Source organism: Rhinolophus sinicus, chromosome 13 (assembly GCF_057876585.1).
Source record: "Rhinolophus sinicus isolate RSI-liver-muscle chromosome 13, RSI-T2T, whole genome shotgun sequence".
NCBI classification, from domain to species: domain Eukaryota; kingdom Metazoa; phylum Chordata; class Mammalia; order Chiroptera; family Rhinolophidae; genus Rhinolophus; species Rhinolophus sinicus.
This window is the reverse complement of record NC_142513.1, coordinates 38,576,470-38,717,277: the sequence shown is the minus strand read 5'-3', so window position 1 is coordinate 38,717,277 and position 140,808 is coordinate 38,576,470. Positions and strand designations below refer to the sequence as shown.

The window sequence follows — 140,808 nt, the reverse complement described above, 5'->3', positions numbered from 1 at the left end:
GGCTTAATGTAGACATAGTAAGTGTGAGTTGTGCACTAGACATCAAAATGGCGATGCTGAGCAAGCATTTAGATACACAAGTCTGAAATTTGAGATTGAGGTCTGTTTGAATATATAAATTAGCGAGTTTTTATATACATGGTATTTGAAGTCATGCGATTGGATGACATCACCAATGAAATAAGTATAAATAGAAGAGACCAAAGACAGAGTCCTGGAATACTCCAGCAGGAAGTGGTGAAGATGAAGAACCAGCAAAGGCACCCGAGAAAGAATGACCAGTGAGGTAGAAAGAAAACCAAGAGATCCAATTCCCAAGATTTGGTGAAGGAGAAGGGAGTGATCAACTGTGTCAAATGCTAATAGAATAGTTCAAGGAAGAGGATAACTAAGATTTTTTTCCTAAAAATCCAGGAGGACTGGATTTCTCCATGTGGAGATTATTGGTGATCATGAAAAGAACTGCTTCAGGACTTTTTTTCCTGTGGGCATGAAAGCCAGATTGGAGTGGATTTCAGAGAGAATGTAGAAAGAAAGTGAAGATAGGAACACAGATAACCTTCATAGGATTTTGTCTGCAAAGTAAAGACAGGGTGGTAGATTATGGTTATAGTGAAATTCAGAGAATTTTTTTGTTTTATTTTGTTTTTTTTTACTGTGTGAGCAACAACAGCATTCTCGTGTCCAGGTGAGAATAACCCAGTAGAGAAGGAAACACTGAAGTGATTTCTTTGAATCAGAGAAAGAGGATAGGATCTAATGTACAAGGAGAAGCCTTGACTTTATTTAGATAAGAGGATGAATAGTAATTGCAGTATCTATGGTAACAGAGTATGTGAGTGCAAATGGTAAAGGCACATTAGATGTGACAGTGGGAGTGTTTAGAAGCTATAAGCTAAGATGCTAAGATGTTTGAAGTAAGAAGTAAGTGAGAGTGAAGACAGAGAAGGAGGTATGTCAGCTGTGTGAGAAGAAAAGAGAAGTTGTGAATAGCTGTCTTGGAAAATAGGGAGTGAATGGACAAGGGAAGTAGAATGTGAATCCTGGGCAGCAACAGGGATGGATCCAACTGAAGCTCTTGACAGGTATTTAAAGTTTTTCTCCAGCTTGTTCAGTTCCATGGGCACAAATCCAGAACAGGTGGAGAGGTGAATTTAATCAATCAGTTTTGAGGTTTGGCCCAGTGAGTATGATGAAGTGAAAGAGAAATAGGGAGGAGGAGGGTGTGATGATAATTACGGTCATGGAAAGTAAGTTGGATGAGGATGAGACAAAGGGCAAGAAAGAGCGCAAAAGTGACAAAATTAATGGATTGGAGGTCCTGGTGGGTCAAACGATTGTTGGAGGTGCAATAAGGGATGGTCGTCAGAAGTGGATCTGGTGAAAGCAGAGATTATGTCACAGAAGCAGATACTGATAGTGACTGTCTATGCAGGGCCTCTCAAGCCAGCTGTAGTAATCGACCAAGTCTTTTTCTTTCTTCCCCTCACCCAATCTGTCACAAACATTCCCTCACCCCATACAGACACTACTAAAACAAATGGGAAAAAAAATTAAAAGACATGTAAAACACACTGATCAAAAATGCACCGATCAAATGGTTGTATGTCACAGCAATGTCAAATTGCTATAAAAGTTTTTAAATATTTACTGTAGAATTTCTGTGCTTATCTCATGTGGATCACTAACAAGAATTTGCCCACTAACTCTAGCCCATGGTCCACATCAAATAGTGCTGGTCTTGGGTGTGAACATAGAAGTGAGTGGCTGAGGTGGGATAAAGACCAAAATCATTGGAAAATTTCAAGAAAATGAAAGGCTAGAGGTTGAAAAGATCACCTACATGTCTATTGAAATCACTCAATATTATGATAGGAATAGTGTTAAACAGTGTGATTTTTGAGCAAAGAGCTAAAATTGTCAAGAATAAGGGAGGGAGTGCCCTGGGGGAGCAGATGACAGCAATAGTGGAGTAGTAGGTGATACAAACTCATAGGTGATATTTAAAACCGAGGTTTGGAGAGGAGAGAGGGAGAATGATCTGAAAGTAGCAATGCAGAGTAAGGAGGATGCCTACTACCTTACCTCCAGCCCAGTGTGGGAGAAAAAAAAAACAGCCACCCTTGGAGGGTTGCAGGGGATATGATGTTCTCAGAAGAAAGTCAGATTTCCACTGGAGCAGGAAGGGAGGGATTGTGCAGAGAAGTTGGGGGTACAGGGGACTTTGCTGTTGCACAGTAGAAGAAAAGTTTTATGAGTTGGCATTGGGAGGACAGAACAAGGAATGTGAAGGGCCTTTCTGGGATTGGAGTGCAGGAGATGAGGGCTGAACTGGGCCTCCAGGGCTTCTTAAACACGAGTAAAGTGCATAATGATAAAAGTCTTGGATTCAAGGCAGGTAGTGAAAGCAGAGCTGAGAGTTGGGTATAGACAGATGGGGGCCTCAGGATCTCTCCTGCCCTCATCCATGGAGGTAAAGAGGTCTGAGTGAAGCAGGATAGGTAGGCCAGGAAATTGACAATCCCTGCCAGGGTACAGCATGAGGTACCTCACTGGTTACATAAGTAACATGTGACTATACCCAGGACCTGCAGCTGGAGAAAAACAAGAACCAGTTTTATCCAGCAAGGCCCTTAGGACCTGGGACCTGACCTGTAGCTAATTTTAATGTGATTGTAATGTCATTTGCATTGTGGTTACTACAACTCCCATCATGCATCTGATGCCATGACAGAACCAATTAAGGAAGAAAAAGTGGGAAATGGAGGGTCTGGCCTACAGGGAGGCGATGAATGAAGCACGTCAATGGCAGGTCACCAATTCCCACACTGGGAGGGATAAAAACACCTGCATGATTTCCTTTTTGTGACTAGTTCTCTGAGTTCACTCGCATTTTCCTCTCTAGTGTGTACTTTCGTTTTCAAGAAATCCCTTTTGCTTTCCTGCATCTGTCTCGCTCTTGAATTCTTTCTTGTGCAGAGACAAGAACCCAGTCACCGCTGCTCTGGTTGAGTCCTCTCTTGGACATCCCTGTGAACCTCCAGCAACATGAGGAAGCTAGGTCCCATCTTGATCCCAATGATGGGAATAAAAGACCTGAGAAAGAGTGTATCTCAAGACTTCTAGTGAAAGGGTCCGGGAAAGATACCTCTAGCAGTCTATATAACCCTTTCCTGCTTTTGCCAAGAGGAAGCTATTGGTTTTAGTATCTCAGGATGCAACACTTATCTTGGGCAAGTGTTCTATGCTGGTTATTTTCTGATCTCTGCAATTGAAAGTATCCTCTATCCATACTTTTTCTGTAGTTGGGATTGACGTCTGGCTGTTCTAACCCCAGGTTCTGGTTTAAGGTTTCAGGGCAGTCTTAGCTTTCCTAATGATGAATTTGCATTTCTGTTTCTTGATCTTGTTGATTTTGGATATTTCATATCAGAAAGAAGAAATGTTGACTCTGCTTCATTACTTTAGAATTTCCCTTTTTCATCTATGAGCAACGCTTTTTCAAAAACTTTTTTTTAATTATTAGTTTCAGGTGGACAAAACAATGTAATAGTTAGACATTTATCATTTATATCCCTCACACAGTGACAACTCCCCTTCCCCCATCCACTACCCCTCTGACATCGCACACAGCCATTACATTTCCACTGTCTCTATTCCTAATGCTGTACTCCACTTCTTGTAACTACATATATATATATATAAAATTGTAGTTGACATTCATTATTGTTTAGCTTCAGCTTCAGGTGTACAGTACAGTGATCAGGCATCTACATCATCCCTGAGGTGGTCTCCCTAATGGGATAAGTGTCCATTGGATACCCTACAAAATCTTTACAACATTATTGATTACATTCCCCAAATTGACTTTCGTATCCCCATGGCAGTCTTGTGGTTACCGACTGTGCTTTCTAATCCCCTCACCTTCCCCCTTATCTCCCTGACGTCTAGCAACCCTCAGTTTTTCCTCTATATCTCTGAGACAGTTTCTGATTAGTTCATTTATTCTTTTCTTTAGATTCCACATATAAGTGAGATTATATGGTATTTGTCTTACTCTGTCTGACTTATTTGTGAACAACCCCTTTTTAAATAATACCTCATTCTTGGGGAACCCTGAATATTTATACCTACAGGTCTTTTCTCATGTGTTGATAATTTCTCTAGAAAAGAATCCTCTAATGTCCTGCCTTTGAGATAATAGTTCTGGCTGTCAATATCCTAGGAGCCCAGCAGCCAAAGGACACCAGGAATCCCCCTCCTCCCCAATTAGTAGGCCAACTTTTGTTCTAGTAAGGTCTCATCTATTCCTGGTGTTCCTGAGCAGAAAGATTCTCTGGTTCAGATTCTTCATTCCTGGGACTGGGCAGAAGTTGATGGACAGCAAGGCACAGGGGAGAGGCCTTGGGGTTTTAACTGCTCCTTCCGTGTTTAGATATCCCTGTAATATGCCCCATCTCTTACCCCTGTGGCAAATATATTTTCCCAAATGGCCACATCAATATATATCCTACCCCATAAACACTTTTTATAAACTGGTGTTGACACACCTCAACTGTGAGGTGGAGGTATATGTTCCCTCTTCTTGAATCTGGGTGGAACTTTATAACGGCTGCCATGGCCAACAGAATGCAGCAAAAGTGTGCTCTGTGGGTTCCGAGTTAGGTCATAGAAGTTGATATGACTTCATCCTACTCCTTTCTTCTCTTTTGGGATACTCACCACTGAACCCAGTTGTGAGGAAACCCAGGCCACATGGAGAAGCCACATGTGGGAGTTCTGTCCAACAGCCCCAGCTAAGGTCCCAGCCAAGAGTCAGCTTGTAAGTGAACTGCCAGACATGTAAGTGAACCCTCAGGTGACTCCAGCACTCACTTTTGAGTCTTCCGGGTGAACCCCAGACACAGGGGGGCAGAGACTAGGTGTCCTCATGGTGCCCTTTGTGAATTCCTGACCCACAGAAACAATGACAAATAATAAAGAATTATGTTTGTATTAAGCCATTAAACTTTTGGAGTAATTTTTTTACTCAACAGTAGATAACTAATACACCTCTGTCTTCAGCAGTCTCTTATACCTCTAATTTGTGAGTTTTGCCAGTGTTCTGATGCAAAAATCAGCTTCCTTCATTTTTATCCCCTTGCCTTCCCTCAAACCCTGCCCCCCACTGCAGCAATTCATTATACCTTTCTCTGAGTCCATTCTCACTGTCCGTCTACTTTTTATCTTTCAAAACTGTGTCGCTATCTCTTGTCTGCATGTTGTCATTTCTCTTGTTCTCTGTGTCCTAATAAAATTTGCTTTTTAAAGAAAAATCCTTATATGGGTATTTTAGTGGACGCAAGGATGAGTGGGGATAAATATATGTGTTTAATCCACATGTCTCTCCTCTCCGATTAGGTTGAACCCGAGTTGATTCAATCCCTTTATGAATCCTCACAACATCCTATGATTTAATTTTGTGGCGAAAAATAGAAATGAACTCCAGCTAGTTTAAACACCTTATATACGAAGCATTATGAGGTTTTCAAATAATTGAAGAGAGAGTTCAGTGGCCAAGACATGAGGAGGGAAGAAGGGACGTGTGAAGTTTGGTAGAGATTTGATAATGTTGGACTCAGCTTCCATATAAAGATGAGGCATCTGCCAAAAGACAGCAGACAGGTTTCAACAGTCTTTTCATGTCCCAAAAGAAATGTGGTATGGCCAGCTTCCTAGAGGATGTTTCTGTCCTGCTTTGGAAAATTCTAGGCATACAGGCCACTGGATATGAGGTGTGAGGAGATGGCCTCTGAAGACTAGTCTTTCCCCCGCTGTAGAAGAGCTCTGAGTCTCATGGATTGGGAAGAATTTGTGGTGCTAATTGACTATGATTGAAATTGTAATTTCAAAAGTGAGTCACAGAGTTATTTGGCATCAATACAATGGGTTATATGTATAAGGATGGTTTTTGATGTCTTTTTTGTAGTGGCCAAAAATTGGTAACTGCCAGGATATCCATCAAGAGGGGGATAGTTGAAGAAATTGTGATACTTATACACCTATGGAATATTATGCAGCTGTTTAAAAGTAAATTAAACCTATGTCTTTTGACCTGGTGGGAGCTCTACGATGTATTAAGAGAGAAAATCAAGCTGCACAATTAATATACAGAGAATGATCCTATTTTTACAAAACAACAAAATCCCACCTAAGTGTATAAATATTAGTACGTGTCTGTGTGGATAAGGAAAATGTATGGAATGATACACACCTGGAGAAGTGGAGCAGTAGCAGACTATTACCTTTTCCTTTTTATTTTATTTTTTATTCTGAAGTAATTTCAAACTTACACAAAAGTTGAAAAATAAAAATAGAACACCTATACCCTTTACTCAGATTCACATAACTGCTAACATTTTACCCCTTTAGGTTTTTGATTTGTGCATGCTTCACCCCCTCACTTATCCTTTCCCTTTCTTTCTCTCACTTGCTCCTAATCTCTACACACACACACACACACACACACACACACACACACACACACACTCACAGAGTTTGTTTTCCTGATCCATTTGAGGATAACTTACATACATTATGGGAGTTTACCCCCTAAATACTTCTTCAGCCTGCATTTCCTAAGAATGGAGTTGTTCTGTTACACAACCAGAGCACAGTCACTGGCTTCAGAAATATATAACACTGATATGAAGTAAGTTCTCTGATCACAAGAGAATTAAACTAGAAATCAGTAACAGAAAGATATACAAGTTCTGACAATTAAGTTTGCAAACTTTGTTGCAACAATGTTGTTAACCTTTTTTGATATCAGAAGGATTGTTTATTATGAATTTGTACCAACTGGACAGTTAACCAAGTTTACTATTTGGAAGTGCTGAAAAGGCTGCATGAAAAAGTTAGATGGCTTGAACTTTTCGCCAACAATTCATGGCTCTTGCATCACGACAATGCACCAGCTCACAGGGTGCTGTCTGTGAGGGAGTTTTTAGCCAGTAAACAAAAAACTGTATTGGAACATCCTCCCTACTCACCTGATCTGGCCCCCAATGACTTCTTTCTTTACCTGAAGATAAAGGAAATATTAAAAGGAAGACATTTTGATGATGTTCAGGACATCAAGTTTAGTATAACAATAGCTCTGATGGCCATTCCAGAAAAAGAGTTCCCAAATTGCTTTGAAGGGTGGACTAGGTGCTGCCTTTGGTGCACAGCTCCCCAAGGGGAGTACTTCGAAGGTGACCGTAGTGATATTCAGCAATGAGGTATGTAGCACTTTTTCTAGGATGAGTTCACAAACTTAATTGTCTGACCTCGTATAAGATGGAACTCAGTGAAAATTCTTCTTCCCATTTGGCCAGTTCTCCTCACTGCCCCAGGATAGCTCCTGTCTTAGTTTTTCATGAACCTTTCTGGAGTTTAAGTATATATAAGCAAATACAAATATTTTCCCTCTCCCTCTTTTTTAAAGAGGGAGTGGCTTTTAATCATCTCATGTCTACTGTTGTCACTTCTCCTATTCTTCATGTCCTTGCAGGAATTTTTTTAAATTCTTATATAATCATGTATAGTTTACTTAATTCTTGTATTTTTATTATTATTATCATTTAATTTGCCACACCCATAGATCTCGTCACTCCTGTCATATTTTAAATTCCTGGAGGTGAAAGCAATGTCTTATTTATCTTTGACAGTGCTTCATCTATTAAGTGCTTTCCACATGGTCAGTAAAAGTGAACTAAATTGAAAGAGATGATGAAAGATCTTTGTGAAACAAGTGAGTTAATATAGGAAAATGTATTTAACACCTATCCTTTTCTAATAGTAACTGATTTCATAAACACTATGTTTTTAAAATAATTTTGAATATATAATGTTTCTTTCTGTTTGAAATGATTTTTTTTTTTTTTTTTTTTTTTTTTTTTTGCATTTTAAGAATAGGCTGATAGTATTTGTGATCTTGGAAAAAGATAAGTGTAAAAATCATATCAGAATGTCATTCAAAACTAACATATGTAAACAATCTCAAATAAATGAGTCAAGGTTTAATATTTTTCTTACAAGGAATCAACTTACATTTTTATTTGGAAACTTTCTGTGAGAAACATGAAGGTGTAGGACAAAGCAAGCATAAATCAAACTAACATGGGGACAAGAAGAAAGAAAAATATTTTCCCAGGAAGCTTTATTAGAAGCTAAATGGCACAAAGAAACCCTGGTCCTCTGATCATTCTTATATGAATTCTGATCCGTGCTTTTTTACAGTCCATGGCAAGTTTTTCCTTTAGAAGTGGTCTGTAATAAATAAGGGCTAATCCTCTCCCAATCTCACAGTGGTATTACAGGTCTTTTTAAAAACCTTTTTCCTCTTGTGGAAAATGGTCATTTGTTCTCATGCAGCTGCATTTTCACCGCGCAGGACAAAACGTAATTCGGAATTTGGTGCATTCCAAATATCATCATCCCCTTTAGCAAATATTTATCGAGGGCAGGGGCTGCGTCTTTTCTCCCATATGTTCATAGAGCCTAGCACAGTGCCCTGTCTGTGTTTGTCAAGTGGAGATAAGAAACCTGCAGTCAAGGAACCAACAGTTGACAATGAAGTTTAACCCTTTGTACAACTCCACCTAGACAAACATAAAGCAGATTAAAATAATTTCTAAAAAATTTTAAGCATTTTAAAACCCTGGAGTAACAATACTTACACAAGTTGATGTGCAAATCTGAAGTATACAGCTTAATGAACTTTTACAAATGCATATGTTCATGAAACCACACCCAGATCAAGATAGAGCACATTTCTAGCCCACGCAATGCGCCCATATGTACTTTTCCAGTCACGATCCTGCTTGTATTGTCTCAGATTTACCTTGCCAGTTTTTGAACATTATGAAAATAGAATCATATAATGTGGTCTCTTTTGTATCTGGCCTCTTCACTTAATATTCTGTGAGATTCATCCATGCTATTCTTTTTTAGCACTGAGCAGTGTTTCTGAGTATGAATATATCACAGTCTGCATACCCATTCCCCTGAATGGGCATTTGGGAAGCTTCCAGTTTAGGCTGTCATAAATAAAGTGCTATGAACATTTGTATACATATCTTTTTAAAAATTATTTTTGTTTATTTATTGACTTTTTTGGTGTACTATTTTATGAATCTTGATGTGTGTGTCATGTAGATTTATACACCCACCAATCAAGATACAGTCCCATCATCCCAAAGAACTCCTGCTATTCCTCACCTCTAATCCCTGACAGCACCAATCTGGTCTCTATCACTACAGCTTTGTCTTTTTAAGAATGTCATGGAATTGTATAGTATGTAACCATTGGAGGCTGGCTTCTTCCATTCAGACAATTCCTTTGATATCCATCATTAGTACATTCCTTTTTCTTGTTGACACTATTATATGAACTTTGATAGACACAAGCACTCACTTCTATTGGGTATATTTTCAGGAGGGGAATTGCTTGGTCATAGCTTCATCATATGTTTAACTTTAGTAGATACGAACAAATATTTTTCCAAAGCGGTTGAGCCAGCAATGTAAGAGAATTCTAATTGCTCTGTTTTCACCAGCATTTGGGAAACATACTGTGGGATTATACATTTTAGTCGTTCTTATAGGTGTGTACGTAAATTAGATTTTAAGGTTTGTCATTAATCGTGGAAAGAATTAGTCATCTTCTGTAGCAGATGCTGTTGGTGCCCTGCCCAGATCCCCTGGGATCCTTTTTACTGTCCCACAGCTGCTGCAGGTGGTGTTGCTAATGGCTCACACCTGCAACTTTATCCAGAGAGGGCTCTTGGGCCATTAGAGCTGCCACACAGTTTTCATACCCCACCCCCAAACGCACTGGGGTGGTCGCAGGCAATGGCTGACTGTTGTGGGGTACAAAAGCCTCAAGGCAGACAGACTCATAATGTTGCAATTTATACTTCCCAGCTCCCCATGGGATCAGGCAGACAGTGACTTTACCTGAAACCCCATTTGTGTTTGGTTTTTCCTCTTGCCTGGCTCTGCTCCCCTCACTCCCTTAGAAGGTTTTCCTGTGAGCACCTTCCCAATAAAGAAATTGGACAAGCACCCTCATTTTCAGCTCTGCTTCTAAGGAAACTGACCCCAGACAACTTTGCAGCATCCATTTCTCTATCCTCTGCTCCCCAAATCCCGCTTTCTATGTATGTATACAGTTAGAAAAATTGCAGAAAGACTGCAACTCACAAAAAACCTGATAAGCAGCGGCGTAAACAAACAAGTGTTTGTGTGTTTCCTCCAAGCAACTTTTGCCTCAATATGACAAGTGCCAGGTAAGTGGCAGGTTTCCAGGCAGAACTATGAGATAAATGAAATTACCTCTGACCATCCCAGTAGCCCTTCAAGACCTTTCTGCCTGTGTTGGTTGCTCCTCCTACTTCCTTCCCCCCCCCCCCATGTATCCCAGTGACCTTGGTATGCTCACTCCAAACATTTTCAATAAAAAGCTGAAAATTTTCAGCACACATAAAGTAATATTTTATGCCAAACAATAGAAATTTTTAATTCCTGAGATTTTTATCATTAGGCAAATTAATAACTAGGCAGTTAATTTCATTCAACTTTTAAAGACATCCCTCTAGTTATTTATCTCCATAGGAAGTGATCATATAAACTCATCTGTGCTCAGGTGTTAATGACAGTCATTAATTCTTTGGTTTAATTAGTGATGCTAGAAGGCCTGACCCAGGCTCTAAATTAGGTGTAGGGATTACAAATATGAATAATAATATATTGACCTTTCTTTTAAAGACCCTGCATGTACACATTTGATTGTACTTTTCACTCTATTGTAATTGTCAGTTTGCTAATTTATCTTGTCCATTTAGATTGTAAACTTCTTGAGGTCAGAACTGTGTTTTAGCTCTGTGCTCCTATAATTAGCATAGTAATTGGAACATCCCATACATGTTTATGGAAAGCAGAGTGGCAGAGAGGGATGAAGGAAGATAAAGAGAGAGAGGAGGGGAGGAAGGTGAGGTAGATTAAAGAGGCCACCAGTTCTTTGCGTTTTCCCCACTGAGAGGCAGAGTCTATTTCCACTCCCCTTGAATTGAGGCTTATCTTGTGACCTGCTTTGACTAGCAGAATGCAGCAGACATAACGTAGTTCCAGGCCTAAGCTTTAAGAAGGTCTGGCAGCTTCTGCTTTTGCTCTCTAGGGGAAGCCAGCCGCTTGTAAGAAGTTTAACTATCCTGAGACTGCTGTGGTATGAGGAAGTCCAAGAGAACCTTGTGGAGAGGCCATGCAGAGGAGAACTGAGGAACCCAGCCAATAGCAAGGACTGAAGCCAGGAGGTATGACCCCAGTTGTTCCAATCAGACCTTCGTTATATGAGCCATTTCAACTGAGGCCCCAGAACCACAGAACAGAGATGAGCTATTACCTGTGCTCTGCTCAAGTTACTGACCCACAAAATCAGGTTCAAATTAAAATGTTTTCTAAGCCACTAAGTTTGGGGATGGTTTGTTACATAGCAAAAGATATCTGAAGTAGGAGGTATTTGTCATCAAAAGGACAGTTTACTATCTCATCATTCCAATTCCATTTAAGATATGCCTGTGGGAAGATAGCAATTCTTGCTACAAAGTAGAAGTTGTAATAGTGCAGATATTTAGGGGCAGAGAAAACATTTCTGACATTCCTCATATCCAAACAAGGGTAGGCATGCCTTGATTGGTCATGTTGGATGCCTTGATCAGGGCTAGGAGAGAAGCTCGGAGCCCACTGCATGTGTTGAAATTCAATTATCTACTATGGTCAGGGAGCTGAGATCAATGAATAAAGTGGATTGATTAATCATGGCAGGCTTAGGAAATGGTGGGAATGGTGAATTGGGAGTCACCAATACTCACTCAATTCCAGCCAATTATAGTTATGAGGGAACATGGGCCCTGTGTTGCTGGATCATCAGTTTTCTTCCAGAAGCAAAGTAGCCAGATTTTTACATAATAGCTGTAGGTTTTTTGTTTGTTTGTTTGTTTGTTTTTTGTTTTGTTTGTTTGTTTTGTTTTTATCTAGGCTATATAATTTGTTGGGCTGCCAATTTGATCATCCTGGTCCAGTGAATGAGAGCTCTGGATGAGGTGTCAGACTGAACATACATTGCACGTGCGTATCTCTAGACACCCTGTGACTTTTGGAAATGAAAGTTGGCCTATCTATGTGTTTTCCACCAAAGTCCAACCGGAATAGACTTAGAATATTCTAAGTGTTGGTGGAGATGTGGAGCAATCAAAGCTCTCACACACTGCTAGTTGGTATGTGAACCGGTACAACCATATTGGAGAATTGTTTGGCACTAAGACTGGGAATACACCTTACCTATCTTTCTGACTCCAAGGTACGTACCCAAGAGAAATGCAATATATTAGAATGTGACATATATTAGAATGTGCACAGAAGCACTATTAGTAATAGTCAAACACTGGAAAAAAATAGTGTTCATCAACAGTAGAATGGATAAACAACACATTCATCAGGGGAGTATTACACAACAATAAAAACTGATCTATTGTTTGGACATAATAGTGGTTAGTCTTGACAGAAGAATGGTAACCCGATGGGGTATAGGGAACTTCTGGTGCACTGGTCATGCTCTGTTTCTTATCTTTGAGCTGGTTACATGGGTGTAATCACTTTGTGAAAAAATTCACTAAGTTGTACACTTTGATTTATGTACTTTTCTATATGCATGTTGTATTTTATTTTATTTATTTATTTATTTTTAAATATTTTATTGGGGAAGGGGAACAGGACTTTATTGGGGAACAGTGTGTACTTCCAGGACTTTTTTCCAAGTCAAGTTGTTGTCCTTTCAGTCTTAGTTGTGGAAGGTGCTGTTCAGCTTCAAGTTGTTGTCCTTTCAGTCTTAGTTGTGGAGGGCGCAGCTCAGCTCCAGGTCCAGTTGCCATTGCTAATTGCAGGGGTTGCAGCCCACCATCCCCTGCGGGAGTCAAGGAATTGAACTGGCAACCTGTGGTTGAGAGCCCACTGGCCCATGTGGGAATCAAACCGGCAGCCTTCGGAGTTAGGAGCACGGAGCTCCAACTGCCTGAGCCACCAGGCTGGCCCTGCATGTTGTATTTTAATATAAGTTTTTAAAAAGCAAAATTTGAAATATGCAGTACTTCTCCTTCAACCCGGGTCCAAAGGTGAGGACAATATCGACCTGGAGCAAGCTGCTAGCTAGCTACCTGGCATGGGCATGCAGCATGAGAGAGAATGAAGCCTTTGTTTTCTTAAGTCATCAGAACATAGAGCAGTGCTCTGGCGCAGCCTGCTAACTGTCCTCTCAAATCTCATCTCCATCTTCCTGGATATAGATAGGGCTGCCTAACAAGAGGCTGCATTTCCCAGCCTCTCACATTGGGCCACTGGGAAGTAGGCAGAAGTAAAGGATATGAGCAACTTCCTGGTTATCTCCACATAGGATGAACACTTGCCACAGACTTTTGCTTTTACCCTTTTTAATGTGCCTGAATATGGAAATGACAAGGACCCATCTCTGACCATGCAGACCAGAATAACAGCTTAGGGGATGGCAGAGCCACAAAATGGAAAGAAAGCAGGTCTCTGAATGACCATGTAACTGAGAATCACCCTATCATCCTCGATGAGCTAGAATATTGACATGAGAGAAACAAACCTTTTTCTTCTTTAAGTTGCTATATTTGGGGGTTTATTTGTTGCTATAGCTAAGCCTCTGCCCTTTCCCAAATGTTTCATAGTATGGCTGTCATCATACAGCCACAAGCAGTAGGGACTTGGGGCTCATGGACTGCAGCTGTGGAATTACCTAAATGGCTAAAGTCGGTCAGAATTATCATGTAGTCTGGGGCCTTCAGAGCTGTAGCTGTCAAATAGAGCATTGAAAGAAATGGCTCTATGTTAGGTATTAACCTAGTGAGGTTAGAACAGCGGTTCTTGAAGTGTGGCCTCCCAAACATCAGCATCAGCATTACTGGGAGTTTGTTAGAAGTGCAAATTTATTCTCAGATGGAATAAATCAGAGACTCTGTGGATGGGGCTCAACAATGTGTGTTCACCAGGCCTCCAGGGATTCTAACGCACACTCACACTTGACCCCCTAAGCCTAACCACTGGCTTAGGGGTCAGCAAACTTTTTCTGTAAAGGGCCAAATAGCATATTACATTTAGTCTTCATGTCTCCTTAAGCTCCTCTTGACTGTTACAGTTTTTCAGACTTTCCTTATTTATGATGACACTGTCATTTATGAGCAGTATAGGCAGGTGTTTCGTAGATTATCCCTCATTTGGAATTTATCTGAGGTTTTTCCTATGACTAGTTTGCTGTTATGTGTTTTGGGGAGGAAGACCACAGAGGTAAAGTGCCATTCTCATCACATCTTATCAAAAGTGTAGGGGCCGGCCCCGTGGCTCAGGCGGTTAGAGCTCCATGCTCCTAACTCCAAAGGCTGCCGGTTTGATTCCCACATGGGCCAGTGGGCTCTCAACCACAAGGTTGCCAGTTCAATTCCTCGAGTCCTGCAAGGAATGGTGCATTCTGCCCCCTGCAACTAAGGTTGAACATGGCACCTTGAGCTGAGCTGCCTCCTGGATGGCTCAGTTGGTTGGAGCGCATCCTCTCAACCAAAAGGTTGCCGGTGCGACTCCCACAAGGGATGGTGGGCTGTGCCCCCCTGCAACTAGCAACGGCAACTGGACCTGGAGCTGAGCTGTGCCCTCCACACTAAGACTGAAAGAACAACAACTTGAAGCTGAACGGCACCCTCCACAACTGAGATTGAAAGAACAACAACTTGACTTGGAAAAAAAAAAAAAAAAAGGCCTGGAAGTACACAGTGTTCCCCAATAAAGTCCTGTTCCCCTTCCCCAATAAAATCTTTAAAAAAAAAAACACACACACAAAAAAAAACAGTGTATATTATCCATGACTTGTCACTGTTGATGTTAATCTTGATCACCTGGCTGAGGTAGTATTTGTCAGGTTTCTCCACTGAAGTCACTCTTATGTTTCCCCTTTGTGGGGACAGAGCCCCAGAAAGCAGTTTCCAGGCTCTTGGCCTCACATAGAAAGGTGCTGGCTCAGGTAGTAAATGACCATCAACTGTGATTGGATGGCCATCAGCTGTAGCTAGTTGGCCGTCAGCTGTAACCAGTGAGCCATTGGCCACTAATATAACTGCCGTGGCTACGCTAGCAAAAAAATGGGGGCTAGCAAGAAGACGGTGGCTGAGCTAGCAAGAGCGGATTGCAGAGAGGCGGATGCCGCCAGAGAGAATATAGTGGTATGACTCCCCCATCTATGGCTCCGTGGGTGTTCCTTTTTAGCCTCACCGTGTCCTGCGTTCTTATGTGGGGAGTGGGAGCAGAGACCCCGCCTGGCACCCTGCACGACACATGGCGTAGTCGGCAGGATATGGTGCCGGCCAAGGCTCTCCGAAGAGTGGTGGAGCAGTTTGTGCGTATGAACACTCAGTCTCTGGAAGAGCAGGAAGAGCAGCTGCCGGAGAGCTGGACCCCCGTGGAGGGGTGGGAGGACACGGATGGTTCTCCCACCAGCACAGGAAAAGCCATGCAGCTGCTGGAGAACCGGACCCCCGTGGAGGGGTGGGAAGATGTGGACAGTTCCCCAACCAGCATAGGCCGGAGAAAGCGAAGGTCGTTGCGGCCCTGTGGGCTGGGAAGTGCTTGCTGAGGCAGCCCGGATGAGGGACTTGTCCCAGGAGGAAAGGCTTGCTGAGTCCTCCATGGGAGATGAGGGTGAGGTCAAGGTTGTCCCTCACCCCCAGGACAGCCCTGGCGAATGACTATGGACTATGGGGAATTGCCTTCTATCCTTAATTTAATGGACAGCTTGACTGTTTGTTTGGGAACATACCACCATGTGGTGGAACTGGTGGAGGTTTGCTTTTGTGTCTTGACCAGCGCCATTGAGACTATGTAAGCACCTTGACTGGGAGCCGCTGTTGTTCCAGCACGGTACCCTGAGAGGCCCAGAGAGAGTGGCAGTGCCCTGAGAGCCCTGGCTGAGTCCAGGAAGTCTGGCTGTGTCCAGAGAGAGTGGCAGTGCCCAGAGAGATTGGTGGTACCCTAAGAAGTCCAGGAAGTCTGGCTGTGCCCAGAAGTACTGGTGGTGCCCTGAGAAACCCTGGCTGTGCCCGGGGAAACTGGTGGTACCCTAAGAAGTCCAGGAAGTCTGGCTGTGCCCAGAAGTACTGGTGGTGCCCTGAGAAACCCTGGCTGTGCCCGGGGAAACTGGTGGTACCCTAAGAAGTCCAGGAAGTCTGGCTGTGCCCAGAAATACTGGTGGTGCCCTGAGAAACCCTGGCTGTGTCCGGGAAGACTGGTGGTACCCTAAGAAGCCCAGTAAGTCTGGCTGTGCCCAGAAGTGTACTGTTGGTGCCCTGAGAAACCCTGGCTGTGCCCAGAGAGCCTGGCTGTGTACAGGATATTGCATTCACCTCCAGGCTCCTCGCACAGGGCCCCTCTCAGAAGACGCTTGTCACGTAGATTGTGAGGCGAGAGCCTGTAGGGGTGGAGTGTGGGGACAGAGCCCCAGAAAGCAGTTTCCCGGCTCTCGGCCTCACATAGAAAGGTGCTGGCTCAGGTAGTAAATGGCCATCAACTGTGATTGCATGGCCATCAGCTGTGGCTAGTTGGCCGTCAGCTGTAACCAGTGAGCCATTGGCCACTAATATAACTGCCGTGGCTATGCTAGCAAAAAATGGGGGCTAGCAAGAAGATGGTGGCTGAGCCTGCAAGCGGCGGAGTGCGGATTGCAGAGAGGTGGATGCCGCCAGAGAGAATATAGTGATATGACTCCCCTACTTATGGCTCCGTGGGTGTTCCTTTTGGGCCTCACCATATCCTGCGTTCTCTTGTGGGGAGCAGGAGCAGAGACCCCGCAGGACTCCCTGCACGACAAATGGCGCAGCGAGCAGGGTCTCCCGCACGACACCCTTTCCATATTGTCCTATTTGGAAGGAAGTCACTGTGGAACCCACATGCAAGGAGTGGGGAGTTATGTTTCATCTTCTAGAGGATGGTGCAGTAGGCAAAATAATACCCTCCCTAATGAAGTCCATGTCCTAATCCTCAGAACTTGTCAATATGTTACCCAGCAAAGAGGAATTAGGAACGTGAATGGGGTGATGAGAGAAAGGAAGAATCGAAGATGACTTTCAGGTTTCTTGTTGGGGCTGCTGAATAAGTGCCATTTATTGAGACGGGGGAGCCTGGAACAAGGACATGGGGAAGGAGAGATTTAGAGGGGAACATCAAGACTTTTTCAGACTTACTGGTATGTTTAGAAGACATTCAGATGGAGATACCATATAAACACCTGGATCCAGGGGAATCTGGATGTGGGGACAGAGCCCCAGAAAGTAGTTTACAGGCTCTCGGCCTCATGTGGAAGGGTGCTGGCTCGGGTGGTGAATGGCCGTCGACTGTGGCTGATTGGCCGTCGGCTGTGGCCGGTTAGCCAATTGGCCGCTGGTATAACTGCTGCGGCTACGAAGGATTGCCGAAGAGAGCGGAAGAGGAGGGCCGAGGAGAGCAGAAGAGGAGAGCCGAGAGAGAGGAACAGAGGAGAGAGTGGAGAAGAGTCATCGGTCAGTCGGTTGGCGGAAAAGCGGACGGCAGGTCGGCGTCCGGTGGGCCCAGCCTCCAGTGAGACCGTGGTGGTATGGCTCCCCTACCTATGGCTCCGTGGGTGTTGCTTTTCGGCCTCACCATATCCTGCGTTCTTGTGTGGGGAGCGGGAGCAGAGACCCCGCAGGCCGCCCCGCCTGAAAGATGGCACGGAGAGAAGGCCTCCGCGCATGACAAATGGCGCAGGGAGCAGGGTCTCCCGCATGACACTGGAACTCTAAGGAAGGTATAAGTTGCGCATATGACTTTGAAGGTCATGGAATTTAACACTAGGAATGAGTGAGACCTCTGTGGGAAAGAATGCAGATAGAGAAGGGTGAAAGGAGCCAGGACCAAGGGCTGAGGAAGAGTTGAGATCAAAAGCCAGACTGCAGGGAGTTCCATGGGAGGGATAGTGAACAGAAAGTAAAAGTGTAAGTACGGATCACAGAGCACATATTGTCGTTCTCAAACCCAAATGATTATCAGAATCACCTGGAGGGCTTGTAAAACCTAGATTTCTGGGCCCAGGATTTCTGACACTGTAGCTAGGTCTAAGATGGTTCCTGGGAATTTGCATTTCTAACAACTTCCTGGGTGATGCTGATGGCTGTCGCCTGAGGACCTCACTTTGAGAAGCACTGCCATAATGAACACTTTTGATATGCTTGGCTATGAATGGGCATCACATAAGTGGAGGGGAGTGAGGATGAAGGATTTCTAAACTTGAAAGGTAACAGTCTATTTGCTTGTTGATGGGAGTGATCCGATAGAGGGGGAGATGGATGATGCAAGAGAAAGGGGGATAAATGAAGAGACAAAGTCCTTGATAATTCAAAATGGGGCTGGATTTGGAGCATCTTGGGGGCTTTGGCCTCTGATAGGAGAATGGACATTTATCCCATGGTAGCAAGTGTGCATAGGTTTAGAGGATTAGAGGTAGGATATTGCACAGGCTTGTATCAGAGAGCTTCATATTCTCAAAAAAGAATGGAGAGTTTATCTGGAAGCTTCTGTATTCTGTATTCTCAAGGAAGAATAGAGACAATGATGGAGGAGGTTTGAGGTGGGGGGAGAAGGTATGAACTAGTTGTTTTGGATAACAGGAAGTCAAGTTTACTAGACCAGCTTAACAGCACTTTCTTTAATTGGGAAAATGTTCTATAGTCTGTGCTGTCCAATCTGGTAGCAACTAGCCACATGAGACAATTTATATTTCTGTTAATTAAAATTAAATAGAAATAGAATTTACTTCCTTAGACCCACTAGTCACATCTCAAGTATCAATGGTATATTCTTAGAGAAACAGAGTTGGGCTGTGGAGCTGTGTTGAGGGTGTGCGAGACGTTAGTGAAACCAACCAGCATGGCTTGTAATTTTTCTCCAGCAATGCTCACCAGCTCAGCAACAGGGCCAGAGAAAGTGAATGATGCAGGACCTGCAGGGTGGGATTTTTTCCAGATGAGTGGTACAGAGAGCAGGCCAAAGCACCAAAGATATTGCGGATGTAGTGATTAGAATGTCCAGTGCAGAACGCAGGACAAGAAAAGTAATGAAGCAAAGAGGACTCACAAATGTGTCCCCACTGTTAAAGTGACCCTTCCAGAATAAAGCATTTATCTTACTTTTTCTATATAGTGCATCTCAAGAATAAATTGTTGACAAGGGGAAGTTTCTCTTCATAAATATTCCACCTAATAAAGGAGTGATAGAATTAGAGCATCAATAATCTGTGAGTCCCTAATGAAATAATGGATATAGCCAATGCCCATAAATGGCTACTAAAACTACAGAAATAGAGGGAGAAAATGTTTTGTGCCTCTTGATGGAAGAACTCAGCACTACCTGGTGTGTCTTTGCCAAAAAATCACCCCTAAGTCTCATCAAGTTTCTAGATCCAACAACCAATTTACAGAACATGTTAGTGCCTAGGAGATAGAATCAGTAAAATCTACACTTTGAAAAATTCTACCAGATAAACATCTTGGTTTCTTCAACAAATTAATTGGAAGGGAAAAAAGAGATAGAGCGGGAACCTGAAAGAAATTTATGAGACACTTCAATAATAATGATATTGTGGTTATATGTTTTAGGTGTCCTTATATTTTAGGAATACATATTGAAATATTAACAGGTGAAATTATATGTCTGGGATGTATTTCAAAATACTCTCAGTGGTGGGGGCATAAATGAAAGAAGAAAAGGCCGTTTGATGATTACTGTAGCTGGTGATACATCTCTGGGTCTTGATTATACTATTCTTTCTTCTTTATGTATATTTGAAATTTTCCACAATAAAAAGGTTAAATAAAAATAATCCTTCCTACTCTGGATGCTTTTCACAGATACAAACCTGCCTCTCTTCTTCCTTTCATAGCAAGTATCTTGAAGGAATTATCTCTTGTTTCCCATCCTTACTTTCCATTCATGCCTTTAAACATACAGTCCTCCATCTACCCAGGTTCCTTCCCCAGCGCGTCTCAGGCTAAGTTCCCTAGGACCTCCATAGTCAGGGAATACCCTTCTGCCCTCGGCTCCCTTGACACTGTTGGCGCATCCACCTTCTCACAGTCTCTTCAAAGCAGGACAACTAGAGTCAGGCAACAGGGACGCACATCCAGGCTGGCCACAATTTGGCTTCATCTCACTGGAAAACAGCTCTCATGCTCCATCTCTCCATCTCTAAAATGACGATAATGATAGTGTCTAACTTGTCCTGGGTACTTATTGCTGTGTAACAACTCACGCCAAAATTGAGGAGCTTGAAGCTTGAAACACTATTATTTTCTATGATTCTGAGGGGTTGATGGTCTCAGCTAGGCAGTTTTCCTTGAGGTCCCTTGAGTGGTTGCCATCAGATGGTGTCCAAGGCTTAGGTTGCCTTCAATACATGATGGGCCCTAGAGTGGGGTTCTGGAGCGGCTGGAGCTGGTTAGGCATCTCTCTCTCTCTCTCTCTCTCTCTCTCTCTCTCTCTCTCTCTCTCTCTCTCTCTACATGTGGCCTCTCCCCATCTTCCCCTCAGGATACCTGGACTTTTTACATAACAGCTGGCTTCCCCCAGAGTGAGTATTCAATGAGATAGGAAGTGGAAATTTCTGATCTCTATAGCCTGGAACCTGGCACATCACTTCTACCATAGTCTATTGGTCAACACTGTCACAGAGCCTGTCAGGATTCTAAAGGAGGGAACTTAGTGAAGTACCAGGGAGTTAAGTCTCAAAGTCATTCAGTTGTGAATAAACCCTATTCTTTATTATAAAAATGATCTCTCTCTCTCCCTTTCTCTCCCTTCCTCTCTCCTTCCCCCCAACACCAACATCTTCTAAGTCAGAATTCCTCAAAATATTAATGTGTTAGGTGCCTATTTGTCTGCAAGAAACAACAGTGGCTTGAACAATAGAAGGTATTTTTCTCTCGTTATAAAGAATATGAAATTGGACCCCTGCAGACATTGGTTCAACTGCTCAAGGATGCCTTCAAAGTCCCATGCTCTTGCTTTCTGCTCTGCCAACATTGGCATCTGGGCTTTCATCATGATGCTGGCATCCTCACGGTCACAGATGGCTGCCAAACCTCCAGACCTCAGCAGAGCAGAGTTCTGTTTAGGACTCATTGGATGAAACTATGTCACATGGCTATAACTAGCTGAAAGGGAGGCTGGGAAGAGAGAATGGAACTTATTACATTACAATGCCATATAAAATTGGAGGTCTGTTATCAAGGAAAGAGTGGGAAATGGATATGTAGTAGGCAAAAATCTGTTTGCCACATTATGTCAGCACATTTATGTGTGCAGTACTTGGTAGGTAGTAGATATGCAACAGTGTTTGATGGATGGTGGTCATCATGAATTGGGAAGTCAGGACTCCAGGCCACCTCCTCTAAGGGAGATTCCTTACCACGCACCGTCTGATAGAATTAACAACTACTATATTCTCTGCCCAACAATACTGAGGACAGGCCTTTATTAAAGCATTTGAAAGATAGTAGGACTCTTAACTTGGCATTTCTGTCTCCTTCTTCTTAGTTATGTCCCTTTGAGGTCAGTAACCAAGTTGTGTCACCTTTGGGTCCCCATCACCTAACACTTTAGGGAAATGAATGTGACATAAGTTTGGGGAAAGTTTTGATTGTAGAAGGTCAACTTAGGAAAAATGAGGGGAGTTAGAAAAAGAAGACAAAATGACAGAAACATTCAGGAACAGTCACATAATTTTCTTGAAAAATAGAAATATAAGGGACGTTAATTAGCAAGTAAAGTTATTTTTGCTGATTTGTAAACAGGAGAGTAAGAAAAAAATACAGAAGGTAGTGAAAGACATTTGAAACAAAGAGGTTGGAGCATAAAAGGAAGGGAAAAAAGAAAGGAGAGAGAGAAAAGAAGGAAGGTAAGGTGGATATGTTAGTTTCCTGTGGCTGCTGCAAGAAATTGCCACAAACATACTGGCTTACACAACAGAAATTTATTCTCTCACAGTTCTGAAGGCCAGAGCCAGAAATCAATGTCCCTGGGCTGAAATCAAGGTGTCAGCAGGGCCGTGCTCCCTCTGGGCACTCCAGAGGAGAATCTTTTCCTGCCTGTTGTAAATTCTGGTGGCTTCTGGCATTCCTTGCCATGTGGCCACATCACTCTAGTCTCTACCTGCATGGCCACATGCCTCCTCTTCTGTCCATGTGATCTCTCTCTGTCCCACATTTGTCATGGCATTTAGCCCTCCTCCCCAGATAATCTAGGATAATCTCCTCAATTTAATCACGTCTGCAAAGACCCTTTGTCCAAATAATATCTCATTCCCAGTTCCCAGGGGGAGGGCATAAATATCTTCAGCGAAGGGGGCATTTTTAAGCCTACCCCACTGGGGAAGAGGAAGGAGAAGAAGAGAGGACATCAATGTGTCAGCCTCTCCCACTTGAAAGGCCACCTTCCTTTAGAACAGTATTGCCTCCAAATCATTCTTTCCGCTATCATCTGAAGGATTTTAGCTCTACGTATGCTCCACCTATTCCATCATATAGTGGCCATGAGAAAGTGACTCACATCTCTTGGCTACAGGGAGTGTGACTGACCCTGGGCCTCAGCCACTACACTCTGAAGTCCACCACTGAGTTGGGGAGGAGGCCACGCTTCCCATGGGCTGCTCCAGCCAGTGACTGAGCACAGCAGGGATACTGAGTCAGGCCCACCCCAGGAAAAATTGGACTCCTCTGACAGGTGACTTTGGCTGAGGACTCCCAGAAAGCCTTGCTGAATATTCCTTAGAACTGCCAAGCAGTCTAAGATGTTAACAGCAAACCTACTACTTCCCTTCCCAATCTCCTTCAATTGGATCAGACATCTATCCAGGTCTGACAGCTTTCCAAACTCCTCCCAGATCCCTCTCCATTTTCTCTCAGGCATATCCCCTAATAAATGTTCTGCGTGTTTAATCCCTTCCTGGTATCTGCTTCTCAGACAATCTAAAGTAGCACATATTACCTACTTAATACTCATCTTTAAATAAGTCATCATTAAATAAATGTATTTTAAAAGGAAATTTTGCATCACTACTAAAAATAGAAAGCTAGCATCACTTGATACCAACAGAAGGCAAGTTGAAAATATATAGAGACATAGACCAGCAAAATGACGTTCTTACATTTCAGCCAGGTACCCATTGCTTGCCTGCCAGAGGATGAAAGTCTGGGGTTGGCTTGCTCATTAAAGGGAGCTTAGCGAGTGTTGGAAAGGTGTTAAAGACCTGTTAGCACCAAGCTAGGACTTCCTCCTAGACCTAATCAGAAGGACCAAAAGAGAATTAAAAAGAGAATAACTTTCTCACTTGGGGCTTTCATGTTAATATTTACCATAGACCAATAAATATGCCTCAGTCACAGAGCCTTGCACATGATTAGCAGGCAACAATGATGGGTTCATTGTTAGGAAGTCTTGTAGGGAAATTATTGAGATATTAATTTGTGTTTTGTTCTAGCAATAATTTTTCCTCTACCAGTACCAATCAGGTAGATTTTCCTCCAGGCTTTCTTGTCTTTGGGGAGGTCTGTGTTGAAAACTCAGTCTTTTGAAGGCACCTCTCTTGCACTCATTAAAGAAAACCTAAATTCATGAGTGAGGAAGAGAGAGATGTGGATGCAGCAGCATTGAGAATGAGCAGGGAGGTTACTTAAGCTGGGGAGTGGGACAGAGGCCCAACGATCCAGAAAGCAGGGAAGACCCTCATGCCGCTCGCTGGGGGAAGGATCTAGAGGGGAAGGGAGTGAAGAAGTTGGTTGCATGACAAATCCACCACATTGGGATGGGACCTTAGTGTCAGGTTAACAAAAATAAAATTATATTATGTCTACACACCTGAGTTTGTGGATCTGTATTCACATGTACCTACAATGCAAGCATCTCAAGAAGATTGGATCAGTAATTCAGAATGGTAATCAACTTACTCCCAATTTACATTGATTTTTTTACATTGATATTTATCTATTTACATCTATATTTACACAGATATTTTTATGGTATCCCAGATTATGGAGATTTATTGTTCACATGTGTGTCCTTAATTCACGGAGCCATACCGTCTATCTCTTAGGAGTAAACTAACAAGTAATTGTGTCCTGGTGGCCCTTGGAGAACCAGTCTGTAGTTCACTGGGAAAGGACACAATGTCTTTTCCATGAGTCACAGGAGAGCAGAGAAGTGAGCAAGTGCCATTTTAATAGCTATTTAGTTAAAACTATTGGTAGCAAGTGAGACAGCACAACTTTGAGAGAGAGAGAGAGAGAGAGAGAGAGAGAGAGAGAGAGAGAGAGAGAGAGAGAGAGATTTGACCACTTCAGGGATAAACTTGCTTTGGGTAGTGCTAGATCCAGTACTGTCATGAGAACTCCGTTTTGTTCTTTTCATCTCCTGGTTTTCCTTCTTGTACGTTGGCACTATTCTCAGGCAGCTGCCTGCCCCAGGCTTGTATCCCATCCTCTTTCAACCTAAGGGAAAAGGGAAGTTTTAGCAACAGCTCCTCTCCAGTGCTGGTTCAGTTTGGATCTCATATCCAAGTTGAAAACTCTAATCAGCTGGGTTAAATGCCCACCTCCCCCAGGAGGGGTGGAGTCAGCCTGTCCAGAACTGCGTGTTCAGTTACTGGAAGATGGGGGAATGGATGCTAGAGGGCAGGTGAAAACACCAGGTGTCTTCTACAGGTAGACTCTTCACTTTCCCAGACACAGGTGCACCCGGAAGCAGGGAGAGCTCATTAATGTGGGGGAGACACTAATATCTTGTTCTTGGAAAATTCGGAGTGTGTTTACAGACTGAGTTAACCCTCAGGAGAGCAGGTTCCCCCACATGGCACATCCCAGGCAGACTGGGGCCCTCATGGACACACTGCTGGTTTCTGCTTAGCTCATGATGCACATTCTTGGCAACCTGATGCAGCCCTAATGGGGACTTAACCTTTCCACTGTGTTAATTGATTTCAAGTTTGTTCTCCAAGACATGTCAAAAATCCACAGAAAATTATTACAGTATTTATGTATTTAAGTAAATACAGTTAAAGTGTTACATTTTATTTAAATAAATGATTAAAATATAAAAATTTCCTATTGTTATTCATTCTTGAAAAACAGAAAAATATAGAAAAATGCACATCTGCTTTCCTAAACTTCCTTTCTGGAACACTGAGCTCGTGGGGTAAAGTCGAACACCGCAGTCAGCGGCATAGAAATATCATTTGAATACAGACGAAAGTCACAGCAAAAATGTTAAGATGGGTTCTTAACCTTTCTAAGCCTTTATTTACTCATTTGTGATACAGATATAAAAAAAAGTATTTCTCTTCCCCAAAGGATTGCTTAGTAAAACAATCTGTTTACATCATAGAAGGCATTCGATTAACATTGGTCATTGTTATTTGAACAATAGGAAAATGTTTTCTATAATCAAAGGATCCCATTTGATTCTCATAGTAACCCTGAGGGGTAGGTAAGAGACGTATTATTGTCTCATGTTAGGGATGAAGACACTTAGGCTCAGAGAATTTTAGTGATTTGGCCATGTCCCTAGATCTTGTCAGTGGCAGAGCCAGGTTTCAAAGCCAAGTCATTGGCCCCTCAATGCCACTTCCCTGTTCCCCAAATCACAATGCTGACAAGGAAATGCGGGGATACCTAAAGAGAGCCTTTCAGAATGACTGCAGGCTCTTCAAGTCAGTCATTACTAGTTTAGACCAGCACTGTCCAATAGAATGACAATGCAAACCACAGACGTAATGTTAAAATTTCTAGTAACTACATAAAAAAGGAAAAAATAAATCCTGAAATCAATTTTAATAATATATTTTATTTAACCCAATATATCCAAAATATTATTTCAACATGTAAATCAACATACAAAACTATTAATGAAATATTTTGTAGTAAGTCTTCTCAATTCAGTGTATGCTTTATTTACATTTATAGCACATCTCAGTTCAGACCAGCCAACTTTCTGCTGCTCAGTCATCACATGTGATCAACTGGTGGTTCTTGTTTAGGACAGTACAGGACTGGAGGCAGATTAGGCATACATTTAGGGCGCCTGCAAAGCAGGAGCATGAAAAACAGGGGCTGAGGGAAGACATATTGCTTCGACGATTTTAACCAGAACCTTGAAAATTAGTCTAGGAAGAAGAGATATAAAATATGCACACATATTTTGTGGTTTAGTATTGCTTTCATTTTGAGTTATAGTAGGGTGGGGATGGTGAGACACCAAATCTTGTGCTTGATTAGGAGACAACTGAAGATCCTAATGAGGTCCTGGGGACAATGCCAATTGCAGAATAAATGACCCAAGATGTGGCAACAGAACCCACTCTAGCTAGTTTCATCAGAAAAGGAATTTATTGGGCCGACCCGGTAGCTCAGGCGGTTGGAGCTCCGTGCTCCTAACTCCGAAGACTGTCGGTTCGATTCCCACATGGGCCTCAACCACAAGGTTTCCAGTTCGACTCCCGCAAGGGATGGTGGGCTGCGCCCCTGCAACTAGCAATGGCAACTGGACCTGGAGCTGAGCTGCGCCCTCCACAACTAAGACTGAAAGGACAACTTGAAGCTGAACGGCATCCTCCACAACTAAGATTGAAGGGACAACAACTTGACTTGGAAAAAAGTCCTGGAAGTACACACTGTTCCCCAATAAATTCCTGTCCCCCTCCCCAATAAAATAAAATAAAAAAGTATATAAATTACCATTAATAAAGAAAGGAATTTATTGAAGGATGTTAGGTAGCTCATAGAATCTCCAGGAGAGCCGAAGAATCAGCCTCTGAAGAGGTCAGCCTGAAACGATGCTCAGGTTGCAGTTCCAGGCTTCTCCAGTAGGGGCTCTGTCACTGCCATCTCCTGTCCAGGGCGTCTCAGCTCCTACCATCCTAGCTGAGCACAAGACCCTGACCACCAAAGCCTCCCTAACGGGAGTCTGTGGGTATACCTCAGTCGCTGAACCTGGGTCACATGCTTGCACCCAGCAGCAAAGAAGTCTGGGAAAGCAATTTTCTGGCTCCCTTGTGAGGAGGTGAGACTCATAAGGGGAAATTGCCCCAAAATAAAGGTGTGGAAAAGCTACTGGGTTTCCTCAATCATGCCCCTATCCACTACACCAACTGATTTGTTTTTCTCATCTAAAAATTATTGTGAAATATGTAACACAGATAAGCGTGAATATAATATGTACATATGGTACAATAATTGTTCTTACCCTCCAGGTTAAGAAATTCAGAATTAACTGTACAATAGTCCGACAGGGGATACTTTCCAAGACCCCCAGTGGATGCCTGAAACTGAGGATAGTATTGAATTCCGTATATACTATGTTTTTTCTTATACACACACATACATTTTCACTTAAAGGAAGAACTTTACCATTTCTCTTTGGCATATCCGAATTGTCAACATCACTACTCTTGCACTTTGAGGCCACTATTAAGTAAAATAAAGGTTACCTGAACACAAGCACTGTGATACCCAGACAGTCGATCTGATAACCCAGATGGTTGCTACATGATTACCTGGCAGAGTGTCTACAACGTGGAGACGCTGGACAAAGGGATGATTCAGGTCCCGGGCAGGATGGAGCAGGAAGGTGCAAGAGGACATTAAATCATAGGCAGTTTGTGTCTTTAACATGAATAAATGAGTTTTCTGAAAAGGTTAAAAAAAAATGAAATGCAGAATGGATGTCATGCACATTACTAATTGACAGCTACCATGTTTCCCCGAAAATAAGACCTAGCCAGACAATCAGCTCTAATGCGTCTTTTGGGGCAAAAATTAATGTAAGACCCGGTATTATATTATATTATGTTAGATAAGACCCTGTCTTATGTTATAGTAAAATAAGACCAGATCATATATTAATTTTTGCTCCAAAAGATGCATTAGAGCTGATTGTCTGGCTAGGTCTTATTTTCGGGGGAAGCACGGTAGTTACTGGAGAAAGGTGACTCCAAAAGTGATAAGAAGGTAGTTCTGGATGACAAAGTACTTGTGTCATTTGTTTACATTTCAAAAAAAAAGATCTCATCACATTACTCAGATTGGTGCTCAACTTACGAATTGTTTATTTCTGGAATTTTCCTTTAATATTTTTGGACTGACCACAGGTAACTGAAACCGTGCAAAGTGAAACCTCGGATAAGGAGGGACTACTTACTTTGAAACCTCCATTTGTCTCTCCCTAATTTTACACCTGTTCCTCTCCCAAAGTGATCACCATTCTCCTTTTGTATCAATCACTTTGTTTTGCCTAGATTTTTTTTTAGTTTTTTTAATTGAGATACAATTGACATATAATATTGTATTGGTTTTAGGTGTATAACATAAGAAGTTTATATATGTATATGTTATGAAATGATTACCACAAATTTTGTTAACATCCATCACCACATGTAGTTACATTTTTTTTTTTTTTTGGTGAGAGACATTTTAGGATCTACTCTCTTAGCAATTTTCAAATTTTTTTTAAATTAAACCTTTTATTTTGATACCATGCACATTCACATGCAGTTGTGTTCTCTTCACCTGGTTTTCCACAGTGATAAATTTTACAGAATTAGAGTACTGTTTCACCAGCAAGATATTGACATTGAGACAATCCACAGATCTTATTCAGATCTACCCAGTTTTACTTGAACTCATTTGTGTGTGTGTGTGTGTGTGTGTGTGTGTGTGTGTATTTAGTTCTATCATTGTATCACGTGCAGGTTCATGTATCAACTACCACAAGTATTGAACAGTTCCATTACCACAAGGATTCCTCATGTTTCCTTTTTATAATTCTTAATTCCTGACAGCCAGTAATCTTTTCTCCATTTTTATGATTTTGTCATTTCAATCATGTTATTTAAATGGAATCATACAATACACAACCTTTAGGATTACTTTTATTTATTCGGCATAACTGTCTAGACATTCTTCCAAGTTGTTGCGTGTTGCCTAACGGTTTTAATATATGGGTTTATATTCCTAAACAAGATATTGTTTACTATGATCTGTTTTTAAAAATAATTTGAATCTTATAGAACAATTCTTCTGTACCCTGATATTTTTTGTTCAATAATATGTTTTTGAGATTACCTTTGTTAATGTCTGTGTCTGTGAACCATTCATTTTCACCGTATGGATTTATTACCATATATTAATCCAATCAGTTATCGATGAATATTAGGATGGACATTTTTCAGACTTTAATTTTTTTTAGTATGATGAATGATACTACAATGAATATTCTGGTTTGTGACTCTTGGTGCAAAAGTGCAAGAAATATTTTAGATTACAAAATTTGGAGTGGAATTTCTAGCTCATTTAATAATGTATATGTCCAATTTTACTAGATAAAATCAAATTCCTTTCCAAAATGTTTGACTCAATCTACAAGCCCACTAGCAATATGTGAACAGTTTCATTGCTCCATATTTTCATCAACACTTAGTATTGCCGAATTTAAAAAATGTTCCAGTCTGGTAAAAATGAAACAGTATTTCATTGTCATTTTAATTAGCATTTTCCTCTTTACTAATGAGATTGAACATCTTTTTATATGTGGATGAGATGAGCCATTCATGTTTTCTCTTCTGGGAAATGTCTGTTCATGTCTGTTGCCATTTTTCTATTGAGTTTGTCTTTTTCTTATTCATTCATAAGAGTTGTTTTTCTTTTTTTAATTTACTGAGGTGACAAATGTTAGTAAAATTACATAGATTTCAGGTGTACAATTCTGTGTTACATCATCTATAAATCCCATTGTGTGTTCACCACCCAGAGTCAGTTCTCCTTCCATCACCATATATTTGACATTGAGACAATCCACAGATCTTATTCAGATCTACCCAGTTTTACTTGAACCCCCTTACCCTCATCTCCCATCCCCCACCCCCCTTACCCTCTGGTAACCACTAAAAAACTATTGTCTGTGTCTATGAGTTTTTATTTCTCAGTTGTTTGTCTTGTTCTTTTGTTGTTTTTGGTTTATATACCACATATCAGTGAAATCACATGGTTCTCTGCTTTTTCTGTCTGACTTATTTTGCTTAGCATCATACTCTCAAGATCCATCCATGTTGTCACAAATATTCCTATATCATCTTTTCTTACCGCCAAATAGTATTCCATTGTGTATATATACCACAACCTCTTTATCCATTCATCTATCGAAGGACATTTTGGTTGTTTCCATGTCTTGGTCACCGTAAACAAAGCTGCAATGAACATTGGAGCACACGTGTCTTTATTTATAAATGTTTTCAGATATTTTGGATAGATACCCAGGAGAGGGATTGCTGGGTCATATGGTAATTCTATTTGTAATTTTTTGAGGAACCTCCACACTGCCTTCCATAACGGCTGCACCAGTCTGAATTCCCACCAACAGTGTATGAGGGTTCCTTTTTCTCCACAGCCTCTCCAACACTTGTTACTATTTGTCTTGTTGATGATAGCCATTCTGACTGGGGTGAGGTGATATCTTATTGTGGTTTTATTTGCATTTTGCTGATGATTAGTGATGAGCATTTTTTCATATGTCTATTTGCCATTTGTATGTCCTCTTTGGAGAAATGTCTCTTCAGGTCCTCTGCCCATTTTTCAATTGGGTTGTTTATTTTTTTGTTGTTGAGTTGCATGAGTTCCTTGTATATTTTGGATATTAGCCCCTTATCGGAGGCACTGTTTGCAAAAATCTTCTCCCATTCAGTTGGTTGCCTCTTTATTTTGTCGATGGTTTCTTTTGCTGTGCAGAAGCTTTTAAATTTCATATAGTCCCATTCGTTTATTTTAGCTTTTACATCCATTGCCTTTGGAGTCAAATTCATAAAATGCTCTTTGAACCCAAGGTCCATAAGTTTAGTACCTAGGTTTTCTTCTATGCAGTTGATTGTGTCAGGTCTTATGCTTAAGTCTTTGATCCATTTTGAATTAATTTTGGTACATGGTGACAAATAGCAGTCCAGTTTCATTCTTTTGCACGTGGCTATCCAATTCTCCCAGCACCATTTATTGAAGAGGCTGTCTTTGCTCCATTGTATGTTTTTAGCTTCTTTGTCAAAAATTATCTGTCCATATTTATGTGGTTTTATTTCTGGGTTGTCAATTCTATTCCATTGGTCTACGTGTCTGTTTTTCTGCCAATACCATGCTGTTTTGATTATTGTAGCCCTGTAGTACAAGCTAATGTCAGGGAGTGTGATACCTCCAGTATTGTTCTTTTTTCTTAAGATTGCTTTGGCTATTCGGGGTCTTCTGTGGCTCCAAAAAAATCTGATGATTTTTTGTTCTATTTCTTTAAAAAATGCCATTGGGATTTTGATGGGGATTGCATTAAATCTGTATATTGTTTTGGGTAATATGGCCATTTTAACTATGTTGATTTTTCCAATCCATGAGCACGGAATGTGTTTCCATTTCTTGGTGTCTTCTTCAATTTCTTTCAAAAATGTCTTATAGTTTTCAGCATATAGGTCCTTCACATCCTTGGTTAAGTTTATTCCTAGGTATTTTATTCTTTTATAAGAGCTCTTAATACAGTCCGGATTTTGATCATTTGTAAGATGAATGTGTTGCAAAAAGTCCTCTCAGTTTGTTGTTTAGCTTATCATTCTCCTTATTGTGTCTTATTGTGTCTTTAAGAATAGTCATTCTTAAGTTTTCTGCAGTCAGACTCACCAAAATGTTTTATGGTTTGTTTTTTGTGTTTAAAACAATTATTCTCTATCCTATGGTCATAAAAATATTCTTCTGTATTATCTGTCTATCTACCTCTCTATCTATCTATCCACACATTTAAATGTTTAATCCACCAGAAATTGATATGTGTATGCATTATTCAATTTCATTTTTTCCCCAAATGGATAACCAAGCCTTTCAGTTTCACTTACTGAGTAGCACATCTTTCCCCACTGCTCTCCAGTGCCCTCTTATAAATCAAATGTCCACACGTGTGTGGTCAGTTTCAGGGCTCAGTGCTCTGTACTGGTGGTCTAGCTGTGCATTAATGGCACACTATTTTAATTAGTATTGATAACTGATAGAGTATCCACACCTTTTTCTTCTTCAGGAATGTTTGGTTATTCTTTCATATACAATTTAGAACAAGTTTGTCAGGTCCCACAAAAATACTTATTTTCAAGTATTTTTAAGAGTTGTATTGGACATACATGTATTAAATGAGCTAGAAATTCCACTCCAAAGTTTGTAATCTAGAAAAAGTCTTGCATTTTGCACCAAGAGTCACAGATAAGGATATTCATAGTAGCCTCATTCATCACACTAAAAAGACATTAAAACTTGAACACATCCAAATGTTCATCAAGAAGTGATTGGATTAATATATGGTAATAAATCCATATAGTGACTATGGATGACTCACAGACACACACATTAACAAAGGTAATCTCAATACAACTCATTTACAGATGAATTTGGGGATTTTTTCACTTTTTTTTTTTAACTTTTATTTATTTTAAGTGTATTTTTCCAGAACCCATCAGCTCCAAGTCAAGTAGTTGTTTCAGTCTAGTTGTGGAGGGCACAATTCACAGTGGCCCATGTGAGGATCGAACGGGCAACCTTGTTGTTAAGAGCACCACGCGCTAACCAACTGAGCTAACTGGCCGCCTTGACTTCTTTTTTATTCAGTCTTTGATTAGTATAGAAAGTTTTTCCTTTGATTAGTGTCTTATTGAATGTCTTCCAATAAAAAGTTTTCTAATCTAATCCACAAAAAGCTTATGCAATATTTTTTTAAATTTATTTCAAGGCACTTTATATTTTGGCTGCAATTGTAGGTCAATTTTTTTTTATTAGACTTTGAACTTTTCTTACTGTTACTGATATGTAGAAATGCAATTGATACATAACTCCCACTCACACACACAGATTTCCTATGCAAAAACTTGCTAAACTCTCTTACTAATTCTAATAATTTGTCTGTAGATTCTGTTGGGTTTTCCACATAGAAAATCATGCTGACTACTAATACTGAGCATTTTGTGTTTTCCTTTATAATCCTTATACATTTCTTTCTTCTTTTTTGTCTTATCATACCTGCAAAGAAGCCAGTCTAACGGAGTGGTGAGAGTAGGCATCTTTGTCTTGTGCTGGGGTGCTGTCTCCACAGGTAAATTCAGCTTGTGGAAATTTATTTAGTTGTGTACTTATGTTTTGTGCATTTATTCCCCCAACACTATGTTATATTTCAATAAAAAGTTTAAAAAATTTTTTTAGGAATATTACCAACATCCTAACCTCTCCTTACAACTGTATGCTCTCAGGATGCCACTGAGCACGTTTCTATCTGTCTATTTTCAATCTCACTATACATTTACTGGAGAAAACAAGTTTTAAATGAGAACACTGACGGCTGCTTTCATGCATGTAAAGAGCTGCCCGGGAGGGTGGCTCAGGCATAGTCTCAGCAGTCCCTGAGGACAGAATGGGGAGGGGAGTTGGAAATGCAGGGGAACAGATTTCTATAAAGGAGAAGGAAAAGCTTTCTAACATCATTGTTGTCTAACCAGAGAATAGACTGCTTTTTGAAAAAGTGAGTTCCCCAGCACTGGAGAATTCAAGCAGGACTGGATACACATCTACTAAGGATACTATGCAGGGCCACTCCATCCCCCCAATAGTGGATGGGGTGTGGACCATATCATGTCTTCTGTCTCTTCCAGCTTCAAACTTTGAGGTTTTTAAAGAATTGAGTTCATCTCTTATCCTACTTTTAGGGGTTGCTCTATGAACTCCTCTCATAATACTTAGAAAACTGACTTTACAATAGAGAAAAGTCAACAAAGGCAAAACTGGTTCTTTGAAAATGTTAATAATATTGATAAAACCCTCTCAAGTCTGATCAAGAAAAAGAGAGAAATATAAAACATTAGAATTTCTTTCACCCAAAGAAACATCCAACAAATATCATAGTAGGTGTGCGTCCAACAATTGTTGATTAAAGTGTAGTTATCCGTGTTATTTTTCATCCTCAATCCCGTAAACGTTGCACTTTTTTTTAGGTTTCGAGACTTATATCCCATCATTCTATAATCTTTTCAAATAATGGACAAAGTGATCCAGGCACTCATTGCTTTGAAATCCAGTAAAAGAAAAAAAAGCTCTGTTAATGGTGTTGACTGCCTCTTTTGTAAAATAAAGAATTTTGAACAAAGTGAAGTATTAAAAGATTATGAGATGAGCGATAATTCTGATTTATAGTTTTGCTTTATTTTTACTTTCATTCATCCAAGCTCCTTTCTAGCAAGTCTCCAGTTTGTTGGCAGATAAAAATACATTCGCAGAAGTCTCCTAGAAGCTGAGCCATCAACCTCATAGACTAGAAGGAAGTCTCGTTTCCTTATACTGCTGTACAAATGTCTTCCTTCTCCACCCCCCTCACAAGTCCCCCACGCCCGAACCCGCCCCGGCTACCAAGATCAAAGTCTTTTTTTATTCTCAGTTGGTTGAGAAAATCTGGAGTCCAGACAGGAATGAGCCCAGAAAGGGCGACCCCTTGAGGGCAGACCCGGAGGCAATCCCACCACTATTCCCTCGGGAGTCCTTGGAGCGCTGCGCCCCCTCTCCGTGCGCAGGGAGCAGGCCAGTCGAGCCGAGAAATCCGTTACTAGGCTGCTGTGTCCCCAAGGGCCATTCCAGGGCGGAAGAGGACGGGGAAAACCGCTGTGTTGATTCCCCAGGGCTGTGGGCTGGGCGCGCAGCGACTCAGGTTACAGACAGGTGAGTCCGGCGGATGGGCAGAGCTGTGGGAGCCAGGGACGCGCCCCCGCAGACCCGGGAGCTGGCGTACGTCTGAACACCCCCTGGAGGGGGGCGCCCACCGCAGCGGTGGAGGTAGTGCGGTGCGTTGCTGGGCGCACCGGAGCCGGGGCCTTGGAAGGGCTGCGCGCCCCCCAACGCGAGCACAGCTGTTCTTACCAACACTCCTTCCTTCTCTCCCAACCCACCCCACCCCCCCAGGTATAAAGGTAGATAGAAAAAACTTAAACTCAAAATAAATACAAAGCTCTCCAGGCCCCTCCCCTCTCGGGGCAGTTAGGGGATGCAGTACATCTTCACTTTACTGGCTTTCGGGAAAGGTATTTCCCAGCCTCAGAATTTGGGGAACGGGCGGTTACGAGAGGCAATAATGGGAGTGGGGGAGGATAAATACGTTTCGAAGCTGCGTTTGCATAACATGCACTTGGCTTTTGTTTCCATTGTGTGTTAATTTGGGGTGAAGGTGCTCTTGGGGTGCAAGGCCTTGGGGTGGAACCTGCTTTAGCGACTTGCTTTCTCTTAAAATGTATTGTACAAAATAAGAATGCGTTCTAAAGGTGGTGAATTTTTAAATTTAATATTACTGTGTTTATTTGGAGGGACTGTTGTGGATAGTTTAAACCCCCAAGTTCCGCCTCTACCAGATTAGAGTCCTGGGAATCTCCCCCCACAGCCTCCCTCTTCCGCCCATCAAGATTTCAACAAGCCCCGGGAATGATCCACAAGGTCACAAGGAACTGAGCCATTTTCTGGTTTGCTTGTCGGAGACAAATGGTGGTGGTGGTGAGGGGGGTTAACTCTCAGGAGGCCTCAATTGATTGTCAGGAGGGATGCCCTGGGAAGCGGACCTGAGGTTTACCTCAGAGTTCGCTACGAGGTGCCTATGATGGGGAATGGGGTTGGGGTTCATTAAAAAACGTTCTTCCTTTTAAAAAGGAGAGGGGGAAGAATCAGACGTTAAATTCTTTTGCAAACATTCATGCCTAAGGAAGGGCTGGAACAGGCAATCCCGGCCGCCGGAACCGGTCGGACAGGTAGCGAGCTTGTTGACACCGTTATGTTGCAGGGCGCATGCTCACTCCCAAGTTTCCTGGTGCCTTTTCTATTCCACCTTATGAAACTTTTTCCTCGGCGTGGTCTCACCCGCGATTTAAGGCATAGGTGTCGCCGAGCCGGGAGGCTTGGAGTCGTCGGGAGTGCGGGGGAGAGGCCAGGGCCACGCTGCGGCAGGGGTCGGAGGGAGAGGGCCGGCTAGGAGGGAGGGTGGGCTCTGGCCGCCAGAGCCGGGGACCCAGAGGAGCCGGGGACCCAACCATCGCCGCCGCCTCTAGCGGGGAGCAGCCGTGAAGAGGGGGCCGCAGTCCAGGGAGGGGGCCCTACCATGCCCAAAGTCTTCCTGGTAAAGAGGAGGAGCCCGGGGGTCTCAGTCCGCAGCTGGGATGAACTCCCGGACGAGGAAAGAGCAGACACCTACATCCCAGGTGAGCGCGCCGCTGGGGCCGGGCCTGGGCTCGGGACTCCCAGGGTGGGGGCAGGGATGACCAGATCCCCTTAGCTTATCCGCTGGGGCTGGACTCCCCACCCCATGCCCCCTCTTCCAGGGGGGTAGGGGGAGGTCTCTGAGGCGCGGGAGGACCGAGAGTGAGAGGCTGGGAAACCCAGAACATCGTGCTCCCCCTTCCCCCTAGTGAGCGCCTCTAATTGCCCGGCGGCGGGACCGTTGGCTGCAGTGCGGGCCGAGGTGGCCCAGGAAGAGGGGTTGAAAGCCAGTAGGGGCTACTCCCAGTCCCACGTCGTCGGGGGGTGCACAAGGATCGGTCAACCCCTCTGGGGCTGGATGGGTGGAGGACAGACTCCTCCACCTCCATTCCAGGCAGAGGAAACTTGGCGCGCTGGGTCTCTCAGTTCTCGTGGGCGCGGGGACCAGGACCGAGGAGCGGCCCCCAGAACCCGGAGCTCGCTCGGGAGGCCGAGCCAGGGACTTGCTCTTCCACCCCCTCAGCGTTGCCCACTTGGCGAGATGCCCAGGGGCGGGGCGGCGGCGGCACCGCCCGCAGGTCAAACTGCCGCGGGCACCCAGGCCTGACGCCGCGTGTCTGTGTGCCCCTGCACGGCCCCTCCCTCCGCAGTGGGTCTGGGCCGTCTGCTGCGCGATCCCCCCGAGGACTGCCGCAGCGACGGTGGCAGCAGCAGCGGCGGCGGCAGCAGCAGCAGCGCGGGGGATCCTGGAGGCGCCGAGAGCAATTCGTCCCCGCGCGCCCCCGAACGCGAAACCTCTGAGCCTGGAGACGCAGAGAGCCCCGGTGGACACCTGGCGGTGAAGCAGCGCCCGGTCGCCAGGTCGAAAATCAAGGTACGGTTCCGACTCTGCCCCGCCGCCACCTGCACCACGCCCTGGCGTCGGGCTCCCAGGGCCCGCGCCCCTCCCTGCCGCGCCCGCCCGCGCACCCGGGCACCGTTGCACCCAGCGCGCCCGCCGCGTGGCTCCTGCACCTGCCCCTGGGCCGCCGCCAGGGCGCCTCCGCGCGTCCTCCCGCGGGCTGGGGAGCTAGTCGCCTGCGCCGCGGAGGCCGGCTTCCCCTGCGGGCACAATACACCGGGCAGCCTTTGGAACTGCCTAAAAGGCTCAGGCGCAGCTTCCTCCCTCCAGCAGCCGGTTCTGTGCGCTAGAGCCAAAGAAAAACCAGGCCGTCGGGGTTCCAGTGGTCGGGAAAGAAGGACCCAGGCTCCGGAACTCCACTCTCTGGGGCGCAGTTTTTAGCGTATTTGAATTCTAAGTTTCACACCCTGCCTTGCTTTTCGGAGACAGTGGCTGCAGCTTGGCACACAGTGGGCTTCTCACAATAACAGCTGTTCCCAATGCCAATTATGGAGTTCCCGTTAGAAACGAGGTCTGTGCTGGGCACTTTAAATTTGTCCTGTCTTTCAAGTTTTCTTGAGTTAAAATGATGGATAAATGAGTTCAATTGCAAATTGCCTCAGTGCCCCGCCCCCAGTGGGTTGGAGTGTTTGTTCCCCCTATCTTCGCGTTTCAGCTTCCCACCCCCACCCCAGTCTTCTAGATTGTAGGCGACATCTTACCGGGACGCCCATCTGCTCTTCCATGATTGCCTGCTCAAAGGTATACGCTACCTCCAAGATTAAGGAATGCCATTCCATGGACTCATTGACAGCGGGAGCCAGGGAGTGGTGTTTTAGGAATCACATGAGCCTAGTGCCTAGCCGGATGGGCCATAATGTGACCCTTTGCCGGTTCCAGACCCTCGGTGTAGGTGATAATTCTTGGTTGGTCTCGCAGTCCCATTGCCCAGGAGTGGGTAAGGAAGATAGGGTGGAGGAACCCTCGCGTTTGCTGTGGATTGGGAAAGCTTCCGTTACTTTTCCTGGGAGAGACCATTTCTCCCCTATGCATAGTACTGGCTCCTGGGGCTTGGCTGGGGTGGGGGGCTGGGGAGGAGGATCCCTAGCGTTTGCAGTGTATTGGGAAGGTCTCCGTTACTTCTCCTGGGAGAGACCACCCCTCCCCTATGCATATTCCCAGTTCCTGGCTCCTGGGGTTTGGCTGGGGTGCATTTGGTTATGAATTGAGGCTAGAGGCCTGAGCTGGAATCCTTTGGAAAAACATCTTTAAAGGATTCTGCAGACTAGGGCTTGCTGCTTAGTGTTAAGGTTTTTCTGCTAAGGGTCAAAGTCAGCTAGCCTAAGGTTTTTCTGGGCCAGATGGGGTTAAGTGGGAGGGCTCAGTTTGCCTGAGGCTGGTAGCTCTGCCCTTCAGGAAATTCTACAATGTCCCACTTGCATATTTATCACCAGGCTGGAAGGACAATTGAAACGTTGTTTTGGAATGGATTGTAGACTTTTTGCCCCTCAATTGTCCAGATTACCCTCGAGACAAAGCGGCAGACAAAAAATATCCAGTCCCTTAACCAACATTTTAGGAGATCTCTCTTTGCTGCCCCAGGCAAACAGCGCCGTTGGAGTCCTGACTTAAAGGAATGAATACACCAATTTTATTTTCAGGTTGGCTGCCTATGTGCTGCCTCAGGGATGGGGGTTGGGGTATAGAGTTTGCTCCTCAACCTTTAACATAGTTTCTGGAGGCTTGTTTGTTTGTTTACGGAGGACTCCAGTCCGGTTCCTTCTCCCTCTCAGCTTCCACCCACAAATAAGGACACATCTTGGTTTTAAGATGCTCTAAGCCTCCAGAATTATCAGTCGTGATATTGGTCATTTTCAAATGACTGGCCAAATTGTCCATGATTTAGCACATTGTGTAACTCTAGAGTTCTATGCAAAGCCCGCTGAACTCTTTAAGAACTAGTTTCCTAACCAAGTGTGGAAAGCCATTCAAGTATGAGGCTCATACATGATGCATAATTTTAATGACTTAGTTTCAATGACTTGAAGACACTTGGCAGTTGGCTCTTAAGACCAGAGGAAGGGCACATGACCTGCAGAGAGGTAACATGCTATCTAACAGTATGAAGTGCCTACTGTGTACCAGGCAGCCAGGAGTTAAAAATGCTCCCACCCTAGTGTTCCAGAATCTGACAGTAACGGTTAAGCCTCTAGGCTCTAGCTTTGCACTTCTTAATTAGTTGTGTGACCTTGGGCAAATTGTTATCCTTTTGGACCTCAGTTTTCTTGTCTTTAAAATAGGGACAATGATGATACAGAGTTGTGAGGATAAATGAGCTAAGAGAAGAACATTGTAGGTGCCTGATAACTCTAGCTAGAATTGTTTGGGTTGGTGGGGAGACTCAAATAATTGTTAACTCTACTACAGGAAAGGGAATGCTAAACTAGAGACACAAGCAAAGATGTAATAAATTCTGAGCAGGGGAAGGTTTCTTGGTGTGGATTTGAGACCTATGGAGAAGGAGAGAAGCAGGCTTTTGGATGATGTGGGCTCAACCAGAAACTTGAGTAAGGAAAGGACTCAGAGCTTTGGTGGATGGAGGATGGAAAACTGCTGGGGTCAGGGAAAGTGAAGGCGAGGAGCGGAAACGTAGCTAGGACAAGGTGAGAGGGTAAAGGGGCCAAGCCAAGGAATGGGGATGCTCCCTTGAGGGTTAGGGAGGGGCTCTGGAAGATCTTTGAGAAGGAAAACCTCAGTTGGGTCCAACTTACCAGCTGTGGTTGGGGATATATGACTTGTTCTGAGCCTCGGTTCCCTGATGTGTAAAATGGAGAAATAATAGAATCAGCCTCTCAGAAGCATTGCGTAGATTGTAGATTAAATGAGATATAAGGGTGCAAAATGTTAAGTAATTTTGTGCCTATGAAAATTGCTCAATAGGAAGTTAGTTGACAATGACTTATAGCAAGTTTTGTTGATGTCCAATATTATGTTGCCTACAGTAGGGACAAGGGATTTTCCAACCTGATTGGATCCGAGAGGAGTTCTACAGTAGGTGTCAGTTAGGAAAAGTGTTCTTTCTCAGCCTTGCTGTCTTTTGACTGTGTGCCTTAGGGCAGGTTACGAAAGGATTCTGTAATTTACAAAATAGATGGGGGTGGGGAAATGATGTACCTCTGGGAAAGTGTTCATGCCCAGTTCCAGGTTGCTTTTAGTCCTTTTTGTACTGGACACATTTGCAGGTCTGCAGCTGTGGAGTAGAGACCCCTTTCCTCCTGGAAATCCCCCCTCCTGTCACCACTGTCCTTCCCAGGCTTATCAGAAACAAAGTTAATCATCTGAAGTAAATCAGTTAGTTGACTGATACCGTATACATTCCTGACTCAGAGTGGCTGGTGGGACCCAGGTGCAAGTACAGATTAACAAGTGAATTTGTCTTCTTCCCCTTTCCCGATCTTTTCTCTTCCTTTAACCTCTTCCAAGAATTCTTCAAAGGAATTGAGTTTAGAATTCCTTCAAAAGTATTTTTGGCCTTTTACCTGGCTCTGTAGTCCCCAGTCTTCCAGAAGTGACAGATGTGTAAATGTGGAATAGTCTTTTTCTTTTTCCATCATTTTTTTTTACAGGACTTTTATTGGGGAACAGTATGTACTTCCAGGACTTTTTTCCAAGTCAAGTTGTTGTCCTTTCAATCTTAGTTGTGGAGGGCACAGCTCAGCTCCAGGTCCAGTTGCCCTTGTTAGTTGCAGGGGGTGCAGATCACCATCCCTTGTGGGACTCGAGTTGAACCTGCAACCTTGTGGTTGAGAGCCCACGCTCCAACCAACAGCCATCTGGGAGGCAGCTCAGCTCGAGGAGCCGTGATCAATCTAAGTTGCAGGGGGCGGAGCCTACCATCCCTTGCGGGACTCTAGTTGAACTGGCAACCTGTGGTTGAGAGCCCACTGGCCCATGTGGGAATCCAGCCGGCAGCCTTCGGAGTTAGGAGCGCCGAGCTCCAACCGCCTGAGTCATCGGGCCGGCCCCTCCATCATTTTTTTAATTTGGAGATTTTTCAAAGGTAGAGTCCCTGTCTCTTGGCCCCAGCTACTGTGAACCCATGGCCGGTCCTATCCATCCATTACCCACTCATCTCCCGACATGATTTTGAGGCAAATCTCAGACATTATAAATATTTTAGACTGCTCTAATAAAACCAAAATACATGATTAATTCACAAAATGGTGTTCACATTGCTAATTTTCTCATAAATTCATACTTTTTTTCAGTTTGCTGAATCAGATCTGCATAATGTTTACACATTGTAATTGATTGATATGTCTTTCAAGTCTCTTTTAATTTGTATATTTTCCCTCTTTCTCTTTTTCAGTTAATTGTTGAAGAGATGGCTAATTTTTGTAGAGTTTTGTAGAGTTTGCAGCAATCTGGATTTTGTGGAATGCATCACTGTGGTGTCTAATGTTCCTTTTTCACCTGTTTTCTCTAAATGGTGATTGGATCTGCAGCTGCACTGTCCAAAATAGTAGCCACAGTCACATGTGACTACTTAAATTTAAATTAAGTAAAATTAAGTAAAACTAAAAATCCCTCAGTCTCATGACCCATATATCAAGTGCTCAGTAGCCATGGGTGATTAGTGGCTGCTGTATTGGACAATATAGATTAGGACATTTCTAACATTGAAAAAGTTCTGTTGGACAACACTGCTCTAGATGCTTGATCAAGTTTATTTTATTTCAGCTAAACTCTGTCACAGTGAGGGGTGTCTATTTCCATCAAGAGGCACATAATATTTAGTTGTCTCTTTGTGATGTTAGCAGTCGTTGATGCTCAAGGTCTAAATATTTTAAGTTATTAGGGGTTACAGAACAGTAATATTCTAATTCTGTCCCTTATCTATTAGCTGAAATTCTTCTATAGAGAGACACTCCCCCTCATCTGCTATTTGGTTTCTCAGTACGACAGTTTCTCAGTGTGACAGTTTATTTAGGAAAGGCAGAATAGGATTCCCTTTACTTACGAGTCTTCAAAATAATCAGTTGGTTTGCCAGAATTCTCTAGTGATGGTCAATTGTTTATTTTTAAGTATTGTTGTGAATCATGGATTTAAGTAGCTTATAAAAACCTAAAAACCCATCCATTTGATATTTGGAAGGGAACATAAGCTCCGTCCCTAACTCCTTGCCTATTCTGTCTCCTAAGACAGAATTGGATGCCCCTTTCCCTGCTCCCACTGTAACTTGCTGATCACCTCCCTGGCTGCACGTTTAGCTGACCAGATTCTTCTTCTTGGTTCTCGATCCACCGTAGGCAAAGAACAAGCCCCTACTGGGCTTGTATTTCCAGCACCTGGTGCAGTAATGCCTGACTCATAGTAGGACATAAGTCAACACAGGACAGAAATACAGGCAGGGAAGGGGTCAACAGTCCCTAGACGTAAATGACAGCATTTGGAGGAAAACAGGAAGCAAGAAGAAAAGGGAGATCTTAGAGAATGCTTGGAACAGATGCTCAAAAAAGTTTAAATTAATTTAAAAGGGGAATAGGAGGGATAGGAGAACAGTGTAAGCATTAACTGCATGAGCTTTTAATTTGAATATAGGTGAAGTGGTTTTTATTATTGAAGGGACTGCATAGGTTTAGTTATGGACAACAGAATCCACTATAGCTAGCTTAAGCAGAGAATGGTTAATTATAGGGTGCTAAATGAACTAAAGAAAGAGCAGGCTGAGCTCTCAGGAATGACTCTGAGAGCCACACTGCAGAACGAGGCCATCTAGGGAGCTGTAGCTACTGCCTTTATGGCTGGCTGCCTGTTCCTGCATCATAATGCTTCTGCTAATGCAGAGTGTAAAACAATTGCCATGTGCCTGCCTCTGTTCAATTAATCCAGGTTCAAATTCAAATCTTCTGGTAGTTAATGTAATTGGTGGAACCCAAGTGCCTACTGAGCTGTATCTTAAAACCAAAGCTGCAAGGGAGTCTGGGAAGTGTAGTTTCTAACTTCCTGGCTTCTGTAGTACAGGATTGCTTATCAGAAGGAGTAGAAATAGAGACTGAGTGTCTATCCATAGGGTCTACTACAAGGACCTTTAAAGCTTATCTGATCCAATCTCTTCGTTTTCAAGGGGAAAAAGGTAAAGCCCAGAGAGGTTTTGTTAAATTCCTCATAGTTGTTAGTGGCAAAGCCCAACCCAAAGATCTTTATTCTTTTAATGCTGCTGTATTCCATTGTGGGGGAGGTATCTTTGACTCTTTAGCTATTAGCATAGACAGTCTGCCGTAAAGGAATCCGAAGCTATTTCTCTCCATGATATGAGACAAACAACAGGGTCCTTTTCTCCCTCTCCCCACATCATGCCCAGACTTGTAGACCTGTTAGGGGGAACTGTAGACACAAGTTTTGCAGACAGGCCACATTCAAAATCTCAGTGTGGGCACCTACAAGTCATGTGGCCACGGATAGTTTACAGCTCTTTGAGCCTCAGTTTTTTCTGGGTTATAAGAATATATTCCCTTCATCATCTTTGCATTTGAGAAGGTTCTCCATTCTGCCATATTGCAGAGTTGTGAAGCCTAAGGAAATGGTACATGGGACCAGGAGAGGAATTTTTATCTCAAAGGATTTGGGGAAATATGCTTAGCATGTTTTGAGCACTCAAGCTTAGCAAACGTGTCTGTGGAAATCTTGTCCAAATGGCCATCAGAAGGTTTCCTGGATTCATAGTACCATCCCACAGGAAATAGGACCATTAATTTAATGAATTTGTCTGGTGGAAACATCAACAAAAAATAAAGGATTTAAAAATTTTTACTTTAGAAGTTTGACAGGTCAGTGACCTTAGCTAGCTTTGAAGTTGGCCAGAGGGACAGCTGAAGTCTCTACCTCCCCAGACGCTCCTAAAGTTTTCAGCAGCACTGATACAATGATTGGTTTGTTTCTGCTGCAGAGGCCTGTTGTTTAGAACTAGAGGGGAACTTTGTGTGTTTTTTAAAATGAAAGCTGAGATCCTGCAGAAAACAGGACAGCAAGTAAGATAGCGCCAAGCCATGAGGGTTGGAGAATTGCTTGTTCTTTCTTCATTTTTCTTGCCCTGAATTAATCTCCAGACTGATGTCATCTCCCACCCTCCATGGTAGCTTCCCCACTTCAATTAATAAGCCTTTTGCAAAGTGTTAATTTTGGATTAAGGGTGAAACTATCAAGTTTTTTCAGAAGATAGCACAGTGTAAATATCACTCCTGGCAGGTCTGGAGCAGTACCCTGTCATTAAACACATTAATAATTTCCGTACCAAAACACGTGAATATTGAGACAAAACAGATAAAGTCTGTGCATAGTTCCACTTCTGCTTGGGTCAGGTTTTATTGCTAAGGGAGATGGGAGAGAAAGTTGGTTTTCAGAACTTTTTGGATTACAGAGCGTTGGATGAAGGACTGGGGACTTGTGGCTCACACTGAAAGTTAGTCCCATTTTCCTTTCAGCAGAGAGAAAAATTCAAAAGCCAAAGGGATAAACAAGGGTTTTGACCAACTATCTTTTATTTAGGATCACAGAGTTTTGGAGCTGATCTAACTATAACAGTTAGTTAGGACTTATCGAGCACCAGCTTCTTTTTAAGTAGCTTTTCTTATTTTATTTTTAAAAAACTTTTATTTATTTAAGTGTGTTTTTCCAGGACCCATCAGCTTCAAGTCAAGTAGTTGTTTCAATCCAGTTGTGGAGGGCATAGCTCACAGTAGCCCATGTGGGGATCGAACGGGCAACCTCGTTGTTAAAAGCACCGTGCTCTAACCAACTGAGCTGACTGGCCGCCCCCTAGCTTTTCTTATTTAATTCGTAATAATCCGAAGAGGAAATATCATTATTATCTATATTTTACAGGTGATTAAATTAAAGCTTAGAAAAGTTGAGTAACTTGTCTATGTCCCACAGTCCATAAGTAGTGGAGCAGGATTTGAACTTAGATGTTGGAAAACACTCTGCTCTTAGTTTCATATTCTGCTGAAGAGCTCATCTAATGCTATTTTATTATTTTTACATGTGGGAACTTGTGGCCCAGGGATATTACATGACATCACACAGCTAACCAGGTCTAGGTTTTCATTTGATCCTCAGCATTTGTGTTTCCCCACTCCACTCATTTTGTAACTAAGATGTCTAAGGTATAACTAGTTTTGGTCTATTACTTACAGAGTAGAGTAACCAGGTAAAATCAGTTAACTCTTATTTTGAACTTTTAGGAGGTAGAGTGTTAGACATAAACCTGTGTAAACATAGTAAAGATGGCCTAGTGAGCAGAGATGTGACCTGGGAGGGATTGCTGGTTCTCTGGCTCATGGGACGTCATTCCAGGAATCAGACGTATCTTGTCTTATGCAGCCCTCATGGGAGAAAATGTTCAGAAATATGGCAGGTCTGGTGTTCTGGAGAGGAGGTGACACACCTGTCACTGTTCCAGTTCATCTCTTGCTTCTTCACAAATAGCCCCAAATTTAGTACCTTAAAATAATGTATTATTATGTCTCCTAGTTCTGTGGAATGACTGGGCTTAGTGGCGTGCGTCTTCCCTGGCGCTTCTCTTGCTATTGCAATCAGAAGACAGCTGGGACTGGACTTTTCTGGGGGTTTGACTGGGCTGCACATCCAAGAGGACTCAGTCATGTGGCTGGCAATTGATACTCTTTCCTTTTTCCAGATGCTTTGATTAAATCATTCTATTTTGTTAAACAAGTTGCTATTGACGGACATATAGAATAGTTTCAGTCTTTTGCAGATCACATTATCACAGATCACATTTCAAGGCACAAGACATGTAAAATACACTCTGGGATAAATTTCATGTTTATGAATTTATCCTACAAACATTCCTTCCTTTCTAAGGAAAGAACTACTCAGGCAAAAACTGGCTTCATCAGCCGCGAACATTTGCCATGTAATTAACATTACCTCTTGCTTCAACAAGGCTCTTTTAAGGCTTCGAATATAATGTGTGATAGCTGCATTGGTCATAGATGTATATAAATGGCAAGTAGCCCTTCATGGATTGGAAGGTACACACCAGTGGATTCCCTAAATGAGCCACTTTGTGCTGATTCACTTTTCCATGCTGTGAAATGGGAATGTGTATGAAGGTGAAGAAATGTATATGAAGGTGAAGAAATGGAAAAATTGCCTTTGCTGAGGCATACTTGGAGAACTTCTATTTTTGCTGCAAGAAAACCAGAGGAAACCTACCCTGGCAATGGGGTTCTCTCAGTCTCCATCCCCTCCCCCATTCTCTGTTTCTCCCCTGTGTTAAAAAGCTTTCTGTATCTTAGTCAGATGATCCATTAGCCCTGCACTCCCTTAAATATTTACTAATCTCTCTTCCCTCTGCCCTTCAAGACTATTCTTTTCCAACAGAATAATGCCAATGATTTGAGATTTTTTTTCATCCTGGCCTATATTAGAAGGTATCTATATTACATGCATAGCATTTCAAAAATAGGAATTTACCAAAAGCATTAAAATAAGCAAGAGTTCAGGTTTGAACTGTAGTTGGCGAGTCCTCAGGCACATGCTGCAGGATTTTCAAAAGATCTAGCTTTCTACATGTTTTTAATCAGAATTACCAGGGTCAGTTGTCTATGTTCTATTTTATTAGCCCCTCCCTATCTTTATTCTGTGTAAACTTGGCCTTAAGAAGCTCAAAGTATTCAATTGCCAAGATTTGGGCCATATTTAGTTTTTTCACATCTCTTCAAGGGAGGCAAGACCAGAATGGGGACTGTCGGACAAGGAGGAGACCATGACCTCTTCTAGTGATAGGAGTACACAACTGGGTCTCCCTCAGGGCCAAGTGCCAGGTCCTACCCCTTTGGGGAACACATGGCAGAGTTGGGGTGTGAGGTCTATTCTAAGGAAGAAGGGGAGAATAAATGTTGGGAGGACCTGCCAGTTGTTCCATCTTCCCCAAAGCCAAAACCTGCTTGGAATTTTTAGGAGGCAGAAGCCCCAGCCAGGTCAGTCCTAGAGACACAGGGAGGTGGGATCCTGGAGTAACCGCCAGGATGTGCCTGCCTGCACTGGGGTCCTCACAGCCTCTCTCTGTGTCCTAGTTCACTACAGGGACATGCAGTGACTCGGCGGTTCACAGCTGTGACCTGTGTGGCAAGGGCTTCCGCCTACAGCGTATGCTCAACCGGCACCTCAAGTGCCACAACCAGGTTAAGAGGCACCTGTGCACCTTCTGTGGCAAGGGCTTCAACGACACCTTCGACTTGAAGAGGCATGTCCGCACGCATACAGGTGAGGAAGGGGCATGTGCTTAGCTTTTGGTTTTATTTTTCTGGCCAAGAGTTCCTGTTTCTTTCCCACCAAAGAACCAAGTCGGGAACATGGAGCAGTGTCATATTTCTGGAAAGATCACAGGATGGCGCATTTAGAGCCAGCCCATCTGGGTTCACCTCCTGGCTGTGCCATCTGCCAGCTGTGTCACCTTGGACCAGGCAAGCCCCCTCTCTTAGCCTATTTCCCCCCTTGTAAGATGGGGCTGATGATACACATTCTGGCTCAGCTCAAGACAAATGCCTGGTTGGAGGTATTCTGAGAATTGTGATGCCTGACGCAATGCTGCGGGATTTCATAGTTCAGCCCCTTCTCTGGGGGTTTTGGTCCCTGTGGTCCTACTGGTGGTATTTTATGCTCTGTTCTTGGGAAGTAAGCCTGTGTCCAAATAGCATCATGTTCTTCCTGAGATCTCAAAAAGAAGAAAGTGTTTCACTTACTTAGAGATGACTGAGCCTCCTACTTGAGGCTGGCAGGAAAGCATCTTCCTTTCCTTGGGCCTCCTTCAGTTTCTCTCATGATGTGTGGATCTGAGTCCTCCCAGCTCATTTCACAGAGAATCCTGGGGGTGCTCATGAGCCTCTCTCCCAGCCCTTTTAATTGGTCGCAGCATCATTAGTTTTATCTTAGAAACATCTGGCCTCCAGTCTTCTTGAGGTCCACAGTCCACACCTTTGTCAGAGAGATCCGTTGAGGAGAATTCTAAGGATGCTACTTCCCTGCTAAAAAGTCTCCAACTGTGGATGGGAGGAAATCTAAACTTGTCTTGATGAGCTTCGAGTCCCTCACAATCTGGGTTCCATCTTCAAGTCCCCATCCCATCCCATCCCATCCCATCCTATCCCATCCCATCCCATCCCATCCCATCCCATCCCATCCCATCCCATCCCATCCCATCTCATCTCATGTAAACCTATCCCATCCTAACTCACTCAACCCCATCCTGGTTGCTACCCACTCTCCCTACAGCCTCATAGAATTTACTGTGTATAGTCCTCCTGATCCTGGAAGCCCTTTCAGAGTTTAGGGTTTCCCCTGGCATTTTGGTGGGGATGGGAAAATGTCCACTCCTCCCTCCAGATGGGGTTTTCCACTCCTGAACACCCCACAGGACCCTTCCCGGATCCTCTAATTCAGAATTCTTTTATAGCCCTTATGCTTCTTGTTCTTAGAGTACTGGCCATAAGCTGCCTCCCTGGCCTGAGGAGAGTGCCCTCCACCTCAGAGGGTGGACTGGCATACTAAAAGGTTTTTTTTTCCCTCTTAAAAACTTTTTCTAAAAGTAATTTTTCATTGAAATGTAACATACATCTAGAAAAGTACACAAGTCCTCGGTGCATAACTCAACAAATTTAGGCATTTTTGTCAAGTACACACATCCATATAACTAGCACCCCGACCAAGAAACAGAATATTTCCAGACCTTAGAAGTCATTGCCTATGCCCTCATGCCCCCTCCAAATCACTATGTCCTTCTTTCCAAGAGGCACTGCTATTGCAGCTGCTAACAGTATAAATTACTGTTGCCTAGTTTTGAACGTGATAGAAATGGAATCCTATAGTGTGTACTCTTTTGGGTCTGGCTATAAGGCTTCTGTTCTGGTCCCGAACAACAATGAATCAGTAAAAGTTTGAGCTCTGTCAAACTGGCCTCCAGGCACTTCCAGGCTAGGCTGGAACCTTAGGTTGGGTCAGGGAGAATGCTTAGGGAGTGTCAGGGTTGGGGATGGTCCTGTGGGATAATGGAGGGTCCTGGAGGTAATGGTGGATTTTATAGGTGGTAGGCTATCAATGGATCCATTAAATGACTATAAATCTAGGTTCATAGACAACCGACCCAAGGGCTAGAGGAAATTGGGGATCACTCATGCAGTCATTTGTCATTGGTTGTCCTGGAGAGTTTTCAAGCTTTTCATCTCTGTGAGAGGATGTCCTTGAGGGCATGGCCTATGTCTTCTCTTCCTTGTCTGGTAGGCTGTACGGTCACTACTTTCATCCTGTTTGAAAAAGCAAAGTGAAGAGGACTCAGGGAGCACTGTTGGCTGTTGGTACCTTCAGTTGGAGTAAACATTGAACTGATGGAGCTTCTTCATCAGTACCTGAGTTAATTCTCTGTTGATGGAGCATTAACCAGGAAATATTAGGGACTGACTGCTGCTCAGGGAAGAGTTTGCAAGTTGAGTTGATGGTAGAGTAGTTAAGAACTCTGGCTCTGAGTTAGCTGACTGTTTAAGCAGTTTATTTCGGAGATGATCCTAGGGGGCACAGTGTTGGGGTGGAGTGGGGAGATAAAGGAGAAGAGTGAGTTAATGAGCAGGTTACCACTGTGGGCAACTGGGGCTCAATCCCACTGGGGTCCCTCTGAAGAAATATATAGAATGCACCCCAGAATTGCCCCAAGGTTGAGGAAGCTAGGGTATTGATCTATCGACTGCTATCCCTCCTTGCTTGGGAGTCCATCCTGGGACCCTCATCTCCTAGGCAGTCCCTCACCCCCAGCCCCTTACAGGCCTCTCATGTTTACTGGGGAACATCCTCAGGAGATGTGGCAACTGGCCTTATAGGAACTACCTGAGATGACCTGGCGGTAGGCTGAAGAGGTTTGGGTTGTGGGTGGATAGTGTCTGCTCAGGAAGTAGACGGGTTAGCAAGTGAGGAGGGTGGCTTGGCAGAGAATGGAGACTACAGAGGGCTACATGGTTTCCTCAGATGCAGCAAGCTGCGAAAGGTCACTTTCCTTAGTGCCAGGCTCTCAGCATTTATCATCCCAAACAACCCTGAGAGTCAGTGCTGTTGTTACCCTCGCTTCACAGATGAGGAGACCAGGCTCAGGGAGGTAAACAACAAAGGTGGTAGAGCTGGGAATCAGACTGGCTGGTCCTGAAGTTCATGGTCTTCTGTCTTCTACAGAGTTCCCTTCTCTGCCTCCTTTGCCCCCTAGTGCCTTCCTCATTCAGTGTTCTCCCTGGGGCTGGGGCTTCAGCAGCCTGCCCCATTTCAGTTTATAGAAGTCTGTTTGCTCTGTAAGAAGGTGAGAAAAAGGCAAACTCAGAGCTAGCACAAACTGCACACTGCAGCCTGGGCTGTAGCAGGTTGCACAGGAGCCTGAGAGTGTGCGTTCAGTGGTGTCTAAATGTCCTTTGCCCACAGACTGAGCAAGAAAAGGGATGGCATGCACCCCCCAGACTCCTGGGCTCCTCCATCTTCTGTTCCTCAAAGGTGATACTTCTAGTGACTTTTAGAGGAAGGGCTGAAATCATTGAGGTCCCATGAAGGGAGAGTAATATTGAGGAGACGTCTAGGAATGGGAAAACCTACAGCTGCACTGGCCGCTACAGCACCCACTGGCCATGTGTGGCTGCTGAGTCCCTGTAATGAGGCATACTGTAAATGTCAGACACTAGATTTTGAAGACTTAATTCAAAATAAGAATGTAAAATATCTCAATTTTTAATGTTGATTTAATGTTGAAATGGTAATATTTTGAATATATTGGGTTAGATAAAATCTATCATTAAAATTAATTTCACCTGTTTTTTACTTATTTTAATGAGGCTACTAGGCATTTTAAAATTCCAAAGTGGTTCAAAATGGTTTGCATTTTAATTTCTATTGGACACACTCAGATCATCTACAGAAAACCATTAAAAATGTTTTAATCATAATCTTGACTCTTAAAGTGATCAACAAATAGGATTATAGAAATGTCTTGACCCTGTTTTCCCTGTGCTGGTTTATTTTCTAATGGAAATATGCCTCGAAATAATAATGAACCAGAAAAAGGAGCCAGGGGCTTACTGACAAAGTAGCTGGTAGCAAACTGAAAAAGGAGGGCCAGCTCTGGGGATACTGCTGTGCTAGCGGGTCAGGGGGAGCAGGCCTGGCCTCCTGATGTGAGACACCTGACTTGCTATCTCTTGAGCTCTGTGCCAACGGGATAACCAGTAAATAGGGCAAAAATTTGGGGTTTTCAGATATTTTTGAAGTTCGTGTGAACAACCTCACTCTTTCCAAAAGATCTCACCAGAATTCTGTGAATTCAGTCTTACCTTTGATTGAGACATGAATGTTGGATTTTTGTTATTGACTATTCAGTAAATGTTGTATTTAGACCAGAAGCAAAGATATGGACAGTGTTAACACAAATACATTTAGACAGTTGAGTGAAGGGTATGTTTGCTCACAGTCCGCTTAGACCAGCCCGTGACTAATTTAAAGACTTCTCTTGGATCCCAGGACCTTTCTGAGATTGTAGCTACAATATTGGTGAGGTGGGCAAAGACAATGGGATAGAGAATCAGGATTCACCCCCCTCTCCCTCATGTCTCCTCCTGTCCCCTGCAACTACTGAAAGGACAGGGCACCCAAGGAAAGACTCAAAACACAAGGAAGCATCTTGGAAAAGATCCAGGGAAACCAGAGCCTGAAAATGTCTTGCCTTAATATCCAAGCAGATGAAAGAAAAGATTAAGATGTCTTTTTTGGATATGACTTTACCAAGAAGAGAGTAAATCAGAGCACTGTGTGTGAGATGAGGAGAGGGATGTCATGTCAGGTGCATGATGTCTGATTCAAGATTGGAAGACAGAAGCTAGTGCAGAAAAAAACCCACAAAAAACAGCATTTTGTGAAACTATTTTAGCAAGCAAGCATCTATTTTCGATCCAAATTGTCTTAGGGCAGGTTCCCTAGAAGTAGATTCCAAGATGATGATTCTTATAAAATGATTTGTTGAGGGAGGGCTCTCAGGAGAAACCTGTAAGGCAGGGGGAGCAAGAGGGTAGAGGAGGGAGCTGAGCAGGGTGTGCCCTCAGCTGGAGTCCAGCCCTGGCCTGATCCCACAGGGCTCTGGAGTGTGGATGGCACCACAGCCTTTTCCTGGCTAAACGCAAGCGGGGGATATTTCTGTGCCATGTCAGTCAGATATTGGCTGAAGGCTGCCTCTCTCCTAGGCAGAGAGTTCAATTCCTCGGTGCCCATTCCTTGGAGAAGGGGGCAACCGGGAGTGGTTAGCTGCCAATACACATGACAGCTGGGGAACAATGCGCTGGCTCAGAAACTGGGTCTGGACAGAGGACCAACAGCATCTACTACATGCATAATGGAGGTACTTGTTCTGTTTAAGTGAGGTTGACAGGACCTTGGAGGCCAAGGTGGGAAATTATGACTGTTGATCCACCTCAGGTCCAAATGGGAGTGGGGGGCATGAGCTTTAAAGAAACCAATGTATATTCAGTTCACAGCCCGTGAAGAACATCATGGGCCTGTTTTTAGAGAATTTTCTTTTGGATTTAAGTGTTGAACCAGCTGGGATGCATCCTAAGAGTGGCCATCTGTTGAGGCAATGATTTGATTTTGGTCAGGGAAGATCCGTATTTCAGAGTGAAAAATAACCAACACTCACATGTGCCAGACTCTGCACTCAGTGTCTACAGCCTCGATACTCAAAGTGCAGTCCGTGCACCAGCAGCATTCGCAGCACCTGGGAGCATGTTGGAAACTCAGAATCACATTTACTGAGGGCAGCATTTACTGGTATGACCAGATGTGCCAGCCTCATCAGACAAGTACAGCTTTTATTGAAAGGATTTTATTTTTCTCATTTGTAAAATGACTACTTATTCTGTAAAAGACTTCAGCCAATATAAAAGTAACAGAGAAGAAAATGTAAGCCACAACAAACAGTTGAAAAGGCACACACATATCTGGAGGGTCCCCAGCTCAGTCTTCACAACTCTGACTTATATAAAGGAATCAGTTTAATTAAGATGCTTGCCATTCCTGTGGAAGCTTCTGAGTTCCATCGAGAGAAGCTGAGAAATTCAGATTTGAGGTCAGGGAAGTAGGGAGGGGGCACTGACCAAAACCACAGCATCTGCCCCTGGGTTGCCTTCTGGCCTTATCTTCCATCAGCCACTTTGAGAGGGACTGAAGGCAAACAAATCCCATCTTGATTGAAGAAGAGGAAACAATGGTGTCTTTGTTTGGAGCCTAAAGGGAAGGATTGACTGGATTGGGGAAAATGCAGATTGGGATAAATTTGGAGTGGGGCAGGAGGAGAAAGAATAAAGTGCCCACTACCTCTAGTGAGTCGAATGCTGTCTTGTGGGATTGTCTCCTTCATACATCAAACTGTGTCTCCTTTATTTTATTTTTACTTACTTTCTTAGCTTAAAAAATAATATGAGAGGGGGGAAAAAATGACAGAAAAACAAAGTAAGCCTCTTTCCTCATATCCCTGTGCCACTCCTGTTCTACCATTTAATATTTAAAGATGACTTTCCAGAAGTTTTTAATACACATTGCTCTTTTCTTGGAGATTGTTTCATAGCTGTACAGGTAGACAAACTCACTCTTTTTAATAATTGTCAGGGTATTTCTTAAATAAGAGATTATGACATATTTCAAATATGGAGGCATCATCATTTCTCCTTGCCCCAATTGATGACATTTCCAATATAGGGGTTTTCTCCTTTTATTTATTTCTTCTTCTTTTTCTACACTTGATCTTAGCCAAAAGGCTGAGAAGGAATGTCTTCTTCTTTTCTTTTTTTAATTTCAGGCAGTACTACCATGAATATTCTTTGCCTACCTGTGTCTTTCTGTAGATAATTTGCCTGAAGTGGGCCAAAGGATAGACACATTATGAGTTTTTATGGGCATTGCCACGTTGTCTTCCAAGGAGGTCACCTTAAATATACACTCCAACAAAGAGGTCTACAAAAAGCTTCTTGCTGAAATTCATGTTTGGACAAAGTTCGATAAATGGAGCACTTAGCTATAGCAAGGAAAGCAAACAGAAAATGCCAATAATGGAGAATTTCTTTTGGTGATATGAAGTTTGATTTTGGTAGTCAGAATAGCAGATTTGAAAAGAGGAAACCTTTTTTGGTTACCCCAGCACACAATACTTTTTAGACTAGATAATACAGGCCTATGACACAAAATTCAAAAGGGTAGACAGTGAAGGAAGTCTCTTTTCTCTCCATCAGCCGCCTAATGACCACATATCAAAAATTATCTTTTTTTTTTACTCTGTGAAATAATATATCCAAAAGTGCGTACAAATACAAAAAGTGTACAGATAGGTACAATTTAAAGACAAATACTAAATATTCATGTCCCCACCAGCCAGTGTATGAGTGGAGCATATTTGTGTTATGTTGAGCTGGATTGTAAGCTCTTGCGGTTGTGTCCCATTGAGTACCTAGTATATACTGGCCCTTTGCATGTGATGTGTTGGTTAATCCTCAGAGCAGCCTTACAAGGGCGTATGGATATTATCCCCATTTTACAGGTAAGAAAACCGAGGTTTAGGGGGGTGTTCAGCAATCTGACCATGGACTCAGTTAATGAGTAGCCGATGTGTAATGCCTGGGTTTTCAGTGGACTTGCACTCTGTTACTGTCTAGGTGTCAGTAAATTAATGGTGTCTGGCTCAGGGATGGTGTTTTCTGGGATCTCACTCCAGACATGAACAGGATTGGCCTTTGCTCAAGAGCACTGAGGTGGGTGAGGCCCCAATGTTGGGGAGGCCTTGATGTCATTCCCCCTTGTCCAGGGCTCCTCTCTGGCCACCTTTATCACCCACTCCTGAGACGGGGGGGGGGGGGGGGCGTGAGGGGGCTCTAGAAGGGAGGGGCTTATTCCCTAACCCAGAAAGGGTCACCAAGGGGCAGCTACATGGCAATGTCCGCCTGTACCATTGAGTGAAGGATGAATGTGGTATTTATAGAGAGGGGAAGGGAAGCAAGCTTATAAATGTCAGAATTGCCATACCTAGAGTTTTTAGGGCCTCCTGTGTCCTTTCTATCGCTGTGTCTGTGGGACATCCATCCTGTAAGCCAGGCTCATTCCAATCCCTCCCTGGGAAAAAGCCCCCATGCTATAGTCACCCCCATTATCTCCATTGTCCGGACAAGGCAGGGCTCTGACATCTAGCCTTTGCTGTCCAGGCCTTGTGGGATGCTCTTTCTGTAGAAGATGCTCTGCTGGCCTGCTGAATGAAGAGAGGAAGGAGGCGTGACCCTGTGTGCGCCAGACTCGGTCCTGGCACGCTTGCCTCTCCAAGGGGGCAGGGATCAGACAAAGCAGTGCAGCCACATCCACATCACCTTTTCAGGTCTCTAATGGGGGGTGGAAACTTCCATGAGTAGGCCTGGAAGCATCCATTTCCAGGAATCCAGAGTTTGTTACAGCCTGCTGTAAGTGTGCTGGTTTCCCCACATGTTTAGTTTAAATGTTTTAAAACAGTTATTTCCATGAACTATTGAAAGGAGCAACTGGTCTCTGGGTGAATTTCTGTTTTAATGCGCTGCGGGTTTGAAATAGGTTTGTTGCTTGATCTGCCAGAGGTAGGGGGCAGCCAGCTGCCATGTGGGCATATTCGTTTGGAAAGGTCTCATAGACCTTAAATTTGTAGAAATCTAACCCCAAAGATGTTAGTTTTCATTCATTCATTCATTTAAAAATTATTACTGAACACCTATTATGTGCCAAGTGCTGAGGATTATAAAGGAGTTTCTTAACTTTTGGTAGTTTTTCTAGGATGAGTGAAATACAGGCCTGCATTCTGCTTGAGTAGGTTGGAATAACATCTCACCATAACATTGATCCAACACAATTTTTTTTCACAAGAGAGTTAGAGGAAACGATGTGTGCTTCTGGATGTAGACTGGAAGAAAAAGGAGTGATTTGATTTGTTCACATGGTTGGATGGAGGTGGGGGAATTTTTTTTCCATTTTGACATCCTTTATCATCTGTATATACTTAAAAAAATTCTTATCAACAGAAATGGCCCCTCTTGACCCCACTCCACAGCCACCATTAAGGAACTGGGGACATTGAACCTTGAAGAGAAGACATTGGGTGGGGGTAACATGGCTACCTTCAGACACCGGAAGTGCTGTCCTTACGATTTTTAATTTGGCATCATATTAGACCTGTGACTCTCAAAGACCTGGTACAAGCATCCTCAGCATCCCCTGGGAAAGTGTTAGAAATGTAGTCTCAGCCCCGCCCCAGAATCAGGGGTAGGGCCAGGAACCTGTGTTTTGACAAGCCTCCTGGGTTGGAGAACTGCAGCTTTCGCATTCAATTCAGTTTGCAGGTGGGGCCTGAGACTACATCAGGTGGGGCCTGAGACGACATTTCCTACAAGCTCGCAGGTGACGCAATTTGTTTGTTGGTCCATGGACCACACATTAGCATTAGTACTGGGTTGTATAAGCCAGTATGATATGTAAGGGTGTGGGCTGGGGCAGTACTTACTCAATCTGTATAGTTTTTTTTTTAATATAAATTTTATTGGGGAAAAGTGTGTTTTTCCAGGGCCCATCAACTCCAAGTCAAGTCATTGTTTTCAATTTAGTTGTGGAGGGAGCAGTTCACTGGCCCCTGTGGGAATCGCACCAGCGACCATGGTGTTATGAGCACTGTGCTCTGACCAACTGAGCCAACCAGCCGCCCCCACCCTCTATAGTTTTTAAAAGATGGGATTTGGGTACAGCAGTACAACAAAACGCCATGGTGCTGTTAAAGAGGAATGAAATCAAGCTGTAAGCACCAACATGGAAAAATCTCCAGCGATAGTGTTAAGTGAAAAATGTAGATTTTGAAAGTATCTTTTGATAAATTTGCTTCTATTAAAGCCAGCATAGTAAAATCATAACAAATTCCATTATTATATAAATATAATATTTAAACATTTTAAAATGTAATTTTTAATACCCCTACTTTTCAATTTTTCAGTATTTTATTCAACAGTCAAACATTCTGGGGGAAAAATAACTATTAAAAAATATGTAAAACCGTACGATTTCACTCATGTGGAATATGAAACAAAAAGTAATAAACGAACTAACAAAATGAACAAAAATAAACTCATAGATACAGTAGAATGGTAGTTACCAGAGTGGAAAAGGGGTGAGAGGAGGGTGAAGTGAGTAAAGGGGGTCAAATATACAGTAATGGAAGGAAACTAGAGTTCAGGTGGGGAGCATGCAATAGAGTACACAGATGTCTAATGCTGTACAACTGAAAGTTATATTATTAAGGTTTACCTAATAAATGTAATTAAAAACATATGTATATAAAAACATCTACGTAGGGGAACACGTTTTTTCTTTCACCTCAAGCTCCAGTGTGGCTCCACACGGCACTGTCAGATTCTGTCCTCATTTAAAATTATGACAACTTGTTCATCATGGATTTTTTTTATGTACTTTGATTTTTAAATATTATTAATATTTATCTTAATTGATGAGTTTTGGGGGTACCCTTAAATTTTATTCCAGAGACTTTGGGGATTCTTCCAGGCAGTGGCCCTCCTGGTCTCTGGGCTCTGAGATGGTCTGACTGTGGTGGCAAACCCCTTTTTGCTCCCCATACCCCCAGCACAATATTCGCCCTCTCCCAGGCTTCCATGCTTATGTGATGTGACACTGTGCTTCCTTTACAGCCAGGATCCCCGCCTTTAGAGCTTAAGTTAGACCTTACTTAAGTCTTTGTCTGACATTCTGACCTCCCACAGTCAGGGTGAGTACTACTGATGGGGGAAATAGGAATGACTGTATTTTTATAAGGCTGAGCTCCCTGGTATATGAGTATATGGCACATGTGAACTCTCCATCTAAAAGGCAAGCCCCACTAATATTATCCCTGTTCTAAAGTCACTGTGAGGTCTAGTTTGGAAATGTTTTCATAACTGTAGCAGATGCCATCAGTGTCCTGCCCCCGCCCCCAGCCCCTGCCATTTCTGGGCATACCCATCCACTCAGCAGCTGCCCACACCTGCAACCTTGTTCTTGTGTTCTTGCTGGAGGCCCCCTACCCGAAGCAGGCCAGAAGTACTGGGGAGGTAGAATCAGTGCCACCCAGGGGCAGCCCTCAACAGTGCTGCCGGGGCAGGTGGGTAAAGACCCAGCTTCCAATGGGTAGGTGACTCTGAGGTCAGTGTTCACTGTTTCCCAACTTGCTCAGCCGACTGGACTCTGGTTGCCTATAGCAATTACTGGCTCGATAACCCCACCTGATAGGGGCTCTTTCCCATGTCCCTGTCTCACTTCTTTACTCCCCTACAAGTACTTCCTGGGGTCCCCGCCCAAATAACTCCTTATACTGGAATATTTGTCACAAGATCTGTTTCCTCAAAATTCCAAACTAAAGTAAAAACAAGGTTTACTTTGCCCACCCTAAAATCAAAACATTAAGGCACACAAGTAGAATAAAACTGCATCCATTTTTGTTTGTTCATGTGGATGCTGTGAACCTTTGTGGACAGTTTTGTATCCTGCTCTAACCATTTTCCTCCTGTTGAATCCTTGGTCATCATGATTGTTTTTTCTTCCTACTTCTCCCACCCTGAGCACCTAGCAACCATTTTTCTATGAGTTTGTCTCTTTCCACGTATCAGTGATACCAGTGCAGTATTTGTCTTTCTCTGGCTTGTTTCACTTAGCATAATGCCCTCAAGGTCTATCCATGTTGTCTCAAATGACAGGATTTCCTTCTTTCTCATGGCAGAATAATATTTCATTGTACAAATATACCGCATCTTTTTTATCCATTTATTCATTGATGGACACCTAGGTTGTTTCCATGTCTTGGCTATTGTGATGAATGCTGCTATGAACATGGAGTGCAGCTATCTCTTTGAGAGCTTGTTTTCATTTCCTTTGGGTACATATCCTAGAAGTGGGATAGCTGGGTCATAAGGTAGTTCTATTTTTAATTTTTTTGAGGGACTTCCATACTGTTTTCCATAGTGGCTGCACCAGTTTACATTCCCACCAATAGTGCACAGGATTCCCTTTTCTCCACATCCTTGCCAACACTTTGTTATCTTGCCTTTTTGATAATAACTATTCTGAAAGGTGTGAGATGATATCATTGTGTTTGTGATTTACATTTTCTTGATGATTTAGTGATGTTGAGCACGTTTTCATGTACCCATTGGCCATTTGGGGAAATGTGTCTTTAGTTCCTCTGCCCATTTTTGAATTGGGTAGTTTGCTTTTTTGCTGTTGGGTTGTATGTGATGATTTTTTTTTTAATTGTTTATTTTTTATTGGGGAACAGTATGTTTTTCCAGGACCTAGCAGCTCCAAGTCAAGTCATTGTTTTCAATCTAGTTGTGGAGGGCGCAGTTCACTGGCCCCTGTGGGAATCGAACCGGTGACCTTGGTGTTATGAGCACCGTGCTCTAACCAACTGAACCAACCAGCTGCCCCACATGATGATTTTTGATGTCTTCCTACTTGGGAGGCTCTGGCTTGGCTGTGACCAACCAGTGATGCATCTGCCCCTCGCCCTTGCAGGCATTCGTCCCTACAAATGTAACGTCTGCAACAAAGCCTTCACCCAGCGCTGCTCCTTGGAGTCCCACCTGAAGAAGATCCACGGAGTGCAGCAGCAGTATGCCTACAAGCAACGCCGGGATAAGCTCTACGTCTGCGAGGATTGTGGCTACACGGGCCCCACCCAGGAGGACCTGTACCTGCACGTGAACAGTGCCCACCCAGGCAGTGCGTTTCTCAAAAAGACATCCAAAAAACTAGCAGCCCTTTTGCAAAACAAGCTGACTTCCACACTCCAGGAAAATGCCAACCTGAGCGAGGAGGAGGAGAAATGAGGAGGAAGAGGGGAGAGATTCCAACGCTGCCACATTTACATGGATTTTTGGTTTGGAGGGTCCCCCACCCCACTGGCTCTTTCTAATTACAAGTGTTCAGTTCATCTCTGTCCTTTTGGGGCCTCAGCAGGGGGATCTGTTCCAAGGCTGCCAGTTGTAATTGTGGCGTCAGGCCCCTGTCACCCATGTCCTATTGAGCACAGTCAAGTTAAGGAAAGTTTATGGATGGCTGTGATCACTGTGCGGGACTTTTCTTTTTCTTTCTTTTTTTTAGGCTTTTCACACATGGAGGCAGAGGTGTTCTTAGAGAGACCATCATTTTATGGTGCCTTGAAATAAAGTATTTCCACTTGAAATGCTACTCAAGCAAGAAAAATGAACTTTGTGGTCCTGAAAGAGTTTACAGGAATTATTTTAATAAATGAAATATCCTCATGAAACTTTATAATAAAACGGGAGTGTGGAGCTATATAGTCCTTGTTTAGAGCTTGCTGTGTGACATTCAACTTCAGGTTATGTGGGGGTTGATTATTTTGTGTCAGTGAGTGTGGGTTTGAAGAGGCAAATCTCGAGTGTTGATGAAGAAATAGTATAGAACAACTAATTCATGCACTCATATGCCTGGGGTCAACTCAACAGGTAACTCACGAATGCTCTGGTCACTTTTGTGGCAGTGAGATTACTGCAGAGATGCCTCTGGCTCTCTGAGTCTGGGTCTTGCTGGCTGAAGGCACTTCTTCCTTCCTGGAGTCCAGCACTGGGATCAATGTGTGGCAGATGCTGGAGTGTGAGGAATGCTCACCAGCATACACAGTGCACTTGTGGTGGGGATAGCAGCATCGGCAGTCTCCTTCAAGGCATGTGACTGCCACGCACATTGACCTTTGTCCACCTGCATCTCTTCACCTGGGTGGCCTGGGAGATTCACAATAAAGCTGACTTGAGACCATAATAGGGCAAAAGGGAGGCAGCAGACAGTGGGGAGAGGGGCTGGTGAGGTGGTTTCAGGGTCCATCCATACCTGGAAGAGCAGCCATAAGGGTCCATAACCCTCAGGAAGCCACAGTGGCCCGTGACTGGGAAAAGTATTTATCGCAGACCCTTGAACAGGGTGAAGGCCTGTGAATTGCCCCACATTGTCCTGCCCCATCTCCCTTGGGCACTGCCTGGGCTGAGTGCTTCTGGTCCATTTCCACCTTGGAAGATCAAGAAAATCTTGCTTTCGGACTGGGTCACTTCCTGGTCTAGGGAAACATTTGGATGATGAGGCCATTTTCTTAATTCCTTCCTCTTCCGTCATCCCCCTTCCTCCACTCTTCCCTTGCTTTTCTCTCCCTCATTTCCATTCATCTTCTCTCTCTCCTTCTCTTCTCCTCACTCACCCTGTGGGCCAGGCATTATGCCAAGATCTGGACAGTGTAAGTAGCATATCCCATAACTTTTAACACCTCTGTTCAAAATCAGCACTTTTGTTTCAGATGGAAGGAAATGAACCCTTTTGCAGGACACCTACAGCCTGTGGGGCGCTGCACATGTTCTCTGGAGCCGTTCTTGGAGTACTCCTGAGGAGTCAGCTCCCTGTGCCCATGAGCGAATGAGGTGCCAGCAGAGGTCAGCAGTTGGCAGCCAGAGGAAGGGGCCAGGAATCTTAAATCTGCTCAAAACCCCTTTTGCTTTCTGTCCCCACTCTCCCTTCAAAAAGGAAAGAAAAGGCTTCAAGTTCAACTTGGACGTACACAAGAGGCTGGCCTGAGTCCATGGCAGGATTTGGGGGATCCTCACCCCTCTGGCTTCTCTGAATGGCAAGACTGCCACAGGGCCCAAGGATTACCCTCACCTGAAGGGCCCATGTGCATCCTGCTCAGACTCACCTGAAGCCCCGGGTGCTTTGGGTAAGGCCACATGGTCTAAACAGCCACGTTTGAGCATCTGCAGTGGCAGGGTTTGCACTTGGAACCCACAGCAGCACAGTGGGATAAAGTTCAGCCTCAGGACAGAACCAGTACTGAGGGTTCAACACTGGCTCCAGTGGGCAAATTGCTGACATCGTGTTGCGTCTCCTAGCACTCGACACAGAGGAGAGAGGCTAGAAGGCGATTAATTTCCTTTCCTCAGTTATCTGGGTCATTTAGACATTAATGAGCATTCCTATAAAGGAGTATTTGGTTGACTGGGACAGCTGGCCTATGGCCTGTTTTGCCCAGGGGATTGTAAACTAGCTGACGTGACGTTCTCTTTAGGGTCAGATTTTTATTGAACAGAATTCTTGGTTGCACGTGACGGAAACTCAGATTAAAATGACTAACAGAAAAGGGAATGTATTGGCTAATACATCTAGGGTTGTTCCCATTTCATGGTTGTCTGGATAGGTGTTCAAATCATGTCATCATCCCTCATCTTTCTTTTATCTGGTTCCCCCCCCCGCCCCCCAGGTGGCTTCTTTCTCAGGCAGGACCAAGTGGAAGCTGGATGGCCACCCACCCGTGGACTTCTATCCCGCAGTGCAGCAACGCATTAGAAGGAGGGTTTGTCCTTTAGCCAGAGATGTTGGGCTGATGCTTCTTGTCTCCGATTGGCCCAACTTGAATTAGCCCGCCCCTGAGCCAATTACTGTGCTCTGGGAGATATAGGGCTCTCTTAGCTCAGGCCTGAGTCATATCTTCCTACTTCTCCTGAAGCAGGGGTAGAGAAGGGAGGTCAGCTATATCTCTGGATTGAAAGTGGGTAAGTGGTTCCCTGGCAGAAAAACAGCATGCTGTGACAGGAAATGGATGTTGGGCAGGTGTACTAGCTAAGGCAAGTTGCAGCTGCTGTAACAAAGATTCCCAACAAACGCAGTGACTTAAAGAAGAGAGGTTATTTTTTTCTCATCTGGGTTGGTAGGTGGCTCTCCTCCGCGACATCACTTGGGGGCACAGACTTCTTTCCTTTCTTGCTCTGCCATGCCCTAGGATATTGTCAACATGGGCATGGTTGAAGCTAGGTCTCTGTGGGTGGGTTTCAGCTGAGAGGAGAGTTGTCTTGGTTTGAGTTCCTCCAGAAGCAGATTCTGAGGCAAGAGTTCAAGTCAACTCTTTTGGCGAGTGATCTCAGAAAGTATCTGTAAGGAAGTGTGACAGGGAAGGGAAGAAAGCTAACAAAGGGCATATGGTCAAGGAAGTTACTGCTGTGGACAGCTGGAGCTTAATCCCCGCGAGGATCTCTGGGAGACAATACAGACGCGCCTCAGAGCTACCCCACCTGAGGTGCATAGGAAACCATTTGTCCACTACCTCCCCATCCCTGCGGATTTAGTTGAAGTGCTGGCATAGGGGCATTCATTTCTGGGCCCTTCCAACTTGCCCTGTGCACTGGCAAATCATGCTTCCTGTTTCAAGAAAGGCCCTTAGGCAGAATAACGGGTTGGCCATAAGCTACCTTCAGCACATAGAGCCAAATGCTGAGGAGACCTGGGCAGGGCAGCACTGAGTCTGGTATGGGTGTGGAAAGGTCACACCCACGGTGAAGTTGCTGGCTTGGACATAGCACATGGCCCTTCCACTCATATTCCAGGGTAAGGATTTCGCCACATTACTCGGGATGTGGGATAATGCAGCCTTCTCTGCCACAACACTCAAGCCGAATGAGGAAATGGGTTATGGTGGATAACTCACCGTCCCTGCCATTGCAGGCCAGACCTGTAACATTCCACCTTAGTTTTGACCCCCTCCTCCCAACCCTGTTTGCTTGTCCTGCTCGCAGTTGTCAGGAAATCCAGCTAGAGTGTATAAGGTCATGATTTAGGGCACTGGTTCTCAAGGTGGCATCCCTGGAACCTTAGGTTTGTTGGTGGTAGGGATGTGAATGGATGAGCCATTGTCAATATTTTATATCCCTCATTAGAAATCATTTATTAACCTTTACAAAATCCACCCAGCAGTATCTTTGCTTTTGGCTGGTGTTAGTTCAGCACAGTGTGGAAACTGGTGCTCATGCTTGTCAGAAGTGCCTACTGGTGGTTCATTTTGCAGAGAGGGCTCTGTTATCAATCAATGTGGTTTATTTGGTTTATGGCTTAGGTTGGGTTCCTAGAAGCAAAGCCTGAGACAGAGACTCTGGGATAAGTGATTTATTGGGAGAGGCTCTAGGGAGGCAATTGTGAGGGCGAAGGGTATGCTCACTATAACGTTGATCAATTTGGCCCAATTCTCTGGCACAGAGATAGACCATTTTGCAGTCCCACCGGCAATGTGTGAGAGTGCCCCTCTCCTCCTAGATTGTCATTTATCTTTAGATTTTGCTCATGCTGTGCTGTTTTTTTCTTGGCCAAGCAGAAGTTTTGTGATTTTTATGAAGTTTGAATTGATCCATCCTTTTCTTTTATAGCTGCTGGAGATTGAGTTGCAGTTAGAAAGGCCTTCCCACTCCGTTACATCTGAATTCTGTCATGCCTTTTTCTAGGACTTTAATGGTTTCATTTTATCATGTATAAATCTTTGATCCTTTTGGACTATTTCCTGGTGTGTAGTGGGAGGTATGGATCCAACTTTATCATTTTCCAGATGGCTGACAAAGAGATATTTTTTAACAGGGAGCTGGTCCAAAACACACCAGAGAATGCTTTCTTGAGGAAAAGGTCATGTGCCTCAGCAAAAGGTATTGAAAATTATAGTAAGGAGCAGTTTTCTTAGTTAGCAAAGATTAATTTGTTCAATTGATATTTGCTGAGGGCCCACTGCGTGCCAGCTACCTTTCTAGGTACTGTGGACAAAGTGGACACAAGTCCTCGTCCTCCAGGGCTCCCATTCTCTTGGGGGAGAGACAAACAAGAAATAAGCAAGTAAATATATACAGTGTTAGCTACTGTAAAGAAAAATCACAATGGTGTTCCAGTTACTGTGACTGTGTAACAAATTGTACTCAAACTTAGCAGTTCTGTGGGTCAGGAATTTGGACGGAGCACAGCACAGAAGCACAGAGGATGGCTTTCCTTTACTCCATGATGTCTGGGGCCTCAGCTGGCAGACTTGAAGGCTGGGGCCTGTACACCTTCTGAAGGTGTGTTTGCTGATGCATCTGGTGGTTAATGCTGGCTGTTGGCTGGGACCTTGATTCCCTCCTACATGGGGCTCCCCTTATAGTCGCTCTGTGTAGGCTAGTTTGGGCTTCGTCTGATGTGGTGGGTTCCAAGGGAGAATGTCCTCGGAGAGTCAGGCGGAGGCTATATCATCCATGAAGAGCCTGCCTCAGAGTCCTGCAGTGTCACTTCTGCCACTTTTATCTGTTAGAAGCAAGTTAGTTTTTAAGACTGATCCATATTGAAGAAGAGGAAAATAAGACTCCCCTTTGATGAGAGGAGTGGTTCTCAAAGAGCTATGGGACCATGCAAATTGCTATGGCCATTTTTAGAAAATAAAATCTGCCACATAAGGCAAGGACGGTTGGGATGAGGATGGATAGGTGATGGCGGTGGAGGTTCTTGGCATTTATATAGGGGGCCAGGGACGCGCAGCCTTAAATACCTGAGGGAGTAAGCCCTGTGGTTATCTGGGGAATTGTCTCAGGCAGAGGGAACAGCAAAGGTGAGGCCAGGGAGCAGGGGTGTACTTGACTTGTCTGAAGAGCAGGAGAACCAGTGTAGCTGCAGTGGGGTAAGAAGAGATGGGAGAGTGTAGATGAGGTCAGAGGTCAGAGGGAGCAGACTATTGTAAAGACTTTTCTTCTGAATGAATTAGGAAAGCATTGAGAGTTTTGAGCAGAAGAGTAACGTGATGTCACTTATGTTTTAATGGGCTTGCTGTGGCTGCTGTGAGAACAGATTTGGAGTGAGAGGCACGAGTGGAAGTGGGGAGACTAGTACGGAGGCCATTGCAAAAATAGGCAGGACATGATGAATGTTTGGGCCAGGGTGATGGTGGAGGAAGTGGTGAGACCCGAATGCTGGATATGTTTTTATAAATAAAGCTAGCTGGGTTTGTTGATGAATTGGATGTGGGTTACTGGACAGACTATACATGCTTATTTGTCTGGGATAATTCCAGTTTATATAATGAATGACATGGTCCCCCTTGTGATGAGAAAAAGAAAGAAGTCAAGAATGGCTCCAGTTTTTTTGCCTGAGCAACTGGAAGAATTGCGGTGCCTGAGGAGCTGGGTAGGATGAGGGGAGGAATCAGGAGTCCAGTTTGGATCTTTTTAAGTTGTTTATAAGACACCAAGTGTCTGGTAAGCACAAGGACAAGTTGAGTAGGAGGTGGGAGTTCTAGGATCAGGTCTGAGATGGAGATAGGGAGTTGAGTGTTGCTGGACCAGAGAAAGCATGAAGCCAGAGGCTGAGGCAATCATATTGCAGCAATGAGAAAAGCCCTGGGCACCTTGGTGTGCTGGGGAGTGAAGATGCAGCAAGTGAAGAGCAAGAAGGAGCTGCCATAGAACCGCAGGGGACATGTAGACTGTGGGGGTTAGTGCCCTTTCAGAGGTGTTTTCTGTCACCAGCGGGGTGCTGCTCTTTGCTTTGAATGAAAATCTTTCTTAGATATGTATACTTCCTCAACTTAAACAGAGGACAATGAACACAATCTACTGTTAGGAGGGACTTAGTCATGACTATAAATATCTCCTGTGGTCATACCATTTGTAAGTATGGTTGCTGGAAGCCTCTCAGACCCCAAGGCCTGCTAGTGCCTGCCCTGCAGCCCAGACTGTTCTGAATCTTCGGTTTGTGTTTTGAGTTTTCTGTCTTCTCCTTGGCTGGCAGCTGTCACTTTCCTTCTTATCCTATCGCAGCCCCTCCTCCTTTAATCCATGGCTTCCCAGACTACAGTTGTTTGATAACCGGCTTATCGAGCACACTAGAATTGTAGGTGAAGTGAATAGCTGTCCTGTGACCATTAGTCACTATTTAGGCTGCTTGGCAGTCTTGTTTCTTTTGCTCTTCACTTTCCCTGGATGATTGCTTACTTTAAGGTAACTTTTGGATAAGAGGAATGTAACTGTAAAAGTTATTTTGTTGCCAAATTAATCAGTCATTCAGTATTTACTAGGCACACCCTGTCCCCAACATTGTGTTAGACCCAGCAGGGGCTACAGAGAGTGACTGATTAATTCATTCATACAACAAATATTAGTTGTGAGCTTACAGACAAAAATGCTGCCTGTTTTGAGTTTACATTCTAGGGGAGAGGGTAGACAATAGATAAGACAAATTAGTAAAATATGAGAATGTAGGTGGCGCTAAGTGCTGTGGGGAAGTCATCAAGCAGAGAAAGCACATGGCGTGTGAGGGAGAGGAGGTTGCAGTTTAAATGGAGTGGTCCTGGGAGGCCTTAATGAGAAGATGTGGGGAGCCTAGACCCACAAGCTCAGGATCCAGCAGCATCGAGATCAGGTGGTGGCTGTGTATCGTGGCAGGTCCAGGGCTTCCCATCACACTAAGAATAACTCCTGAATCCCTTTCCATGGCCTCCAGCACGGAGGGGATCTGGTCCCTGGCTGCCTCCTGACCTCATCACTCACTGCTCAGCTCTGGCCACAATGGACTCTGCTTTCCTCACACACCTCAAGCACATTATGGTCTTAGGGCCTTTGCACCCCCTCTTATTGCTGCATGTCTCACTCTTTCACTTTATTTTGGTCTTTGCTCAAATGTCACATAATCAGTGAGTTCTTGTCAGTGCTGGCCCCCAGTGAACCCTGCCTCCCAGTGCTCACCTCCTATGCAGTCCCCTCCCACACTGAATCTATATTGGCCGTGTGACGCACTTTAACCAACAGAATGTGTTAGAAGTGATGCTGGGCCATCTCCAGGCGTAGCCCTAACATGGCCTGGCAGCTTCTGCTTTTGAACATGGAGAATGCTGAGCTGCCATGTAAGAAGTCTGCCTACCCTGCTGGAAAGGCCATGTGAGAGGCCACATGGACAGGCCACCCCGAGAGGGAAAGGCCCTGAGACTACCTGGAGAGAGGGGCCCAGCTGTCCTGACATCCCGGAGGAGCTTATCCTTCTTGCCATCCCTGCCAAGACACTAGACCTGTGAATGAGTCACCTTAGAGGTTCCCACCCAGTCAAGCAGCAGACGACTGCAGCCCCAGCGAAAATCTGGGGAGCAGAACCACCTTGCTGAGCCCAGTCAGTAAACAGAATTTGAGAGATGAAACAATTGTTGTTGTTTTTTGTTTGTTTTTTTAAAGATTTTATTGGGGAAGGGGAACAGGACTTTATTTGGGGAACAGTGTGTACTTCCAGGTCTTTTTTCCAAGTCAAGTTGTCCTTTCAATCTTAGTTGTGGAGGGTGCCGTTCAGCTTCAAGTTGTTGTTCTTTCAGTCTTAGGTGTGGAGGGCACAGCCCAGCTCTAGGTCCAGTTGCCGTTTTCTAGTTGCAGGGGGCGCAGCCCACCATCCCTTGCGGGAGTCCAACCAGCAACCTTGTGATTGAGAGGACGCATTCCAACCAACTGAGCCACCTAGGAGCTCAGCGGCAGCTCAGCTCAAGGTGCCGTGTTCAATTTTAGTTGCAGGGGGTGCAGCCCACCATCCCTTGTGGGAGTCAAGGAATCGAACTGGCAACCTTGTGGTTGAGAGGATGCGCTCCAACCAACTGAGCCATCCGGGAGGCAGCTCAGCTCAAGGTGCCGTGTTCAATCTTAGTTGCAGGGGGCACTGCCCACCATCCCTTGTGGGACTCGAGGAGTTGAACCAGCAACCTTGTGATTGAGAGCCCACTGGCCCATGTGGGAATAGAACTGGCAGCCCTCAGAGTTAGGAGCATGGAGCTCTAACCGACTGAGCCACCGGGCCGGCCCAACAATTGTTGTTTTAATCACCTAGTTTTGAGGTGTTTTGTCATACAGCAGTAGTTAATTGGAACACTTTCTCTGACCACCTCAATTCAAATTGTATTCTCTGTCTATATTCTTTCCCCTGCTTTGTTTTTTTTCACAGCACTTAAACTTTCCTGACATTTAACATGCATTTGTTTACTGTCCATCTCTCCCATTGGACTATAATCTCCATGAGGTGAGGAATTTTGTTTGTTCTGTTCACTACTTTATTCCTGGAGCTTAGGACAGTGCCTAGGTCCTAATAGACACTCTATAATTACTTGATCAATGAATAAATATATAAGTATCCATGCTTTTAAGATCCAAATAGCCTTGATTTTAGAATGACTCATTTCCTCTGAGAAAAAACATCTAATCCCCAGCTCATAAGGTCACACACAGTGTTCCGTGAGGAGCATCCTGCAACTGACCGTAGGAACGAAAATCCACACGTTTTATTGAACTCCTGCCACATGGAAAATTGATTGGAAAACTAACAGATAAACATTTAAAGATAAATACCGTGTTTCCCCGAAAATAAGACCTAGCCGGACAATCAGCTCTAATGCATCTTTTGGAGCAAATTAATATGAGACCCAGTCTTATTCTACTATAATATAAGACCGGGTCTTTAATATAATGTAATATAATAGTATAGTATAGTATAGTATAGTATAGTATAGTATAGTATAGTATAGTATAATAACAAGTCTTATATCAATTTTTGCTTCAAATGACGCTTTAGAGCTGATTGTCCGGCTAGGTCTTATTTTCAGGGAAACACGGTAGCAACTTTAAACAAATCCAGTTCTATGTTTGGGAAATCCCATGTCCCCAAAGAGAGGGCCAGAAGCAGTAGCTGCTGCAAAGCCAGCTGGAGGAAGGGTGAAGAGCACCAGGTACAGGAGGAGATGCATGGAGGGTACTGGCCCAGCTGCTCATGACCCCTAGGGTCTGCCCTGTGTGCACGTGCATGGCGCACGCGCACACATGCTACCTAACAATTTCCATAGAGAGGCTTCTTGGGCTCTGCTAGTCCTGCCTTATATGCGAAGGGACAGATTTGAGTGGCTACCATCATGGTCTACACAGTTGCTATTTCTGCTCTCTGTTCTGTCGGCCTGACGTTTTCTCAACTAATTCTAAGCCCAGTGCACCATTTTAGCTAGCGTGGGCGAGTGTTTCATGGGGACAGCAGATGGATGGGATGACAAATAGCACGATGGTAAGGACAGCTGAGAAGTGCTTTTTCCTGTGCCGGAACTGTTGGCTGTGCACGTGCTCCAACGTAGTCTGGATGTACTATGGAAGCAGCAGCAGATCCTAGGGGTCAGTGGACAAACTGGCTTCCATTTTTTTCTTTGCTGCTAAGCATCGTCATCCATACATCCAATCAACCATCTCACCAACTGTCCCAGACCCTGAGACAGTGGTTTATTACTGTCCCCATGGAGTATGACATGGTTGTAGGAAGTGAAACAGGGAAAAGAAGAAAGCCAGCACAGGGCATGGAGTGAGCAGTTTACTGGGGAACCCTGGGCAGCGACACAGAACATGCCCCAGAGCTGTCCCACCCAAGAAGTGAGGAAGCTGGGCTATTCAGCCACAACTCCTGTATTTCACTGGCCAAGGGTTGCCCCTGGGGGAGTTTACTCCATGGAACTTCGGCCTGCCCTGTAGCTAGACAAAACCTTCAGGTAGTTCTCAGGTTCTTAAAAGAAGCCATCTGTCATTGTCAGCTGTGGGCTGCTGCAACAAAGTACCATTGACTGGGTAGTTTATAAACAACAGAAATTTTTTTCTCACAGTTCTGGAGGTTGGAAATCTGAGATTAGGGAGCCAGTATGGGTTCTAGTGAGGGCCCTCTTTCAGGTTGCAGACTGCCACCGACTTATGTCCTCACATGGTGGAAAGACAAAGCTAGCTTTCTGGCTTCTCCCTATAAAGGCACTAATCCTATTCCTGAGGGCTCCACCCTCCCAACAGCCCCATAAATACCATCACATTGGGATTAGGGCCTAACATGAATTTGGGGGAAACACACACATTCAGTCCATTGCACCATCATTTGGAGCAGCAAGTGCTGAGGGGATATGGACAGGACACGACAATGTTGCTACACGGACCAGCATGGCCTGTGTGTCTGCCTCAGGTCAGGCCCTGTGCTGCTAGCACTGGGTGCAGAGGAAATATAAACCCGGATCCTTGCTCACCATAGGGGAGACGAATGTACAACTACGTAGATGTGGTGAACACTTACACAGAGGCTGTGTCAAATGCTGTGGGAGGCAGATCACCACTGAAGGCACCAGGAAGCTTCGCAGGGCAGGGAACACAAGCTGGGCCTTGAGAGCCAGATACTAGTTGAGGGTCATATGTGTGTCACTAACAAGTCACAGAGTGTCGTGCGGGAGACCCTGCTCGCTGCGCCATTTGTCGTGCAGGGCGGCCTGGGGGGTCTCTGCTCCCGCTCCCCACACAAGAACGCAGGATATGGTGAAGCCAAAAAGGAACACCCACGGAGGCATAGGTAGGGGAGTCATACCACTATGGTCTCACTGGAGGCTGGGTTCACTGGACATGCAACCTGCTGTCCGTTTTTCTGCCAACTGACCGACGACTCTCCTCCACTCTCCTCGGCTCTCCTCGGCTCTCCTCGGCTCTCCTCGGCTCTCCTCGGCAATCCTTGGCTCTCCTCCGCAGCCATAGCAGCCATACCAGCGGCCAATTGGCTAACTGGCCACAGCTGATGGCCAAGCCGACGGCCATCCATTACCCAAGCCAGCACCCCTCCACGTGAGGCCGAGAGCCTGTAAACTACTTTCTGGGGCTCTGTCCCCACACAGAGTTTCTGCACTCATGTGGTGGCTGCTGTGATGTTGGGCAGGTAGAATTCCTAACTATGATAATGTTCGTCAGGCATTCAGAAAGAAAGCTACACCAGAAGGGTGCAGAGGCCTCTCAGTCAATTCCGGGTGACATTCAAAAACAATTCTTAGTGCACAAACTGCAGAAACGGGCAGCAGGCCAGATTTGGTCCACAGGCAACTGTTTGCTGACCCCTAAGCAAGACTTGCAATAGCTGTCCAGCGGGTCTCTGCCTCAGGTCTTGCCCCTGCTTTCTGCCCTCGAAACAAAATGGATCTTCTTGAAAGGGGATGGGATGGCTTTACTCCCCTACTTATCCCACCTTTCCATCTTCCTTAGAATAAATCCAATGTCCTTTCATGGCCTATTGAATCTGGCATCACTCTTCCCTTTCCTCACTGCTTCCTGACCATCCCTGTCTTCTTACCACTGCATGTCCTTTAGGCTTGGAGAATACTCTTTGTGGGGCTCTTTACATTGGCCACTTTTCATCTTTCAGGTTTTATCTTACATGTCACCTCTCAGAGGAGCCCGCTCTGACTGCCCAATCCAAAACTGCAATTCCCTCACTGGCTCAGTGATTCTGGCTCTTAATGGTGCCTGTCAATCTGAAATTGTCTTACTGCTTTTTCAATTGCCTGCCCCTTCTCTAGACTGTAACCTCCATATCTGTCTTGATCCTCAGTGTCTTGTATAAGCTGGCACAAAACAGACACTCAATTTGTGGGATGAAGGAATGAATTAACCTCTAGCCCATGACCCCATTCATTTGTACCACCCTGTCCTTCTGTACTGCTGCCCAAGTCCCATTTTACAAGTATTGGCTCACTGTCTGGCTTCTCTAGTTCTGCATCTACTTTTCAAATCACTAAGCTCACAAGGGAACCCACAGCCTGTTAGCAAAGAACTAACCACAATATCTTTGGTGGTCCAGTCTGATCCCCAACTCTTTTTCTGCTATTCTGGGGCAGGGCAGTTTCCTGTTTTTGTTTGTCCCTTCATTTATCTCTCTTAAAAACTGTTCTGTATGGCTTTTGACTACTTCTTGCACTTTCTTGATTCATGTGTAGTACAGTTTGCTTAACAAGCACTGTATATGTATTGAATGCCACATTTGTCCAGCACTATTGATGTATCCTAATGACTGGGGAGATGATATACACACCTAAAATGGTTAAGTGACTGAAAAACGTAGAATACCAACGAAAATCAAAGTGAGTGGTAAAAATAATGCCCCCTTAGGAGTTCAGTGAAGCGTGGAATCATCATGTACTGGTTGGAATCAGTTCCAAGGAAATAGGAATAAATATTTACCCAGTGCCTACTCCATTTCCAGCATTGTCACAGATTCCCGCATGTTAATTTTCCTGACAACACTGGGGTCAGTACTATCCCCAAGTTACTGGTGAGGAAACAGGTATGGGGAAGGGAAGTGACTCACCTAACATTGCAGGGCTGGGATTTGAACCCTGGTCTGCCTGATTCTGAGGTTCCTGCTTTCTGCACTATACTATCTCCTTTCCAGCAGAGTTGGGAAGACTTGTGCCAGACATCAGGTAGGAGTGGGGTTCAGGTCCAAGCATTTAGAAAATTAAGATTTGGCTGAACAACGGGATGAAGGGAAGTTATTTTAGGTGAAAGCATCATCACAAACTACAGCTTAGAAATGGTGATGAGCCTGGTGCTATGGGACAGATGAGATTGGTCTGAATGGATGTTTCTAATCAAAGCTGACCTTTGCTTGTTGTTTAGACTCTGTTTTCTTAACTTTTAACATCCCATTAACTTAGTGACTGTACTAATTTAAAAATATGTTATATAACAGAGTTCAGCAACATTGTTTTTTTTACACCCTTTCATGGAACATTTTTGTACAGATATTTTAAAATGTATGTGTCTTTGATGATTAATATAACATTTTCGTGCACCCTGAAATTGTTTTAGACTATGATTTTAGAAGTCTTTGCAGCAGACAGTCCAAGCCCCTAATTCGGAAAGAAATTAACTAACCGGGCCTCTCAGCTCAGCCCTCTGTGGCAGTTTGAGGGAGTGGCCCTGATACACGCACTTGACCATCTCTCCACTGGTGAGTTAGGATTTCTCAAGAAAAGCCTGCCCTGCTGGGTGCCATGGTCTCCTGCCAGTTTGTAAATAGCCTTGTTCCTAATTTGTCTCATCTCTCTTTTCTGAGCCTGTGACCCAGATTCATTCAGCTATAGGAAGCTGCACAGGGCTGTGCAGACAGGTCACCATGTCGCTGTACTGGTAAAAGTAAGGAGAAAATCACAAGCTGCCTAAAAATGGTGAGAAGATAATAGAAAAACTCTCACACAATTACTTTAATTCAAACCAGATCTGTGTTAGGGACTACCGTGTTTCCCAGAAAGTAAGACCTAGCTGGACGATCAGCTCTGATGCGTCTTTTGGAGCAAAAATTAATATAAGACCCAGTCTTATATCATGTAAGACCCGGTCTTATATTATTATATAAAACCCGGTCTTATAGTAAAGACTGGGTCTTATATTAATTTTTGCTCCAAAAGACGCATCAGAGCTGATTGTCTGGCTAGGTTGTCCGCATTTTCGGGGAAACAGGGTAAAATGCCACAGTTCCTCTGAGATTCATGTAGGTCCACCCATATTTGGCTTCTGCCCCATAACTACAGTCTACTTCTCCCACCACTAGATGGCAATCCCGTTTTAAAGCAGATTTTATTCAAGCAATCCTGTTCAAAATAAAAAGTAAAAATGAATTGGTTTCACCCCATCATGTTGGCAAAAAGGTCTTAACGTTCTTGTGTTAATATGTGGGAAAACAGAAAATTTCAGACACCACTGGTGGGAGCTTAACTTGATTTGGGAGACGAATTTGGCAGTAATGTTTAAGCTGTGCACATATTGAGGCCAGCAAAGACATGTCCATGTGTGATCATTTGATGATGATGATGATGGCTAACATTTACTTTGCTCCCATGATGTGTGTGGGGACAGAGCCAGGAGAGCAGTTTCCAGGCTCTCGGCCTCATGTGGAAAACTCCTGGCTCAGTTATTAGATGGCCATCAGCTGTAATCAGATGGCCATCCTCTGTGACTAGTTGGCCATCAGCTATTCCCGGTTAGCCATTAGCCACTAATATAACTGCCATGGCTATGCTGGCAAGGCGGTTGGCAGAGAAGTGAACTGCGGATTGTGGATCGTGTGGCTCTTGCTTCCTGTATCTCCAACCCAGCCACCAGCGAGAATATAGTGGTATGACCCCCCCTCTATTCATGGCTCCGTTGGTGTTCCTTTTAAGCCTCACCATACTCTGTGTCCACCTGCCAAGAGCAGGAGCGGGCCCAGAAACCCTGCATGACACATGGCACAGAATATTCATGGTGACAGCCAGAATTTTCAAAGGGGTAATGGAGCAGTTTATAGGTAAGAAAGCTCAGTTTCGGGAGGCCCATGAGGAGCGGTGCCAGTAACAGGACGCACGGTCTGCCTGGGAGACTCGAACCTCTGGATGGCACACCACCCTCTTGGCCATAGAAGGCGTCGCCTTCCTTTTGGTGGTCTGCTGCTGCTGTAGGCTCCGATGGTTGTGGACATCTTACACCGAGGCCATCACCCACTCGGACACTTGGCACAGTGAGCAGGATTCTGGCCAGGTAGGAATGGTGTCTGACTCTGGGTAGGAGGACGTGTGGCCCCCACACAGTGTGTGGTACCAGGTAGCCACTGTTCTCAGGAGTTTAACTCCCGAGGAGGGATGGGAGGAAGTGGATGGCTCTCAGGCCAGTGTGGAGAGGGCCCTGCAGGTTCTAGCTGAGCAGTTGCTGGAAGAGGCGAAGGGTACAGCCGGCTGTGTGCGTTGGATGTTCTTCACTGTGTTGCATCTTAACACAGAAGCTGCGCTTAATGAAATAGCTCGGGTGCAGGACCAACAGCCCCCGTGGGAAGTGCTGGAAGCTTGGAACCACCAGTTAGAGGAGGTTCTCACCACATTGTGTCAGAAGTCAGGGGAAGCGCTTATTGAAGCAGCCCAGATACAGGACTTGCAGTCCCAGGGGGAGATGCTTGAAGCTCGGGTCCGCATGTTAGAGGAGGAGCTGCACAGTGGAGACTCCGAGGCAGAGGCAGACGACAGGAGTGGAAGCGATGTAGCTCCCGACCCCAATGCCCAGCCCATCATGCAGCAAAAGGTGAAGCATGAGCAACCTTTGGGCCCCGGGGGCGTTGCTGCCGACAACCCAGCAGTGACTGAGTTCACAACCTACACCCCTTACACTCCCATTGAGTTACAGGAGCTGAGGAGGTGATGCTGACAGCGCCCTGGAGAGCTGCTCCTGGCTTAGCTGCTGCATTTATGGGGTGAGGGAGCAGACAGCATTCTCTGCTCCCCGGACAAGATGGAAAAGCTAGCCTCTGTGACAGGGCATCTGTCCCTGCGACAAAGGTTACATAATTGCCATAGGTTGGCCCAAGACCAGGGCAACCACACTCTAATGTAGTGGCTCACTGCTGCGGTACGCACGGTATGGGGAGAGGCTGGTGAGCTGCCAGACACTGTGAGTCAATGGCAATCGTATACTGAACTTACTCAAATCATCTGTGAAATGAGTATGAGACATGCTATGTTCAACCCTAATACGCAGGGGCCGGATGACGAGCGTTTTACAAGCAGCATGAGAGATCTGGTTTTGGATACTGCACCTGCGAGTGCTTTTGGATCCTTGGTTGCCATTCTTATGCCCCATATGGAGCGGCGGATCCATGAAGTTACCATTGCCATGGCCACTCTAGGGGATGTTGAAAGCCAGAGGCAAAGGAAGTTAAGACAGGAGGTCAGAGTAGTTAAGGCCTGGAAGCCCAAGTCAAAAGTAAAGGGACGAGGTTGTGGGTCTCACAGAGTAACACGCGCACAGATGTGGCGTGATCTCGTGGCAGCAGGGGTCGATCGGGAAAAAATAGACCGAAACCCAATGCACTCTTGTTGGAACTTTGGAAACAGTTGTGTCTGGAACAGCAATTCCAGAGAAGCCTAAAGGAGAAGTCTGGGAAAACGCGACCCGTGTCCCTCTAGGACTTCATGCGGCCACTTGAGGCCAACTCCTTTCAGCTTGATTAGGGGTGGGGCCAAGGTACCTGGTCAGAGGGGACAAGCGGGGACCAGAGGCCCCACGTGGAACTATCCATCCATTGGTCCCCTTCTAATGTGCAGAGGGTTTTGGCTCTAGTTGACACTGGCTCAGACTGCAGTCTTGTCTATGGGAACCCAGAACTGTTCCCAGACCAGCAATCTGCATTGATGGCCACAGGGGAAAGACTGTGACTGTGAAAGCTGTTTCATTACCATTGGGTATAGGAAGGCTTCCCTCCCGTACCTATAAGGTTTATGTCTCCCCCGTTCCGAAGTATATTCTAGGGGTGGACGTGCTACATGGCCTCAGCTTACAGACGTCGGTAGGAGAGTTCCGTCTCCGGATCCGGGTGGTGAAAGCAGTGACACGTGGACATGCTCACCGCCCTCCTCAAGTGTTGCCACATCCCCGGCGCATGGTTACAGAGCGACAGTACCGCCTGCCAGGAAGACAGGAGGAGATTAATCATACAATTTTGGAATTGGAGAAGGCACATACTGTGAGGCCAATGCACAGTCCCTTTAACTCCCCAGTATGGCCTGTCAAGAAGCCAGATGGGACCTGGCAAATGACTGTGGACTATAGGGAGTTAAATAGGTGACGCCATCCTTGCACGCTGCAGTGCCTTCAATTCATGATTTAATGGATCGTCTGACTGTCCACCTGGGAACGTATCACTATGTAGTGGACTTGGCCAATGCTTTTTTCTCCATTGACATTGCACCCAAGTGTCAAGAGCAGTTTGCTTTTACTTGGGACCGGCGGCAGTGGACTTTTCAAGTCCTTCCACAGGGATACTTGCACAGCCCCACTATCTGCCATGTGCTCGTAGCCCAGGACTTGGCACAGTGGGATCGCCCATCCTCTGTGGTCCTGTTTCACTATGTTGATGACATATTACTAACTTCTGATTCTCTTTCAGATTTACAGCAAGCAACTCCCTCTCTTCTCTGCCACCTGAAGTCATGTGGCTGTGCGGTGAACAAGGAAAAGGTCCAAGGCCCTGGCTTATTTGTCAAGTTTTTGTGTGTTGTGTGGTCGGGTAAGACAAAGGTCATACCTGAAGAGATTATTGATAAGATACAAGCATTTTCCTGGTCGACCAACGTCTCCCAACTGCAGATGTATTTGGGTCTGCTGAGGTATTGGCGGGTGTTTGTACCACATTTAGCACAAATGACAAGGCCCTTGTATAACATGATAAAAAAGGGGGCCTCATGGGATTGGACAGAGGCTATAATGCAAGGCCTTTGTTGCCACAAAACGGGCAATGTAGCAGGCACAGGCTCTGCAAGTAGTGGACCCTGGCCGCCCATTTGAACTTGATGTTCATGTAACTCAAGAGGGGTACGGTTGGGGTCTCTGGCAATGGCAGGAGCGTCTCCGGTTGCCAGTGGGATTTTGGTCCCAATTGTGGAAAGGAGCGGAGGTCCGCTACTCTCTAATAGAGAAACAGCTGGCTGCTGTGTATGCAGCCCTAGTGGCCACAGAAGCCATCACAGGGACGGCACAGGTGTTGGTTTGCACAGCCTATCCCATCCATGGGTGGGTGCGTACTGGACCCAAGGGCCCAAAACGGGGTTGGCGGAGACCACCACCCTCGCCAAGTGGAGGGCCTACTTGGAGCAACGTAGCACCCTTAATTCAAACCCTTCGAGCACAGAGTTACAACAGGGTCTGGGGCCTGGACTTGTAGCCCAGGCCATGCCAAATGCTCCACCCAGTTGGGAGGACTTGGAGCCCTCACCCTACAAAGAAGGACAGCCCCCAGTACCTGAGGATGCCTGGTTTACTGATGGTTCTAGCCGAGGAGCTGCAGCCATTTGGATGGCTATTTGTGTGCAGCCCAAAACAGACACCATTTGGTTTGATACTGGGACGGGCCAGAGTAGCCAGTGGGCTGAGCTACGGGCTGTGTGGATGATAATCAGCCATGAGCCCGGGCCCCTAGTTTTTTGTACTGACAGCTGGGCGGTGTTCTGGGGCCTAACGTTGTGGCTCCCTACATGGAAACACCAAAACTGGTTGGTAGGACACTGTCCACTGTGGGGTCAAGCGATGTGGCAGGACCTCGGACCTAGGGCAGAGAAAGGAGGTGACCCTAATGCATGTCATAGGTCACTCCCCCTTAGTGTCCCCAGGTAATGATGAAGCAGATGCCCTAGCACGGGTCCGATATTTAGAACGGGCTCCTGCCACTGATGTGGCTCATTGGCTGCATAGGAAATTGCAGCACGCTGGAAGCCGAACCATGTGGCAGGTGAGCAGATGCTGGGGTCTGCCTTTGAAATGGCAGGAGATAGCAGATGCCTGCTATGACTGTGCCGTCTGTGCCCAGGACAGCCCCCAAAGGCGGAGGCTCCCCTGGGAGACACAGCAGATTACGCGAGGGAGGGCGCCCCTCACTCGCTGGCAAGTGGATTACATTTGACCCCTGCCTAAGGCCCGCAATGCTGTGTACCCATTCACAGCAGTGGACACTGCTATGGGGTTGATGTTTGCTTGGCTGTGTCCAGCTGTGGATCAGCGACTTACAGTGGTCGCTCTTACACGGCTGTGTGCGCTCTATGGGTGCCCACGAGTCATTGAAAATGACAGGGGTACTCATTTTACGGGGCAAGAAGTGCAGCACTGGGCTGCCAGGATGGACGTACAATGGTTGTTTCATACCCTGTACAATCCACAAGCAGCTGGCATGATTGAACGCTACAACGGCCTTTTGAAGCAAGGTCTCCAGGTGTCAAAACACCCTCCCACGATGCGCTACTGGGCCTCGCATTTGTGGGATGTCTTGAGAATCCTGAATGAGAGACCACAGAAGGGAGGGCCTGTACCAGTAGAAGCTCTGTTACATCAAACGGACACTCCCATTCACTTACAAGTTACCACAAGTGAGACTCTGTTAAAGCCAGGCTACGGCAGAAATGGAAACATTTTGCTGCCAGCACCCACATGCTTGAAAGCAGGGGAACGGCAGCAATGGACTTGGCCCTGGCAGGTCAAAAGCCCCACTTTCAGTTGTTGGACCTGAGAGCCCAATGGGGGGCCAGTTTGATCCATGATTTACAAGTGACACCAGGGGTGGTGGCCAAGTGGCCACCACAAGTGCCTGTGGTATACGGAGGTCCCGACGCCGGGACGATTTTGCGGGGAACCTATGTGCTCTTGCTATGGCCTATTACGGGGTCCCCTGTTCTGTTACATGTTGAAACTACGCACGGGAACCCAAGCACTGCCATAAAGATCTGGTACCACAAACCAGGAAAGGTGCCGGTGGCAGTGACCCTCCTTTCTCAGGATGAAAAGCTAGCATGTATCCTCCCGGATGGAAGGGATTTGCCATTGTTGGTTCCCATGACTGCTATTTCTTTCTGCCAGTAGGTGCCTATGGGCTAATGCAATAGTGGATGGGGCCCACACTTTTACTGATGTAGCGAAGCCGTCATCTTGTTAGATTGGCACGTTGGTACAGCCCCGGGTTGCCGTGGAAGATTCGCTGCTTCGGGTGACACCGACTGTATAAGTAGACATCAGGGGACACCCCCCTGGGGCATTATTTGAGCTGAACTGGAACCTTTTCTCGTGAGCTGGGTTCCTAGCACAGGGCCCCTCGCAGAAGATGCTTGTCACGTAGATTGTGAGGCAAGACCCTGGAGGGGTGGAGTGTGCGGAAAGAGCCAGGAGACCAGTTTCCAGGCTCTTGGCCTCACATGGAAAGGCACTGGCTTGGTTATTAGATGGCCATCAGCTGTAACCAGATGGCCATCCACTGTGGCTGGTTGGCCATTAGCTGTTAACTGGTTAGCCATTAGCCACTAATATATCTGCCATGGCTATGCTGGCAAGGCGGTTGGCAGAGAAGCAAACTGCGGATTATGGATCGTGTGGCTCCTGCTTCCTGTGTCTCCAACCCAGCCGCCAGCAAGAATATAGTGGTATGACCCCCCCATCCATGGATCCGTTGGTGTTCCTATTTGGTCTCACCGTACTCTGTGTCCACCTGCCGAGAGTGGGAGTGGGACCAGAGACCCTGCATGACAATGTGCCAGGCACTGTTGTAAGTGCTTATATCACTGTTCTACTACTACCATAATAGTAGGTACTATTATTCCCCCCCAATTTACAAATGAGGAAACTAGGCACAGAAAGGTCAGGTAACTTGTCTTAGCTTCACAGAACTAGTAAGTGGCAGAGCCACGATCCAAACCCTTCTTCCACCACGTTGCATGCGCCTCCGTGTGCCAGAAAACACGCACACATAAGGGTGTTCACTGCAGCACTGTCAATAATAGTAAAACATTGTTAGCCTGCCAGCCCACTGATGAGACAATAAAGTGTGAGGAAATACTGCAGCACAGTTAAAAGCCATGCACTAGCTCTGAAAGTGGTCACCTGGAGAGATCTCAAAAACAAATGTTGAGACAAAGCAAGTAAAATCCAAACACAGAAAGCGGAACTGTATATTATTCATGGAGACTAACACAGGTGGTAAAAGTATAAAACGATACAATGGAAAGATACCCTCCATATTTATAATGGTGTTTGTCTCAGGGGAGAAAGAAATGGGATTAGGGAAACAAAGACAAGGACTTTTAAAGTTTATCTGTGGTCTATTATTCTCTCTCCCCCCTCCCTCCCTCTCTCTAGCCCTCTACCTCTTGAGCAAAAAGGAAAAAACTGAAATCGTAATCTAGATCATTTTATGATTGGATCTGCACAAATGCGTTGCTCAAACCTGACAATTGTTATTGTCAAGGCAACATACAAGCCTTTTGCTTAATCGGGCATCTATCTCCCCAGAGAGATTTCTCAAGCTCCCTTCTATAGTATAAATAACTTAAGAGATTCAGTAGGTTATACTTCCATCAATAGCACATCTCTTTGCTTAACCTGTAGGCCTCAGAGGCAGGAAGGGAGAAAAGGGAGGGGAAGGAGGAGGGAGTCAGGGAGATTCAGTTCTGCTTTTTACTTAGTAATTGATTGGTTTAAGACAGTTATTTGTTTCTCTTTATGGCACCAGCTCCAAACTGAAGTATTTAAAAAGTTCCAAATATTTTCTTGCTTAACTTTTTGTGTTTGGGGGAGGAAGGGTAGGTTATAATCAAATGTTTAATTGCTCAGGTGGAAAGATGCAGTGATTAAAACAAATTACCCCTCTACAGCTCCTTTTAAAGCTGGTAGGCAAATTGGTTACCTAGAAACACAGACTTATGACTAACCCTCTTCCTGTATTTACCAGAGTCAGTAAATATGAAACCATAAGTCAAATGTTGACACGTTTTCCTAGAACTGTAATAGGTTTATAGAGCTTAGTGTTCTCAGATTAAAAGTCGCTAATGGCTCTGAGCAAGAAGCCAGGTCTAAGGGGAAAAGAAGGCATTCATTTTTTGGAAAAAACTGACTTTTAGTGCCAGCATGGAGCTTTTGTCAGCTGCTTTAAATGCATTCTTATTAAGTGCATTAATAAGAATGTGTAGAATTGCAGAAGAGAATGCAGACAGCTTTGAATTTAATGGATTCTCAAAGCTCATGACTGTAAGGCTACGTTTTGTACTTCTGTGAGGAAGCCCCCTCATAAGAGCATATACATCACCTTTAAACAGTATTTTAATTACCTCATTTGGAGAATCTCATAACAAATCCTGTTTCATTTCACTGGAGTTTACTACATGCTATGTATCTCTTAGGGGAACAGGTAGTGTCCAAAAATTAGTAATATACATGTTAATTCTTGAGAAATTTTGACTCATTTAGAAACTCAGATTTGGCTTTCTCCTCTTATGCCTTACTACCTAGGGAAAATAACTGTTTTTCATTGACATTTCTTTTTCCTTTCCAGATTAAGACTTCTTTAATTGGTGAGATCTGAGTATTATTTATCATGATTGTAGTGAGAAACTGGGGTGCCCTTGTGGGGTTCAGGGACACCTACCCAGGGACTTACCTTCACTGTTCTCCTACCAACCATGTTTTCTTGGTCAGATTCTGAGGGTCTTCATGGAACCCTTCATGCCACCATTCTTTTGGGAGACTCTTGGTCCAAAGTGTCAGGTCCAATGCACATTTATATTAACCCAACAGAACTGTATTAAAATGAAATCTTGTTGGAACTAGTCTCCTAAATTCTAAAGTGAGGCTTATTAGAGCAATGTGGCAAAATCTGGTGGTACAATTTTTAATTTTCTCATTTGATTTCTGACTTTAGAAATTATAAGCTACAGGAAAATATGCTGCTTGAAAAAATTCAGAAGTGTGCAGTCAATAAAAGGTTGCCTTATATCCCCTTTCTCCTACTGGAACCTTACTTTCCTTACCAGGTGACTGTTGTTTAGGACACCTCCTTGTATGCATTTACATAAAACACATACCAAAGCTTCTACTGGGCCACTGGTAAAATTCTGAATTTAAAAACAAAATCTAAACAATTTCCAGGTTTGTGAAATTAATCTATAAACACAAAAAAATTAAATAAAGACAAAACCAAAAGCCTCATTATTTTACTCAGATGTTGTATTTTATTTCTTACAATTAATGGCTAACAAAAGAAAAAAGTAATTGTAGCACCCTGTGATTTTAAGATAGCAACTGTAACTTAAATGCTAACCCACTCCATTAAACAAAGAATCTTCCCCCAGGGCTATAGTGGGGTTTTATTTAAGTTTCCCAAACCCAGTGACAACTAATAATTTCTATTAGCTACAAAAAACAAAAAAAATTAATAAACTGTATTATTATTCCCCATAGTTAAAAAATTCCACAAATGATACATTTTCTCTATGGACATGATTCATTCACTCAAACCAGAATACAGCTATGAAAATATCTATAATTACAAGTCTCAGACTGCAGTCTGGCTACTTTTGGGGGTTATTTGATGGTATACCAAGGGGTATTGCTAATGATATGGTGAATATGCTCAAGAGAGCAATTTTTACTCAAGGCTAAGGAACCACATATTTAGTTTTCAAAAATATTAAATGGAAGCGTTTTTCCTCAAAGAAAAGTATAAAGAACCCCAATATATAAAATAACTTTTAGGAAACTGCACTGGCCATAGTAGTTGGCTGATGCGAATTCTCCTTCCACTCCCTGGGGGTGGATGGCCCCTTCCCTCCTGCTGTACCCAGGGGATATGCTTGGAACACCAAGCCTCACTGCCCTCCAATTTCAGTTCAAAGACTGGGCATCCTGCCTGGGACACAGGAAGGTCCTCAGGGTTCAAGAGCCACCAACGCTATGCTAATTCTGCTGGCCATTTTTTCAGGTAAATCAGTCAGAGGTAGCATAGTTGCTCTTCTATATGCTGAAGTCCAGTTCTTTACATTTAAACTTTCCTGGCTTTTCAGTCTTTTGGTTGCAAAAAATTTCAACAAATTAATACTTCTGCTGTGCTAATATAGCTCTCAGATCCTGTGGTACTTCCATTTTAGGTCATACTAAAGAAAGATATCTTCCCAGCACTGTGAAAAAGTGCTGAATGGTCCCAAATAGTGTCCTGTCCCTAACCTGGTTTCTGAATATTCTGTTTCTTTTCCTTCTTGGTATATTCTTCTAGTCGAAGAAGCCACTTTGCCCAGTACTGGGAACAGAGCTCTGTGTCCATGAAATGTGGGTGGGCAGGGGATCCATCTTTGTAGGCCACCACAATTAAGCCACACTGAACCTAGGAAGAAACAGTAGGATCAGAGTTTAGGTTCATTTCCTTCTTACTCCAGGGCAAACTCAGAACAAAACAAGCTACAGTAATATCTCCTAACTCAATTTCTAAGATGGTTGGTAAAAGACTGCACCAGGATACACAAGAACACAAAAATGACAGATTAGACACTGAAGAATAGACTGGAACAACAAATGGCCTAGGAAGAGGGGGAAAGGGGCTTTTTAAAGTGGTAGATGGACAAGAAACAGAGTAAGCAGTGGGATACAGAGTAAGAACCATAAGGAGTTAAGTAGCTACAAACAACCATTGAGCAAAGCTTTAAGCAGAGGCTCAGTGCCCTGACCTGAAAGCTGTAGTTGGAATCATTATTTATGGCACCCACGTATGCCACAACCTGCAGTGGATTGTCAAATGTATTTCTGATGAGAGGTTTTGGTTTTTCTGAGGTCTTCCAATCAATCACACACAGCTTGTCCCTAAAGAGAAACCAAAAGAAGTCTTTGTAGGTAGCAGTTCAAACAAACAAACAAAAAACTCTATTAGGTTAACCCTCTCACGTATAGTTTACTATTTTCACCCAATAACTGTTGCTTCTATTCTCCACCTTCCAAAAACACAGCTCCCCTGAGCTTCACTTCTTAGGATTAGAAAGGTCTGATGTTCTCTTTCCTTTCAGCCCTTTATTCAGTAAATGAGCCTGTCCGAGGTCTGATGGAAAATGCTTCCTAAATTGCAACAATGAGACCTATAGGTGCAGGACCATGTGGGAATGCTGGGAGATAACTTTTCCACAGTTCAACTTTCTACACTATCTTGAAATTCCTTTGGATCTCCATGGCCTCCTTTCCTTTATCTTAATTGATTTTGCTTTGAATGAACCACAACAGACCAGTAGCCAAGTCCCCATCATAAAAGACTAAACCATCATAGTGTCTCAGAAATTCTCTTGCTCAAAAACCAAGGCTGGGTGTGGCCGGTTGGCTCAGCTGGTTAGAGAGCAGTGCTCATAACACCCAGGTCGCCGGTTCGATTCCCACATGGGCCAGTGAGCTGCACCCTCCACAACAAGATTGAAAACAGCAACTTGACTTGGAGCTGATGGGTCTTGGAAAAACACACTGTTCTCCAATAAAAATGTAAAAACAACGAAAAACAAAACAAACAACAACAAAAATAACAGAAAAACCAAGGGTGGGATACAAATCCATCAACACTTAATAGGCAACGACTATATACAGAAATACAAATAAGGAGACCTGGTTCCTGCCCTAAAAGGTTACACACACGGTAGGGTGTTTTACTATTAGAGATATTGGGGGGGGGGGATTCCTGCCCCCACTTTCTTTAAAATAAAAAAATGAGTGCATTCCTCCCCACTCCCCCCATCTGGGTAGGATTTTATACTTGTCAACGGTAGTCAAAGGACCACAGGGTGGGTGAATGGACTAACAACTGGTGAATCTCAAAAGGCTCTATCTGTTCAATTTGTCTTTCATGACTTCAATTTCAAAATTAGCAGTTCAAAGGGAGATTCTGTACAATGTATGAGGCCTACCTGTCACACAGCTCTAGAGTTACAACTTATGCAAGGTATTTATAAAATCAGTCTAGAGTAGCACTGTCTAAAATTAGAAGTAAAATGCAAGCTACATATATCACTTTAAATGTTCTAGTAGCCACATCAAAAAAAGGAAAAAAAAAAAACAGGTGAAATGTTAATATTTTATTTAACCCAACATATAAAAATATTATCATTTCAACATATAATCAAAATTTAAAAGTTATCAGTGGGCTATTTTATATTCTTTTTATATTAAGACATTGAAATCTAGCTGCTATTCCCAGTTCTCTTCCTTGAATAAATAAATAAATAAATAAATAAATAAATAAATAAATAAAAATAAAGATTTCTGCCATGGACCACTGTTTCTAGCAAGTACTATAACTTGTAGAACCTAATGTGGAAAAAAATATTTAGTAGTATAAACCCAATAAAAATTGCAATAAGACAGTCTACAAATAGCTCTTAAACAAATGAAAAGATGCTCAGCTTAATTTATGTGAAATGCAGATTGGAATTACAAGATACAATGGTAATAAAATTACTAACATTGTGTTGTTAAAGGTGTGCACAAATAAGCACACTTGCATATGTGATAACTTAAAATGCACATACCCTTTCACCCAGTAATTTCTCCTTTAGGTATGGACTGGAGGAGAGTAATGGTTTGATATACTGGGTGCAAGTGACAGTTTCTGGAAAACTTAGTAAGTACTCATGCCCAGGGCTACTTCAGATCAACTGAATTTACCCTAACTGCATATATCACCACCAAAACAAACAAACGAACCCATGTATCTGCCTAGAGAAACTCTTACAGTAGTATACAAGGAGACACATTCACTGCTGCAGTTTGTAATTTGAAAAACTAGAAATAACTTGAATGTTTCCAATAGGGAAATGGGTATGGTTCATTCATACAATGGAATAGTAAACAGCAGTAAAAAGAGAGAACAGGATCAAAATAATAATGCTAACATTTATTGACTAGATAGTATGCATTTTAAGTACTGTATAGGGAATGTCTCATTTATTCTTCTTAACAACTCTATGAGGTAGGTACTATTACTTGTCTTATTTTACAGATGAACAAATTTAGGTACACAGAGGCTAGGTAAGTAGCCTAAGGTTAAGATGAAAAGCCAGGCAACCTGGCTTTAGAGCCCAATATCTCAGTTCTGTGATACTAGAGATTTATGATCTAGAGATTTCTATGTATTATGAATTTCAGATATGTAACAAGACATAGTGTTGTGTTTGTGGATTACACATAGTGTTGAGTGTGTGTGCACATGTGTGTGAGAGTGCAGAGAGTAGACTGGGATTATGCTGTGTGTGCATTACACATAGTTCTGTGTGTAGGGTAAACAGTACAGAAAGTAGACTAGCAAGGCACAGTACCAAACAGCAGTGACTGTCTTTGGCCAGGGGATTGTAAGAGAAGGGAAGAGGTGTTTAAAGGTGACGTGAGCTTAATTTATAGTATTTCTTTTAAAAAAATTTAAAGCAAATGTGACAAAGTGTTAACAGCTGTTAATTATGAGGAAAATTATTAAAAGAGAAAAGAATGTTGCAGATCTATATAAGCTAATAAGGAAAGATCTCCAACATACATTTTCAGGTGAAAACAAGCACGGTTTAGCATTTTTTTGTTAGTAAGTGGGGGTGGGGACAAATGATAGTACATGTCACAGAATCACAAAAACTTTTAAACAGAAGTTGAAAAAAGAATGGGGCTGAAGGATTCTGGGAAGATGGCAGAGTAGGAAGCACCAGGAATCTGTCTGCCCACCTAGACAAAAACTGCAACAGCAGAATCTGTCTGATATAACTGTTATGGAAATATAGTTTACTGAAGGCTTAGAGGGTGAATTGTGTTTAATTTTTGTCAATTTTCAGCTCTTAGCACAAAAGTAGCGATCATTCCCCACTCCTCATTCATGGGGCAGGCAGCTGTGTACATGTTCCTAGAGTAGCTTGTACACAGTTGTGCGAGTCAGAGTGGACAGAAGGACCATGTTCTCCAAATCAGGGATCTGTGCTCTCATCACTGGTTGCTGTTTCTGATCACACAGGTGCAGACAAAAGAGGACAGTGGACATTGTTGTTGTACCTCCCCCATTGTTGCAAACCCCTCTCCCTCCAGCTGATGTGAGTTCCAGGGGACTTAAAGGGCTGGAACCACTCCCTTTTTATTTTTCTCTTTTTTCTCTTCTGGGAGTCAGACATTAAGACTATGACATCCAAATGTAACGGCATACATGAGGGAAGTTAGAAAGTGATTGAGCACATCCAGGGAAAGGCACAAGCTCAGAAAAGACCTGAGAAGACCTTAAGTTTATACTTCAGGCTGATGCTTGGCACAGACATTGCCTACAGCAGTAATAAATCCAAAACAATAAACATAACCCAGCCAACCCTGGGGTAGAGGGGAAATGTGATGTCCAGTTACCACGATATTAAATTCAAATGTTCAGTTTTCAACAACGACAAAGGCACAAAGTACACAAAGAAACAGGAAAGTATGGCCCATTCAAAGGAAAAAAAAAATTCAACAGACACTGTCCTTGAAAAAGATTTGATGGCAGATCTACCAAAGACTTTTTTAGAATCTTAAAGATGCTCAAAGATCTCAATAAAGGTAAATACATGGGCAATTATAACATCTAGTATTTCTGTAATAATAGTTTGTAACTCCATTTTTTGTTTTCTACATGATTTGAGAGTCACATATATATTTTTAAATTGTCAGTCTAAAAATATTACTATAACTGGTTTGTAACTCCACATTTTGTTTTTTATATAATTTAAAAGACTAATTAATCTAAAAAATGATTAGTTTATGATTTGGTAAACACAATGTAGAAAGACATAATTTTTTGACAGCAACAACTGAAAGGGATTGATGGGGACAGAGCTGTTAAAGAAGCAGAGTTTTTGTATATTATTAAAATTAAGCTGGTATAAATTCAAATTAGAGTATTATAACTGGGATGTTAAGTGTAATATTCATGGTAATCACAAGGAAAACAACTATATATAGAATATATACACAAGGAAATGAGGAAGGAATTTAAACATTTCACTACAAAATGAACAAAAGAAGACAATAAAATGCGGAAAACGAGACAAAAAAGACATATAGAAAACAAATAGCAAAATGACATAGGTCCTTCCTTATCATCAATCGCTTTAAATGTAAATAGATTAAACACTTCAATCAAAAGACAGAGATAGGCAGAATGGATAAACACTCATGAACCAACTACATACTATCTGCAAGAGACTCACTGTATATCCAAAGATGCAAATACATTGAAAGTGAAAGGACAGAAAAAGATATTCCATGCAAATAGTAATCAAAAGAGAGCAAGTGTGACTCTAACAGCAGAGAAAATAGACTTTAAATCCAAAAGGGTAAAAAGAGACAAAGAACTACATTATATATTAATAAAAGGTTCAATAGACTAAGAAGATAAAACAATTATAAACATACATACCTAATAACAGACCAGCACAATATATGAAGCAAAACATGACAAAAATGGAAGGGAGAAATACAGTTCCACAATAATAGTTGGGAGACTTCAATACCCTATTCTCAATAATGGATAGAACAACCAGACAGAAGATAAGTAAGGAAATAGACGACTTAAAACAACACAGTAAACCAACCAGATCTAACGGACATACAGAACACTCTACCCAACAACAGGACACAAATCTTCTCAGGTGCATATGTGACATTTTCTAGAACAAACCATAAGTTAGGCCACAAATTAGTCAAGATTTATTTAAAAAGATAAATATCATACAAAGTATCTTTTCTGATCACAGTGGGATGAAGTTAGAAATTACAATAAGTAAAACTGGAAAACCACAAAATTGTGGCAATTAAACAACACACTCTTAACCAAAGAAGGAATCATAAGAGAAATTAGAAAATAAAAGACAAATGAAAACATAAAATACCAAAACTTATGGGACACAGTGAAAAGTGTGAAGGGAAATATTTATAGCTTGTGATTCAATGTTATCTTACAACCTAAGGAACTAGAAAATAAAGAAGCAAACCCAAAGTTTGCAGAAAGAAGGAAATAAAAGATTCAAGTAGAGATAAAGGAAATAGGTTATAGAAAAAGGATACAGAAACCAAAAGTTTGTTCCTTGAAAAGATCAACAAAATTGAAAAAACTTTTAGCTAGATGGACTTTAAAAAAGGAGAAGACTCAAATTACAAAAATTAAAAATCAAATTGGGGACATTACTACTGATTCTACAGAAATAAAAAAGATAAGAGAGTACTATGAAAAATTTTATGCCAAAAAGTTGGATAACCTAGATGAAACAGACAAATTCCGAGAAACACAAACATACCAGCACTAAATCATGAATAAATAAAATATATGAATAGATCTACAATTAATAAGAAGATTGAATCAGTAATTGAAAATATCCTGGCAAATAAAAGGCCTGGACCTGATGGCATTACTGGTAAATTCTAGCAAACATTTAAAGAACTAATACCAATCTTTCTGAAACTTTTTAAAAAGATTGAAAAGTAATGACCTCTTTGTAACTCATTCTGTGAATCCAGTTATTACCCTGATACCAAAGCCAAAAACACTATAAGAAAACTATGGACCAATATTCCTTATGAACACGGATGCAAAAATCCTCAAAATACTAACATACCAAATTCAGCAGCATACACCATGACTAAGTGGGATTTATTAGTGGAATGCAAGGATGGTTCAATGTACAAAATTAATGTAATATACCACATTAATGGAATGAAGACAACCATAGAATAATCTCAATTGATGCAGAAAAAGCGTTTGAAAAATTAAGTGATAACAATACTCAATAAATTAGGAATAGAAAGAAACTACCTCAACATAATAAAAGCCACATATGAAAAACCCACAGCAAACATCATATTCAATGATGAAAGAAAGGTTTTCCTCTAGGATCAGGAACAACGCAAGGCTGTCTGTTTTCACCAATTCTATTCAACAAAGCACTGGATGAGCACTAGGCAACACAAAGAAATAAAAAGCATGAAAATTGGAAAGGAGGAAGTAAAAGTATCTCTGTTCACAGATAGTGTAATCTTTTATGTCAAAAACCTTAAAGAATTTATCCAAAAAACTTGCAGAATAAATGAATTCAGCAAAGTAGCCAGATACAAAGTCAACACACAAAAATCAACTGCATTTCTGTACACAAACAACAAATAATTTGAAAAGGAAACTACAAAAACAATTTCATTTATAATAGCATCAGAATGAAAACACTTGGTAATTAACTTAACCAAGGAAAGAAATCAATAAATCATTGCTGAAAGAAATTAAAGAAAACACAAATAAATGGAAACATTCCATTTCATGGATTGTAAGGTTTCATATTGTTAAGGTGTTCATACTACTAAAAGTGATCTATAAATTTAATGCAATGTGTATAAAAATCCCAATGACATTTTTTGCAGAAACAGAAAAACCCATTCTAAAATCTGTATGAAATCTTTAGGGATTCCAAATAGCCAAAACAATCTTGAAAAAGAACAAAGCTGGAGGATTCATACTTGTTGATTTCAAAACTTACTACAAAGCTACAATAATTAAAATAGTGTGGTGTTGGCCTAAGAACAGAGACATATAGACCAATGGAATAAAATAGAGATGCCCAGAAATAAAACCTTGTCTATATGGTCTCACGATTTTTGACAAGGGTGCCAAGTCCATTCAATGACAGTCTTTCCAACAAATGGTGTTGGGAAAACTGAATATCCACATGCAAAGAATGAAGTTGGACTCCCACCTAACATCATCTACAAAAATTAACTCAAATTGGATCCATGACCTGAACATAAGACTTAAAATACAGGGCCAAAGCTTAATGACAGTGGATTTGTCAATGATTTATTATTCGTGTGACACCAAAGGTACAGGCAACAAAAGAAAAAATAGACACACTGGGTCACAGGAAACATTTTTTAAATTGTGCATCAAAAGACACCATCAAATGCGTAAAATGGCAATCCACAGAATGGAAGAACATATTTCAAATCACATATCTGATAAAGGATTAATATCCAGGATATATAGAGAACTCATAAACTTCAACAACAACAACAATAACACCAAACCAACCAAATTATAAAATGGGCAAAGGACTAAATAGACATTTTTCTAAAGATATACAAATAGCCAATCAGCACATGAAATGATGCTCAACATCACTCTTAGGGAAATGCAAATCAAATCTACAATGATATATCACCTCACACCTTAGGATGGCTACTATCAAAAAACAAAAAAACAAAAAAAACCCAAAACAGAAAATAACAAGTGTTACAGAGAATGTGGAAAAACTGGGACACTTGTGTGCTATTGGGAATATAAAATGGTATAGCCCCTGTATTACACAGTATGATGGTTCCTCAAAAAATTAAAGATAGAATTACCATATGATTCAGCAATGCCATTTCTGGTCTATATCCAAAAAATTACAAGCAGTCTTGTAGAGATATTTGTACACCCATGTACAAAACAGCATTAGTTGTAACAGTCAAAATGTGAAAGCAACCCAAGTGTCCACTGATGAACAGATAAGCGAAACATGGTATATACATACAGTGGAATATTAGCCTGAAAAGGAACAGAAATTTTGACATAATGCTACAACATGGATGAACCTTGAGGACATTACGCTGATTGAAGTAAGTCAGTCAGAAAAAGAAAAATACTATGATTCCACTTATATGAGGTTCTTATAGTAGTCAAATTCATAGAGACAGAAAGCAAAATGGTAGTTGCCACGGGTTGGAAATAGTGGGGAATAGAGAGGTTATTATTTAATGGGTATAGAGTTTGTTTTATCAGATGAAAAATGTCCTAGAGATGGATGGTGGTAAGAGTTGTGTAACATTATGAATGTATTTAACCATACACTTAAAAAAAATTGTCAATTTTATGTGTATTTTACCACATTAAAAACTTTTTTTAAAAAGTAGGGTGGGTAATTCTTCAATTATAGTTGACATACAATATTATAGTAGTTTCAGGTGCATATATTACCCATCAAAATTTCTAAAACCTTCAATTTCTAAAACCTTAGTTTCAAAACATTCAATGGTTACATTCTCAATGTTGATGCTCTTTATGTGCAGAACAAAAAACAAACAAACAGCAGTACTGTTCATTATATTTTATAATCCCTATGAAATGTGTCTGGTGTCAATTTCTTGTAGGCCTTTAATTGTATAGCTCCACTGGTTAATCAAAAGGGCAGCCAAAAATAGTCAATTAAATTTCAAGGGGACGGCCCAGTGGCTCAGGTGGTTGGAGTGCCGTGCTCCTAACACCGAGGTTGTGGTTCGATTCCCACATGGGCCAGTGAGCTGCACCCTCTACAGTAGGGGTGTCCAAACTTTTTTCAACTTTTTTCACCAAGGGCCGTATGTGGTAAAATACACAAACAGCCGGGCCACTCACTCGAGGTGAAGTGCGTATTGCCTCACCTGGTTTATTTAAGTAAACTAAATATATTTTTGGAATTTGCTGTGGGCCAATTAAAAATGGATTGCGGGTTGCAGTTGGCTTGTGGCCGCAGTTTGGACACCCCTGCTCTACAGTTAAGATTGTGAACAACATCTCTCCCTGGAGCTGGGCTGCCGTGAGCAGCCAGAGATCAGCGTAAGCTGCCGTGGGATGTCACGAGCTGCTGTGTCCTGCTGAGGGCTACTGTGATGCTGTGGCTACCATGTGCTGCTGGGAGTGACCAGTGGCCAGCATGAGCGGCCATAGGCTGCTGTGTGCTTCCGTGGGCTACTGGGTGCTGCCGTGAACAGCTGGCAGCCAGTGTGGGGGGCCAGCAACCAAAATGAGCGGCCGTGGGCTGCTGTGTGCTGCTGTGAGCTACCATGAGTGGCCGGCGGCCAGCATGAGTGGCCAGCAGCCAGTGTGAGTGGCTGTGAGCTGGCGACGAGACTGCCTCAATGCGAGGGACCGCAAGGCTCATAATACCAGCAGGGGCCAGGGAGCTGTGTCCTATACAACTAGACTGAGAAACAACAGCATGAACTGGAGTGGGGGGTGGGGTACGGAAGAAAGGGGAAAAAAAAATTTCTAGGCACAGAGGACTCTCCTCAAATATGAGGCAACTATGGCACAAAACTACTTGGTGGCCTAAACACAGTTTCCAAAGTAGAGTAATAAATATTGTCAATTTTTTTTAAATTTAAATTTTAACTACAGTTCCAAGGGTTACACTCACAGATTTTTTTCTCTCCCCCATCCTACTATAGTGCTCACATACTTTTTTTTGGAGTAGGAGTATCTGCAGGTTTTAGCAACCCTTGGAATCTGGAGTAAGTGGGAAAAACAGTAAAAAGAGCTATTTAAAAATCAAAGGAAGCTGTAGTAAGCTCAGAGTTCCTATCCATGTCAAACACTACCTGGAAACCAGGAAGAGTTGATTTTCAGGACTAACAAGGTGCTATTTTTAGGGAAACAGAAAAGAAAATGTAGGAAACAAATTGGATCTTATGGCTAGTACCTTGCTGGTATATGCTGGAAAAAAGGCCATCCTAGGGACACTGAAAAGTTATACCTTTCCTCCAAGAAATACTTTGATTTTGGAACACAGGATTATGTGGCCCTTCCTCTGTATCCACCCTTACCTCCTGCCTAATACCCAATTCTTTTACCTATCACATTGATATTTTGACTTTACAGAAGCTGCACCTTAAGCAGGAGTTAAGAGGAAAAAGCAGTACTTAACAGGCACCATCTGTCCCACCCTGAATTAATTCACTTCCATATTTTGATGGAAACAATACTTACTGATACTCAGCCACACAGTCCAGCAGACCTACATACTTTAAGGTCTCATGTTGAACAGCGCTTTCAAGAGCTCGAACTCCACTGACATCTTTTAGAATATGCTGGATGCTTTCAATGTAGCCAGATGTGAGATTTTCATCTCCCTCTTTTACGTTCCCCTGGGGTGAAAGTATGCTTTCCAAGGCTTCATGGAACTGTTTCCCTTGTAAAAATATGTCTGAAGATAAAATCAGGGAAAAAAAGGAAAAATAAAACAAAAAATACCAAACTAGTACTAAAAAAATACTCTAAAAAACTCAGTAATAAAATTAAAAATCACACAAGATTTACCTTTAAATGACAACCTGAGACACCACATTTCAGCTTCTTGTGAAACCTAAGAATGCACTTTGAAAACCAAAGGGACTAGAATAGCTTAGACAATAAAATGGATCAAAATAAAGTATTTCTAACTGCATCAAGCCAAAACTAGAATTGGAAGATCTGGGCGCTATAGGATCAGATCTAATTTACGGTACTCTGAATTTAAGTATCCATTTTAGTAAATTAACTGGTTGTGATAAATAATTTTTAGAAATTTAGGAAACTGTGATTCTGTTTACACTTCTTTTTACAACTAAAACTTAATTACGGACATAGAAATGATGGAGGAATCCTTTTAATAACCGGCTTGTTGACTGGCAAGAAATGAAAATCAAGGCACAAATTAAAAAAAATGAATTGTGGGGATGGTGTGGGACTTAGGGAGAGGGGAAGAAAATATGTAACATTCTTCTCCTGCACTTTTTTAAAGGAATAGAACAGCCTAAGATAATTGCTCTGTCCTGAATTTTTTTCCTTATATACTTTTAAGAAAGGAGAACACATAGGGAAGGGGGGTTATCACTTTGTGAGGGGTGTATATTACTTTGTTTTGTACACCTGAAACTAATAAAAATAAAATAAAAAAAGAAAGGAGACCACAAACATATTCACCAAACACAAGAAATACAGTAGTACCCCGGTTTTCAAACATAATCTGTTCCGGAAGAACGTTTGAGTACTGAAATGTTCGAAAACCAAGGTACCACTGTACTATATATTCACCTGACTCTTGGTAAGGGAAGAAAGAGGGGGTGTTGTGCTAAGCAGTGGCCTGGGTGCTTTCAAAATACTGTATTAACTTGCAAATATAACCAACAAGATAAAGATCATTACCCCCATTTCAGTGAATGAGACCTAGGCAGAGCTGTTAATTTGCCCAAAAGCAAACAGCTGGACCAGCAGCCTATTCATTCCAGATCACCACACAACAGAGCTAGGAAGGCAAATTCAGGGACCATCACTTAGATACACATAGAAACAGTGTAGAAAATATACACGCTTGGAGACAGAACCACAGAAAATGAGGAAAACAATCTCATCTAAGGAGGTAATATCAAACCATATTACGTTTGTCAGGTATTTTTACAAAGATTTTGAAAGGTCAGTTCTACCACTGGCAAAAGATGGAATCGCTTCCAAGAAATTACTTGGAGACTTAAATAAAATTCAACTGAGCAACTACATTATTCTATTCCAAATTTACTTGGCTCAGTTGGACTTAATGTCAGCACATGAAAGAAAGGCCTATAAGAGATTTAAGACCGATGGAATTAAAACCTAGGAAAAAGAGGTGTAGTATTCATCTATAGACTAGTTTAATGAAGGAGAACACAAACATGTTAAAAGCAGGAAAAATTGCTTTATCAACTGCCAAGCAAACAGACAACTCATTACCCACTGAAGACTTGGCCTCTGGCTAGGTTCTTCACATGTAAGAGGCAACGAACATGAACTGTAGAATACAGGATACCTTAGATTGTAAGTCTCAGAACATTAAAAATGATTCAATTTGTCAAAATAAATTTTAAACGATTCAAGATTTATTGCAGATAGCATCAAGTCAGAGTATTCACTCAATAAGTTAAAGGAATGAAACTGAAATGTTTTCAAGTCCCAGTGTATAAAGGATAATAAAAAGAAAAAATTCATGAGTCTCCAATATTCTGATTGATAGAACAGGCAGGATGGATATTTTAGGATAAAAAAATCAGCGTAGCAAAAAACTGAAAAAAAATAAACCCCAGCCATTTCCACTATGATTGACACATATATAAAGTCAGACTTCCTTATCCTCAGCAATCTTCAAAAGATAAACTGATGCTTGAGAAATTGACAAAAAAAGTAAGATGCCATTAAATGACTTTTTTATGTTGCTTGTTTAGAAAGCAGAGAATAAAAGCATACTTTGGAGATATTGCGGGTTCAGTTCCACCGTAATAAAGCACGTATCAAAATAAAGTGAGCTATAATCTTTTTCCTTCAATTTGTAATGCAACACCTGTGAAGCGCAATAAAGTGCATCACAATAAAACGAGGTATGTCCGTAGTTTGGTTGGTACTAATGAACTTTCTTAAGGCAGCCCCTGCATGTATTTCTTGGCCCACACAGCTGAGGAATGTTATAAAGGGGTATGGCCTTCATCATTTTTGCCATATCTAGGTGCCACCTATATACTTAATATTTTTCTTTTTAAAACTCGTGACTACTTGTTTATTGTGTTGTGTGCACTCACACAATTTTTTCTAAGATGCCTCAAATTAAGTGCATTACTCTTAAAAATAAAAGTGCTTGCATACCACTAGAGGTACATATAGTGCTCTCTGGGAAGCCTGGTCTAATGAATGATCAATGTAACACTTAGCTTTAACAAAAGACAACTACATAATCCTGATGGGAACCAGCTAATTCACCTGTGCCAATGGTCTTTCTTTTTATCTTACTTTTGAATGGAATCTGTTTCAAGGAAGCTATTCTCCTCACTTGTCTAAGAAGTTGGTAAATTAGGAGTTGCATCTGATTATCTCAATTTACCAAGATCTAAATACAGAGTATGTGTACTGGCTTATTGTTTACAAGTCAGTCTGCGTTGATAAGTTGAACAAGGGGATATTTACTAGAGTCTGAACAAAATGCCTAGTAAACAACTAGAATTCCATTATCAGGTGATTGACTTTTTCATAATCAAAGAAAACAGGCAATTCTAATACTTAAATTTGTAGCTTATAAATGAATGTTATACATCATTTAGTCAAACTACTTGATCTCTGTGCTTGTTTGCGAAATGGTGATAACAGTAGATTAAGTAAATTACTACACAAAGTGCTATTTAAAGATAATTATTTGAAAGTAGTTCCTCACTAGTTAAAAAAAAGACACCAGTCTAGAAAACAAAGTAACAATACAGAACCAGGATTGGGAAAATTACTTGAAGTATATTCTGCAAAGCCATCTTCTCCCAGTTCCAGAATCATCCGCTGTTTCCACCTCTCCAAATAGAAAATCTGTTCTGATGTCATGGTCTGCTGAAGGACCCGGGTCACACTTGGTATCTTATTCCTTTGCAAAGGAATTTTCAAAGGAATTGTAGCATCATTTGTTGTATTTGGTTTTAAGCTTTTCTCTGGATTTAAAAGTGGAAACCAGTTTTCTGTAATTCTTGCTTCCTCATCTTGCTTTGGGGGTTTACATTTACTCACAGGTCCATAGAGTAAAGTATCTTCCTCAAACAATGATTCTGGAGTCTGAGCATGGCCTCTGAATGACAAGACAGACTGTACTAAATCAGAGTACTTTCCTTGGTCCACTTCTTCATAAGGGTTCATTTTTTTCTTCCGGCCACGTGAGTAAGAAGTGGAGAAACCCACACAAGGGGTTGGTTCTACAAAAAACACCTTTGAATTTCTAAGCTGCCTGCAGATGGTCTGAACCGCCTTCATCTTAGATTTTTTTTTCACTTCACTCTAGTCTCCTTGCAATGCCGAGGGCCTTTTTTAATTTTTGCATTCCTATTAAAGAGAAAAGTGGTGTTAGGTACCAGATGTGTTAAACATTTTAACTACGAAGTGAAAGCTTCATCAGTATGCTATTGCACATTAAAAGGGTGTTCAGTAAGTTTTTGCGACATATTTGGGCAAGATTTTTCCAAAGACTGACTCTCAATACTAGAAAGACCAGTACTTCTTAAATGCGAAATAGCAAAAAGCTTGGGGCAAGCCGTCCCAGTATTCGATCTGAAACAATGGGACGCCTAGGAAGGACGATATGTAAGACAGAAAAACAGAACTCTAGAGCCCATCCTGTAACGGCCAGGAGTTACAGTTAACAATTAACCACGGATCCCTAAATACCACGTTCTTTGCTAAGTAATCTGAGTTTTTTCACCTAACCCTCACACCCTCTAAAATGAGTACTTTTGCGACCCGTTTTACAGACGTGGAAATCGAGCTTCTCAAGGGTCACGTCAGATCCAACTGGTAAGCGGCCTTAAGCAAGGAGCTCTCTCGTGATCCCCAGAAGGCAGCTTCCCGCTCCGCGTAGGTGTGGAACTCTGGTGGGGACAGGACGGCAGGGGCCCCTGGGGTGGGAGTCAAGATTAGGGAAGAGACGGCTTCAACAGTAGCCTAACCCAAGGCAGGGGTATGTACCTCAGAGGCCACCACCCTTCACTTAACTCCCAGAGCGCGAACAACCTCTCGGATCGCGTAGTTCCAACGATCCCGCGCTTTCGTCTCGAGTTAGGCCTCGCCCTAGGCACGGCGGCCCCAGCAAGCACTGCGGCACTCACGCCCCGCCCCTGGTCCCTGGTGCACGCGATTCGTGGGGAGTCCCTTCCCTCCGCCAGTAGAGCGGACGCCTGCAAATCGTACCCTATCACTCTCACGAGATCTTGTTTACGTCACAGCTCGTCGCCATCTTGGACCCTGGCTGAGTAATAAATTCCCCCGCAGTAGAGCGCGGTCTTTCTTGAGACGCGCCTCGCTGGGAGTTTTCCTGTTTCCGCGTTCCTGTGTGGCACTGCGGTCAGTGGTTTCCGCGTGGCCTGGAGCGAGGGTAGGCTCCGCGTAGCTTCTTTGCCCGGCTCCAAGATGGACGGCATTGGGTCCCGGGGAGGCAGCTGCGGGGAGCACGTGGCACGCCAGTCTCCTTTCTCGGGGCTTCTGGGATGGTGGCGGAGTCGCGAGGCCTCCTGCCACTGTCGGGTAGGGAGGCTAGCGGAGGCGGGGCCGCGGCCGCCCCTGAGAAGTGCCCTGGCGGCGGCGGTCCAGCCTCTTCTTTCCTCGCACAGCCAGGCGGCCCCCGCTCGAGGTGCGCGTCGCCATGGCCGCGGTTCCTGAGTTGCTGCAGCAGCAGGAGGAGGACCGCAGCAAGGTGAGGCCATCCCCGCTGTCAGGCTCCAGGATGCGAGGCCCCGCCGACCTCGCGAAGCCCCACATTCCTTCTCCGGTCCTCCGGGGGCTCTGGGCCTTCTCGGGCACCCATATCTTGCTACGAGGGGCTCCCCCACGTGTGAAGCACCTGCCGGACCCCGAGCGCCCTATGCTCTCTTCTCTCTGAGCACTGCCCTGGGAGCTCCCTGCGGACCCTGGGAAGAGAGAACCAGAGACGTGGGACCGTTGCTAGTACCACGCGCGGCCCGGTGTCCAGTACCGAACCGGCGCGCGGCGCGTTTCTGGAGATCCGAGAATGTGTTTTTCCGTAAAAAGTTTTTAAAACTTTTCTTGGCTTCGTGAAGACTGGACGGGGAACATGAAGTCCACTTATCATGTAATAAATAGTGGTTTTGTTGTTTCTAAACTGCCCCCCCTTGAGAAAACTTTTTGGCTCAAATACTGGGGAAATTCCATAAAATCTGAAGCATGTTCCTTACAACTTTATAAATCTAAATGCGTCACTACGGGGTTCTGTAATTTTTAGTAGATGCTCAAATAATTGTTGAACTCGGTTTTTACTTTTATTTTGGGTGTTTATGTCAGTTATCCCCATGCCGCTTAAGTATTGAGGTCTAGAAGGTAAACTAATGCAGTAAATTCAGGTTACCACAGACAGATTTAGAGACACCCTCCGCTTTTTTATTGCTCCTTTAGATTTGAGTAAGTTTCGCAATTCAGAGAGGTTGGTCTGAACCACAACGTCACGTGCAGAATCTTCAACAGGAAAGTTTTTTTGCGAGAAAGGGGGAAAAAAGCCCACATAATCTAAAAATGCAGGGCGCTCTCAAATTTAAGTAACCTGGTAGGAAGGCGTCTTAAAAAGTTAGAACTATTTAGAAGTCTTATTTGGAGAGACTGTTTTTCATCTAGTACCAAAGTTCACGCACAGCATGCCTGGATTGTTCCAACACCTGGTATCATTGCTGTATTAGTTATTGAAATGCAACTTTGTGCATGAGTAGGGTCTTGGTTGTAGTATTTTTACTTGAAAGTTGAGAAGTAAATTTTTTTACTAACACCGAAAGTGGGAACTTGAGACTATTCTTTCTAGAACGTTCCAAAGGAACTTTTTTCAAGTTTAGATGCTGACTAGGAATTTTGATAGCAATTTGATTACCCCCCACATGCACTTACTTTCTTGATCAGAATCTGTTTTAGCTATTTTAAAGGACTTCACTGCTTTAGCAGGCCTTATTTGTTAATGCAGTATGTGGTAGCTGGTATTTAAAATAACAACATTCTGAAGGGTTTGTGAAGGCCTCCTGGATTTTGTGGCTACAGGAAAGTATTATATAGAAATATTTTCTTTCTGATTTTTTTAATTACAGAAATAAGGAAATAATAAAACTTAATAAAATATTACCCTAATACATGGGTTCATTTTGCTTCCTGATTTAATAGATCGCCTAGATGGTTTTTGCTGTTAACCTGATGGGCAAGATTGTATTTGGATCTTTAAATTTAGAAAAGTAGGGTTTTACCAAGTCTGACCTCTGAAAAAGTTAACTAAAGCATTAACACCATTTGGGCCCATCCTCGTGATAAACTGCTCCTGTGCTGCCCCTGTGTCTCCCCCTAGCCGCCCCCGACAGTTTTTAGTGGGTAGGGGGGAAATAATTGGAGATGGTGCAGAACTTGTTCCCATAAAGTTACCCTGGCCTCCAGTCATTTTGCACCTTCTAGGTTCTCCTGGGCATCCTGTTTAGGTTCCCACTCATTCAATGTGTATTTTTCTATGATGATGAGTCTCATCCCATTAGTCTAGCAAAACCTACAACAAATTGAGTGTGAGTCCAGATTGCCTCCCAGGACTTTTTTTTTTTTTTTTTTAATGATTCTTAAATTGCTATAGACTGAAGTAAGTTGAGCACAGGGGAAAAGCTTTGCAAGGACTAGGTGGCAGCCCTTCCCGGCCTAGTGCTATTACAACTTAGCCGTAACTTTCACTAGTTGGGTACATGGGCTTTGGGTAGATGGTGTCTTCAGAGCCAGTCATATAATGTTTAAGAACTGCTGTTCTTATTTGCATTTTTTTGTTAATTGGTGTGGAAGTTGTTTCTAGGGACACTTGACTCCACCAGCTTGGGTAAGTCTCCTACAATTAGTATAGGAACAGCCCTGAACTTCGACCAATACTGCAGCAAGTCCAAGTTTACAAATTTTTGTGTACTGACATTTTCTACATTTGATAGCTCGACTTCGTTTTTTCTTTTTTAAACTCTGGAAGTACGATTTACCAAAGCTGCCCGCAAGCCTTGGTTCTGGATCAGTAACTTGTGCACAGTATTGTAAGATCCCAACATTTGTGAGTACTACTTTAGGGCAGGTCATGATCTCACTTTTTTTTTTTTTTTTTTTGGCTGTAGGAAGAAATGACTAAGGGAGGCTATTATAGAAATTTCTAGATTCTGAGATTATTTGGTGTGAGACCTAGTAAGTGACTAACATCTATTGTAGAGCTTTAGTTTAAACCAGGGTTTCTCAATCTGAGCCCTATTGACGTTTTGGGCTTGTTAATTTGTGAATTGTCCTGTGCATTGTAGAGTGTTTAGCAGTATACCTAGTCTCTACTGGATAACGGTAGCTCTCTTCCCTCCAGGAGTGACAGTCAAAAATACATACATGCAGGCATTGTCAGATGTTCCTTGGTTGAAAATCACCGGTTTATTACATTTTGCATTCTAAAATGTGATGTGTGGGTCAGGTTGTGTTACAGAGGCTAATCATTAGTGTGCTCGTGTATTTCAATATTTTTCAAATCTATGATTGATAAATTGTAAGGAAATAACATGCTGTATAAAATATAAGCACCATTGACTATCTTTGGAATCAGCCCCCCCCCCCCCCCCCCCCAATATTGAGGAACCTTTATTCTGGGCAATTAGGATTACAAAAAGATTTACTGTGTTGGAATTCAGTGCCCTCTGATGCTACAGCATTCAAAACATTGTGGGCTGGAATTGAAGCTCACTAAGAAATGTGCCACAGGATAGAACTTGGTTTAAAATCCTGCTTTTTAAACAGTTTGCTCTCTTTATTGTCAAGGCCTTGCTTGAGGAAATGAGACAAGAATAATTCTGTAGGTTAGTACTCTTCAAATAGTGGTGGGAGGTGCATGCCGTGAAGTTAGGTCGTATTTAGGGAAACAACCTTTTAATGCACCCAGTTATTTTGAGGAAAGTATTTTCAGAGCTTTGTAAGTTCTACCTTTTCTTTGTGAAGGAGTGAAGGAAGATGGCTGCAGGAGGACATCTTGTCTCCCAAGAATGTGCCAAACTTGATTTTTACAAATACAAATGGAGAAGTTTCTTTGCATGATCTTACTTTCTAAAAAGCTACTTTTTCACTTCCACATTTGTTTATTTTCTGATTGGTCATTCAGTTACTCTTAAGAGATGGCCCTTCTAAAAGAGGGACGTGGAACTTGTCAACTGTTTCATGCCCCAGAGGCAAACCATAAATAACGGAGCAGTGTGTAAGTTGCAGTTAGGAAGGCCTGAACTTCTTCAGTTCAGATATTGGGTCCTTGGCTTGTCACCTTCCCGCATTCCCTTTTACAAATTTGGTGTAACTTTTTCAGGCACCACTATGTAGTCTGAAGAGAAGAGTAATTTTCTTAGAACAGCTGCTTATATTAACCTGTGGAATGCATGTTCTGCCTGAGGAAGAGTTTATTATGGCTTACTTATTTTTGAGGGACAGACCCCTACTCTTCATTCTAGTCAGTGTACCTGATAAGTACAAATGCAGAAGCCAACCTCTTGGCTTTCACTTGATCTTTCTTGAAAAGCAGTACAAAGCTGCTGGTGAGTGATGAAATGAGGTGCTGGAATATTTACATCTAAGTGAGCTGGGAAATATGTGGTACCTCTGAATCAAAGCAGCAGAAATCTCACCATGAAGCAGGCAGTCTTCTCCATGCTGCCATTGTGTCTCAGATAACACAAGCTTAAGCTCAGATGGCTCTCCATGTTGCTGAATCTTTGTTGGTGGTGAAGTAATTTTTTTTTTTTTTTTCAAACCTATTTCTATTTGGTTTGATCAGAAAGGTCAGGCAGTGGATGTTGTTAAATACCCTCAACCTGAGTAATGTGTAACATGTCAGGTTTGTTTGTTAGCAGAGGGCTGTGGACTTGATAAACCAGGCAACTTTTGGGAGGGAGCCTTGATGGGATTCGATAGTACGTGAAGGGCTTTAGCTTTGAGTGGAAGAAATTTTCTATTTGTTCCAGCCCTTCCTCTGTAGCAGTGCTTTGTTGATTCCCAGTAGAACTTCTGTGCTAGGAGATCCTTAGAGATCATATAGTTCAACCCTTTCACTTTGTGAATTCGTTTGAAAGTAATCGAGGTATCTAATAATTAGATGGATTTCTTGTAATGAATATTGTTTTTTATTTTTTAATTAAAGTTTATTGGGGTGACAATTGTTAGTGAAGTTACATAGATTTCAGGTGTACCAGTCTGTATTACATCATCTGTAAATCCCATTGTGTGTTCACCACCCAGAGTCAGTTCTCCGAAATGAATGTTATTTAAGCCAGTAATCCAGCTTAATCTTTCTGGTTCTGTGTTCGTAGTTCATGAGTTCATGGGCTTTGCAGCCTTGTGAAATGATGATTCAGTTTATCCATTCGCTGAGTGCGCTGCACTGACCTTCTTCCAAGCTTCTGTTCCTGTTCTAGGAACTTGGGGCCATGTAGCCTCCAAATGCCCTGCAGTCTGTGGTGTTCTACTGTGGACAGCTTGTGTGTGTTGGTGGACTACCGGAAAGAAGGGTTGGTGTCAGCAGAGATGGGTCCCTCTGGGTCCTGTCTCTCCAAGATGAGTGGTGGAAATCTGATCACATGCTGTAGCCCTTGAGTTTTGAAGCTTATGACTAACTTCTATAACTATTACCTATGTTAGTAGATTAAGATCTTCAGAAGCCTTTGGTTCTTTTGTCCTGGAAGACTAAGATATAGGCAGGCCTGAATTACAGGAAGGGAAGAACCAATTGGTGAAGGGCGAGATGAGGGGAGGTAAGACATGAGAAACACATACCTGTGAAAGAAGAGCTCGTACATTGCTTATAGTCTGTTCAGTTTTCATACACCAGTGCCACAACGAAAAGCTGGGATAGAACAGGTTTTGGTTACCTGCAAGATGGAAGAAAACTAACAAATAATTCACACCAGTCTTGAACCACAAAGAGGGATTTGAAGAAGGATATAGTAATTAGAATTTCTAAAGAGCACTTCTTTCCTGTGAGTTGGAACAGTAACAAAGTAATACATGTTTCAGAAGTATGTATCATGTGAGTCTTGGTTTCAGAAATTAATGCAAGTCTAGTGTGTGCAGCAGAACCTTTTTGGGTTTATTTCCTCACTAATGAGTATTTGACTAGGCAAGGTATGTATACCTTTCTAACTGAAATACGCTGTTTCTTGCTTCCTGTGATCAAAGTGAAAATGTGATCCGGGTGGGAAGCTTCTTGCTTATTTTGGCTCCATGCTGTCAACAGACCATTCATGGATGACTTGTCACATTGGCTGTGTCCCTGGTAGAGTTCTTAGTTCCTTAGGCAGTGGGATGAAGGATAACAGCAAAAATCCGTAGGAGAGAGAAGAGAAACGCTTTCAAGGCAAGACACACTGATATAGCTAACATGTGCTGGCTAATAAGTACATTGCTTCTGCTTTGGGAATGGAAACCAGAAAATTACTTAAATATATACTAGTATTTTTCTATCTGTTGTAGTTTCTTTGCAACATTCAAATTAAGATGGAAATATAGGGGTTGGCATATTCAATTTTTTTTTTTTTTACATTGTATACAAAATTGATTAAACTTAAATGGCTACTCAACTAGCTCACATTCTAGCAGGTTAGAGTTACTATGGAGATTTCTTTCCATTGTGTCTTATTATTTTGGCTGTATGGCACTAGTAAACTGGAGTCTGTATGGACCATAACGGCACTTACATCTTCCGTATATATCTTCTGTTCTCCCCTGTTGGCTCGAATTTCAGAATCTAGCCTTCCGTGTTGTGTCCTTTGCCATCCGTGAGCCATTAAACCTTTTGAAGAGGGAGCTTTGCAGATGGTGTTAAGTACCAAAGCGAGTCATAAGTGAGATTTGGACCAAAAGTGGTCCTCAGTTCAGAGCTTTGCAGTTGTCCTGCAGCCATTGTCATGTGCCCCACTTGGGAGGCTGATGAACAGGTTGATGAACAGGTGAGAAAATGTGCAGGGATTCTGTATCGGTAAAACAGTCAAAATTTTGCTTTCTAAATGAAGCAGTGCTTGTTTATCCCCCCCACCTGCTTTTTTTCTTGTCACAAAGATTATTGTAATCTTTACTATAAGGATTAATCTGACAGGAAGTACATTGGGGACTGAAACTCCACCTAAAACTTTGGGTATGTGATATAGTGGTTTCTGTAGAAATCTACAATGGAAAAATTAACATGACACCGTTCTGAAGCCTGCCTGCCTTTCACCACTGATTTAAACAGCCATTCTGGGCATTTTGACACTTGTGGCCCAAGTCAGAGACTCACGGTGTTGGTCAGCAGTGCTAAGCAGTATTCTGGATGCCTATTTAGGGTGGGGATAGAGGTGAATGAGTGGGGGAAAATATATGGAGGGATACAACCCACTCCTTATACCCTCCATCCTGGTGATTTATTTAGCAGCTATTGTGGCATGGGGTTGTGGGGTGTTGGCTTTGTTGACTAAGCAGAAGGAAAGCTGAGCTTTTAATCACACTTGATGTTTAATGCTTCCTGAGTAAGAATACAGTGCTGACTTAGAAGTTTTAAACATTTCACAACATTTAACTTTCTGATGATTTATCTGCTTCATTATCTGGAGGCTTATATGCTGCAGTATGGGTTATATGTATCCTCATCTCACTCATACCAAAAAACTACGCCAAAAAATATTTCTGTGGTGGCATGAAAGGAAAATTACTGACTGATACAGTAAATAGTCTGGGCTATTACCTCTGTATGGTTGGGGGCATAGGAAAAGAGGAAACGAGAAGGGAATTGTTCATTGGGACAAAAAGCAGTTGGTAAAGTTCGTTGTGAATTTGACTATGGTGCTTATTAAATAAGCCCCATTTACTAGATTACATTCCTCTTGGATCCTCCAACCCCTAATTCCAAAACTAGTCCATGTGGAGCTCGTAGGCTCATTGAGTTTGTTTGGCTTATAGTGAGCTAAAATGGAATTGTCAGCATGTTCAGAAATTGAGATGGCTAGAAACCAGGATATGTGACTTCTTTAGGAAATGGAAAATCTCAGGAAACATGAAGGTTGTTGCTGAGCTCAGGGAAATGCACCTTAGACCTGTCCTGTAAGCTGCCCCCATCTTTCCACCAGTATCTGTTACCCTTTTTACACCTGCCCACTTTATTCCTGTACTGACTCTGGCAGCTACAAACATAAGATATGTAGGGTGTTCAGTATTCTCTGCAGTCAAGTTTTTGTGTATATTTTGAGGTCTTTTTGAACTCTTCATTTGCCCAGTGGTAACTTACCAGAAGGAAGGAAGCTTTTATCAGAGATGTCAGAGCTAGAGTCACAGGCATGATAAAATGAAATATCTCTGACCTTGAAGCTTTATCTTTGTAAAGAGCTCATAAATGGGCATAGGAAAATTAAGCCAAACAAGCAAGTATTTCATAGGAGTCATCAAGAATTCATTTGGGAGAGAAGTCTTTAGGTTGAGATGTCAGGGACTGTTAAGGATATTGTGATCTTACTAATACCTAATGTTATGATGACAACTTTAAGCATGTTTCTTAGAGGAAAGCCATTGTTAACAGGGCTAACTCTGGTTTTTGCAATTTAATTTTTTCTTAGTGCTAATGGGAAAAGGGAGGTACTGACAACTTCTAAAATACAGAGAACTAATTTGTGCATTTTTAGTGAATATATTTAATCTTTTTACACCTGATTGAACCAGTTTATCTAGTTTCGATAATCAGTTTTTGGTCTTGAACTTTTTATTTTGAAGAAATAAATCTAAAGTGAAATTTAAGGGGAAATAACCTCAGCATTCCGTTCTCATCTTCTTGACTCCGATCTTCACTTCGCATTCTCTCTGTTCAGTAATCTAGAGTGTTGGGACAACTTTACTTTAGCACAGGCTCATGGTTTGCGGGGGGGTGGGAAGACATGTTTATTCATGCAGTTTCATGTCTTGTTTGGGTCAGGCCTTCAGGTTGATCGTCAGCTTGTCTGTTTTAAGAATTAGGGAATTTGTCGTATTAAATTTAGTGCGAAGCAATTTTAACTACTTTTTCCTAACAGTCCAGTTCTTCCAAAAATTCTTTTTAAACTGGCAAAAAAGGAGTTGTATATTCTCTGAATTGCTAACTCACAAAATCTGTTACTTTTGCTTCCAGGGCAGTGCTCACACTTGTCCCTTATGTGTGACCATAGTGGGATTCTACTAATTAAGACCATTGCTAGTTTTACAATTCATCGCTTGTGTCTAGATTTTTTTACTCTCCTTGAAAACAGTCCCTGAATATAAATAGGTCCACTCTTGAACTGGATTTTTCTTATCTTTTCATCCAGGATCCCACACTACATGACTGTTCTCTGTGCCTTCTCTCTGTTTTCCTAGCCTCTAACTTCTTTCAGATATATGTATGGTATGCATGGTCTGGTTGATAATGCCTCTTGAATGTTCTTTGTAGTTTGGGCACTTATGTAAGAAGTTGAAGATTTCTTCCTATCTAGTTCAAGCCTTAGTACAGTTTTTCGACTATTTGGTTAAGTATGTTTTTCATGTGACATAAAACAAGTAATATACATGATATTAGAATCCTAATTGCTTTGTTCAAATTACAGCAATACTTTGGACCTATTCATGCATTTAAGAGCAGATTTTCCCACAGTTTCAAGTAAACTTAGATTCTTAGATTTATCTCAGCTGACTTTGTTCTAAATGATCTTGTATAGACTGCTTTTAATTACTAGCTCCCATTTTTGGAAAGATACTTCTTAGAACTAAAATGAATTTGAGACTAATAGCAAAAAAAAAAAAATAATGTATTTCAGCTGAGATCTGTATCCGTGGACCTGAATGTTGATCCCTCGCTTCAGATTGACATACCTGATGCACTCAGTGAGAGAGATAAGGTCAAGTTCACAGTACACACCAAGGTAAGTGACTGCATGACTTCAGTAATAAAACAGTGCTAGGTTGCAGCCTTGGCTCTGAGAAGAGACTTCCAGAACTGAAATGGTTGCCATTTGTTTGCAGTGTCGCACCATGGCAAAGTGAGCACCGCCCTCATCTTCCTGGTAGTGAGCCTCAGATAAGTCCACTTGTTGCAGGATTTACCACTGTGGTGGAGCCCTAGGGCTGTGGGTATTGCTGCTGTTACAACCAGGCGAAGTGCTGTAGGGGAGCCAACTAAACCTACACAGTTGAATTCTTCCACTTTGTCTTTTTAATTTGTCTGCATGGGAGGTGCTTGCTTTCTCATGTTTACTGAGTTCTTGTCCTTTGCCCCACTTAATTCTTGTGATTAAAAAAACTATTTCCTTCTCCAAATTTTTAATTTGACAATACAGCAATCTGGAATATGTAGAAAGTAAGTTTAGTTTCTTAGAATTAGTCCTTTCAGGACCATTTTCAACCTCATTTCTCCTTCCATACCAGTTAAAAGGTATTTGAGTGCTTGTCTTATGTCAGGCACTGTTATAAAGGGTTTACATGGATTTGATCTTTTTTTTTATTTTTATAACAACCTTATAGTGTTTTATTATCCCTGTTTTATAGGTGAGGAAACTGAGGCTTAGGTTTAAATAAAGCAAAGGTCCTCTCCCACATGGTTTTCTCTTAATACCTTGGTGGCTTGGTTACCATACCTCCGTTATTCAGGAGGCAGTGTGAAGACTACATGATAATACCTGCCTGAGTTGACCTGAAAGGTGGAGTTTTGTGAAAAGAATAACTTAAAGAATATGTTGAATCTTAGCTATGACTTTTTATGGTGATGGGGGAGATTATGTGTTGCTGCTTTTTGTTCTTTATTGGATCTTATTGTGATGTTTTTTATGTAGAATTTTTCTCTCTCCCATAGTACAGCCCAGGAAACTCAAACCATTGTATCTAAAAGTGGTTGTTACCGGTTAACTTTTCTTTGCAGACCACGCTGCCCACGTTTCAGAGCCCAGAGTTTTCTGTTACAAGGCAACATGAAGACTTTGTATGGCTACATGACACTCTCACTGAAACTGCAGACTATGCTGGGCTTATTGTAAGTGCGTTTTGGAAAATCAAATAATAACTGAAGCTAGTTTCTTCTACTTTGCTGCTCATTTTGTCCGAAGAGATTTTTACCCACTTTTCAAATGGATTATGAAAATAGTCTGATTTCATCTTCCAGCTAGAGTATGTGTTAACCATTACTGTTAGTCTAAACTATATGAGAATAGTGTTAACAGTTATGAATGAAATGAAACATACAGTCTTACATTTTGTACAGTATAAGAGGGTAAACAGTTTCATGATTTAACTAACTCTTACCTACCTCTGGGTTTGGTGTTTCTGGCATTTTTCTTTAGGCATCAAGTAGAATTGATTTTTAGGAAAACCTCAGTATTGGTGATGTTATGCAGTACATTTCTCAAAAGGGTTTTAGTCTGCTCAAAGTAAAGGAGGCAGTTGTCATAGTGCTCAGATTTTTAGAGTTAATGCATGGCTGCAGGAAGAGTCTTAGCTGATTTTAAAGGAGAATTAAGTGGCTTGTCTTGCCAGGCCGACTGAAGAATCTGGCCAAATAATTAAACAAAATTAGTACTGAAGCTTGTATTTAAGAATGTTCTCTTCACTCAAAATTAGAATCTTTTGATTATCCTCTGGAATTAAAAACTCCTTTTGAAGTCTACTGACTATAATCTTGGTGGTTCTTCACCAGCTTCATGTTAGCCCTGATTGTAATATTAATATATAAACTTTAAACTGACATTGAAGCAGGATAGATACTATTGTACCCTCCCTGCTAATTGTCCATACTGGGTAAACTGAATAAGTGATTACACTCAAAGCGAGCGCCAGTTGTGGTCAGGACACTTCTTTTTAGTGGCCAAAAGGAATAAGCTTAAGAGAAAAACAGATTGACCAACAGGGCTGGACACCTCTCATGCACAGTCCCCAACTAGAGTATCACTGCCTGCATGAGAATGCTCACAGGTTACCTGTCTCTGCTGCAGATTCCGCCTGCTCCTACAAAGCCTGACTTTGATGGCCCTCGAGAGAAAATGCAGAAACTGGGAGAGGGTGAAGGGTCTATGACCAAAGAAGAATTTGCCAAGATGAAGCAAGAGCTGGAAGCGTAAGTGGGTCTCTTTGATGGGACTCTATCTGTTGAGAAAAAAAGTGGTAACATACAGAAATAACAACCTGACAACTAATTTAATTTTTTTAAAGTATGGTAGTTAATTAGTTGCCTACTGTTGTCTTTTTATTTATTTATTTTTTTTAAAGGAGGGCGCAGCTCACAGTGGCCCATGCCGGGATCGAACTGGTAACCTTGGTGTTACCAGTACCACACTCCAACCAACTGAGCTAACAGGCCATCCCCTAGGGTGTCTTCTAAAACTACATTTTGCAGAGTGTGGGGCACATTCTTTGAACTTTATGCCTTGACTTCCTGGGGGCCATTAACACGGGATAGATTCGCTGGTTTCCCCTGTGTAGACCATACTTGTTTTGGGATGCTGGTCTGGCATAGTGAAGTAAACCTTTGTGTCTTTTTATATAAGGAATTCTTCAGGTTGCTGATAATGTAATGTACAAAGCTTTCTTCTCTGAAATTTAATTACTAGAAATGCAGTTGAAACTAGATTGCTGTGAATGTGGTACAAAGAAGCATTATGAATAATAACCACATTGATGGTTTGAAAGAAGCCCAGGTCCGTAGGAAGTGTATTTTAATTATTTCAAGCAAAAGTGGGTTTTTTATTGCATGAAAGTTTCTTATGAAACCATTCTTGTACTACATCTTGGCTCCTTCCCCTCTTCCACCATCAGTATATTGGAATTCAGGTGCTCATTTCAGTAGTTCTCTTAATGCTCTGCCCCAAGACCATACTATCTAGTCCAGTGCTCAAGTACCTCCAGGTCCTGAATCATTCCGCATACACTTGACTGCCTGTCTTAACCAACTCAGGATAAAGCACCGAACACAACAGACTCAAGTTCCTACCATCGAGGAGTTTACAGTGATGTTTAATGTACAGATGGAGATAAAGCTGCTTTATAGTTTCTGACAATTCCAAGTCTTGTTAGACTCAATGCTGTGTACATAGCTGCAGAATTAAAGGGTTTTCATTATTTTAAAGAAACCAGTGTTCTGTGACTGCTAAGTACCAGCAGTACTTGCTTGTAGGTTTTGGGCTTTGCAGACTTGCTCCATCAACCCCAATTAAAATACCACTTTCCCCTTTCATTTGCTCATTCCACAGGTTCCAAAATGACAACTACCTTACTACCTAATTAGATAAAAAGTAATACCAAAATGTTTTGGTCCGGTTCAGATATTTTGCTTAGAGGCATGAGCAGAACACTGATGATAACTGGGAGCAGTAGTGGTTGTTAGTTAAGCAATGCCAACACAATGCCTTGTGTGTTTCTCTTCCAGTGAATATCTTGCTGTCTTTAAGAAGACTGTATCCTCCCATGAAGTCTTTCTTCAGAGGCTGTCTTCTCACCCTATTCTCAATAAGGACCGCAACTTTCATGTTTTCCTGGAATATGATCAGGATGTAAGGCATTTTAATTCCATTTCTGTGATCCAGTTAAAATGTACAAGACTATACTTTTTAAAAATACACTTGATATATTTTCTGAAAAATTGACTTAAAATTCTGAATTTCTTACCAACACACCAGAAACCTTTTTTAGATGCCACTTTCCCTTCCCCACAGATCCATTATGTAAGACATTTTTATAAAAGGCTACTAAAGATTTTGACCTTTTCCCATTCTAAAGACTAGTGTTCTTCCCTCAGTTAGTTTGGGATTATTAGAAGGAACTTGAATTGATCCACATTTGTTTTCTCCCTGGCTACCGTTTTGTTGAAAGAATACCTGCGTGCCTTTTTTTTTCCCAACGTGTTAATTTTCTGTTAATATGTATGAGGCAGGCCCTGACTTAGAAATTTCCTCAGTGTCTTCTAACCAGTGAAATTTAATAGAACAGAACAGTAACTTTACCAAGAATTTAAAAGCTACTAAGACTTGGTGCCTAGATAGTTTTTCAAAATATCTCTTTAGTCACACTTTTAGAATTCTGACCTGTGGTTTAGTCATTTATTGGATATTTTAAATCTGGTGGTTGGGATGGAATTTAAGGTGTGTGCCTATGCAATTGAACACCTACTTGGAATGTACTCAGGACTTCTTTAAAAGAACCTTGAAAAATCTGTGTAACACAAACTATTCTTTTGGAATTCTCTTTTTTCAGCTAAGTGTTAGGCGAAAGAATACCAAAGAGATGTTTGGTGGCTTTTTCAAAAGTGTGGTGAAAAGTGCTGATGAAGTCCTTTTTTCTGGAGTTAAGGTAAGTTGCTTTTAGTTGTTACAGAAAATTCTTGACTTCGTGTGGATGTGAACTTTTATTTCTTCAGAAAACATTTGTGAAACAAATGGTATCAACTTCTCAGAAATGTAGTAATTTCTTTAAATTTTTGGTTATTTTTATATACTCATTTAATGTTCACTTATTTTCCCCAAATAACCCTGTTCTTTCCCTGAGAGGGAATAAACCTACCCACACTTAAGTCTTCATTTTCTCCTTTTCTGTAAGGAGAGAGCTTAGATTATTATTAAATAGAAAATAAGCTACAAGATCAGTATTTCATGCCATTGTCCAGAACTATACTGTCCATTTTGGTAGCCCCAGACACAAGTAGCAGTTGAGCACTTGTGTGCAGTTAAGGAACCAAATTTTGATTTACATGCTGGATTTCAAGTACTTGATACGAATAAAATCATGTACAATTTTTTGTTTTAGAGATACTGGGTTAAGTAAAATATTAAAAGTAATTTCACCTATTTTTTAAAAAATGTGGCTACTAGAAAAATTTTCAATGGCCCATATAGCTCACACACTTCTACTAGACAGTGCTGTTCTAGAAAATCAAATTAATATACAAGTCTCTCATTACCCACATAGGTACAATTTATTTCTTCACGCCTCAGTCCCCCAGTCCCTTTTTAAGTGAGTTATTTCAACAGCTACTATTTAATACCTATCTTTCTCACTTGAGGGCTTTAGTAAGCACCCTGAATAGAGGAGGCATTGTCAGAAATTTGGAAACTTTTGTAACTATCTCATTGGCATTGCTTTTAAGGTGTGTGGGATTGTCCTGTTTGGTGTCACTGGGGGTGCCCACCAGATACTGGTATTGCCTCTTAGTCTGGAACTGACCAAATTCATCACACCACCTACACCGAAGGCTAGGTAGCAACCCACCAGGCAGAACCACTAGTATAGCAGAATTGTTAGATAATAGAAAATAAATACACATTCATATTATTAAAAGTTTTGCGTCTTAAATTTCTTTTTTCTTCCCTTTTTAGGAGGTAGATGACTTCTTTGAGCAAGAGAAAAATTTCCTCATTAACTATTATAATAGGATCAAGGATTCATGTGCAAAAGCTGACAAAATGACCAGATCTCATAAAAGTAAATACCATTCACCCACTAGCCACTTAGCTTTGTTAATGTGCCAGCTCTATTCATATAAAAAGGGCTGTTATTGTCTCTGCAGATGTTTCAGATGACTATATCCACACTGCAGCCTGCCTACATAGCCTGGCTTTAGAAGAGCCCACAGTCATCAAAAAGTAAGTTTTTGTTGGAAAAGCATTTCCCCTAATTGAAAACTAGGTGGTTTAATGAATTAAAGTTAATGAACAGTGACTACATAGTTTTAGCTGTGCTCTTGAGTACAAGCTCATCAAGGGTAGTCGATATATTCCAGGAACTCAAGTCTTACACATCCTTGAACAGACACTTTGTAGGGCACTCAGAGGGCACTTCTGTATCCAACATGGTGGCTGTCATCAAAGCCTTTATTACATGTCTGTTTCTTATAGATTATTTTAATTTTGGAGTTGTCTTTGAGTGAAGTTTGCCTTGTGTGTTCTTTGACGTGTGGTGCTTGTCATTTACCTGAATACCCTGGACTGACTTCAAGAGATTTGATTAAGGTGATCATAAGGATAATGTAATGACCCCGGTTTGATCTTGAGCTTTTTTTTAATATGAATTTCTCACAGTTTTTCTACCCTGGCCACTTTCAGTGTGAGACAGTATCCTACTTAACACTTAGGCTTGGTATAACAGGTACTAGTATTTCTGATTTCAAAATGGAAGTCAGGCTAATGGCAGAACCAAGATGAAATAGTATATATTTATTGCTTTGGGACACCCATGGTGGTGGTTCATTAGAACCTGACTTTGGTTAACACAGCTTTCATGTCTTAGAGTACTTATAAAATCATACATCATGCATGATTCAAGACCTTAAACTAAAATCATGTGTATATTTTCAGGTACCTACTGAAGGTTGCTGAGCTATTTGAAAAACTTAGGGTAAGGATTTTTATGTTGATGTTCATTAAATGCTTTATAATCTGTAGATTTCTGTTTAGATGATGGTGACCTTTATTGTACTTTTTAAATAGAAAGTAGAGAGTCGAGTCTCCTCAGACGAAGATTTAAAGCTGACAGAGCTTCTCCGATACTACATGCTCAATATAGAGGCTGCTAAGGTAAGAAGTTCTTTAAGTCCTCAGAGGAGTGCAAGACCACCTGGCCGTGACCCAGAAGAGGTTTGATGTTAGAGATGTATTCTTGATAAAAATGAAGGAAGATAGGAATTTGTCAGGATTGTTTAAGTGATGTCGACCTAAATAAATAGAGGTATAAACTGAGATGAGCTTGAGTTACCAGAAATTGAGTTTATTGAGGAGTAGCAGAACTGCAATTCTAAAAAGCATCTGTGACAAGTCATAGGTGAGTCCGTTGAGGATTCGGGGTGGGCTGTATTTGTGGGCAAAGGAGTAGAAAGAGTTGAAGTCCAGCCAGAATTCAAGCAGTAAGTTCATTAGTCAGGAGATTTTTCTGGGTCTTCTGCAAATCGACCTCTTAGTCCTTAAGTTCTATTCTTCTGAGGGGGTACACATAATGAGGTTCTTCATTTCGTGTCCTCCAGTTGCATTTTGATTGAAATCTCTTCATGGTGACATGCCTTTATATGGCACTGTATACTTAGATTGTATTGGCTCAGAAGCAGTAGGGGAGGTGCTGAGTACAGATAATAGTTTGGGGGATTCTCAGTTATTGGATGTGGGACATAACCAAAGACATATCAAAAGGTCTATTTCTGAGGTAGAAAGGGCTTGGGGATTTGTGAGTTTTTATTGAATAGCAGTTGTCACTGAAGACTTTGAATCATAAAAGGCAAGCAGAATGACCTTTTGGAATGAAACATGCATTCTTCACTATCTCCAATCCCCTGAACAAAATGTTTAAATTATTTTTATATAAAATATACTGAAGCAGGCAACATAAAATTAGATAGGGAAAATATGTAACAGGAAAATGTCATCAGGAAGTAGAAATTTGTTATTTTCCCCATAGTTTAGTTTTATTTTAATTTGTCCTTTGGCATGTTTCCTTAGTCTTTTACTTGATTTTTTTAAAACACACATTAGACTGTTGTCTTTATAATGGATTTAAGTGCTGATGGTAAACACAAATTTTTTGACTATACACAAAACCGAACCTTATCTATCTGTCATACATGCATCATAATTTCCCATTTTAGATAATGAGGTAACTTTAATTTGCTGTAAGATTGCAGACTATTTCAGATTAGATCCTCAGGGCAGATCCCTAGAAGCAGGTTTACAGGATAGGGTTATAAGAATGTTTCAGAGTATTTTAGATACTTAGTCTTCAGTCTTCCTATTTTGTTCTCTAGAGATTTTTCAGGGTAAAGTGAACTACCGTGTCATACCTGTTAATTTTCTTTTCAGGATCTCTTATACAGGCGCACCAAAGCCCTCATTGACTATGAGAACTCAAATAAAGCGTTGGATAAGGCCCGCTTAAAAAGCAAAGACGTCAAGTTGGCTGAGGCACACCAGCAGGAATGCTGCCAGAAATTTGAACAGCTTTCTGAGTCTGCAAAAGAAGGTCGAGCGGGGTCACTCTTTTTGCTTTCTATTTGGAAATAATTTCAAGCTTGCAGAGAGATGTTGCACAAATACCAGAGAATACTCATACATCCTTTACTTGGGATCACTTGTCCCTTCTGCTTTGTCACTTGGCACGTGTCCTACCGTGTGTGTTTTTATAAACACATTGTGTTTTTTTTTTAACTGTAAGTTTTATATATTGTGGTCCTTTTATTTCTAAGAACCTTGTTGTGCATTTCTCTTACCTCTATACAGTAGTACTTTAGTAACTTTGATACAATATAATACAATCTACTGTCTTTATTCTTAGTCTCAATAATCTCAGTTTTCATATCTCCTGAGTCTAATTTGGAAGGAACTGGTCTCAGCCTCTTTTTTTTTTTTTCAATGACATTTGCCTCCTCCCCCACCTCCCCACTCCGATTCAAGCCATTGTTTTTCTCAGTCTAGTTGGGTAGGACACCCCTCCCTGGCCCATGCTGGTATTATGAGCCTCGCACTCCCCCTGGCTGAGGCAATCATTCGCCAGTGTCGGTCGGCCACTCACAGACTTTCATGGCAGCCAGGCTGCCAGCCACTCGCGATGGTCACCGGCCACGGCACATAGCAGCTGGCGGTAGCTCACTGCTCACAGCAGCCCAGCTGCAGCTCTCCAGGGAGAGCTGTTGTTCACAATCTTAGCTGTAGAGGGCGCAGCTCACTGGCCCATGTGGGAATTGAACCAGCAGCCTCGGTGTTTGGAGCATGGTGCTCCAACCGAGACACGGGTGGCCCCAACATTGGCCCTTTTGAAGACCATAATCTCTTTTTTACAAATAGAATGTTTCTCATTTTTGATTGGCCTGTTTTCTCAAGATTCGGTTCCAGGTATGCATTTCCAACAAACTACTATATAAATAATGCGTCCTTCTTAGGGTATAGTATCTGAAGGCATGTTGTCTATCTTCACCTAAGCAGTTTTAGAGTGTTGTGGTATTAATTTTGATTACCCAATCAGGTGTTACATGATTTCTCCACTATATAGTTAACATTTTTTTCTCATGCCACTAATTAGCAATCCATGGGGAGAAAATTTAAGACTGCATGTTTCCTACTCTTCAACTTTCTCCCTAAGTATAGCCTGCGTTGATGATTCTTGCCTGAGTCAACCATTACTCTTGGTTGCAAAAAGGTGATTTTCCTCCTCCCAATTTTCGCATTCCCTTTCTAAGTCAGCACTTGACATTATTCTTTAAGCACAAGCCTTCTCTTCTCTCCTTATTTTTGTTATTAGTCAGGATTCCTATTTTTGAAAACAGTTTTTAAATTCATCACTGTACTAAGTTATTTTGGTGCTCAAATTGTCCAAACTTAGCCAGTGGGGAGTATCTTTAAGTCGACATATCCTTATGACATACTTCCCATTCTGTTCAGTAGTTAGATGTTCTATACTAATCTTACTACTCTTTTCCACTATTGCCCTGGAAGTCTCCATTTCTTCCAGAAGCCCAGATTCTTGTTTCTTAAAAGATTAGTAACAAGGTTTGGGTGCTAAATACACTCATTGCTCCTGTGGGGCCTCTGCTTTGGGCCCTTCTGCTTACAGTGAGGAAATGTAGGGGTATGTTTAGGTGCACATAGCTTCTCTCTTCCCTCCCCCTTCCGCACTCCCCTCCCCCCTTTGTCTTCCCTTTTCCCTCTCCTCCCCCTTCCCTTTCCCTCTCTGTCTTATTCCTTCTCTCCCTCTCTCTCCCAAGGAATCATGTTCCCATGATGATGATTCAATTCCAGTCCATGAGGGAAGGGTTCTTTCTTGCCTTCCCTTATTCCTTTTTAATATAGCTTAGGTTTTGGGAGATGGTGCACCATTTCCATTGAACATGAGTGTAATATAGTCTTTTCCTTAAGGAACCTCACTGCTGATAATTTGTAGGGGCCATGGAACAAGCCAGAGCAAAGTAAAGAATGTGTCTTTCAGAACAAATGTAATTATAGTAGGACTCTGTACTTGATTCACCCTTAAAACGCTTCCCCACCCTCTCAAAACTCAGGTTCCCATGAGAAATCCCAATTTCATTTTAAGACCTTGTTTTCCAAAAACTTTTTCTCCCCTGTAGTTTCAAAATCTAGGCATATCTGGAAACGTCCTAATAATAGCAATGAACAGTAGAGTTTTCCTTTGTCTTGGGTCGTGTCTATTTAGGACTATAATGTTTGAACTATAAGGGACAGAGCTGCTCTGCACAAAAACTTTGCAAATGACATGCAGACATGCTCATGTGGCTATCTTTTGGATTCTTTCATAGGAACCTCGCCCTATTAAAATAAATTTTTTAAACAGCGAATTTTAACTGACTTCAAAAGTATTGAGTTGAAATCTTAGGTTATTATATAGTCAGAATTTAGAGGCTCTGACAGTTTTAGAGGGGATGAAAGAAAACCACAAAGTTTTAAAATGGGACCAATCTAGGCCTATCGTTATTGCCTGAGATTTGTCCCTATGTTGCTAGAATTTATTTTCTTCATTCAAATTGTGAGCCTGAGTGTATGATAATTTAAAAGTATAAACTATTCTGAAAAATACAGAGGTGAACGGATCTTACTTAACCTGTTGGCCTTTGATCCCAGTTCTTTGTAAAATTTGTGGCTGAACTGATTAGAGTCAATCAAGTGAACATAGTAAAACAATACAGCGTGAGCAGGCAGCATGGGAGACGTTAATGTTAAGTCTGGTCTTCTGTGCGAGTCTCAGATGAAGGAGGCGAGCTTATTTTGACAGCCGAAGGAAGACCTGTTTGGCCTCATATACACAAGGTATTGTTAGTAACACATCAGTACAAAATTTTTTGTGTGAGTTTTTAATGTGGCTGCTTGCATTATATCTCTGTTGGACATTGCTGTATAGACATGATACAGGAGGATAAGTTTGAGTACCCTAGTGCACCAGCTTGAGCTAGGGAGGGTTTTCACAGTTTAAAAGTAATCCATAAAAAAGTCACTGGTTAAAGTGCGTATGGATCACCACCTCCCCAGCCCTTTCGCCACAAACACGAACCTAGAGGTTAAGGCAAAGCCACTCAACTCAGATTCTCCAAGTCAGTAGCCGTTCTCTGAATTTTGATGGTTGGTGGTTGGGTGGTATTGTTCACTTAACATCAATGACAAGCACGTCACTGCAGTGTCCGTAAAATGTATGTGTACCAATTGCAGAGATGATGAAAATGTGAGATGTGGTGGTGCATCACGGGATGATATTTGGAAGTTAAACTTGAAAAGTACTCAATTTTTCTTGGTAAACTTTCTCTTTTGTAGAACTAAGCAATTTCAAACGAAAGAGAGTGGCAGCATTTAGAAAAAACCTAATTGAAATGTCTGAACTGGAAATAAAGCATGCTAGGGTAAGTATTTTCTTCAAATTAAGCCAACAACTTTTTTTCTCCTAAGGTATTTCCCAATTTACTATCTCCTAAGTTATTTCCTCATCAGGCAGAGGCGTTTGCGCTATGGTTTTAATCCCCTGTAGTATAGGTGGGAGCTACTTGTTAGAGTACTTATTCTACTGCAAACCGAAAATCTGGAACATCTTGATAAAATACTGCTTTTGAGAAGAGTTTTCTTGGTGGTAGCTACCCTGCCTCCTTCTCAAAGTCCTTGCGGGCCACACTTTGAAGAACCCGTTCTAATAATTGGGACCCATCTAGCATACCATTAGAAGGTCTTAATTATCTGGAGTTCATGGAAAACATTTTTTAAAATGTTTTCTAGTTTTATGAAGTGTCTTCTGATATTCCCTTTTTGGTTTGGAAAAGAAAGAAAACTTTATATTTAATGTCTAGCTTAATTTTGCACAGAAAAGTTGGAGAGCAGTGGTTCTCAGTGCTTGATATGCATTAGAATCTAGTACGGAGCTTTGAAGACTTTTTGTTGCCCAGACCCATTCACTTGGAACTTCTGGGGATGGCTCTTTGAGTGGTTCCTAGGTGTAGCTGAGATTGAGCCCCGCTAGAGTGGCTATCTGGTCCAGGGCAACTGGGTCAGCCTTTGGGTCAGTAGAGAGCCATTGGAGGAGGGAGTTGTCACCAGCCATTAGCATTAGTTAAAGCAGAAAGACTGAACATTGGGTATATATTTTGAATTCCTTTATTGGGACAGCATAGATGTGTTTATTCACTTGCCTCTTGATTAAGCCCAACCAAGTCCCTTTCAGTTGGAGCTTTAAAGTATCGTTTATACATAAATTATACCCATAATGTTCTGGGTATTCTACATTTTTTTAATTCCTTTAAAGTGAGACCTTTTAAAACAATTTGTGTGAAGTCCTATTTAAATATTTATCATTTGTAATCTGATATAAAAATTTCACCCATAGCTAATTCTTAGCAACATTTTATCTGGTCTTTTCAAGGCCTTCAGCTTCAAAGAAGGACTCGTTTATGTAATATTTAGGTTAACTCACAGCAGAATAGGCATGACTGTGTAGGGAACAAACCTGGGGGTGGAGGTGCTAGAGTGAGCCTGTTATGTGCAGCAGCCCCAGACCCTCTAAGAGGAACTCACCAACATGAAAATGGGGTGAAGGGTGTAGGTTATGGTTCAGAAGTGATTTAATGAAGAAAAGCACTAACCCAGTTTTCTGGCTTTATGTCTCAAGAAAAGCTAGGTCTGTGGGTTTGAGTTTAATTCTTATATAGGAAGTCTTAGACCTAGCGCGATTCATTGGTTTATGTTGACTTTTGTTTTTCTTCCAGAACAATGTCTCCCTCTTGCAGAGCTGCATTGACTTGTTCAAGAACAACTGATCTGCCTTTTCTCTGAATGAAGGACACGAATGTGAAAGCCAGCATCACTTGCACTTAAATCATTACCACAGAAGATTTATTACCTTTGACTTTAGTTTAAAATTATGTTAATAAATATTTTGATTTCTAAAAATCTTAACACTTAACCATGTTGGTTTAAAAATATTTCTATTACGTGCTACTTGGACATAACTAATCTTTTCCTTATGCATTTAATAGCTCAAAGTGGGTAGAATCTAAATACTGGGTTCTCCTGTAATTTGTCTAGTTATTAAAAAAGGGTGCAGGAAACATGTGCCTTCTGGAAACAAGAATAAGCAATTGCCTGGCACATGTAGTCTCATTGTTTCATGTGCTCATATCCAGTTATTTTAGAGTAGGTGCCAGTTATAATAAATTCACCTACTTGTTACAGGCGACAGACATTCCATTCCTTAATTAGATGACTTCCCCCCTTCTTAACTCTCATAGTTCTTTAGTCATCTTAAGTGTTTATACGTAACAAGAGCAAGAAAGTCTCACCTTTATACACCCTTTGCAGCTCCATTTTTGTAGTGGGGATATATTTGAGAGAGAAGTATCTTTAAGGGTATAAAACCCAATAATATGGCATCTTTAGAAAATGGCCAGATCTACATTAATAAAGATATGATCATGCTCCCTAATGGGGCGGATGTTAGTGTTTGGATTTTTTATAAAGTGTATAATAAAATGATAAACCATGATACCATATGGAGTGTTTTTGTGGAAAGCAAGGCCAACCAAGTACATCCAAGACTGCATTTGCAGCTAAGCCTTGGCGGTGGTGAAGTGCTTTAGCGTCTACCCAGTCTTTCTGGCCTCTGTTCTAGTCTTAATGTTTTTGAAGACTACAGGCCAGTTTTTTAGAAGGTCCCCAGATCTGGGTTTGTCTACTTTTGACTTGATTCTGGTTTGCATTTTTGACAGGCTTTAAGTAACATAAGTTATGCTGTGTCCTCAGCATGTGTCTGTCTCATCATTGGCAATAACTGAGCACTTAAGGTGGTCCTTCTAGGTTTTCTCCCCTGAGAAGTTTTACATCTTACCTTCAACTGACTAAAACAAGAATAGAGGCTTAAAGTGGTGGGTAAACAAACATTTTTTTACAGTCTCAGTATCGTTCTAATAGTTAATCACAATGAGTTGGTATGAGGGTTGTAAGACATTGATTTTGAGTGCTCTGAGGGAGAATTTTTTCCTTAAAGTGATATTGAAGTCTTACCTCCCCAGCAAGATAGGTAGCTAAAATTTACTAAAATGGATTGGACATAGTAGCTTCTACTCCCTTTGTTACATATTTGGGAAGCATGGTACACAAAACGAGTGAAGTTGTACTGCTCAGTTCCTGACCGCATATCTGTCTGCTCTCCTGTCACTCTCATACGTATTGTCTGTAGTAGCAGAGGTGTGTGGTTGGGGCAAGCAACTCCTAGTGTACGTGGGTCACAGCTAGTCCAGGGAGCTGACTGGTCCTACCTTGCTTCAAGGCTTGACTGGAACCTTGCTGCACTTTGGAATAGGCCTGTTGCCAGATGTCAAAGAGGGGTGCTGTGTTCTGAGTGATGGCCCTGCTTGCTGAGTGGCCTAAGCAGGTACCCCTCTGAGCCAGACAGCCTTCTGTCACGTGCCCCACAAGTTAGTTTTATACCAGTGGTGTCAAATTTGGCACAATTCTAGATGTATTTACCTTCTGCACTATTGGTGTCAAGGATAATTTTTTTTAAGTAACTAGGTCTGAAGGTTATTCATGAAACCCCATGTCATTCTGAGTGGATGAAGGATGTTTCTGGTCCTTTCCCTTTCCTACCCATGTCAGTTAACAGTGCAACCACTGCCTTTCTGTTCTGTGTTCCTGAGAAACCAGCAGAGGTAGAGGTAACCAACTTCCTGAAGTGGGAAGGCACTAGATGTTTGTGAGACTAGATGCTGTCCTGTCCAAAGTGCCACAGCCTGTGGATGGGGTGCAGATCAAAGGCAAAGTGGCGTCTCGGCTTTAGGAGGATGCCAAGCGGAAAACTACCGCTGATGAAGCTTCCAAGGTTGCAGATGGGCTGAGGTAGAACATTTTGAAATGTTTTTCCTAAAGCCAGTAGGGCTACTTGAATGATGTGGGGAGGCCTTGGTCGGGATGTCTTTTAAAGCTTCAGCGAGAGTGCTGTTAAGTTGATTGTTTTGAGAGACTTGAGAACTGGAGATACTAGGAAAGTTGCGTTGTAACACAACCACAGTTCATAGGTAACACATTTTCCCTAAAGGGAGATAGGGGACACAGATGGGTAAAGGAATGACCATCTCGGCCTGGTCTGTAAAGCTTTGGTAGAAAGTCAAGGTCACCTCATGACTTCATTGCCATCAGTGGTGACAGCCGAAGCAGTAGGCCAGCTACCTGCCCACGTGTTCACTTGTTTTGCCCCCATGTTTTTGGGTCTGTTTACTCAACATTTGTCTTGCCTATGTTTTGGAGTGGTGAGGTTCATTTGAGATAATGCCTAGACTTAGCTCTGAGTTGCTGGAAGCTATTTCTAGGAGACATAAGTGTTTTGCACCATCAACCTGCCTATAGGCTGCAGAGGCCCCCAGTGCAGCCACATGTGCTCTGCTTGGGCCTCTGGGAGCAACAGGGTAAGCCTGGCGCTGCAGAGTTGCTCAAATGATAGCCTCGTAACAGGAAGAGACGTGTCATGGGATCTAAGATTTCAAGTTACTCTGGATGGTGTCTTCCCAGACCAGCAGTCCTCCAGGATTCAGGTAGGCCTCAGATTCCTGGTGATTCAAGACAACCCCTTGCTCCTGTTCCGGGAACTTCTGGGATTGGTGTTAAACAGCTGCAAAGTAATGGAGTTTCAGAGTTGGTCCATGTGACATGCCTGGAAGAAAAGGGTGGGGTGGGGTGGGGGGGCCTTTAGCTCCGTTAGAGCGTGGTGCTACCGTGTTTCCCTGAAAATAAGACTGAGTTTTAAATTAATTTTTGCTCCAAAAGATACATTAAGATTTATGTTCAGGGGATGTCATCCTGAAAAATAATGCTAGGGCTTGTTTTCCAGTTAGGTCTTATTTTCGGAAACAGGGTAGCACCAAAGTTGCCAGTTCTATCTCCACATAGGCCACTGTGAGCTGCGCCCTCCTAAAAAAGCCCAAAATCTAAAAGGAAAGCTGGGGGGACCCTCCCCTTGCCTGGTGGAACAATGTTTCTAAAGGGCCCATCAGCTCGAAGTCATCCTTCAATCTAGTGGAGGGTGCATCGCAGCCCCAAGTCCACTTGCCATTTTCAATCTTAGTTATAGGGGGTGCAGCCCACCATCCCATGCAGGAATTGAACCGGCAACGTTATTGAGAGCTTGCGCTCTAACCAACTGAGCCATCCGGCTGTCCAAAGATTTCTTAGAGGTTTGGTCCGTTAACATTAAAAGGCATTTTTAAAAAATCTATTTCTGACTATAAAAGCAATATGTATTTAAGGAATTCAAACAATGCAGACAAACTAGGAAGTAAAAGTTCTCTATTTTAACATCCTATAAAATCAGTTACTAATTTTTTTCCCCTATCCATATATGTGTCATCTTTTACAGAAAATGATTTAGGATGCCCAAATTGGTGTTTTTGGTTTCTGGAGTTTCCTAGCTCTTGAGTATCTTTGCCTTTGGAGTGGTCTCCATGGTCCAGAGGCTAGAACACCTGTTTTGCATTTTATCAGTGCCCATCCCACCAGAAAGTGCAGGAGGAGACAATGGAGGTGGCAGAAGGTATCCTGGGCTTCCCTTCAGCAAACCTGCCCCCCTCTTTCTACTGTGTCTTAGTTTCATGTTTATTTACATGCTTTACACAACTTTGAAACTTGTTGAACTATGGGACTAATAATCAAAACGCTCAGGAAAAGGGGAGCCCACAATTCCAGCCCACAGCCACTTTTGTTTCTGATAGTTGCCTTTCAGCTCTTGCCCATGAGCATTAATTCACCTAGTACACTCTCAGTTAATGGGGGATTAGGGGGGCAGGGTGCAGGATTTCCGCTGAACTTTGCTGCAATGATTACATAGTGGAAGGCTGGCCAACTGCTTAGGTTTCAGGAACTGTTTATCATTGGCCTTATTTTTTAACTGCCACGTAGCAGATCCTTTCCCATCATTCTGGTGTAATTGGAGACGGAATGGATATTGTGTCTGTTCTTTGCCTTGTTGCTTCCACACTGCAAAACCACGGAAGGGACTATTCATGCCCCACCTAAGCCAAGGCAGGATTCGGAACAGCAAATAGAAACAGTGCTGCTGGGGCATTAGGCTAGTACTAATTACTCCTGATTCGAGCCTGATACGGTCATTTTTGGCATAGTTGATGGAAGTCCCAACTCTGTTGCCCTGTCCTGCGATGATAAGGGAGGTTTCTACAAAGCAGCTAATCTGTGGAAACAAAGCTAGAGTCAGCCTATGAGACTCAGCTTCAGCTCCCAGGGCCTCTCTGCTCCTTGAACTTGATTTGTATAATGAGCTTACAATTCGGTCATGTAGGGAGGCAGGCAGCAGGTCCAGGCATGTATTTGGGGACAGAAAGTGGCAGGAGGAGGAATACAGGAAAAGGATCCTCGGGACTAAAGAGGGAGCCAGTGAGCAAACAGACAATACTTGAAGTCCCCACTCCTTCCGTGAACCTGACCTGGGCCTGCTCAGCGAACACCCCAGAAGACAGGAAATCCTGAGTTTGGGTGGTCCAGAGGGAAATACTGGGAACGCCTGCTGTGAATCCTACAGGACTTGTACAAAAGGTTTTCCTAAAGTTTGATTTGTTTCAGCAGCGCTTTTTACCCCTTCTGCACTATTGAAATGCTTGTCTCACTAGGAGGGGCAGGGGATGTGAAACTGACAATGTGATTTACCTCAGAGAGGCCAGATTGAGGGACTACTGCAGGGTCCTTGTTGGGCAAGCTGAGAGGGAGGGGGCAGGACATGGGTTATGGCACTCCTGCATCACCAGTTCAGGGGTGGTCTGATTCCAGCCTAGCCACACCGAGATAAATGCCCAATCACTATCTTTGCCCCTTAAGTTTCATTTTAAAACCTAAGTCTGATCATGACCCTTCTCTACAAAAATCCCTTCCATGACTTCCCATTTGTTGCAACATAAAAGCCCCAAGTCCTTCCAACCACTACAAGACCTGACCGATTTTCTGTCCACTCTTGACTTGAATAGTTTTCCAAGGTGTCCATGATAGAGTTGTCAATCCCATGTGTTCTTCTGTTCCCCTCTCCTTGAATCTGGACTGGGTTCAGTGACATTTGTAAATCACAGAATGGGACAAGTGACTCGGTGCTCCTTGCTCTCTTAGGTCCATCCATCCATCCATCCATCCATCCATCCATCCATCCATCCAATTTCCTGCTGCCACACCGGGAGAAGCTAAACCACACTTAAGAGAGGTCATGTGTCCCAGCTAAACTTCAAGTCATCCCAGCCCAGGAACCAGACGCTAGAAGTCTCTAGATCAGCATTGCCCAACAGAACTTTCTGTGTGAGAAATGTTCTCTATCTGCGCTGTCCAACACAGTGACCATTAGTCACATTAGCTAGGGTTTAGAACATGGAAAAACACCCTTTTTTTTAAGTTTATTGGGGTGTAGGGGTAGCCATTTAACTCAGTTGGTTAGAGCGTGGTGCTGATAACACCAAGGTTTCTGGTTTGATCCCTGCATGGGCCACTGTGAGCTGAGCCCTCCTTAAAAAAAGTGGGGTGACCATTGTTAATAAAGTTACATAGGTTTCAGGCGTACAATTCTGTAATACATCAACTCTATATCACGTGTTCACCACCCAGAGTCATTCCTTTCCATCAACATGTATTTGATCCCCTTTACCCTCATCCACCACGCCCCTTCCCTCTTACCCTCTGGTAACCACTAAAGTATTGTCTGTCTATGAGTTTCTGTTTCTCATTTGTTTGTCGTGTTCTTTTGTTGTTTTCACTTTTATATACCACATATCAGTGAAATCATATGGTTCTCGACTTTTTCTGACATTTCACTTAGCATAATAATCTCAAGATCCATCCATGTTGCAAATGGTACTATTCATCTTTTCTTACCGCTGAATAGTATTCCATTGTGTATATATACCACAACTTTATCCATTCATCTATCGAAGGACATTTTGGTTGTTTCCATGTCTTGGCCACCGTAAATAAAGCTGCAATGAACATCGGAGCACATACATCTTTATGAATAAATGTTTTCAGATTTTTTTGGTAGATACCCAGGAGAGGGATTGCTGGGCCATATAATATTTCTATTCTTAATTTTTTGAGGAGCCTCCACACTGCCTTCCATAGCGGCTGCACCAGTCTGCATTCCCACCAACAGTATATGAGGGTTCCTTTTTCTCCACAGCCTCTCCAACACTCGTTACTATTTGTCTTGTTGGTGATAGCCATTCTAACTGCACACCGAATTCTTGACCCACAGAATTCCTAAGCACAGTGGAGGTTCCATGTACCAAATCTGTGGTGGTTCATTACTCAGCAATAGTACCTGAAACTCCCTTGACCTCTCTTACCTTCTCCTCTTGAACCCCACCTTCATTCCACCCCAGCAAACCCAAGACACACTTCTGCCTGAGGCCCTTTGCTCCAGCTGCTCCCCATGTTGGGATGTTCTCCCTGTATTCCCTTGGCTCGTTCTCTCACCTGCTTCCCTTCCAATTTTCGCTCAGACCTTACCATTCAGTGAGGCCTTACCTGGCTGGCTACCCTATTTAATTCCTGGTCAACTTTATCTTACTCTATTAATAATAAAATTTTGTTTACAAGCCTCTCCATCTTTACTCTTTACATATATAGCTTATTTTCCATCTCTCTTTGCTGAACTGTACGCTCAAGGAAGGTAGACAGAGCTCTTCACCTTTCATGTTCTCTGACGTGCCCCAAATGCTGATGCCATCTTTCCAAACGTCCCTCAATTGTGGGTGCTGCTGCCCATTGCCCTTAGCTTCCCTGTAAGTTTAAGGTTTTGTTCTGGTAAGAACACTCATTCAACAAACACACTGTGCCAGGTACTGTCCCAGGCCCTGCGGATACAGAATTGGCCATGACAGATGAGGTCCCTGTCTTCAAGAAACCTCTATTCTAGGAGAGTGAGGGTCTGGGAGGGCGACTCCCAAATCGGCCATTTAACTTGGTTTTGGTGAGGTGAACCAAAGGGTTATAGTCACTGTCACGGGCATGGTCTAGTCTAAATTGGCTGCCACTGTGGAAGATTTTAAAAATGCTGATGGCTGGGCCCAGCCAAAGGTTCTGATTTCAATGGTACAGGGTCCAGCCCAAATGTTGGTAGTTGGGGTAGCTAGTAGTTTACAAAATTCACCTGGTAGTTCTGATATATAGGCAAGATTAGAACCACTCATTTAGGTGAATCCTGGTCATTACCTGTGAGCCAGGGGTTCTCATCAGCCCCATGTTGGGCATGAGGAAAATGAGGCTTAGTGGCTTGGCCACGTGACCAGAGCCAAAGGGTGAGAAATGGTGCCTCTGGGAGTCCCTTGGGTCCTTCCCCTACACTGAGGGGGTAGGGTCTGACCAGAAGGCAGAGGACTGGGCCCAGGGACCCCTAGGCTTTGGGAGGGACCCTCAGTCCCCCAGGAGGTACCTCCCCCAGGGCCTCTTACTCATCAGGCTAATGAGAGGCTCTGGTTCCCTCTGTAATTTGCTCACAGGCCTTCCCTCTAATTTTATTGCCTTGTCATCAGTTTCCCAAGACCTGGGGCCTCCATTTCCAGTGGGAGGCCCTTCCCTGGCTTAATGAAAGAGGCTGCTTTCCTGGAGCTGGTCAACTCCCCTGGGGTTGGGGGAGCAGCTCCTTTACAGAGCTCTACAGGGAGTGGGAAAATCTGTTGCAAATGTTTTAGAGTAGGAGTCAACAACCCTTCTGTCCACCAAGTGCCACTCTAAGTTCTACAGACACTTTTTTAGAAACCACAGACCCAGTAAAGAGCATGGGCAGGCTACAGGGGAGGAGTGGGCAGAACATCTGGGTGCCTAGTGTCTGGCTCTAGGTGGTAATCTCTCCTGTGTCACTGCCTCGTGTTGGGATTTAACTGCTCTGCTCAAGTTCCTCTGGGTCTTGCTTTCCCACTAGTCTGTGGCTCCTGTGGGAAAGGACTTGTGATGTTTTGGAATCATCCAGGCCTTGTGTGGGTTAGTTTCTGCTTCACTCCCCGGCAGTGGTGACCATGGACAAACTACTGAAGCTCACTTGTTTCCACATTTGTAAAGTGTGTGTGGAAGGTGTGAGGGTGGGGGGATTACTCTGAGCACACAAGGAGGGTCCAGTTGATGAAGTTTTGGGCCCTCCTGCCTACATCTGAGGCATTGGCATAGCGGTCCCACCCAAGATGAGAATAGTTCAGATGGGTTCCAGGGGCTGGGAGGACCAGGAAGGTAGTCCATGCATAACCTGCAGAAGTACAGTGCTTGCCACATACCAAGTGCTTAATAAATGTGATATTCTTGTCACATCACTGGTCTCTGCCCATCTCCTGCCTGCGGGTTATGTACACAGTAGACTCAAGCAATGCTGTTTGTACCACTGGCTTGGAGCTGTTTACCTCGGAGCTAATTCTAAGAATTCCATCTCTGCCAAAGAGTTCATATGTCAGGCATCCACAGTGTAACCAGAGGCAACAAGCTGTGGCTTTCTACAGCTGGCAGGCAGTTCCTGCAGTGGGTCTGGACCTTTCTCCCTTGCTCCCGTGGAACCTGGAGCTCTCCTCTGAAAGACCTCATTTGCACAGATGCCTTTGCCACAAAGCCCCTTAGCCAGGTGGGCTCAGGAAATTCAGTGTCCAGACTGAAGGTGGAGAGTCAACAACACAAGTCCTATCACTCATAGCCTCGGTTTCCTCTGCTGAAATACCCCTAGAGAGTCATTCTTTGATCTTTGTCCCCTGGGACACTGCAGGTTCCCTGGGTTACACATGCTGTTTTCAGTTGTCCCTGGCCACCGAGGCCACCTGAATGAAGCTCATGCCTGTGTACACAGACTGGCCCTATCTCAAGACCTGCCTCTGGCCCAGGGCATGCCTGCCTGCAGGGGAGAGCTCCGCCAGTCCAGGAATGCCTGCAGTTAGTGCTGGGAGAAAACCTCACCCGGTGAGGGGCAAGAGCTGGTGGGTCCTCGCCCCTTGGTGGGATGAATGGAGGTGGGTTTCACACAGTCCCTGCTTGATGACTCTCACCTCCACACCCCCTGCTGGGCCTTCCTGGGGCCACTTCCTAATAAAATCCTTATGCCCAAATCCTCAGGTTGAGTCACTCTTGGTGGAACCTAAATTAAGGCAAACATTGCTGAGCAGTCACCAGTGAACTCCAGACGCTTGCACTCTGTGCTTTTCCTCCCAAATTACCAAAATTTTCCTTGAGGTTCCTGGAAGGGAGGGAGGTTGAGGTGCAAACTGGAGCAGCCTAGGGGCTGCAGGGGAGCACCCCTTCTTGCCCCCTTCCTTAGTGTCGTTGAAGTTCTGAGAGTGGAGGGCAGCCCAAGGTCTAATAGTCTGTGTTATTTCCTTTCCCTTTGGTTGCTTCACAGTAAACAATGTTAAAGTCAATTTAATGAGGTACTGGGGTTGTCAGAGGCTTCTTATTGTGGGGAGGGCTTTCCATCTCCATATTAGGGACAGGTCGGGCCCCAAGGCAGGCTGGAAGGAGAACAAACGCTCACAGTGGGTCTCCTGACTGGGGGTCTGGTAGGCCCTGGGTAGTAGTGGTAGGTACCTCTGTCCAGTGATCTGAGGGAGCTCTGGGCAAGATGTGCCTCAAAACACTCTGGTTCCCTTTGCAAGTCACTGTCACTCAGCCTCCAGATGCTCATCTGAAACATAGAGGCAAGAGTATCCCCACTGATAGATCTAGGAAAAGGGGATCAAATAGATAAGTGTGGAAGTCCCTTTTATACACTAAAGGGATTGTTCAAATGTGAGGACCACTAAGATTCATGGGAAGGAGAGACCAGGGCAAAGCAGGCAGATGGGGGGATGCCTGGAATGAATCTCCAAGTAGTGGTCCACGACTACTAGGAAGCACTAGAAATCACTAGGGTGTGAGATGAACTCATTCATTCATTCCACAAATAGCTGAGCCCTTTTATGTGCTGGATACCAGGGAAAGCAGTAGACAAAACAGGCAATATTCTTACCCTCATGGAGTCTATATTCTGCTGTGTGTGTTGGGGCAAGAGAGACAATAAACAAGTAAGTAGATCCATGTAAAGGTGAGGTGATGAATGCTATAACAAGATACAGAAGGTGCCAAAAAAATGTATACACATTTTAAGAAAGGAAAACTGTATTAAAATTGTAATATTCACTATATACCAATAACAGAAGATGAATACAAGTCACATTTGACTTCTGCAGTTATAAGAGGTGCTCAAACTGGTTACCATCAGCGTCCAGACACTTCTGATTACAGCAAACTACTGCTTGAGCAACGTTGACCAAAGTGTCCACTTGTATACATTTTTTTGGCACACCAGCCCAGTATATATCAGGAAGAATGAATGGAAGTGGAGGTGTTATTTTATATAAATAGGCCAAGAATGGCCTTACCTGGGGCAGTGAGGGAAAAAAGCACGTGGATATTTAGGAGAAGAGGGTTCCAGGCTGAGGAAGAGCAAAGGCTGTGAGGTAGGGACATTTTCAGTGTGCTTATCAGTTAGCTATCGCTATACAACAAACTATTCCAACACTTAGTGACTTAAAAATAGCAGTTGTTTATTTTTAATGCTGGGCCCATCTGGGTAGTTCTGATAGTTGGGCTCACTCAGTTGTCTGAAGTTAGCTGCCAGGTTGGCTGGGGCTGGTGGCTTAGAATGGCCTCAGCTGGAATGGCTTGTTTCTGCTCCACATGATCTCTCATCCCCCAGCAGGCTAGTCTAGGTCTGTGCTCATGGCAGCTGGGGAAGCATCCAAGAGAGCAAGGAAATCTGCAGGCCTAGGCTGGGTATCACATTCTGTTAGCCAAAACACCTTACAAGGCCAGTCTAGGTTCAAGGGGAGGGAAAATCGGCTCTGTCTTTTGATGGGAGGAGCTGCAAAGATTGGGGCCACTCTGGCAATTCACTATAATCTTCCATGTTGCAGTTGAGGAACCAGGGCTCATAGAGATAAAGGCACAAGTCCACACAACCACTGAGATTCAAACCCGTGCTTGTTTAACTTCGTTATTGGTGCCTTTTCTAATATAAATCACTTCTTGTCCAGCAAGTTTTTTTTTTTTTAAATAAAATTTATTGGAGTGACAATGGTTAGTAAAATTACATAGGTTTCAAGTGTACAATTCTATAATACATCATCTATATATCACATTGTGTGCTCACCACCCAGAGTCAGTTATCTTTCCATCACCATATACATATTTGACCCCCTTTACCCTCTTCTACTATCCCCCCCTTACACTCCGGTAACCACTAAACTGTTTTCTGTGTTTATGAGTTTTTATTTCTTTATTTGTTTGTCTTGTTCCTTTGTTGCTTTCAGTTTTCTACACCACATACGAGTAAAATCATACGGTTCTTGACTTTTTCTGTCTGACTTATTTTGCTTAGTATAATAATCTCAAGATCCATCCATATTGTTGCAAATGGCAATATTTCATCTTTTCTTATGGCTGTATAGTATTCCATTGCGAATATATATAACAACTACTTTATCCATTCATCTATTGAAGAACAAAATCTCCACCAAAAGTTAGTAGAAATCGCTTTTGGTTGTTTCCATGTCTTGGCCACCATAAATAAAGCTGCAATGCACATTGGAACACATATGTGTTTATGGATAAATGTTTTTATATTTTTTGAGTAGATACCCAGGAGAGGGATTGCCGGATCGTATGGTAATTCTATTTTTAATTTTTGAGGAACCTCCACATTGCATTCCATAGCGGCTGCACCAATCTGCATTCCCACCAACAGTGTATGCTCGACCTCTCCACAGCCTCTCCAACACTTATTATTTGTCTTGTTGATGATAGCCATTCTAACATGTGTGAGGTGATATTGTGGTTTTGATTTGCATTTGCTAATAGCTAGTACAGTTGAGCATTTTTTTCACGTATCTGTTAGCCATTTGTATGTCTTCTTCAAAGAAGTGTCTGTTCATGTCCATTTTTAATTGAATTGCTTGTCTTTTTGCTGTTGAGTTGTATGAATTCCTTATATATTTTGGATATTAACCCCTTATCATGGGGTTAATATGATTGCAAATATATTCTCCCATTCGGTTGGTTGTCTCTTTGTTTTGTAAATATATTCTTTTGCTGTGCAGAAGCTTTTTATATATTAAAAAAGGGCACATCTTTTATATGTAGTTGATATAGTCCCATTTATTTATTTTAGCTTTTCCTTCCCTTGCCTTTGAGGTCAAATTCATCAAATGCTCTTTGAACCGAAGGTCCATAAGTTTAGTACCTATGTTTTCTTCTATGCAGTTTATTGTTTCAGATCTTATGTTTAGGTCTTTGATCCATTTGAGTTAATTTTGGTACACAGTGACAGAGAGCAGTCTAGTTTCATTCTTCTGCACCTGGCTTTCCAATTTTCCCAGCACCATTTATTGAAGAGGCTTTCTTTTCTCCATTGTCTGTTTTTGGCTTCTTTGTTGAAAATTATCTGTCCATATTTATGTGGGTTTATTTCTGGGTTTTCAGTTCTATTCCATTGGTCTGTTTTTCTCAAACACTACCATGCCGTTTTGATTATTATTGCTCTGTAGTACAAGCTGAAGTCAGGGAACATGATACCTCCAACCTTATTCTTATTTCTGAGCATTGCTTTAGCTATTTGGGGTCTTTGTGATTCCATACAAATCTGATGATATTTTTTTGTTCTATTTCTTTAAAAATGCCATTGGGATTTTGATGGGGATTGCATTAAATCTGTATATTGCTTTGGACAATATACATTTTAACTATGTTGATTCTTCCAATCTATGAACATAGAATGTCTTTCCATTTCTTTGTGTCTTCTTCAATTTCTTTTAAAAATGTCTTATCATTTTCAGTGTATAGGTCCTTCACTTCCCTGGTTAAGTTTATTCTTAGGTATTTTATTCTTTTTGTTGCAATTGCAAAAGGATTTTTTTTCATTTCTTTTTCTGAAATTTCATTATTAGTATCTAGGAATGCAATGGATTTTGTACAATGATTTTGTAGCTAGAAACTTTACTGTATTCATTTATTATTTCTACTAGCTTTTAGTGGAGTCTTTAGGGTTTCTATATAAAGCATCATGTCATCCACAAAAAATGACAATTTAACTTCTTCATTACCAATTTGGATGCCTTTTTATTTTTTTCTCTCGCCTGATTGCTCTGGCTAGGACTTCCAATACGACCATGTTTCCCTGAAAATAAGACCTAGCTGTACGATCAGCTCTAATGCGTCTTTTGGAGCAAAAATTAATATAAGACCTGATCTTATTTTAATATAAGATCGGGTTTTTTAATTTTTCTAATTAAGTCATAAACTTCAAAATTTTTATTGCTGAAAATCCACAAAAACATTTTTATTCAACCTATTGCTTTTCTAATGAAAAAATACAGTAAAAAATTTAAAGATAAAAATATATATTTCCCTCTTTCTTCCACTTCCCCTCTCTCCCCCCCTCCCCCTATAGTTTCTCAGTTTAGTTGTGCAGGACACAGCTCCCTGGCCCATGCTGGTGTTATGAGCCTTGCCCCGCCCCCGCCCCCGGGTGGGGCCGCTCACAGCAGCTCAGCTCATCGCTGCTCCTGCCAGCAGTGCTGCAGCACTCACTCTGTAGACCACAGCAGCACTCACTCTGTAGACCACAGCAGCACAGGGCAGCCCAGCTCCAGGGCAAGTGGTTGTTCATAATCTTAGCTGTAGAGGGCGAGGCTCACTGGCACATGTGGGAATCGAACTGGCGACCTCAGCGTTAGGAGCACAGCGCTCCAACCACGTGAGCTACCTGGACAGCCCTTTTTCTTCTCAGACAACTGCTCCTCCAAATCCACCATTTTCCTTCTGGAGGCAAACCACTGTGGCAGCGGCCACCTCTTTCTAATATAATATAAGACCAGGTCATGTAATATATTATATTATAATATAATATAATATAATATAATATAATATAATATAATATAATATAATATAATATATATAATATATAATATAATACCAGGTCTTATATTAATTTTTGCTCCAAAAGATGCATTAGAGCTGATGGTCCTGCTAGGTCTTATTTTCGGGGAAATATGATATGTTGAATAACAGTGGTGATGGGGGACAACACTGTCTTGTTCTTGAACAAGCTAAAGTCTTCAATTTTTCACCAATTATATTAGCTGAAGACTTGTCATGTATGGCATTTATTATGTTAATAATACTGATTTTACTTTTTTGAGTATGATTATGTTAATTATACTCATTTTATTAAGTGTTTTAATCATAAATGGATGTTGTATCTTGTTAAATGCTTTCTCTGCATCTATAGATATAATCATATGATTTTTACCTTTTATTTTGTTTATGTGGTATATCACATAGATTGATTTGCCTATGTTGAACCTCCTTGTAGTCCTGGGATGAACCCCATTTCATTGTGATGTATAATCTTTTTAATGCATTGTTGTGTTCAATTTGCTAGAATTGTGTTTAGGATTTTTGCATCTGTATTCATCAGAGATATTGGTCTGTAATTTTCTTTTTTTGTGTTATCCTTACCAGGTTATGGAATCAGGGTAATGTTGGCCTCATAAAATGAATTAGGAAGTATTGCTTCTTTTTCAATTTTTTGGAAGAGTTTGAGGAGGACAGGTATTAAATCCTTTTTGAAGGTTTGGTAGAATTCACTTGTGAAGCCATCTGGTCCTGGACTTTTGCTTTTGGGAAGGTTTTGGATGACTGATTCAATTTCCTTACTGTTGATCGGTCTATTTAGATTTTCCAATTTTTTGTGATTCAGCCTAGTAGGGCTATATGTTTCTAAGAATATGTCCATTTCTTCTAGGTTATTGAATTGGTAACATATAGTCCTTCATAGTATTCTTGGATGATCCTTTGTATTTTTGTGGTAGCTGTGGTAACTTCTCCTCTTTCATTTCTGATTTTGTTTATTTGTGTCTTTTTTCTTTTTATATTAGTCTAGCCAAGGGTTTATCAATTTTATTAATCTTTTCAAAAAACCAGCTCTTTGTTGCATTAATTTTTTCTATTGTCTTTTTGTTCTCTATTTCATTTCATTCTGCTCTGATTTTTATTATTTCCTTCCTTCTGCTGACTTTGGGTTTTATTTGTTCTTCCTTTTCCAGTTTTTTTTTTTCTTTTTTGGTCATTCAATTTTATTTTATTTTATTATTTTTATTATATTTTATTTATTTATTTTTTTAAATTAAAGTTTATTGGGGCCTTTTCCAGTTTAAGATGTAATGTTAGGTTGTTTTTCTGGGATTTTTCTTCTTTCTTGAGTAGGCCTGTCATGATATAAATTTCCCTCTTATTATTGCTTTCGCTACATCCCAATAATTTTGATAGGGTGTATTGTCATTCTCATTTTTGTTTCTATGTATCTTTTTTTAAACATCTTTTGTTAATTTTTTTTATAGATACATTTTATTTTACTTTACTTTCTTTTTAAGGAGTGTGCAGCTCACAATGGTCTATGTGGAGATCGAACCGGCAACCTTGGTGTTATTAGCACCACACACTAACCAACTGGGCTAACTGGCCACCCCTCCATGTATCTTTTGATCTCTCTTCTTATTTTCTCTTTGACCCGATCATTCTTTCAAAGCATGTTGTTTAATCGCCACATATTTGTGGTTTTTCCTGCTTTCTTTTTGCAGTTGATATCCAATTTCAAAGCCTTGTGATCAGAGAATATACTTGGTATGATTTCTATCTTCTTAAATTTGCTGGATCTAGTTTTATGTCCCAACATATGGTCTGTCCTTGAGAATGTTCCATGTACACCAGATAAGAATGTATAGTCTGGTGTTTTAGGATGAAGTGCTCTATAAATGTCAATTATGTCCATTTGGTCTGAAATGTCATTTAGGGCTGATATTTCCCTACTTATTTTCTGTTTGGATGATCTATCTATAGCTGTCAATGATGTATTTAGGTCCCCTACTATAATTGTGTTTTGGTCAATTTCTCCCTTTAGTTCTGTTAGTAGTAGCTTTGTATATTTTGATGTTCCCTGATTGCGGGCATATATATATTGATAAGTGTTATGTTTTCTTATTGTATTGTCCCCTTTATCATTATGAAGTGTCCATCTTTGTCTCTTGTTACCTATTTTATCCTGAAGTCTGTTTCATCTGATATAAGTATGTATACACCCACTTTTCTTTGGATACCATTTGCTTGGAGTATCGATTTCCACCCTTTCACTTTGAATCCATATTTGTCTTTGTATCTGAGATGTGTCTCTTGGAGACAGTATATGGTTGGGTTTTGGGTTTTGTTCCAATCTGCTACTCTGTGCGTTTTTATTGGTGAGTTCAGTCCATTTACATTTAAGGTGATTATTGAGATGTGAGGATTTCCTATATCCATTTTGTCTTTTGTTTTCTGGTATCTTGGCTATCTCCATTGTTTCTTTGCCTTTTTGTTGCTGTCTGTTATTCTAATGTGGTGTTATTCTATGATTCTTCTCTATGTTTCTTCTTTTTTTATGTTATATATTTCAGTTCTGGATTTACTTTTGAGTGGTTACCATTAAGTTTGTGTAAAAGAAAGTCTCATACATACAGTAGTCCTTTTTCTTCAGTATGCTTCTTATCTCCATTCCTCTTTGCAGATTCAGACCTTTACTCTCTTCTCTTTTATGTTTCTACTGTCACAAGTTAGCCCTACTTATTCTGTGAGTTGATTTCTGAGTTGCAGTAGCAAGTTGTCTTTTTCTTCTCTTTTTTCTTTTTTTTTTTAAAAAAAGTTTTTATCTTCTTTACCCTTTATGTTATGTTTAAGTCTATAGTGCCCTATTTTGTGTAGATGTTGCCATTTCCTGCTTCTGTCTGTCTATTTGTAATGTTGCTCATGCTTTTGTATTCTTTTGTTTGTTTGTTTCAGGTCGAATAGCCTCCTTCAATATTTCCTGCAATGAAGGTCATATGTTAGAAAATTCCCACAGCTTCTGTATGTCTGGAAAGGGCTTTATTCCTCCTTCATATCTAAAGGATATTTTTGCTGGATGTATTCTTGGCTCATAATTTCTCTCTTTCAATAGTTTGAATATTTGATTCCACTCCTTCCTGGCTTGTAGAATTTCTGCTGAAAGACTGATGATAGTCTAATGGGCTTTCTCTTATAGGTTATTGCTTTTTTTCCCTCCTGTCTGCCTTCAAAATTCTTTCTTTGTCGTTAATTTTTGACAGCTTCAGTACAATACGCCTTGGAAAAGACCTGTTGGGATTGAGGTAATTGGGTGTTCTGTTTGCTTCTGAGATTCAAGGATCCAGTTCTTGCCATAAATTTGGGAAGTTCTTGTTGTCTATTTTTGAATACACGCTCTTTTCCCTTCTCCTTCTAGTATACCCATTATTCTTATGTTGCTCTTTCTAGTGGAGTCAGAAATTTCTTGTAGAGTTCTTTCATTCCTTTTAACTCTCAAGTCTCTCTCTTCTTTCTTCTATGTTATTTCCAGATTTCTATCTTAAATATTACTAATTCTTACCTCTATCTGGTCAGTCCTACTACCTAAGCTGGCTATTTCATTCTTCAGTTCTTTTATTGAGTTCTTAATCTCCAGAATTTGATTCTTTTGTAAAGTTTCAATCTCTTTGGTAAAATATTCATTTTATTCTTTGATTGTGTTTCTGAGTTCATTAAACTGCCTATCTGTGTTTTCTTGCATCTTATCGAGTGTTCTCAGAACTGCAATCTTGAGTTCTCTGTCATTTAAGTCACATATTTCCATGTTGTTGTTTTTTTTAGGTTCATTTCCTGGAGAGTTTTCATTTTCTTTCTGAGCTGCCTTGTTATCTTGGTTATTCATGGCAATTAATGAATTAGTATTTCTCCTCCTGGGCATCTACACGAGTGGATTCTGCGGCAGGTTCATATGAAGAAGTTTTTGTTTTGCTTTCCAATAGGTGTTGCTGGAATGTTTTATTTTCTCTCCCACTGCAGCCTTTTATTTTCTCGCATGCTGTAGCATTTTATTTTCTCTTGTGCTGTTCTGACTTCTCATGCAATGTAATGTGGGCTTCTCCTCTGTGAGCAGGTTGCCTGAGTCTCAGGGCACCACCTCTGTGGGAAGATGTGGAGAGATAGAATTCTGAGCTTCTGAAATCCCAATACTGCCCCTGCAACTCATTGCAGAACCTGTGTATCTCAGCAGCTCTGGTTGCCCATGGAGGGATCCATCCAGAA

The 140,808-nt window shown here is 42.5% G+C and overlaps 3 protein-coding genes and 1 non-coding gene across 12 annotated transcripts; 3 read left to right on the top strand and 1 right to left on the bottom strand.

Moving 5' to 3' along the window:
- The first annotated feature begins 35,575 nt into the window (after positions 1–35,575).
- Positions 35,576–83,550, top strand: OVOL2 (ovo like zinc finger 2). 2 transcript variants are annotated; one of them, XM_088789280.1, is made up of 4 exons: positions 35,576–36,427; positions 37,076–37,299; positions 47,407–47,596; positions 77,981–83,550. In XM_088789280.1, the coding sequence occupies exons 1-4, from the start codon at positions 36,328–36,330 to the stop codon at positions 78,376–78,378; spliced, it is 912 nt and encodes a 303-aa protein (XP_088645406.1). In that variant the 5' UTR covers positions 35,576–36,327; the 3' UTR covers positions 78,379–83,550. The 2 variants fall into 2 exon arrangements, with proteins under 2 accessions (XP_088645406.1, XP_019566263.1); XM_019710704.3 differs by lacking the exon at positions 77,981–83,550 and adding an exon at positions 59,954–60,738 and having other exon boundaries at positions 36,203–36,427.
- On the bottom strand, positions 83,551–100,000 carry MGME1 (mitochondrial genome maintenance exonuclease 1). 5 transcript variants are annotated; one of them, XM_019710714.3, is made up of 6 exons: positions 99,680–99,768; positions 99,423–99,564; positions 98,416–98,995; positions 95,126–95,342; positions 85,062–85,194; positions 83,551–84,721 (listed from the first exon to the last, which is right to left on the bottom strand). In XM_019710714.3, exons 3-6 carry the CDS (start codon positions 98,924–98,926, stop codon positions 84,560–84,562), a joined length of 1,023 nt encoding a protein of 340 aa, XP_019566273.3. In that variant the 5' UTR covers positions 98,927–98,995; positions 99,423–99,564; positions 99,680–99,768; the 3' UTR covers positions 83,551–84,559. The 5 variants fall into 5 exon arrangements, with proteins under 5 accessions (XP_019566273.3, XP_019566274.3, XP_074174258.2 ...); XM_019710715.3 differs by lacking the exons at positions 99,423–99,564; positions 99,680–99,768 and adding an exon at positions 99,857–100,000; XM_074318157.2 differs by lacking the exon at positions 99,423–99,564 and having other exon boundaries at positions 99,680–99,809.
- Positions 99,967–123,088, top strand: SNX5 (sorting nexin 5). 4 transcript variants are annotated; one of them, XM_088789277.1, is made up of 14 exons: positions 99,967–100,009; positions 100,276–100,358; positions 109,474–109,578; positions 110,571–110,681; positions 111,637–111,758; positions 113,067–113,190; positions 113,891–113,986; positions 115,009–115,114; positions 115,200–115,275; positions 115,987–116,026; positions 116,119–116,205; positions 117,475–117,634; positions 120,928–121,013; positions 122,364–123,088. In XM_088789277.1, the coding sequence occupies exons 2-14, from the start codon at positions 100,308–100,310 to the stop codon at positions 122,412–122,414; spliced, it is 1,215 nt and encodes a 404-aa protein (XP_088645403.1). In that variant the 5' UTR covers positions 99,967–100,009; positions 100,276–100,307; the 3' UTR covers positions 122,415–123,088. The 4 variants fall into 4 exon arrangements, with proteins under 4 accessions (XP_088645403.1, XP_088645404.1, XP_088645405.1 ...); XM_088789278.1 differs by lacking the exons at positions 99,967–100,009; positions 100,276–100,358 and adding an exon at positions 100,365–100,754; XM_088789279.1 differs by lacking the exons at positions 99,967–100,009; positions 100,276–100,358 and adding an exon at positions 105,057–105,438.
- Positions 105,026–105,264, top strand: LOC141568378 (small nucleolar RNA SNORD17). Its single transcript, XR_012491523.1, has one exon. It is a non-coding gene; the product is annotated as a small nucleolar RNA SNORD17 (small nucleolar RNA).
- Positions 123,089–140,808: the final 17,720 nt, after the last annotated feature.

Bases quoted from the DNA above. Each gene is read 5' to 3' on its own strand.
- OVOL2 (XM_088789280.1), top strand. From the start codon at position 36,328: ATGCCCAAAGTCTTCCTGGTAAAGAGGAGGAGCCCGGGGGTCTCAGTC. The intron at 37,300-47,406 runs GTACGGTTCCGA...TCTGTGTCCTAG, and splicing joins TCGCCAGGTCGAAAATCAAG to TTCACTACAGGGACATGCAG. The intron at 47,597-77,980 runs GTGAGGAAGGGG...ATTCTCTTTCAG, and splicing joins GCATGTCCGCACGCATACAG to ATTTACAGCAAGCAACTCCC.
- MGME1 (XM_019710715.3), bottom strand. From the start codon at position 98,926: ATGAAGGCGGTTCAGACCATCTGCAGGCAGCTTAGAAATTCAAAGGTG. The intron at 85,195-95,125 runs GTAAGTATTGTT...GTTTCTCTTTAG, and splicing joins GACTGTGTGGCTGAGTATCA to GGACAAGCTGTGTGTGATTG. The intron at 84,722-85,061 runs GTCAGGGCACTG...GTTTCTTCCTAG, and splicing joins ATTCCAACTACAGCTTTCAG to GTTCAGTGTGGCTTAATTGT.
- SNX5 (XM_088789277.1), top strand. From the start codon at position 100,308: ATGGCCGCGGTTCCTGAGTTGCTGCAGCAGCAGGAGGAGGACCGCAGC. The intron at 109,579-110,570 runs GTAAGTGACTGC...TTTTCTTTGCAG, and splicing joins AGTTCACAGTACACACCAAG to ACCACGCTGCCCACGTTTCA. The intron at 111,759-113,066 runs GTAAGTGGGTCT...TTTCTCTTCCAG, and splicing joins ATGAAGCAAGAGCTGGAAGC to TGAATATCTTGCTGTCTTTA.